The sequence below is a fragment of the Aquarana catesbeiana genome, linkage group LG01 (assembly GCF_042186555.1).
Source record: "Aquarana catesbeiana isolate 2022-GZ linkage group LG01, ASM4218655v1, whole genome shotgun sequence".
In the NCBI taxonomy this organism is placed as follows: Eukaryota; Metazoa; Chordata; class Amphibia; order Anura; family Ranidae; genus Aquarana; species Aquarana catesbeiana.
Window position 1 is genome coordinate 776,778,652 of NC_133324.1, and position 144,179 is coordinate 776,922,830.

The window sequence follows — 144,179 nt, forward strand, 5'->3', positions numbered from 1 at the left end:
CCATGTAGAAATGAAGGGGTAAATGTGCTTACCAGAAGGTGTGGACACTCTCACCATACGGCGGGGTGTCATACGAGCTTATGGATCCACTGATCCTAGGGGTGTTCACTGGAGACTCGCTGGGAGGTGCCGATGATGGATACCGGTGAGCGCATCCGGGACAGCCTCAGGAGCGGGATGGTCTGTAAGTCTTCAGACAGATGGATGGATTCCCCTCTTGCAGTACACAGGTGACTAAAAGATGTAGCTCTCACCACGTCAGATAGAATCCATATGAGGAAAAAAAGGGAATCTCCACATGGTACAGGTGCGCTCCAAGTCTCGCTTCCAGTTAGCAGAGAGCGAGACTTGGAGTGCAGCCGCTGCTGCGCGATGATGACATCCCCATTGAGGGTGTCACATGACCCAGCCTCAGAAGCCCTGATTGGCCAAAAGCATCACATGCTTTTCAACTGAATGATAGACACCCATTGCTTGTCTCGGATTGGCCGGTTTAGCGGTCTGGGGATGAGACGCACACAGCTGATTATTATTATGTTTTAGTATTGTTGATATATGTAAAGCGTGGTCTCGGGTATCAAGCTATATGCCCCTGTAGATGGACACTAGTCCGAAACATGTCAGGTTGCTGAATGCTGTTACCCTGTTACCACACAAACTATCTCTCCATTGGACTTGTGATCACTTGTTTTATACATTTTACCTGATGTTTGTGAAGCATCCGCTCTGTTTTTGATGGTTTTGAATAAACCTGCTTTTATTGGTTCATGCACCATGTGGAGATTCCCTTTTTTTCCTCATATGGATTCTATCTGACGTAGTGAGAGCTACATCTTTTAATCACCTGTGTACTGCAAGAGGGGAATCCATCCATCCATCCGTCTGAAGATTTACAGACCATCCCGCTCCTGAGGCTGTCCTGAATGCGCTCACCGGTATCCATCATCGGCACCTCCCAGCGAGTCTCCAGTGAACACCCCTAGGATCAGTGGATACATAAGCTCGTATGACACCCTGCCGTATGGTGAGAGTGTCCACCCCTTCTGGTAAACGCATTTATCCCTTCATTTCTACATGAAGTCTAAATGTATGAGGATTACCCACCCGATGTAGCAACATATATTGGATTTCCTCCTCGCCATATACAACACAGTGTTGCTGTCAATGATTTTTCATTACACCTGTGGACATTATTTATGGTTTATGAGATTTATTGTGATTCTTAAATATCACTATACACCTGTTTGATAAGTACACACGTCATTTATGTATGTAGGGTGATATATCCCTTTTTGTCACTTAGCGCTGCATTTATTTTTTGTTTACACTCACTTCTACATGGTTACTATACTGGTGAAGCTGCCTGCTATCATATTTTTAAAAGAAAAAATTTTTTTTTGAGTAGCGCAACAATACTTTTGTTTCTGTTCTAGTAGGAGGATATGTACAGGACGCCGTGGCTGGGTCCTGGAAGGATGCTATATTTCCCCTCTGTTTGGACTGTGGTCCCTTTAAGGGAACAAAAAGGGTTAACTCACCTGTCAGAGGAAGTGGGTTTAAAACAAGACAGGAAGTTATAGATGGGTGTGGAGGAGTGTAGAGGAGAATGTGGATGGTGTTTTGGTGTGCAGCAACAGAAGTGAGCAGCAGTGTCCTGCCTGGAAGCCTCCTTGCGGGGGAAGCTACCTGTAACAGAAACCAAGGACTGTTTAATCTGCGATAGCAGTTCTGGTCTTAGCAAGTTGGTGAGACTGAAATCTCTTTCTTTTGTTTTTGCTGCTGTAAAGCTTTTTAAGTTCAAAAACCTCCTTTTGAGTGAAAAGCCTGTGTCCTGCGATCCAGCTGGTTCCCCAAACTTTACAGTACGTACATGCAACATGGCTAGAAAACAGTCGGCTGGTCAGAACGCAGTAACAGAACGCACTGAAGAACAGCAAGGCTTGTGAAGAGCGACCTGAAAATCAGTAACAAACGGACAAGAACACAATGAAAAATCAATGGGAACTCGCTGCATGCACTGAAGAACAGATACAAACTCACAAGCACAAACTGAACACCAGAAATACGATCTGTAAACCACGAGTCTGAAAAAGTGCGAATCGTCTCTCACCAAACTTTTACTAACACGAGATTAGCAAAAGGAGCCCAAAGGGTGGCGAGCTTGGTATTGAACTGCCCTTTTATAGCCTCATCGTACGTGGTGTACGTCAGCGCGTTCTTGATGTTCGGAAATTCCAACAACTTTGTGCAACCGTGTGTATGTAGGACAAGTTTGAGCTAAGATCCGTCGGAAAAAAACAATGGATTTTGTTGTCGGAATGTCCGATCAATGTCCAACCGTGTGTACAGGGCATAAGAGTTAAAACCATGGTTTTTATTCAAATTTTTAAAATGGTTGAAAGTTTTTTCTTTTAATTAAAATAATAAACAGGTTTATACTTTACAGTTCTGTGCAAAGGTATTGCACAGAGTGGCCCTTAACCTCCTCTTATGGGGTCCCCAGCCAAAGCCATTGACTCCTCCTTTTCTGTGACTTGCTATGGGGTCAGACGTGCGGAATCACTCCCGAGTTGGGCCATGTATGTCCACAGACACACGTGGTGCAGCTCAGCCCTGCCCCTGCTCCCTCCTTACTGGATTTGATTGACAGCATTAGGAACCAACTGCGATCAGCACAGCCCTGTGAGACCAGGAAGAGAGGGAGAGAAGACCTGCAGCCATCACAGCACTGGCATGATACAGGAGTCTGGTAAGTGTTAGGAAGGAGGAAACAGACAGTGCAAGGTTTTTTACCTTAATGCAGATGTAGCGCTGGTAGATCTATGATCTACCATCTGATAGGTAAATTTAGTGAATTGCTGGTTAGGGGGAGTTAGATTTGCCTCTGTTCCAGCTTGGCTGACGTTGCGTGTGGTTCCACACTGAGCCGGTGGGTGTCGTTGTTACCATTGGCTGGTGTTGGAAGGGCAACGTGTCGAAGCGTATGGGTGCTCCTCTGTCCCGGAGACAACTCGGTGGAGGTGGTCCTCCGAGTTGCATTCTGGGAGAGGGTATTTATGGGTCAGACGCCATGTTTTAGGGTTCGTTTTACAGCCACCTGCTGGCCCTCCTGGCTGACAGGTATGCGTTAGAGTGCTATCTCGCGGTCCCCCGTTCCGGAGGCCCGCATCGCTGGATGGGCCCAGAAGTCTGTCTGGGGCCTACCACAGCAGCCGAGGAATGGTCCTGAGCTGTCTATCCAGAGTGAAGAAGCTGGACAAGGTATTTGATCTTCCCTGCAGTTTCCCTCCTGCCTCTTTCCTGCTACTTCCTTCGTTACTTGGTTCAATAAAGCATTGAAAACGTACTCAAGTGTTGGTGCTTTTATCATCCAGAGGTAAACTCAACGGAACCCTAGACCCGGTGTCGGTGAAACAGAGGTGTCGAGAGTGAAGGTAACAAGCCTGCTTAAACCAGCAGCTCCACCGAGAGTTAGTGCTACACAGAGAATGCAGTAAATAGAAAACCTTTAGTGTTTAGAACCACTTTAACCCCTTCCCGACCAGCTGCCGCAGGTTGGCTCCCCTGCGCGAGCCGTAGTAGCTGTACGTTGGCTCTTAAAGACGCTGTAGAAGGCACGCGATGACCGCCGGGCACCCGCGATCACTCGTGACAGAGTGAGAACTGGGATCTGTGTGTGTAAACACACAAATCCCGGTTCTGTCAGACGAGAGGAGAGAGATTGTGTGTTCCTACTAAGTAGGAACAACGATCTCTCTCCTCCTCTAGTCATTCCCTCCTTAATTACAACACATCTAGGAAACACAATTAACCCCTCGACCACCCCCTAATGTTAACCCCTTCCCTGCCAGTGACATTTATACAGTAAGCAGTGGCTATTTTTATCTCTGATCCCAAAAAAGGTGTCAAAAGTGTCAGATGTGTCCGTTGCAATGTTGCAGTCCTGATAAAAATTGCAGATCACCGCCATTACTAGTAAAAAAAAAAAAAATAAAAATTAATAAAAATTCCATAAATCTATCCCCATGCAATTGTCAGTTAAAGTGATGCAGAGCCGTATCGCAAAAAATGACCTGGTCAGGAAGGGGATAAATTCTTCTGGGGCTGAAGGGTTAATAAAAACAAATTGTTCCTTCAAGCCAGTGCAACATTTTGAAATGCCCTATCCCTTTATTGGTTTAGAAGTGGTAGTGAAAAAAAGAAATGTGTTTTTCTTGCCATTTAATGTATCTGGAATAAAAAAAACTTGTTCTTACCTCTATAGGACCAGCCTGCCAATACCAGTTGTGGCCATAGATACATAAAAGAGTGATGACAGAAAAAAGACCAAGTAGTCTATTGAGTCTGTCTCATTTTTTTTCTTTCTTTTTTTTTTTTTTTTTTTTTACTTTTTAGTATAGATCTATGTTTTCCCAAGCATGTTTGAATCTACTTACTGTTGGCTGACTCCCTACCTCTGCTGGGAGTCTATTTAAAGCATCAACTACTCTTTCAGTAATAAAAACCTTTCTAATATTAGTTTTGGACTTTCCTCCTGCTAATTTGAGGTTATGTCCCTGTGTTCTTGACCTTGACTGGATATTGAAAATACTGCCCTCATAAACATTATTCACTCCCTTGCTGTATTTAAAGCGGAACTTCACCCAAAAGTTTGTGCCCCTTCCCCCGCAGCCTTCTGGGATACATTACAGGTCCAAGAAGACTGCAGGATCATTCAAATAGCACAGCACAGCTTGCGCACTTTAAGCCGCAAGCAGTCACAGCCAGCTGCCCACATTTAGTATGCCGGGACCAGGGACTGAAGCCCCGTGAAAAAAACGTCCATGTGAGGACAGAGCTGTATCCTGGCATAGGTAAATGTCTGTTTCTTAAAAAGTCAGCAGCTACAGTTTTTGTGGCTGTTGACTTTTAATTTTTCCAGTGGTCACTGAAGAACCACTTTAGAGATTTAAATCATGTCTTCTCTTTCCCATCTTTCCTCCAGACTGTACATATTAAGTTCCTGAAGTCTCTCCTGATATGTTTTATCCCTCAGACATTTCACCATTTTTGTTCCCCATCTCTGGACCAGTTCTTTCTTATCAATATCTTTTTGTAGATGAGGTCTCCAGAGCTGGACACAGTGTTTGGAATGAGGTCCAACTAAAGATCTATATAGGGGAATCAGGACTTCCTTCCTCACTTTTTTAATTTTTCAATCACCTGAAGTAAGTACTCCCAAGTCTTTTTCCTCCTTAGTGCTGGCCAACACTGTACTCCCAATAATGTACTCTGTCAAGGTGTATTATTTTACATTTTTTTTTTTAGAAACAGTTTTCACTGCAGTTTTCACTGCTTTGACCAATATTCCAACAATGTCAAATCATTTTCCATGCTACAGACACCTCCAGGGCTATCAACTCTATTGCACACCTTTGTGTCATCAGCAAAAAGATATACCTTTTCCACCAAACCATTAGTTATATCACTTGCATATAGATTAAATAGAACAGGGCCTAAGACAGAGCCTTGTCTTACACCACTAGTGACTGGACCCTGTTCTGAATGAGCCCCATTTATAGCCACACTCTGGTATCTATCCTTTAGCCAACTGCATATCTACCTAAATACCCAGGATTGGTTCCTAGGTTGTATAACTTTTTTTATTAAATCATTATATGGAACTGTATCAAATGCTTTTCTGAAATCAAGATAGTCCACAGCACTACCCTGTTCCAAAACATTAGTGATTTAGTAAAAAAATCAAATTGGTTTGACATGATCTGGCCCAGTAAAGCTCTGCTGCTTTGGGTCCAGGAAATTGCGTACTTTTAAGTGATCAATGATCCTTCTATTTAGGGGTGATTCCATTAACATGACTACAACAAATGCTGAACTCACTTGCCTGTAATTGCCAACTTCTACCTTACTACCCTTTTTGTAGATAGGTGCAACATTAGCTGTCTGCCACTGATAGAGGACCTGTTGGAAGAGACTGATTACAAATATCAGTTAATAGTCCAACAACTATACCTCAAAGTTCTCTTAGACCCCTTTTACACTGAGGCGTTTTCAAGTGCTTTTGGGCTAAAAATAACGCCTGTAAAGTGCCTGAAAAACGACTCCCCTGCAGCCTGAGTGTGAAAGCCCGAGTGCTTTCACACTGAGGCGATGCGCTGGTAGGACGTTAAAAAACTCCTTCGAGCAACATCTTTGGAGCAGCGAAGGAGCGGTGTATACACCGCTGTGTTCTGCCGAATTGTGTTCTGCTGAATTTTTTGACTGTTCGCATGTTCTGCTATGAACTGAACAGGAGGGTGTTCGGCTCATCCCTACTGATAACATGTGTGTCCTTCTTTTCTTTATTTTTATACACTTCTCTATCAGCTACACTTTCTGTTTTCCTATCCTACTTACCTCTTTAGTGAACTATATTGTTTTTCTCCTCAGTTTACTCTAATCTGCCTGATATGTAATCCAGTTGCCTCCAGGATGGTAAACTTTAACAGTGTCCACTGATTACTGACACCTGTCCTTTTACTCTAAACTTATAATTCATTTTTAGAAATTCTACCATTTCAGCAAAATTTGGCCTTTTCCAGAAAACCAGAACTTTAGTTTTTGAATATGATTTTTCAGTTCTTGTTTTTTCAAGCTAAAGATATTGGTGATAGCTAGAACCCAAATGTTCTCCCACCTCAACATCAGACAATTGATCTACATTTTTTAGTAAAAGATATAAAATATGATCTCCTCAGATTGGGCTTTTTACTGTTTCATAGAAACTCAATTGAGTGCCTCCAGCTTATAATTCCAGTTTGAGAATTCCAGTTAATGTCAGGCATGTTTAAGTCACTCATAATAAAACCTCTTCTTTCATTGCCATATGAGTTATCTCATCAGTCAACAAGTTATCATAATCTTCAGACTGTCCTGGGATTCTTTATAGTACACCAATTCTAAGGGAAGAACCCTCTCTGATTGGAAGGCAGACCCAGAGGATTTCAAGTATTTAATTTGTTTTTTGAATTAATGTTAGCCTTATGTTTTTTTGACACATATGGCAACTCCACTTCCCCTCTTCCCTACTCTGTCTTTCCTGTATAGTATGTACCCTGGTATAGTTATTTTTCAGTCATTTGAATCCTTAAACCATGTCTCTGTAACAAACTCAAAGTTGTCCCTAGACATAAGAGCTGTTAACTCACAAAGCTTGTTGCCTAAACTACGAGCATTAGTGAACATGATGTGACAAACCCTGCTATCTACTGCTGTATTTTTAACACCAGAAACTTTAACTAAATTAACCACCCCATCAGTCAAGTCCTTAGCAACACAAACCCTCACATTTGTATTAACCTGCTGGGGTGGGGATATACTTGTTCACATTTAGCTAGACATGTCAATATTATTTTTTGTATATGGTTAATGTTAGTTTGGTGTTCCTAATTAGTAAATTTGGTTTACCTACTTTGTCTCTCTTATTAATACCTTGTCATCCAGTCCCCGTCGGCACTTCTCTACCTTTAACTCTCTGGTTTGTCCCCCACCCCCTCTACCCACTAACTCACTCACTGCCCAAGAGATTGCCAATCACTTCAAAGACAAGATTGATGCAATACATGAGAGCACCTCCACTGTACAGATATCTTCCCCACTTAACATACCTTGCCTAACAGCAAAGTCAACACTTAACTCTTTTGAACTGGCTACAACTGAAGAGGTTACAAAATGTTTCTCAGATGTCCACCTAACCAATTGTCCCCTGGATCCTATTCCCTTGCAACCACTACGGTCACCCTCTTATTCTATCCTATGCCCCCTCACTCACATCTTGAATCTCTCCCTCTCTTACTGGACCCCACCAACCTGAACAACTTAAGACTCATCTCATTGCTCCCAAGTTTTAGAAGGCTTAGTCTACAACCGTCTTGGCTCCAACCTAATTGAAAACAATCTTCTTGACCCCTTACAGTCTGGCTTTCGCTCGCAGAACTCCACAGAAACTGCCCTACTAAAAATCACTAAGGATTTACTAACTGTTAAAATCAATGGCCGCTACTCCATACTCCTACTACTTGACCTCTCTGTGGCCTTTGACACCATTGACCACCCGCTCCTTTTCAATTAACTCCATTCCCTTCACCTCCAAAATTCTGCTCTATCCTGGTTCTTCTTCTACCTATCACATCTCTCCTTCAGTGTTATCTATAAATCTATCTCCTCCTCTCCACTTCCTCTTTCTGTAGGGGTCTCCCAAGGCTCTGTTTTCGGACCTCTTTTCTTTTCTATCTACACCTCCTCCCTTGGTCACTTGATAACCTCCCATGGTTTTCAATACCATATTTACACCGATGACACCCAAATCTATCTGTCTACTCCTAACCTCATTCCTTCAGTCTCCTCTCGTATTACCAACTCACTAACTGACATATCAGCATGGATGTTACACCACTTCCTTAAATTAAATCTCTCTAAAATCTAGCTGATAATATTCCCCCCTGCCTGTGCCCCCCTCAATGACATTTACATCAAGGTCAATAATGCAACCATCAATTCCTCCCCTCACACCAGGGTACTATGTGTAATCCTAGGCTCTGACCTGTCCTTTCAGCCCCAGATCCAATAGTTGTCAAAAGCTTTAAGACTTCACCTCCATAACATCTCTAAAATTTGCTCCTTTTTAAATAATGAAACCACCAAGCTACTCATTCCCTCCCTTGTTATCTCTTGACTATTGCGACTCCCTTCTCATAGGCCTACCTCTCCATAGGCTATCCCCTCTTCAGTCGATCATGAATGCTGCTGCCAGACTCATCTACTTTACCAACTGCTCAGTGTCTGCCACTCCTCTCCGTGAATCCCTACGCTGGCTTCCAATTGCCCAACAAATTAAATTCAAAATACTAACAACAACATACAAAGCCATTCATAACTCTGCCTTGAGCTACATCACCAATCTTGTCTCCAAATATCACCCAAACCATCCTCTTCGCTCCTCTCAAGACCTCCTGCTCTGAAGCTCCCTTGTCTCCTTCTCCCATGCTCATCTTTAGGACTTCTCCAGAGTCTCTCCCTTCCTCTAGAACTTTCTACCTCAATCTGTTTGGCTATCTCCTATTCTGCCTTTAGATGATCCCTGAAACTTCATCTCTTCAATGAAGCCTATAACGCCTCCAACTAATCTTTTATCACTTCCATCAGCTCATCCCCCACATTTACAACCTTTTTAGGGCCCTCTTAATCCTCTTGTATTTTATTGTATTGTAACTGTACTGTCTCCCTTTTATATTATAAAGCGAAGCATAAACTGTTGGCTCTATATAAATCCTGTATAATAATAAAAATAAATTTGCCAATGATGTAATGTACTAATGAATACCAAGATGCAAACATAGTGTTTTATTTATCTTGTTTGGACAATTTTTTGAAGAAGTTTTCTCCAGTGAAACCTAATGATGACACAATCATGTGCAGGTATTCTTACAAATGCCAAATGAAAGGTAAGTGCGTACTGTTCCTGTCTAACAGCCCTGTGTAGAATATTGATAAACAGCTCAAACATGCATTGTTACCATGTATTGCGAACAACTGCTGCAACAAACATTACAGATCGACTTTCTCCTGATTTCATCTCACATTCCATAGCTTTGAATCCCAATACACCCCAGTATGCTTTAAGTGAACCCTTCCCCAGAATATTGTACACTGTATATTTTTGAACATATACAGCATGTAATCTTTTGCAACTCTACATAGCTGCTTAGTGGCAGTAATTGACACTCCTTCCTGATTTCAGATTGCCTTCCACCCTGAGATTCCCAGTAGAGAATGGTATGCTATATGTGCAACCTGCACACAGTATTGTACCATTATACTTTATGACACATATGCATATATGAGATCCTATAATGGGGGAATTGGCGCTGTTCAAAATGGTGTTCAGTAAATGTTAGATAATAGGTATTAAATTGATACCAATCAGTGATTTAAATAAATAAATAAAAATAAATGTGAATCGATAAATAAATACGTACTCCAGGTAAGAATATACCAAAATACAATATTATACTGTAAAGTGCAAAGTGCTAGAAAATATGTGATTTGAGTATATCAGTTAAATACAATTCATAAAAATAAAGGAATAGCTGACGGTGATATTAAACACCAAATAACATGTTGTTAAAAAGTCTTTCAATTAAATCCACATTAAACCACTGTGAAAAAATAGCAATAAAACAAAAATTGTGATATGGAAAGTACTGGGTGTAAAAGTAATAATAAAAAATTAATAATAAAAATTCTGTGTCCTGAGAAAAGATGAATAAAGTCTGTAAAAAACTATAGTGTATCAATCCAAAAAGAAAGTTCTTGATATAGTGGTGTAACAAGTGCTCCCCGTCTTCAACTGCAACCCCAATCGTGCCCTCACTCACCAGAGCGCCTAACCCCTGCAGGGGTAATAGGCGTGTAGGATAGGATCCAGCAGTGATGTTTCTTGATGATAGATGATCCTCAGCACGGGTGCTGTTTTCTTCCCCTTTTTCCTATGTACCAGGGATGTCCTCTTAATGGTCCCCAACGGTAGACATCTTTTCCCATCAGCAGTTAGAGCAGTCTTCTGACTTCTATAAATGTCTGGTTAAAGCTTGTAGTCTTCATTCTCCTGTGATTGTCCTATGAGGATGCAGGACCCCTGATCCTCTGTTTGGGCAGTGCTGATTGTCCCTTTGCTGGTCACATGCACTCTCCCAAAAGTCAGACTGAAGCTGCTAGCAGAGCTAGAGAACAAGCTGCACATGCTTGTAAAGAAGCATTTATTGCTAGAGTTTTTTTTTGGGAGAGTGCATGTGACCAGCAAAGGGACAATCAGCACTGCCCGAACAGAGGGTTAGGGGTCCTACATCCAGGTAAGAATATACCAAAATACAATATTATACTGTAAAGTGCAAAGTGCTAGAAAATATGTGATTTGAGTATATCAGTTGAATACAATTCATAAAAATAAAGGAATAGCTGACGGTGATATTAAACACCAAATAACATGTTGTTAAAAAGTCTTTCAATTAAATCCACATTAAACCACTGTGAAAAAATAGCAATAAAACAAAAATTGTGATATGGAAAGTACTGGGTGTAAAAAGTAATAATAAAAAATTAATAATAAAAATTCTGTGTCCTGAGAAAAGATGAATAAAGTCTGTAAAAAACTATAGTGTATCAATCCAAAAAGAAAGTTCTTGATATAGTGGTGTAACAAGTGCTCCCCGTCTTCAACTGCAACCCCAATCGTGCCCTCACTCACCAGAGCGCCTAACCCCTGCAGGGGTAATAGGCGTGTAGGATAGGATCCAGCAGTGATGTTTTTTGATGATAGATGATCCTCAGCACGGGTGCTGTTTTCTTCCCCTTTTTCCTATGTACCAGGGATGTCCTCTTAATGGTCCCCAATGGTAGACATCTTTTCCCATCAGCAGTTAGAGCAGTCTTCTGACTTCTATAAATGTCTGGTTAAAGCTTGTAGTTTTCATTCTCCTGTGATTGTCCTATGAGGATGCAGGACCCCTGACCCTCTGTTAGGGCAGTGCTGATTGTCCCTTTGCTGGTCACATGCACTCTCCCAAAAGTCAGACTGAAGCTGCTAGCAGAGCTAGAGAACAAGCTGCACATGCTTGTAAAGAAGCATTTATTGCTAGAGTTTTTTTTTGGGAGAGTGCATGTGACCAGCAAAGGGACAATCAGCACTGCCCGAACAGAGGGTCAGGGGTCCTACATCCAGGTAAGAATATACCAAAATACAATATTATACTGTAAAGTGCAAAGTGCTAGAAAATATGTGATTTGAGTATATCAGTTAAATACAATTCATAAAAATAAAGGAATAGCTGACGTTGATATTAAACACCAAATAACATGTTGTAAAAAAGTCTTTCAATTAAATCCACATTAAACCACTGTGAAAAAAATAGCAATAAAACAAAAATTGTGATATGGAAAGTACTGGGTGTAAAAAGTAATAATAAAAAATTAATAATACAAATTCTGTGTCCTGAGAAAAGATGAATAATGTCTGTAAAAAACTATAGTGTAGCAATCCAAAAAGAAAGTTCTTGATATAGTGCTGTAACTAACAAGTGCTCCCCGTCTTCAACTGCAACCCCAATCGTGCCCTCACTCACCAGAGCGCATAACCCCTGCAGGGGTAATAGGTGTGTAGGATAGGATCCAGCAGTGATGTTTCTTGATTATAGATGATCCTCAGCACGGGTGCTGTTTTCTTCCCCCTTTTCCTATGTACCACGGATGTCCTCTTAATGGTCCCCAACGGTAGACATCTTTTCCCATCAGCAGTTAGAGCAGTCTTCTGACTTCTATCAATGTCTGGTTAAAGCTTGTAGTTTTCATTCTCCTGTGATTGTCCTATGAGGATGCAGGACCCCTGATCCTCTGTTAGGGCAGTGCTGATTGTCCCTTTGCTGGTCACATGCACTCTCCCAAAAGTCAGACTGAAGCTGCTAGCAGAGCTAGAGAACAAGCTGCACATGCTTGTAAAGAAGCATGTATTGCTAGAGTTTTTTTTTTGGGAGAGTGCATGTGACCAGCAAAGGGACAATCAGCACTGCCCAAACAGAGGGTCAGGGGTCCTGCATCCTCATAGGACAATCACAGGAGAATGAAAACTACAAGCTTTAACCAGACATTGATAGAAGTCAGAAGACTGCTCTAACTGCTGATGGGAAAAGATGCCTACCGTTGGGGACCATTAAGAGGATATCCATGGTACATAGGAAAAGGGGGAAGAAAACAGCACCCGTGCTGAGGATCATCTATCATTAAGAAACATCACTGCTGGATCCTATCCTACACGCCTATTACCCCTGCAGGGGTTAGGCGCTCTGGTGAGTGAGGGCACAATTGGGGTTGCAGTTGAAGACGGGGAGCACTTGTTACACCACTATATCAAGAACTTTCTTTTTGGATTGATACACTATAGTTTTTTACAGACTTTATTCATCTTTTCTCAGGACACAGAATTTTTATTATTAATTTTTTATTATTACTTTTTATACCCAGTACTTTCCATATCACAATTTTTGTTTTATTGCTATTTTTTCACAGTGGTTTAATGTGGATTTAATTGAAAGACTTTTTTACAACATGTTATTTGGTGTTTAATATCACCGTCAGCTATTCCTTTATTTTTATGAATTGTATTTAACTGATATACTCAAATCACATATTTTCTAGCACTTTGCACTTTACAGTATAATATTGTATTTTCTTATATTCTTACCTGGAGTACTTATTTATTTATCGATTCACATTTATTTGTATTTATTTATTTAAATCACTGATTGGTATCAATTTAATACCTATTATCTAACATTTACTGAACACCATTTTAAACAGCGCCAATTCCCCCATTATAGGATCTTGTTTGCTTGAATTTCACTAAGGTGATATTCTTTGTCGGGGGGCTGCAGTTCCTCTTTTCTTCCCAAGCGCGGAATAATTGATTTTTTACATATGCATATATACCTTTACAAAGCTGCTTGGTGGTAAATGGTAATAATTGATTAAACAACCTAATTTCTATGAAACTTTCTAGATGTTTTCTTTATGGGAATTCCAGAAACATGTGGATATGGAAAAATCCTATTCAGTGCCTCATACAAGATAAGCAAAGTATAACCTTCACTTATTTTTATAACTCTAAACATACATTTAATGAATGTAATAAATTACGTCCATATGTATGGTTCACATATCCAAACAAATGAATGGTACATATAAATGGGACATACTTTATCTTCTGTTTGCAAGAAAAATTGAGAATGTATAAGGTCAGACAGGAGAAATAATGTCACTTTTTGTTAAATACTTTGCAGAAGAGTTGCTTTGTAACAAACATTCATAATTTGTATGTCAGAAAAGCAAATTCCTCTATGGTAATAACAGAAATATTCCTTTATCAGCATTAACTTTTCAGCACATATGTGACTTTATATGCCAGTCAATATCTTAGAAGTTTTCTTTATGGATCAAATTTAACTGTAAGATTTGTCTATAAATCTCTTCCCAGTATTTGAAGCCCATTTTATGTCTGTTCTAATATTTGGTTATGAGCATATTCAAAGAAATAAGACAAATCTTGGACTTTGTGCACATAACTTACATTTAAATGTCTTTCTCACAAATTTTCTATGTATTTTCTATATAATTTTCTATCTGCTTTTTCTATGTAATCTCCATACGATTCATGCCCATTTTTATTGCAGCTCCAAAGGGAGTGAGGCAGTTATAGTCTGAAGCTACTCAGATATCCTGGGACTGATTTACTAAATAAACAGACAAGTTCCACTTCTAAAAGTGAATGTTCACAAAATTAGTTCACAACTGCAATTCACAGCTATAGTATTTTTTTACCATATGCATTTTATTAAAGTTATTTTTGTGTCCTTGAAGACCAAAGAAAATTGAGCATAACGGTACACGTATTGGCAAGTATATATATATATATATATATATATATATATATATATATATATATATATATATATATATATATATATAATCTCTAAACTGCAATGAAAATTGAAAAACTTTAAATAAGGGATGTAAGTTGCAAAGAACCTCAAGCTATGACATAATTATCATATACAGACTGGAGGTTTCATTGAAAAAATAAAATCAATCTGCACGTGAACACTGCTAATTTCAGGCTGCAGTGGGATCTGCAGTGCACAATGTTTAAAGTGAAAATTATGTGCAACTCTTTGCTGAAAAGATCCAGAAGGTGGCTGGAGATGCTAAAAATGGTATTGTTACTATGCTGGAAACTGATTGAAAGCTGTGAGCTTTCACAGCTCAGACTGTCAGTTCTAGCTTGTGAACAATGAAGGAAGCTATACTTGCTCTCCCATTCCTTTGTCTTCAGCCATTCACAGAAAGCCATGTATTTTTTTCACTGAATATAAGGCTTTCTTTGAATAGATGAGGAGAGCAGTGGTGGGTAAACCACTCGATCACCTCTCACCCATTCACAGAATGCCCTTGATTAAGTGAAAAGGAAACATGGCTTTCTGTGAATAGTTAAAGAGAGAGAAAGGAGAGAGTTAGTGATACTATGATTTCTTGTACACAAGCCAGAACTGTCAGTCTGAGCTGTGGAAGCTCGTGGCTTACAATCACTTTCTGGCAAGTTAAAAGTAATATTTTTATTATCCTCCGTCACCCTCCAGATGTGTTTGGCAAATGATTGCACATATCTTCTCTGGACCAAACCAAAATGGGTAAAAACTTTTTAAAATGTTTTGTGCATTTCTCAGTCTTTTAAAAAAAATAATACATTTCCAAGGCATACAACAAATATAAGAGAACCCCAAGGAGAATTGAAATAACATCAGTTGCAAGCCACTTTCTTGTTTTTCTGGAATAATTGTATTGCTCCAGGCTCAAGGAGACAGAGTAAGGCTTGATTCACATCTATGCATGTTGCTTTTGAGCGTTTCTGCAGTGCTTTTTGCGGTGCTTGACGTGTTTTTTGGCGATGCGTTTTTACCGCGATTTGCATTTTCTTTACTAGGTATATACCCTGTTTCCCTGAAAATAAGACCTAGCGTGATTGTCGGTGATGGCTGCAAAATAAGCCCTACCCCCCCAAATAAGCCCTAGTTAAAGTCCTTGTAGGTCTTATTTTCAGGGTAGGGCTTATTTTCGGGGAAACAGGGTAGGGCTTATTTTGGGGGTAGGGCTTATATTGCAGCCATCACCGACAGTCACGCTAGGTCTTATTTTCGGGGAAACAGGGTAGCTGGTTGCTAAGGAGGGGGCCGGGAATCTGGCCATCGCGTCCTTAACAACCGATGAGTCATCAGTTGTCAGCGGGCTTCACGCTGAATGTAAAAAAAAAAGAATTATCAGCTAAAAAAAATGAGAAAAAACAGCGTGGGGTCCCCCCCCAGGTCCATACCAGGCCCTTGGGTCTAGTATGGATTTGGAGGGGACCCCCACACCAAAATTAAAAAAAAAATGGCGTGGGGGTCCCCCCAAAATCCATACCAGACCCTTATCCGAGCATGCAGCCCGGCAGGTCAGAAAAGGGAGGGGACGAGCGAGCGCCCCCCCTCCTAAACCATACCAGGCCGCATCCCCTCAACATGGGGCTGCGCCCCCCCACCCCAAAGCACCTTGCCCCCATGTTGATGGGGACAAGGGCCTCTTCCCGACAATCCTTGCCAATGTGCAGCCCATGAAATCTGGTGTCAGGAAATTCTCACTCTCCAGCATGCAGGATGGGAATTCTTGTCAGTAAGCTGCCTGGGCATACGCGCAGGTGCATCAAAGTGCACACGTCTGCACGCACTAGTGAATGCCCACAGATGCCCAATATCAGGACTGGTGCAAAATGCCTTATTTAAAGGATGGAGTGATGACCATTATTCGCTAGATGACCTCCCTGTGATCCTTATTCCTGTGCTTCCTGGTTGTGCCTAGATATTTCCTTGATTCTCTCATGACCATGCCCTCGTCTTGCTGCTTGACCTCGCTCCTGTTTGACCTCCCGTGTATGACCTGACTTCCCCCCAGACCCTGCTTTTGTTATCTGCTCTTCATCTGTGCATGACCCTGGCTTGTCACTTGACCCTGCCTCTGTTACTTCTGCCTACCTGTGTATGACCCCGGTCTGCCTACTGACCACATCTTCTCTCCCAGTCATCTGAATGTGGATGTCCTTAGCTCAGCTTTTAGACTATGTCTCCCTGCCTACTAATATCAGATCCTGGCTAACCTATCTACCAGATCTGCCTTCCGGGTCCTACTCTGCACTTCTATGCTACTAGTGCGGGGGCTACCTACCTATCACAATTGATTATGAGGTGTCCTTCTGCTGTATCTATCACCATCTCCACAGAGCATCTTTAAGGATCACCATCTGCTGTCCAGGTCTCTGGCACCCATGCTACCCTGAGCCTCACACTCCTGTTCTCACATTCAGGTGTGTTTGAACAAGAGCTGTAAAGGAAGCCCTCTCGTCACTTCGGCCTCCACCAAGGTACATGTCAGAAAGCTTTTTAGCAGTGGTGCAAACCTCAGGGGCAGAACTTTCAGGGTCACAGCAGTCGCACTTGCGACTGGGCCCTGCCGTTCTGTCGCTGTGGAGGGGCCCAAGACCCAGCATCTCCCCCTGCACTTCTGGATGTCAGTTTGGGATGCAGTGGGGGAGTGGGAGGCTGTGATCAGCAGCTCTATGGTGTCCACGGGATCTCCCTGGGGCTAGTAGTTCTCCTCCTGAGTATATACAGTGGAGAGGGGAGGGGCCTCTGGCCCAAGCATGTATCAGTTTCACTCTTCAAGTGAGTCGCTCTGCTTGTACAGTGTTGCTGATACATGCCCCTCCCCTCTCCACTGTATACACTAGAGAGGAGAAGTACAAGCCCCAGGGGAGATTTCGTGGTCCACGAGCACCATAGAGCTGCCGATCCCCCCCTTCCACCTCCCCCCCAGAGAGGTGCACAGACAGCGGAGACCAGCCAGGTACAGGAAAACCTCTGCAGGGGGGCAGCTGTCTGTGGACCCTGATGTAAGGGGGAACTCTGGGGACACAGAAATAAGGGGGGCTCTCTGGGGACCCAGATGTTAGGGGGACCCTCTGGGGACCCTGATGTAAGGGGGGCTCTCTAGGGACCCTGATGTAAAGGGAGGCCTTCTGGGGACCGTGATGTAGGGAGGGGCTATCTGGAAACCCTGATACATGGGGGCTCTCTGGGGACCCTGGTGTAAGGGGGCTCTCTGGGGACCCTGATGTAAGGGGGGGCTCTCTGGGAACCCTGATGTAAGGGGGGGCTCTCTGGGGACCCTGATGTAAGGGGGGGCTCTCTGGGGACCCTGATGTAAGGGGGACTCTCTGGGGACCCTGATGTAAAGGGGAAGCGCTCTCTGAACCCTGATGTAAAGGGGGGCTCTTTGGGGACACTGATGTAAGGAAGGGGCTCTCTGGGGACACTGATGTAAGGAAGGGGCTCTCTGGGGACACTGATGTAAGGAAGGGGCTCTCTGGGGACCCTGATGTAATGAGTGGGCTCTGGGGACCCTGGTGTAAGGGGGAGGCTCTTTGGGGACCCTGATGTGTCTTTTTTTTACAGATGATAAATGACTGCTCAATCTCTTGGAAACTGCAGCCTAGTCAAACAGTCTTTCTAGCTGTGTTGCAAATCTGTATGGTATTTCCATCTTCAGTGTCCAAAAAAAGAAACTGATTTTTTTTCATAAGGATGCTAAATGTCCATTCATCCTCCACCCACCCACTTTTCCCAGGGCTTCATTTAGCATCAGGGTGCCACCCGCCCTCTTCCCATGGTGCTCACGCTGGGAATGGTGTCATCTGTCCATCCATCCACCTACCTTCACTGGGACCCCTGCACGCCTCCCGGGCATCCACCGCTTCAGTCATAATTCTGGAATATCATAACACACTAACCCAGATATACAGATAAATCAGAAATGTGAAAAACTTTCTTAAGCTAAATGCGGTTCATTTATCCAGCATGTTATCAGCACTCCTCCTTGATCATAAAGGCAGCTCCCATACAATGTGTAATTCCTTAGAGTGAGTGCAAGCTCTAAAAAATCGCCTCTGATGTGTCTGAAGCCTCACACTGAAATACAATCTGTGTAAGCTGCAGTTCATTCATAGGGCAGGTAGGTAATCACAAGCGCCTATATCAGCAGCTTCCCATACAGCAGTGTCCTTCTGTATGACTGGCAGATCAATAATTACTCCTTTTACACTGATGTATCTTTAATACTTTTCCTGCTCGGCATAGAATGTATGACCCTCCACCACAAGTTCCTCTAGTTGTCATACTTCTGTCTTTGCAGTCCAGGTCTGAGCTTTCCTTAGGTCAGGGGAGAGTGGATGCAGGCATTTCTTTCATAGCGTTTCTGCCCCAGAATTTCTGTCATAGCATTTCTGTCCAGGCGTTCAGTCTCAACGTTCCTGTCATAGTGTTCCTGTCGCAGCGTTTCTGTCATGACATTTCTGCCCCAGCATTTCTGTAATAGCGTTCTGCCCCAGCATTTCTGTCGTAGCGTTCTTCCCCAGCATTTCTGTTGTAGCGTTCTGCCCCAACATTTCTGTCATAATGTTCTGCCCAGCATTTCTGTCGCAGCGTTCTGCCCCAGCATTTCTGTTGTAGCATTCTGCCCCAGCATTTCTGTCATAGCGTTCTGCCCCAGCATTTCTGTCATAGCGTTTATGCCCCAGGGTTTCTGTCATAGCGTTTCTGCCCCAGGATTTCTGTCACAGAATTTCTGCCCCAGGATTTCTGTGACAGCGTTTCTGCCCCAGGAATTCTGTCATGGCATCTCTGCCCCAGGATTTCTGTCATGGCATTTTTCTGTCATAGCATTTCTGTCATAGTGTTCTGCCCCAGCATTTCTGTCTCTGCTTTCAGTCTCAGCATTTCTGGCTCGGCGTTCAGTCTCGGCATTCAGTCTCAGCATTTCTATCATAGCGTTTCTGCCCCAGGATTTCTGTCATTGCATTTATGCATCAGCGCTCAGTCTCAGCGTTCTGTCATAGCGTTTCTGCTCCAGGATTTCTGTCATGGCATTTCTGCCTCAGCGTTTCTGCCCCAGGATTTCTGTCATTACGTTTCTGACTCAGCGTTCAGTATCAGCATTTTTTTGTCATAGCGTTTTCTGTCATAGCATCGCCGTCCTTGCGTTTCTGCCCCAGGATTCATTTCATAGCGTTTCTGCCTCAGCGTTCAGTCCCAGCATTTCTGTCATAGAGTTTCAACCTCAGTGTTTCTCAGAGGAGCATTGTTGTTCAGTCACGGCATATACTCCGGTAGCTGTTTTCATTTTCGTTATTTGTCATGTCTCATCGTATCTTTGTTCATGTTTGTACCTGGGTCAGTTAGCTAGGGCTCACATGTCGGGATCTGTCCATATGGGCTGAGGTTTCATTTGTTAATGATTGTTGACCACAATCTTCTCGCCCGTATACCATATGTCATACGATGCACGTTCATTCACCACACCTGTACGACCACACACCACGGTCTGTGGGTACACCAGCCCTGAGTTTTCAGTTTAATTACCTGTATCTGCGCTGCAGGTTACTCGGGCTCACTTACACGAGGTAGGGGGGTCCGTCATCAGGTTTATTTACGCGCAGTGGTCTTGACATTTCTGGTCATGTTCTCATACTTAGGTAGGCACAGAGGGGCATTGTTGTTCTCATGTCTGGTTGTCTCTCATTTCTGCAGTTTGTGTACTCAGGTTGGGCTGTATTGGCATCCATACTGGCATCAACCATGCTTGCACTCACTTCCATTGGTCCTGCCCATTGTTAGGGTATAGTTGATTGGTGTAGATGTCGTTTCACCACTGGGCTCACCCTTGGGTCGGAAGCAGTCGTCAATTTTCTTTCAGTTGACATCCTGTTGCAGAGGCCCTGGTTACTGCCCAGGGATTTATAGTCTCTCTCAGTGTGTGTGCTGAGCCACGTCCCCTTGATGGTCCTTAAGTGGTAGGTTTGGGCAAATGTCGTCATATTTCTGCATTCCACTCTCGGCTTTGATCTCTTGTCTAGGATGTTGCCTGGAGAACTGCTCAGGGACAGCAGTCCAGTCATTTTTTCCGATCCCCAGCCTGTTCCAGGTAGGGGGGGCTTCAGTCACTTTGGGTATGACTGTATCATGCCATGGGACTCATTTCCCTGGGATGGAGTCTGGCCCTCCTTCCTCGGTTCAGGATTCAGACTCGGTTGTCAGGTTTCAGGCTGAAGCACGACCTGAAGGAATCAGGTGGGACCGGTGTTCTGTGTCTGGCATGGTTTCTCCATGTTTGACAATGCTTATTGCCATAGCGTATGGGCCTTATCCGCCTACTCCATCACATCCATCAGGTATCCAGCATTTCGAACTCCTGCCAGTTGTCTTTTGCCCTCACCCTCTCGCTTCCCCATATCAAGTATGTATAGGCCAGGGGCTGGGGGCATTTCAATGAGCTACTTCACTGGTGTCCGTGTGAAGTATTTTGTTCTTCACAGCCATCATTTTGCAGGGGCTCCTCGGGCCAGCCCTTACTCCTTTTCCCCCATGTATCCTCTCATTCACAAGCGGTTCATTCTCATGTCTGGGTTGTCTCGGGCATCAGGCTCATCCAATCTTTCACGGGATGTTTAGTTGGGTTCTGGGTAGCTTTGCAGGTTCTATAGGGGGTTCCTTCTCATTACCAAGTCAGGAGTTGGTGGGTTTCTCCTGTCATAGCAGATACTTACCAGATACATACTGTTGCCATCCGGGCGCATGCTACTCCACTTAATGGATTTTTGCCCTCTTTTCAGGCATACTGACCAGTCAGGTCAAGGCACACCTCAGGCGTTGGTTATTAGGAGTATCGCATTTCACACTTGAAGACTCTGACTACAAGTGTAAGGCTGACCAGAGGCTAGCCTGTATTTGTGGGAGGAGTCTGAGAGGGCTATTTAAGCCTCCTCCTCTGTCAGGGCCGATGTTGTCGGCGTTTCTGGGTTCCCACCCACCCATTTCCCCCAGCCTTTATACATACTCATAGTACTTTTTTCTTATTCTTACTTTCAGGGTATGCCCTCTTTTCAGGCATACTGACCAGTCAGGCCAAGGTACACCTCAGGCCTTGGTTACTAGGAGTATCGCATTTCACACTTAAAACCCTGACTACAATAACATATAATCACACACATAGGTTGGACTTGATGGACTTGTGTCTTTTTTCAACCTCACCTACTACGTAACTATGTGACTATGGGGGTTATTTAGGAGAGACAAATCCACTTTGCACTAAAAGTGCACTTGGAAGTGCAGTCGCTGTAAATCTGAGGGGTAGATCTGAAATGAGGGGAAGCTCTGCTGATTTTATCATCCAATCATGTGCAAGCTAAAATTCTGTTTTTTATTTTGCTTGCATGTCCCCCTCAGATCTACAGAAACTGCGCTTCCAAGTGCACTTGTAGTGCAAAGTGGATTTGCCTTTCGTAAATAACCCCTATGTCTCCTGAAGGTCGGCTGCCATGACAGCTAGATGCAACTGCATAAATTGACAAAATGAGACAGATAATCTTTACGTTGTGAATGTGCAGTTCATTTTTGAATATTATGTTTGCTAATGATTTCAGTCTGTGTATCTCTTTTTTTTTTTTACAAAAATGTGTATAAGAACTGAAGATAATATTAAAAAAAAGCCTAATTTGAACTTGTGTTTTTTTTCTTTTGTTTTTTTGATAATAAAATTATTTTCACACATAGCAATCCAGCTGTTGTGGAACTACTGACAGTTATAAGCACTCCCAGAGGCTGAGACATGATGGGACTTGTAGTTCTGCAACAGCTGCAGGGCCAAAGGCTGAACACCAATTATGCAGATGTCTCCTAAATTTCTAAACTAAGAGCTATTTAATCTCCTTCACTTTTGGGAGCTACAGTTACTGGAAAGTGACAACAGTGACAAAAAAGTGTACATTGGAACTTTGGCATATGCATAGATATAGCCTCTTACATTTTATGTCTGTCTGCTTCTTGGAAAATGAATCCCATTGTGGAAGTTCTTTTGCAGTTTCCAGATATCCCTGGTCCCATTTTTGACAATCCTTGTACTGTGGAACAGCAGGACTGTTCTTGGAATGGTCTTGGCCTCCTCAGGCTGATCAGAACCTCACCATGTCTCTTTATGTAAAATATGGAACTTCCTGGTTCTCAGGGCAGCCTGGGAAGTTTGTTGTTAAGGGGAGATGTTTGAGCTCAGGCTGGTTTAAAAAATGCAAAACGAATCAAACTTGCATAAAAAATGCATTACTTGCATCTTTGATGTGGTTCCATTTAAGTCTATGGAACCAAAAATACAACCTGCTGCAGGAAAAAAAAGTCCCTGCACCTTTCCAAAAATGCAGAGGCACAAAAAAGCATAGATATGAACGTATCTCTTAGTAAACCATGTTAAATGAACTGTAGTACATTTCTACAAAAAGCATTAAAAAACATATAAGTGTGAACCAAGCCCAAATGTCCATACAGGCGTAATAACTGTGGTGAGAAACTGTCACAATTTCTCCATTTTTTTTTTCTTTTTTTCCACTTCAGCGAACAATGATTAGAGGGCTAAATCAGCTTGATGTTCATTAACTGTCGCCTTCTCAGATTCACATCATAGTGGATTATTCATTTTCTCATTACCTTTTATACCATCTCAATAAAAAAACTTTATTACATAACTTTACCAACAAATCCCCTATCTCTCCAACCTCATAAGCCCGTCTGTAGCAATGCTAAAGCTCGATATCAGATGAGGCTTATCTTTTTCTGAGCCAGTTTGGAGAGAGAAGGGACCAGTAAAAAAGAGATAGAGAAACATAGGAGAATGAAAAAGGAAGGGAATATAAAAGCAAACTTATGGGCTCCCTATGCCCATCGTCTACTAGCTTAGCCGGCGTTGTACGAAAAATTACCTATTCCCCAATCCACCCCCCCACCCTCCCCCAATGTTTAACATGTGCCCAACTAGACTATTTGTTTGGCTAAGAATATACATATCCAAACCACCTCATTATAACACTCATTGCCTTCAAGGGTTCCGATTAACCATATACCTATATTAAGCCCGTCGCTTGGTCTGCTCCGCATCGTGCCCACTATTAGGGGCACCCCACCTTCTCTGTCCACATCTTCCACATACTTTCGAATTCCTGAAGGTTGCCCCTCTTTATGTACTCCAATCTTTCCCTACCCAAGGTTTCGTTCATTGTAGAGATCCAGTCTTTCACAGTGGGGGGATCCTTTGATTGCCATCTTAGTGCTATCATCTTTCTGGCTTGAAACAGGGCCCACGTAATGGCTAGTGTAGTACTCAGCCTCTCTCCCAGCGCTCTTCTATGCCCTAGAATACAAACTAAGGCCTCCTTTGCCACTGTAGTACCAAAAATATTTCCCAAACTCCCAGTCACCTCCTCCCAGTATCTGAACAACTTGGGGCACCTCCACATCATGTGGACCAGATCTCCCATCCCCCGGCATCTGGGGCAATTGTCATTGGGCCTTCTCCCAAACTTAAAAAGTCTTTTAGGGGTATAGTAGGCTCTATTTAACAGCAACAAATGTGAGAGTCTCTGTGAAGGGGACACAGAAACCTGAACTCCCAGCTCCAAGGTTCTCACCCATTGTTCCTGGGTCATTCCTCCTATATCCTCTTCCCATTTAGCCGGAGTATCCCCCCGCTGTTGTCTGATTTACTTAATTGATCATAAATTCTTGATATTACCCCTCTAGTGGGAGTTACCTGAATTATATTCTGAAATAGAGGCATCTCTTCCCATCTCGGAATCTGGGCTTTAAATTGCGCTTTAAGGGCATGCTCTAGCTGGAAGTACAGGAAGAAAGAACCCTGAGGCAGGGTAAACTCCCTGACCAATTCCGGAAATTTCTTTAACCTGGTGTCATTATAAAGTTGGCTTACCCTTCTGATGCCAAGATTCTCCCACTCTCTGAATGTAACTATTTTAAGGACTTCCTGTAAGTTGCGATTGTTCCAAATAGGAGAGTAGACTGTTAGGCCTTCATACCTCATCATTTTCTTGACTGTTTTCCATAGTTTAATTATCAGTTTAATTGTTGGAAATTCGTCATGGAACATGTCCGCCTCTAGGGCTTCAATTATTGTATTATGTGGGGTACTTAACAATAGCAACTTGCCATTAGGGGTGCCTCCTTTCGGTATCCCACATCCCAATAACTGCTGCAACTGAGTTGAAAGAAAATAGCGCTCAGGATGTGGGAGGGCAAAGCCCCCCTCCCGAGTGGGGAGCTGGAGCACTCGAAGTCGAATCCTGGCTTGCTTCCCCTTCCATATCAATTCCCTAAAGAGGCTATCAATTTTTTTAAACCACTTCTTGCCAATCCAGACTGGAGAGTTGTGCAGAACGTATAGCAGTTGTGGCATCCATACCATTTTTATTAAACTACATCTTCCTGCAGCTGACAAACTCAGGTGTCTCCAAATTCCTATTTTTTGTTTAAATTTTGTTAGTAGAGGAACAAGGTTTTTACTGATATATAGGGTGGGGTCCTTCGTCAGAGCAATTTCCAGATATTTCAAGGCTTCCACCATTACCAACTGGGGCTTATCACATGCTATTATCTCATTTATGGGGTCTATCGGCAGAAACTCAGATTTCTCCCAGTTTATCTCTAGGCCAGAGAAACTACCAAAGTCCTCCACTATCCTCATCGCTCCCGGTAGTGACTTTCTCGAATCCCACAGAAATAACAGGATGTCATCCGCATATAGCGCGATTCTTTCCTCGCCCGTTTTTCTCTGGAAGCCAGTTATCGCACGGCTTCCCCTTATGGAGATGGCCAGAGGTTCCATTGCCAATGCAAAGAGCAGAGGAGAGAGTGGGCACCCCTGCCTCGTCCCCCTCTCCAACTCAAACCAATCCGAAAATTTGTTATTAATTTTTAATCTTGCCTTAGGGCGGGTATATAGCATTCTGATCCACCCTATAAAAGAAGGGCCAAATCCAAATTTCTCTAGCACACACCACATATAGCCCCACTCCACGCTATCAAAAGCCTTGGAAACATCGAGGGTCATTAACGCTCTTGAGCCCTCGTTCACCGTTGGAGACTGTAAGTTCAAAAACGCTCTTCTAATGTTCAAGCTCCTAGATCTATTGGCTATAAAACCCGCCTGGTCCTCATGAATCAGTTTATGAATAACTCCATTCAATCTTGCTGCCAGAACTTTGGCCAGAATTTTTACGTCGGTGCATAGGAGAGAGATTGGTCTATAAGCGGCCACATCCAGGGGGTCTTTCCCTTCTTTCTGTAGTACGATGATAATTGCTTCTAGCATTGATGCAGGCAGCTGGCCCCCCTCAAGCGCCCCCCCTCAAAACTTTCAGCAGTTCAGGGATCAACACTTTGCCATAGTATTTATAGGTCTCAATTGGAAGACCATCAGGCCCGGGTGACTTAAGGGTTGCCATGCCCGCTACTGCTTGATATAATTCTGCTATAGTTATTGGAGTGTCTAATGTGTCTCTTTCTTCTTATGATATGGTGGGGATCGCCAGCCCCTCTAGGAAGTCCTCCATCTTGGCCTCCTTTCCCTTTTTCTGAGAGGAATACAGTTTTTCATAATAATCCCTGAACGCTTGTACTATTTTTGAGGTGTTCGATACTACCTCACCACTCTGCGATCTAATGGCGAGGACCGTGGATGGAGCTGCATTTGATTTTACTAGCATAGCTAGTGTCCTTCCCATTCTCTCACCCTCCACCATAGATTCCTGTCTCTGGAGGAAGCGCCTAGTTTCTGCTTTCTGTATGACCACTAGTTTATATACTTGTTGTTTCTCTTGCCAAGTACTTTCTATCTCCGGGGTTGGGTTTATAATAAAATTATTTTCGGCCTCAAGAGCGTCCCTCAGAGAGCTCTCCTCCTCACTTCTAGCCTCTTTATTGAAGTTAGCCATCTGCTGTATTAGTACCCCTCTAAAAAAAGCCTTGAGGGCATCCCATAGCACAGGGGGGGACACCGTTCCCTGATTAATCTCAACAAACTCCCTTAGGGTGGGTAAAATCCCATCCGATTTTTTAATTACTTCAAACCAGTACGGGCTTATACTCCAGCCCTTCCGGCTGGCTAGGCTCTCCAAGATTTAATGTAGCTACCATAGGAGAATGGTCTGAGATGCCTCTTGGCCAATACGTTATTTTTTCTAGCTTCTGTAGTGCCCTGTCATTTCCCAGGACTAGATCTATCCTTGAGAGCGTGGAGTATGACGCAGAGCAGCAGGTATATTGCAACACGCCTGGGTTCCGCACCCTCCATAAATCTACTAGCCCCACTTCCTCCAAAAATAAACTTAACCGGCTCCTTACTGAGTCCTCTGAGCATTTTCAAAGCGGGAATTTATCCAGCCCTTTATCTAAGACCTCATTAAAGTCCCCCACCACTACAATCGGTACCTCTTTTTTATCTAGCAGAAATTCGTTCAGTTTAAGCAGGACATCCAGATTAAAGGGCGGAGGAATGTATATATTTGCCACGACATACATGACACAATCAATGGAGCAGAGTAGAAAGATATATCTACCCAGCTCATCTATACTGACCTGACTGCAGGAGAATTTCACCCCAGCTTTCACTAAGATACTCACCCCCCTACTAAAGGAGGAGTGGGCCGCATGAAATTGGGGTTGAAATTTTTTCATCTGTAGCTGGTGAATGGTGTCCTTGGTTAGGTGGGTTTCCTGCAGACAGACCAGATCTACCCCACATCTCTCCATTATAGAGAACACTGCCAACCTTTTAAGAGGTGTTCCCAGGCCCCTGACGTTCCAGGATCCTATTTTCAGGGTCTTAGCTAACATCGGAAAACTGAAAAATATCCTTTACCCCAACAAGTGCTACCATATGTATCAAATTTCTTTATAAAGTAAGATTTATGTACCCCTACACTCAAAATTAGTTTTTCCACCCTTGTGTATGTTGTGCCAGTTCTATATGTATACATGATGTGAACTCTAAACCACATGCTCATCTTAGCTATGTCAACCCTACTTTGGATAAGAATTTGCCACAGACAGTGCTTGCATGTACATGTATTAAAAGCCAAAAACCTCTAAGTGAAGGTCTGGATACCTCCAGATTAATTTCTAGTGATATATATACTCGAAAATAATATTTTACCCCCCCCTCGCACCCCTCCCTCCTGCCCTCCCACCCCTTCCCTTCCCGCCTCCCACTCTCCCACCTCTACCCCCCATCCCCCCCTCTTCCCCACCCGCACCCACCTATCTAGGTGAACCCCCTGGGGGTTTACCATGACCGTTAACTCATCCACTACCACCACCCTTTTACACCAAGTCTTCCCACTCACCTCCCCTCATGCAGACAACTGTGTGCACCTATCCCCCCCCGCCCCCCAGTAAGCAAAGACCATTAGCAGATGGCAGGTAGGGGTGAAATATTAAGGAACATAAACCACAAAAAAGAAAGAAAAAGGAAAAATAGGAATAAAACCCCTATACCCCCCCATACCCTATTGTATCACCCTATTAACACACTGGCCTATTTCATCTTCCCTATCCCTCTACGTGAGATTCGTAATTTTTTCTCTATTGTCTGCAAGCCACTTCTCAACCCCAGCAGGAGAGTTGAAAAACAGAGTTTCGTAGAGGGTCGTAACCCGCAGCCTTGCCGGGTAGAGAAGAGCGTATGGCAGCTTAAATTTTTGTAAGTTGCGTTTTGCCTGAGTATACTTCACTCTACGCCTCTGCAGATCCGGTGAAAAGTCAGAGTAGAACGAATTTTTTGCGCCTTTAAAGAGGACCTCCCCTGCCTCCCTGGTCTTCCGTAACAGAGACACTTTATCCTTGTAGTCTGGGGTGGCCCCCCTCCGGCGGTGCCCTGAAGGGGATCCTGTGAGCTCTTACACAGGCAAACGAGGCCGAGAACGACTCTTTCCCAAACAGCTCCCCCAGCCACTTTTCTAGGAACTCAATCGGGTTGGCGCCCTCACTTCTTTCAGGTAGTCCTACCAGTCTCACCTTATCTCTTCTGCTCCTGTTCTCCATCTCGTCCAGTTTAGAGGCTTGCTTGGATAACTGTTCCTTCAGCCATTTTATTTCTTTAATTATTGGGGACACATTATCTTCTAGTCCACTGACTCTTTCTTCCAGGGCTGTTGTTCTCTCTGCCATTTTCTGTAAATCTTGTCTGACCAGTAACAGGTCTGCTTTAACTCCTTTCATCTGTTCACAGAGTTCTTTAAGCGAGCCGTTGCACGCCCCTACTGCCATGAATACATCCGTTAAGGTTGGCTCTTTATCCAGTGGCAGGTTCGGGTCACTTATTGGCTCCAAATTCACATTTATATTTTGTTCACTTGGCCCCGAACCTTTATTACTATGTATTTTAGAAGGCTGGGTGGCTGGCACAACCCCGGAGGACTGTGAATAAGGCTGACCCTGGCTTTTCCTATCCGATGCCCCACCCTGCTGTGACTTCAGCTGTGCCCCCTTTTTTGGAGGGGTCAGAGCCGAGGCATGAGCAAATTGCTCCAATTTTGCTGCTGCTGATGCTGCTGCGGTAAGTTGCGAGGTTTTCTCTTTAGAGGAGCGTAGGCTCTGCATCATTTACTCTTATATGTGTACTCTTATAGCGACTGATTAATTTCCGTTGGCATCCAAAAAGCCCAGAAGTGGCTAAGGGGAGGAAGAAGAAAGGGGAAACCTATACACCTATCCGCTCGTTGTGCGGAGAGTGCACCAAAATGCTTTTTTTTTTAAAAAGGAATAGTGCCCAGAGCAAGGCAGCTCTGTCCACCCTTATGCACCCCAGCCGCCTTAACAGCCAGTGCTACTCCCCCACCAGACTTCACCATAGAACGCAAAGACTATCCAAGGCGGCTCAAGTAGACACCTGCAGTATACAACGGCTGGGGTACACATACAACATATCCCACCCCACCACCAAGCCTGCCGCCCCTACAGTTGCTAAAACAGTCCAGAACCCTTTGCTTTTGCTAGTTCGTGGGTAATAATTAGAAGGTAAACCCGCCTGAGGAGGTGGGGATGGAGGGTTAATACACAACCCTGCTACTCCCAAACCCAACCTAGACTCGGTGCAAAAAATGAGCGATATTTACTCTCAGTGTTATAGCTTTTAGCTCCCGAGTATTGTACACCCAGCCAGTCAAACAGGTCACTAAAACAACTAGGTATCCTGTGTTGTTTGTTTGTTGTTATTGCAGAAGTATCACATTACCAGGTGTTGAGCCGATTCGAAAAGGAAAAGATATCAATAATTCTATGTTTCTTTAAACGGCCTCTGGCTTACATATTAATGTCAATAACTGTACATACATACTGTACCGCTCTAGAGGTCTTCAGCTCTCTGCCATCATGAGGATAAGAGCCGTTTGCCATTTGTCTCACACCAGAACATAGCAGAGTGTAAAGGGTGACGTCACGCCTGGGGGTTTCCTCTGCATTCACAGCCTACCATGGAGTGAAAGAGTCCAGCGGGGGGAGCGGTGAGACAAGGCAGGGGGTCACCCACGCTCTGTCATTGCATCGTCCGGCCCGCAGCAAGCCTGCTTCTCCCGGCCAGCAGCCGTGTGTTTGTAGGGGAGCGGGGGTGAGATAGAGCACACAGCGTCCTCACTCACACTCACTCCATGCTGCAGCTCGGCACACACCCGCCCATCCGGTCACGCCCCCCCCAAAGATGAGCACGAATTTCTCCATATTTAGTTTTTAAAAGAAGACACAAATTGTAGATTCAAAGGTGCAGTCTAATTTATGTTTCTCCTTCCAAAAATTGCCGCCTATATGATAAGGGCTTAAAAGTTGTCTTTAAAAATAGTTCAATTTTATGGTCTTCAAACTAAGAAAGTAGCTTTTTTATATGTCTAAACTGCTTGCTATCTCCCTCTGGAATACTGAAATAACATAAATGCTTCAAGAAGTCCACATTAAATGTTTGTAAGTGTTTAGGTCCAAGATCTGAGGAAAAAAAAAAAAACATTACCCCCCTCCCTTTCCATCTCACTTACTGTTCTATACAGCTCCAAACAGACTTTCACATAGACAGGAAAAACTACAGCAGTGCTCCCAACCTTAGGCTTGAGTACACTATTAAACAAAAAAGTCTTACAAATGTAAAACAAATTAAAAAATAAAAAGATATTAACATAACAGAGAGAACTCCTATAAGCAAAAGAACCATTCTACTGTAAATTGTCCTGCGTAGATATGCTAATGATTATGTAACATCAGTGGTGGAAATGAAGCTGTTTCCATGGCAAAACAATAGGGACAACAGCACTGAGGACCCTATAGTCTCAGTACTAATGGGACATTACCAAATGTAACAGGAGAAGGAATGATAATTTAAGTGGAAGTATGAATGTGATCAATGTCATCTCAAAGCAACAAAAGGAATGAAAGTGCTCAGCCCAGTAAATTCACATCACATTTAGATGGTTTCCACCAAACAAGCAAAAGTCAGTTGTATAATTTTCTGTATTTTTTTGCATCTTTAGTTGGTTGGTCAATATATGGGTGAATAATTACTGTCTGTGCATGAATTGGTTTGGCCTGCATATGTCAACATTCTATTACCTTATTTAGGAAGAATGTATTATGGAAATGTAAGATTTCTTCATGGCTGAAAAAGAGATTTGTTTCAACGCTGCTTCAAGAAAAGGGAATGAATGTAAAAACTCCCTCTGAGGTGTTTCTTTGCCATCTGTGTGCCTTTGGGGAGATTTCCCCTTAGTTCATGTCCTATTAACACAAGAGGAATGAAGAGAAACCTGTAAACAGTGAGACTAATTCCCTACTAGGCAGATTTGCCCACTGAAAGATTTCCCCTCTACTTCTGTTCCAATGAGAGAATCAACCCAACAAAGACACAAACAGCAGTAAAACTTGACAAGTGTTCTAAGCCCTCAACTTTTTATCCACAATTTAAGAAAATGTTTTGGCTTTATATATAATACACTTTACCTCCTCATTTTTCTTCCACTATTAATTGCTAGCATGGTTCTGTATTCTTCCACTATGCATTTCTTCTTTAATAATTTTGCTATAATCGATCAAGAGCATGTGAACATTGGTTTAACAGAAGCTATACTCTGCCTTGAATTTAGTAGAGTTTTGATCTTCTCTGGAACAAATTTCTCAGCTACTTTCCATTCTACATTACTTCATTACACAATGTTCTAACCAAGGTAAATGAAATGAAGTAAAATAAATTTGGTTTATGTAAAATAAAAGCCAAGGGTATGTGTGAATATCTGTATTAAAGAACTGAATATAAACATCCAAGTGATTCCATCTGCTGCTGCTCATCCACTACGTGATCTCTAAAGCATTTAGTATTGTCACTTGAATAAGTTGATCCTTATTATTTCCTGAAATAACCAGCAAAAACTTTTTAAAATTGAAAAGCATCTGTGAAAATGCTGGGACTGATTTTAATGAATACCAGCTTTTGAGCATTTTTTTGGCAGCTGTGCTGTAAAGGGGTTCCAACAATATTTGATTTTGCAAAAGTCCACAAAAATCACTTTGATTTTCATAAAAAAATACATACAGCACTAAATGTGCAACAGCTTTGTTAAAAGTGTCATCTATTTTTCTGGAATGATCCTTTTTTTGGCGAGTGGAATTAATCAATCGTTTAGGAGTTGTGGAGATCTCAGTAAGCTCCTGTGAAAAAAGAGATTTTTTTTTTTACTGTAACATTTGTATGTCCCAAAGATTTAGGCTATGTTTCTACTAGTGCGTCCCCAAAGTCACGCGATTTACACAGCGATTTTGTTATGCGATTTTTGTTGCGATTTGTTGCGACTTTAAAAATGACTTTGTGCGACTTTGATGTTCTGTGATTTAGTCATAGTGATGTATCTCATTATCCTGCTTAGTTATTTCCCCTTCCTCTTTCGTTGTCGTGTGTTGTATGTTGGTTAGCAAACATGTTGGCTGTGCAATATGTTGGGTCAGCAGTCATTTTGGCTGCTGTGGCAGCATTAATAGGTGAAGAATAGGGATGAGCCGAACACCCCTCGGTTCGGTTCGCACCAGAACCTGCGAACGGACCGAAAATTTGCATGAACGTTAGAACCCCATTGATGTCTATGAGACTCGAACGTTTAAAATCAAAAGTGCTCATTTTAAAGGCTAATTTGCATGGTATTGTCCTAAAAAGGGTTTGGGGACCTGGGTCTTGCCCCAGGGGACATGTATCAATGCAAAAAAAGTTTTAAAAACAGCCTTTTTTTCTGGAGCAGTGATTTTAATGATGCTTAAAGTAAAAAAAAAAAAAAGTGAAATATTCCTTTAAATATCGTACCTGGGGGGTGTCCATTGTATGCCTGTAAAGTGGCGCGTGTTTCCCGTGCTTAGAACAGTCCATGCACAAAATGTAATTTTTAAAGGAAAAAAGGTACCGTATTTATCGGCATATAACACGCACTTTTTTCCCCTGAAAATCAGGAGAAAATCGTGGGTGCGTGTTATAGGCCGATCCCCCCCAATTGTGTGTGATCGGAGCGATCGCGGCAATTGCCGCGATCCCTGCCGTCATACACAGCCGTGTGGAAATTCAAATACGGCGCCGAGACTGCAGGGACTCGGCGGAGCGGAGCTACACATAGCCGAGAGTCCTCGGGTTTTCTCGGTGCCGCTTACAGTCCCGCCCATAGGGCGGAACTGGGCGGGACTGTAAGCGGCGCCGAGAAAACCCGAGGACTCTCGGCTATGTGTATCAGCGCTCCGCCGAGTCCCTGCAGTCTCGGCGCCATATTTAAATTTACACAGGGCTGTGTATGACGGCAGGGATCGCGGCGATCCCACAAAACTGCACGGGGGCAAGGCTGCACGGGGGGGCAAGGCTGCATGGGGGGGCAAGGCTGCATGGGGGCAAAGCTGCACTGGGGCAAGGCTGCACTGGAGAAAAGCTGCACTGACATGGCTGCACTGACATTGCTGCACTGACAAGGCTGCACTGACAAGGCTGCACTGGGGCAAAGCTGCACTGACAAGGCTGCAATGGACACTGGGGCAAGGCTGCACTGACACTGACAAGGCTGCAGATGGACACCGATAACGCTGCATTGATGGGCATTTTAATGTAAGTTTTTCTTCCTTAAACTTTACTCTTAAAAGTTTTTTTCCTTAAAATTCCCTCCTTAACTTGGGTGCGTGTTATACGCCGGCGCGTGTTATACGCCGATAAATACGGTAATTTAAAACTGCTTGCGGCTTTAATGTAATGTCGGGTCCTGGCAATATGGATGAAAATCAGTGAGACAAATGGCATGGGTACCCCCAAGTCCATTATAAGGCCCTTTGGGTCTTGTATGGATATTAAGGGGAACCCCGCACCCAAATTAAAAAAGGAAAGGTGTGGGGCCCCCAGGCCCTATATACTCTGAACAGCAGTATACAGGTGCTACAAGATAGAAACAGGAAGAACCAACATATAAGACACCACATCCCGTATTTATAGATAAATAATAGGGAAGGGGCTGTTAGGCATAAAGCCTAGGGACTTTTAAGGTGTCGGTATTTTACAATAGGTATTTAGACCAAGTTGAAGTAAAAAAGGAATTTTTATTACAAATAGATTAAAAAGAGCCTAATCAAGGCCACATATAATACAATGTTTTTCAAAGATATGATATAAATTGTAACAACAATTTTTTATTCCAGATACCACTATTCTTCTCTACATGTTTCGCTCTATGGAGCTTCCTCAGGAGATCATGTGGTAACGTTAGAACTGTAATTTACATGAAATAGAAAATATCAATGAATCATTACAATACAAGATCATAAATTTCAAGAGTTGTTAATAATGAAAAAGATTAAGAGATCAAATTGAAAATCTACACGATATTATAAACACATGTTATAGATCTGCATTGATACAATGCAGATACTGCAATACAAGCATCTATATATATATATATATATATATACACAAAACAAAGAAAAAAAAAAAAAAAAAAAAAAAAAAATTTCTACACCTTACCTAAAAGCAAAGGCTCTGTGACCAAAATTTATCAATTAGAGAATCTAAAATGCAACTGAGGATCACCAGGCAGTAAGAAAAAATTCATCCATGGAGGAGCACGCTCTCACTAGATTTCTGAATCCCCACAAAAGTGACTTGCAGAGGTGGTACTTTTTAAGGTTAGGCTATTAAATTGTCCTAGTTTAAAAAACAGGGCAAAAATAATTATAATTGTATAGAGTATTCATATAAAATATCTGTATAAAACTCTGATTGATTATTTACAAAAACAAAAATCATGGTAAATAAATAATTATCAATTGGTTTTACCTTTGATGTATTTATTTGATAGAATCAATATTCATTAAGAATGACATCCTGGGTGTAGAATGGGACATGAACACCGTTTTGGGATGTAAGGAACCAAAAAGCTTCAAAAAAGAGATGTTTTGATAGGTCTGGAATTAAAAGGGGCTAGATCAATCTGTTTGAATATCCAAAACCTGAGCAATAGAGATAACCATATCCAGTTTTAGTGTAAAGTTTAGGGAAAGATATAGGCTGCTACCAGAGAGATACAGCTTCATACCTGGTGAAGAGTTGTCCAGAAATTCAGTCCGAGGAGGAAAGATCCTCCTTGCTTCGTGGTGTCCAGCAGAGGGAAAGACGGGGAACACAGATGAGTTTCCCCGTTTAAGTACTCAGCTCCGGAGTGGACGGCGTCTGACGTCACCGCCATTCCGCGGACGTAAGAGAGGAATCACTGCGCATGCGCTCCAAACTGAAAAGGCAGATGGGAAAGACTGCCTAGGTATGCAGTCCCCAATCGCCATTTTAGAAAGTCTTTTGCCCTCACCTGATGGGAGGGGGGTTAAAGCGGCTGAAGAGAGAGTGAACACGGCTGATGATAAACACCGGCCGTTCACTGTGTAGATCAATACGCCGTTTAGAGTGTATGGATGCTAATTCAACAGTGTGGGAGACAGCGCAGGGAACCAGAAGGCATTTGGAAGGGGGATCATTGATTAGGAGCCCCAATTTCCGAATGCCTGGGTGTCCGTGCAAGTAAAAAAGGAGGGAGATTCAGATTGGAGAACGAGCTGCACATGGAATAGATATTACAAAATGTATATAAATCAGTATAGTTAACTGAAAGTAAAAAAATTTGTTTAATCCAATAGCATGGTTTCAATACTTTGTCTGGTGATCGTTTCACAAATTGTCAGCAATATACTATGCTTGGTAGACAGAATTAGTTATGGCAAGGTTAGATATTGAAAAATACAACAACAAAGCAAAAAAAAAAAAAAAAAAAAAAAAAAAAAAAAAAAAAAATATTATAAAAAAGGTTTATAACTTAAAGCATCATTGAGGCCAGGGCTTTTTAAGGCATCTAAATTTACAATCCATTTCGCCTCCCGCTGTAATAAAATTTGATCGTAATTGCCCCCCCTATCACCTGGAGGGACATGTTCCAGGGCGACAAATCGCATCAAAGTGTCATCAAATTGATGGAATAAGCCCATATGGCGGCTGATCGGTGTTTCCATTCTTTTTTTACACACCAAAGAAACATGGTCTCGTATTCGGTGAAAGAATGGGCGCTTGGTTTTGCCTATGTAGAAGGCATTACAGCCACATGTCATTAGGTAGACAATGCCGACTGACTGACATGTGACTGAAAATTTTGGAGAATATAAGCGGCCATTGGGAAGGGCAATGGTTCGTGTTGCGTGAATATACCTACAGAAACCACATTTATGGCATGGTCTTGTGCCTCTGGGGGTAATGATGTTAGTGGAAGATGGATCATAATGACTATGGACAATTTTATCCTTAATAGATCGTGATCGTCTGAAAGTAATTTCAGGATAATCTTTTAGATGTTTGGCAACACGTGGATCACCCATTAGGAGATACCAGTATTTCTGTAATAGTGAACGTATTTGTTTGTGTTGGCCTGAGAATCTGGTGATCAGTCTCAGTTCTGGAGAAGATTTAGGTATTGAGTGACCATGAATGAGATCTGATCTATTTTGTTTCTTTGCTCTAGCGTAGGCTTTTTTCAAACTTTTGTTGCTGTAGCCACGAGTTTTTAGGCGAAGTTGTAAAGCCTTCGCTTCATTCTCAAAATGGCTATGGTCACTACAATTTCTTCTTAGGCGAAGATATTGCCCATAGGGGATATTTGTTTTCAGTGATAGGGGGTGGGAACTGTTGGCATGGAGGAGTGAGTTCCCCGCTGAGGGCTTACGATAAAGGGTAGTGCCTAGAGTTCTATCCTTATTGATGAAAATTTGAATGTCCAAAAAGGTCAAAATTTCTTGATTTGCTTCCATAGTGAAGCTTAAATTATATTGATTCGTCTTAAGGCTTTCGAAAAACAAGAGTAAATCAGAATGGCTTCCCGTCCAAATGAAAAAAATATCATCTATATATCGTCGCCAAATTGGCATCCAATCGAGAAAATATTGCATATTGTCATCAGAAAATAAATCACGCTCCCACCCCCCCAGATACAGGTTTGCATAGGAAGGGGCACATTTGGTTCCCATGGCTACACCCTGTATCTGGAGGTAGTGGGAGCGTTCAAAGATAAAAATATTGTTGTGCAGAATGAATCGCAGAAGGTCTAGAATAAATTGATTGTACTCAGAAGAGGATTCTCTGTTGAGAGAGATAAAGCCCTCTACAACTCCCAGCCCCTTTGTGTGGGGGATGGAGTTGTAGAGGGCCTCCACATCCAGGGATACCAACCAGGCCCCCTCAGGTAGGGCCAAACCGTCAAGGGCTCTCAAAAGATCTCTAGTGTCTTGCAGGTATGAAGTTAAATCTTCTACAAATGGTCTGAGATGGTCGTCAACCATCTGGCTTGCTTTTTCAGTTAGGCAGCCGTTCCCTGACACTATGGGACGACCCGGGGGGTTTTTTAAATCCTTATGGATTTTAGGAAGTGCGTAGAGAGTGGGTATGCGCGGGAAAGGGACATTAAGAAATTGCCAGGTATGTTTATTAATGAGGTCGAGGTGATAGGCTGAATCGATAAGTTTCTGGTACCGGGTGTTCATATGTTGTACATGAACGTCCGATATTTTTTTATACCAATCTCTGTTATTAAGCAACCGTTTCACCATGGTTACATATTGGTGGCATTCCATGATGACCAGATTGCCACCTTTGTTTTGTTTGTTTCTACGCACTTCCTAAAATCCATAAGGATTTAAAAAACCCCCCGGGTCGTCCCATAGTGTCAGGGAACGGCTGCCTAACTGAAAAAGCAAGCCAGATGGTTGACGACCATCTCAGACCATTTGTAGAAGATTTAACTTCATACCTGCAAGACACTAGAGATCTTTTGAGAGCCCTTGACGGTTTGGCCCTACCTGAGGGGGCCTGGTTGGTATCCCTGGATGTGGAGGCCCTCTACAACTCCATCCCCCACACAAAGGGGCTGGGAGTTGTAGAGGGCTTTATCTCTCTCAACAGAGAATCCTCTTCTGAGTACAATCAATTTATTCTAGACCTTCTGCGATTCATTCTGCACAACAATATTTTTATCTTTGAACGCTCCCACTACCTCCAGATACAGGGTGTAGCCATGGGAACCAAATGTGCCCCTTCCTATGCAAACCTGTATCTGGGGGGGTGGGAGCGTGATTTATTTTCTGATGACAATATGCAATATTTTCTCGATTGGATGCCAATTTGGCGACGATATATAGATGATATTTTTTTCATTTGGACGGGAAGCCATTCTGATTTACTCTTGTTTTTCGAAAGCCTTAAGACGAATCAATATAATTTAAGCTTCACTATGGAAGCAAATCAAGAAATTTTGACCTTTTTGGACATTCAAATTTTCATCAATAAGGATAGAACTCTAGGCACTACCCTTTATCGTAAGCCCTCAGCGGGGAACTCACTCCTCCATGCCAACAGTTCCCACCCCCTATCACTGAAAACAAATATCCCCTATGGGCAATATCTTCGCCTAAGAAGAAATTGTAGTGACCATAGCCATTTTGAGAATGAAGCGAAGGCTTTACAACTTCGCCTAAAAACTCGTGGCTACAGCAACAAAAGTTTGAAAAAAGCCTACGCTAGAGCAAAGAAACAAAATAGATCAGATCTCATTCATGGTCACTCAATACCTAAATCTTCTCCAGAACTGAGACTGATCACCAGATTCTCAGGCCAACACAAACAAATACGTTCACTATTACAGAAATACTGGTATCTCCTAATGGGTGATCCACGTGTTGCCAAACATCTAAAAGATTATCCTGAAATTACTTTCAGACGATCACGATCTATTAAGGATAAAATTGTCCATAGTCATTATGATCCATCTTCCACTAACATCATTACCCCCAGAGGCACAAGACCATGCCATAAATGTGGTTTCTGTAGGTATATTCACGCAACACGAACCATCGCCCTTCCCAATGGCCGCTTATATTCTCCAAAATTTTCAGTCACATGTCAGTCAGTCGGCATTGTCTACCTAATGACATGTGGCTGTAATGCCTTCTACATAGGCAAAACCAAGCGCCCATTCTTTCACCGAATACGAGACCATGTTTCTTTGGTGTGTAAAAAAAGAATGGAAACACCGATCAGCCGCCATATGGGCTTATTCCATCAATTTGATGACACTTTGATGCGATTTGTCGCCCTGGAACATGTCCCTCCAGGTGATAGGGGGGGCAATTACGATCAAATTTTATTACAGCGGGAGGCGAAATGGATTGTAAATTTAGATGCCTTAAAAAGCCCTGGCCTCAATGATGCTTTAAGTTATAAACCTTTTTTATAATATTTTTATTTTTTTTTTTTTTTGCTTTGTTGTTGTATTTTTCAATATCTAACCTTGCCATAACTAATTCTGTCTACCAAGCATAGTATATTGCTGACAATTTGTGAAACGATCACCAGACAAAGTATTGAAACCATGCTATTGGATTAAACAAATTTTTTTACTTTCAGTTAACTATACTGATTTATATACATTTTGTAATATCTATTCCATGTGCAGCTCGTTCTCCAATCTGAATCTCCCTCCTTTTTTACTTGCACGGACACCCAGGCATTCGGAAATTGGGGCTCCTAATCAATGATCCCCCTTCCAAATGCCTTCTGGTTCCCTGCGCTGTCTCCCACACTGTTGAATTAGCATCCATACACTCTAAACGGCGTATTGATCTACACAGTGAACGGCCGGTGTTTATCATCAGCCGTGTTCACTCTCTCTTCAGCCGCTTTAACCCCCCTCCCATCAGGTGAGGGCAAAAGACTTTCTAAAATGGCGATTGGGGACTGCATACCTAGGCAGTCTTTCCCATCTGCCTTTTCAGTTTGGAGCGCATGCGCAGTGATTCCTCTCTTACGTCCGCGGAATGGCGGTGACGTCAGACGCCGTCCACTCCGGAGCTGAGTACTTAAACGGGGAAACTCATCTGTGTTCCCCGTCTTTCCCTCTGCTGGACACCACGAAGCAAGGAGGATCTTTCCTCCTAGGACTGAATTTCTGGACAACTCTTCACCAGGTATGAAGCTGTATCTCTCTGGTAGCAGCCTATATCTTTCCCTAAACTTTACACTAAAACTGGATATGGTTATCTCTATTGCTCAGGTTTTGGATATTCAAACAGATTGATCTAGCCCCTTTTAATTCCAGACCTATCAAAACATCTCTTTTTTGAAGCTTTTTGGTTCCTTACATCCCAAAACGGTGTTCATGTCCCATTCTACACCCAGGATGTCATTCTTAATGAATATTGATTCTATCAAATAAATACATCAAAGGTAAAACCAATTGATAATTATTTATTTACCATGATTTTTGTTTTTGTAAATAATCAATCAGAGTTTTATACAGATATTTTATATGAATACTCTATACAATTATAATTATTTTTGCCCTGTTTTTTAAACTAGGACAATTTAATAGCCTAACCTTAAAAAGTACCACCTCTGCAAGTCACTTTTGTGGGGATTCAGAAATCTAGTGAGAGCGTGCTCTTCCATGGATGAATTTTTTCTTACTGCCTGGTGATCCTCAGTTGCATTTTAGATTCTCTAATTGATAAATTTTGGTCACAGAGCCTTTGCTTTTAGGTAAGGTGTAGAAATTTTTTTTTTTTTTTTTTTTTTTTTCTTTGTTTTGTGTATATATATATATATAGATGCTTGTATTGCAGTATCTGCATTGTATCAATGCAGATCTATAACATGTGTTTGTAATATCGTGTAGATTTTCAATTTGATCTCTTAATCTTTTTCATTATTAACAACTCTTGAAATTTATGATCTTGTATTGTAATGATTCATTGATATTTTCTATTTCATGTAAATTACAGTTCTAACGTTACCACATGATCTCCTGAGGAAGCTCCATAGAGCGAAACATGTAGAGAAGAATAGTGGTATCTGGAATAAAAAATTGTTGTTACAATTTATATCATATCTTTGAAAAACATTGTATTATATGTGGCCTTGATTAGGCTCTTTTTAATCTATTTGTAATAAAAATTCCTTTTTTACTTCAACTTGGTCTAAATACCTATTGTAAAATACCGACACCTTAAAAGTCCCTAGACTTTATGCCTAACAGCCCCTTCCCTATTATTTAAGCAGTATACAGGTGGTGCAAGCAAGACAGGGACTGTAGGTTTGTTGTTAAGTAGAATCTGTTTGTAATTTTGAACTGGTACATTTTTAACATGTTTAGCTCCAGCCAAAAAATCTATTTTAAGCTTTTTGGAAAACCTAGGGAAGGGTTATCACCCCTGTGACATTTGTTTTGCTGTCTGTGCTCCTCTTCAGAAGATTTCATCTCACTTTTTGTCCCAATAACAAATGTTTTTTGAAAATTTTGTTTTTTTTGTGAAACAAGGATTGGTGATAAAGCATCAGTGGAAAGGAGAAAAGTTTTTCTCATATTAACTCTTACAGGAGAGAATTTCCCTTCCTAGGGGTAGATTTCATCTCACTTCCTGTTGTCAAGTAGGAGTCGTTTGTAAGTTGGATGTTTGAAAGTAGGGGCCTGCCCTATATACTTAGCAGAAATTTGGGCCTTAGGTGTTGTTGTGGCGACAACACTTTAAGCCCTCACAGGGCCCTGCTGTGAAATATTAGATCAAGAATTGTAATCACATGCCCCTGTTGAACAGGGTCAGAAAAATTGGGCTTTTGGTGGTGGTGGTGGTGCTGGTGCCACAACACTGTAAGTCCTCACAGTTACTCTTGGTGGGTGCAGAAACGGGCCCTGCTGTGAAATATTAGATCAAGAATTGTAATTACATGCACCTGTTAAACAGAGGCAGAAAAATTGGGCCTTTAGTGGTGGTGGTGGTGGTGTTGCCACAACACTGGAACCCCTCACAGATGCTCTAGTTGGAGCGCAGGAACTAGCCCTGCTACAAAGAATTGCATCAAAAATTGTAATTACACGCCCCTGTTAAACAGGGGCTAAAAAATTGGGCCTTAGGCACTGGCGCTGGTGCCACAACACTGCAACCCCTCACAGATACTCTAGTTGGAGCGCAGGAACTAGCCCTGCTGCAAAGAATTGCATCAAAAATTGTAATTACAGGCCCCTGTTAAACAGGGGCTGAAAAATTGGGCCTTAGGCACTGGTGCTGGTGCCACAACACTGCAACCCCTCACAGATACTCTAGTTGGAGCACAGGAACTAGCCCTGCTGCAAAGAATTGCATCAAAAATTGTAATTACACACCCCTGTTAAACAGGGGCTGAAAAATTGGGCCTTAGGCACTGGTGCTGGTGCCACGACACTGCAGCCCCTCACAGATACTCTAGTTGGAGCGCAGGAACTAGCTCTGCTGCAAAGAATTGCATCAAAAATTGTAATTACAGGCCCCTGTTAAACAGGGGCTGAAAAATTGGGCCTTAGGCTCTGGTGCTGGTGCCACAACACTGCAACCCCTCACAGATACTCTAGTTGGAGCACAGGAACTAGCCCTGCTGCAAAGAATTGCATGAAAAATTGTAATTACATGCCCCTATTAAACAGGGGCTGAAAAATTGGGCCTTAGGCACTGGTGGCAGAACTGGCGGCACCCAGAACCAAAAATGTTCTTACAAGCTATCGTCATGATCATTGAGGAGGAAGAGGATAATTACTCAGTATAACAGGATAGTCACTCAGCATCAGCATAGGCAGTCTTTGAAGGGATCTGACATTTCAAAAAAATTTATTCGGTTACATCAGCATCAGGTGCTTGGTAGCTGGTGATGATCCAATACTGATTCATTTTTATGAAGGTCAGTCGATCGACTGAGTCGGTGGACAGACGCACCCTGTGATCGGTTACAAAGCCTCCAGCAGCACTGAATGTGCGTTCCGAAAGAACGCTGGATGCAGGACAGGCCAGTAGCTCAATTCCATACTGTCCAAGCTCTGGCCAGTGATCCATCCTCAAGACCCAGTAACCCAGAGGATTTTCGGTGGGAAAGGTGTCCAAGTCAGATCTTGCCCCTAGGTATTCCTGCACCATGTAAAACAGACGCTGGTGATGGTTGCTGGAACCGATCATACCTTGGGGCTGCGGACTAAAAAATTGTCTGAACGCATCGGTCAGACGGCCACCTTCTCCACCGCTCCTTCTTTGACTGACCGAAGCCTCAGCAACACGTTGTCCAGAAACAGGAGTGTGTAACCTGCCAGTCTCTGGGAACGCGTTGCACAGACCTTTCTGCAAGGCCGAAGATGTTTCATCCTCTGCTCCCTCTGCAATGGCAAGATAAGGTCCGCAATCTTACCCTTGTGACGTGGATCAAGGAGGGTTGCCAGCCAGTATTGTTCCTTCTCCTTGATACCACGAATACGAGGATCCTTCCACAGGCTTTGCAGGATCAGGGAGGCCATGCAGCGTAGGTTTGCTGAGGCATTCGGTCCGGAGTCCTCTGGGTCACTAAGGATGACATGATCCGCAGCCACCTCCTCCCAGCCATGTACACGTCCATGTGTTTCTTGGGACTGTAAATGATCCCTTAAAGACTGCTGCTGATGCTGAGTGCCAGGCTCCACCTCCATACTGACACAATACTCCTCCTCGTCCTCTTCCTGTGTGATCGGTGGGCACACAGGAACACTGTCTGGATAAAGGGGGCCTTGAGAGCTAAGGAAGTCCTCCTCTTACTGCCTCTGTTCTGCCTCAAGTGCCCTGTCTATTATTCCACGCAGCGTGTGCTCCAAAGGGGTGGACAAGGGGGACAGTGTCACTGATGCATGCACTGTCACTGTTCACCATCCTCGTGGCCTCCTCAAATGGTGACAGGACAGTGCATGCATCCCTGATCATGGCCCACTGGCATGGGGAAAAAAGGTTAAATTCCTTTTGGAGGTCTGCCAGCCGAGCACTGGCATTATACGACTGGCGGAAATGCACACAGACTTTCCTGGCCTGCCTCAGGACATCTTGTAAGCCTGGGTACCTGCCCAAGAACCGCTGCACCACCAAGTTAAGGACGTGAGCCAAACAGGGCACATGGGTCAGTTGTCCCTGTCGGAGGGCGGAGAGGAGGTTGGTGCCATTGTCACAAACCACCATTCCTGCCTTAAGATGGCATGGCGTCAACCACCTCTGAACCTGCCCCTGCAGAGCTGACAGAACCTCTGCCCCAGTGTGGCTTCTGTCCCCCAAGCACACCAGCTCAAGCACCGCATGGCATCTTTTGGCCTGCATACTTGCGTAGCCCCTTGAACGCCTACGGAGCACCGCTGGTTCAGAGGACAAAGCACAGGAAGAGGCCATGGAGGAAGAAGAAGAGGAGGGGGTGGAGGAGAGAGGTGTGTCAGAATCACTAGTAGTGGCATTTTGGAGGCGTGGTGGCGGAACAACCTCCAACACTACTGCACCTTGTCCTGCATCCTTCCCAGCTGCCAGCAGAGTCACCCAATGCACGGTGAAACTTAGGTAACGTCCCTGTCCATGCCTGCTGGACCATGAGTCAGCGGTAATATGCACCTTACCACTGACCGCCCTGTCCAGCGAGGCATGGACATTGCCTTCCACATGCCGGAATCGCCTCCCATGAGAAAAAGTGGCGTGTGGGTACCTGCCACTGAGGAACCGCACATTCCACAAACTCACAGAAGGGGGCAGAGTCTACCAACTGAAAAGGTAGCAGTTGAAGTGCTAGCAATTTTGCCAAGCTAGCATTCAACCGCTGGGCATGTGGATGGCTGGGAGCGAACTTCTTTCGGCGGTGCAGCAGCTGGGGCAGGGAAATTTGCCTGGTACAATCTGACGTCGGTGTACCGAAAGCAGATTGCCCACAAGTACTTGGCTGTGACACACCTAATTCTACACCTTCATTCCTCTCAGTGCAGGTCTCAGAGAGGACTGAAGGTATAGTGGGGCTGGAGATCTCAGCTGATGAGGAGCAAGGAGAGGTCCTCTTTGTTCTTTGGTGTGGGTCTTTTAGATACACTTGCCAACAAACTGCATGGCAGGTCAACATATGTCTGGTCAAGCATGTGGTTCCCAAGCGGGAGATGTGTTGGCCACACGAGATACGCTTGAGACATATGTTGCAAATAGCAGCGGTGCGATCTGATGCACTCATCTCAAAAAAGGCCCACACCAAAGAACTTTTGGAATAACGCGCAGAGACAGTTGAGTCAGTGACCTCATCATCCCCTCCCTCCTCATCACTGGAGCAAACCTGGCAGTATGCTGCAGCAGGGGGAGCATGACTGCCAAATTGCTGTCCTTCTTGGGTACCCCCTCTGTCTGTGCTCACATTACTGCCTTCATCTAGCTCAGTATCATCATCAGAGCCTTCTAAACGCTGGGCATCCTCCTGGAGCATGAACCCAACACTGTGGTCAAATAGTTCGAGGGACTCCTCAGGAGGACATGGTGGGGCTAGGGAAGGAGTCACTGATGCCATTGAGCCGAGGGAAGAGGCCGTATTGGCAGCTGCTTTGCCAGACAAAGTACCCTGAGCATGGGTGAGAGAGGATGAGGAGAATGAGGACGGCTTGGTCATCCACTCAACCAAGTCTTCCGCATGTTGCGGCTCAACACGGCCAGCTGCCAAAAAAAAGGCCAAGCGTGTCCCACGGCCACGTGCTGATGAGGATGCACCATCTCTACGACCAGCACTGTGCCTCTAGACACAGAGCCTGCTTGCCCTCTTTTATTGGCTTGTGACTGTCTGCCTCTCCTTTTTGGCCTTCCAGACATACTAATGGCCTGCAGTGAGATGTAGCTGCACTAAGCTGGGATATATATATATATATATATATATATATATATATATATATATACTGATACTGCAGCTAGCAAAATCAACTGCCTGCCTGTAGTATGAGAACACCACCAATCTTCTACAGGTAGCTTTACATGAACACTGTGCAGAGGTCGCACTACACTAACTTGTAGCTTTAGCTGAACACTGTGCAGAGGACGTACTACACCAGCGTTAAAATAATGTAGCTGCCTGCGGTAGTGATAGGATTAGAGAATACCACCAACCTTCTACAGGTAGCTTTAGCTGAACACTGTGCAGAGGTCGCACTAGACTAACATGTAAATAATGTAGCTGCCTGCGGTAGTGATAGGATCAGGAAAACACCACCAACCTTCTAAAGATAGTTTTAGCTGAACACTGTGCAGAGGACACACTACATTAACGTTAAAATAATGTAGCTGCCTGCAGTAGTGATAGGATCAGGAAAACACCACCAACCTTCTGCAGGTAGCTTTAGCTGAACACTGTGCAGAGGTCACACTACACTAACTTGTAGCTTTAGCTGAACACTGTGCAGAGGACGCACTACACTAACTTGTAGCTTTAGCTGAACACTGTTCAGAGGACACACTACACTAACTTGTAGCTTTAGCTGAACACTGGGCAGAGGTCACACTACACTAACTTGTACCTTTAGCTGAACACTGAGGAGGACGCACTACACTAACTTATAGCTTTAGCTGAACACTGTGAGGAGGACGCACTACACTAACTTGTAGCTTTAGATGAACACTGTGAGGAGGATGCACTACACTAACTTGTAGTTTTAGCTGAACACTGTGAGGAGGACGCATTACACTAACTTGTAGCTTTAGCTGAACACTGTTCAGAGGACGCACTACACTAACTTGTAGCTTTAGCTGAACACTGGGCAGAGGTCACACTACACTAACTTGTACCTTTAGCTGAACACTGAGGAGGACGCACTACACTAACTTATAGCTTTAGCTGAACACTGTGAGGAGGACGCACTACACTAACTTGTAGCTTTAGCTGAACACTGTGCAGAGGTCACACTACACTAACTTGTAGCTTTAGCTGAACACTGTGCAGAGGTCGCACTACACTAACTTGTAGCTTTAGCTGAACACTGTGCAGAGGACGTACTACACCAGCATTAAAATAATGTAGCTGCCTGCGGTAGTGATAGGATCAGAGAATACCACCAACCTTCTACAGGTAGCTTTAGCTGAACACTGTGCAGAGGTCGCACTAGACTAACATGTAAATAATGTAGCTGCCTGTGGTAGTGATAGGATCAGGAAAACACCACCAACCTTCTAAAGATAGTTTTAGCTGAACACTGTGCAGAGGACGCACTACATTAACGCTAAAATAATGTAGCTGCCTGCAGTAGTGATAGGATCAGGAAAACACCACCAACCTTCTGCAGGTAGCTTTAGCTGAACACTGTGCAGAGGTCGCACTACACTAACTTGTAGCTTTAGCTGAACACTGTGCAGAGGACGCACTACACTAACGTTAAAATAATGTAGCTGCCTGTGGTAGTGATAGGATCAGGAAAACACCACCAACCTTCTACAGGTAGCTTTAGCTGAACACTGTGCAGAGGTAGCACTACACTAACTTGTAGCTTTAGCTGAACACTGTGCAGAGGTCGCACTACACTAACTTGTAGCTTTAGCTAAACACTGTGAGGAGGACGCACTACACTAACTTGTAGCTTTAGCTGAACACTGTGCACTACACTAACTTGTAGCTTTAGCTGAACATTGTGCAGAGGTCGCACTAGACTAGTGATAGGATCAGGAAAACACCACCAACCTTCTAAAGATAACTTTAGCTGAACACTGTGCAGAGGATGCACTACACTAACGTTAAAATAATGTAGCTGCCTGCGGTAGTGATAGGATCAGGAAAACACCACCAACCTTCTCAGGTAGCTTTAGCTGAACGCTGTGCAGAGGTAGCACTACACTAACTTGTAGCTTTAGCTGAACACTGTGAGGAGGATGCACTACACTAACTTGTAGCTTTAGCTGAACACTGTTCAGAGGACACACTACACTAACTTGTAGCTTTAGCTGAACACTGGGCAGAGGTCACACTACACTAACTTGTACCTTTAGCTGAACACTGAGGAGGACGCACTACACTAACTTATAGCTTTAGCTGAACACTGTGAGGAGGACGCACTACACTAACTTGTAGCTTTAGATGAACACTGTGAGGAGGATGCACTACACTAACTTGTAGCTTTAGCTGAACACTGTGAGGAGGATGCACTACACTAACTTGTAGCTTTAGCTGAACACTGTTCAGAGGACGCACTACACTAACTTGTAGCTTTAGCTGAACACTGGGCAGAGGTCACACTACACTAACTTGTACCTTTAGCTGAACACTGAGGAGGACGCACTACACTAACTTATAGCTTTAGCTGAACACTGTGAGGAGGACGCACTACACTAACTTGTAGCTTTAGCTGAACACTGTGCAGAGGTCACACTACACTAACTTGTAGCTTTAGCTGAACACTGTTCAGAGGACGCACTACACTAACTTGTAGCTTTAGCTGAACACTGTGAGGAGGACGCACTACACTAACTTGTTGCTTTAGCTGAACACTGTGCACTACACTAACTTGTAACTTTAGCTGAACACTGTTCAGAGGACACACTACACTAACTTGCAGCTTTAGCTGAGCACTGTGCAGAGGTCGCACTACACTAACTTGTAGCTTTAGCTGAACACTGTGAGGAGGACGCACTACACTAACTTGTAGCTTTAGCTGAACACCATGAGGAGGACACACTACACTAACTTGTAGCTTTAGCTGAACACTGTGCACTACACTAACTTGTAGCTTTAGCTGAACACTGTTCAGAGGACGCACTACACTAACTTGTAGCTTTAGCTGAACACTGTGCAGAGGTCACACTACACTAACTTGTAGCTTTAGCTGAACACTGTGAGGAGGACGCACTACACTAACTTGTAGCTTTAGCTGAACACTGTGAGGAGGACGCACTACACTAACTTGTAGCTTTAGCTGAACACTGTTCAGAGGACGCACTACACTAACTTGTAGCTTTAGCTGAACACTGGGCAGAGGTCACACTACACTAACTTGTACCTTTAGCTGAACACTGAGGAGGACGCACTACACTAACTTGTAGCTTTAGCTGAACACTGTGCACTACACTAACTTGTAGCTTTAGCTGAACACTGTTCAGAGGACGCACTACACTAACTTGTAGCTTTAGCTGAACACTGTGCAGAGGTCACACTACACTAACTTGTAGCTTTAGCTGAACACTGTTCAGAGGACGCACTACACTAACTTGTAGCTTTAGCTGAACACTGTGAGGAGGACGCACTACACTAACTTGTTGCTTTAGCTGAACACTGTGCACTACACTAACTTGTAGCTTTAGCTGAACACTGGTCAGAGGACGCACTACACTAACTTGTAGCTTTAGCTGAACACTGTTCAGAGGACGCACAACACTAACTTGTAGCTTTAGCTGAACACTGTGCAGAGGTCTCATTACACTAACTTGTATCTTTAGCTGAACACTGTAAGGAGGATGCACTACACTAACTTGTAGCTTTAGCTGAACACTGTGCACTACACTAACTTGTAACTTTAGCTGAACACTGTTCAGAGGATGCACTACACTAACTTGTAGCTTTAGCTGAACACTGTGCAGAGGTCGCACTACACTAACTTGTAGCTTTAGCTGAACACTGTTCAGAGGACACACTACACTAACTTGTAGCTTTAGCTGAACACTGTTCAGAGGACCCACTACACTAACTTGTAGCTTTAGCTGAACACTGTGCAGAGGTCACACTAAACTAACTTGTAGCTTTAGCTGAACACTGTGAGGAGGATGCACTACACTAACTGTAAATAGTCTAGCTGCCTGACTGTGGTACTAATAGGATCAGAAGAACACCAGCAATTTTCTTCAGGTAGCTGTAAATACTGTAACAACACAAGCCTGCCTGTCAGTAGGAAGATAATAACAGGAACGGATCTAACTAAACTGAATACAGTGTATATATATATATATATATATATATATATATATATATATATAAAACACCTGGGATGCATATATATACACAATACACTGTAAGTGCAGCTAACTCACTGACTGTCCTGCCTAATCTATCTAACTTAAATCAAATGACACTGTCTCTCTGTCTCTCAGCGCCGAAACACACACTACACAGGGCCGACGTGCAGGCGGCCTTATATAGTGTGGGGCATGTACTAAACCCCCTGAGCCATAATTGGCCAAAGCCACCCTAGCTTTGGCCAATTACAGCTCTCTCTACAGACGGCGCTGTGATTGGCCAAGCATGTGGGTCATAGTGCATGCTTGGCCAATCATCAGCCAGCAATGCACTGCGATGCCGCAGTGAATTATGGGCTGTGACGTGCCACACGAATTTGGCGCGAACGGCCCATATCGTTCACAATTCGGCGAACGGGCGAACAGACAATGTTCGAGTCGAACATGGGTTTGACTCGAACACGAAGCTCATCCCTAGTGAAGGAGAAGAGGATAACCATAGGAGAAAAAGGCATAGGTTTTGGATCCATCCCATCATCGCCCAAAAGGAAGTGAGAGGCCAGTTTTAGGGTCCTTTACAATGACCTCTGTGCTCATGAAGACAAATTCTTCAACTACAAACGGATGTCAATTAGAAGGTGAGAACATTTTTTGATGTCAACTTGCAAATGCTCCAAGATATATTTATGAAAATGTGTATATGCCTGGTCAGTATGACTCTTTTTTATAATTTTTAGCTTTCAATAGCTAGAAGTGTTAACTATAACCGGATCAAATTTAAAAAAAAAATGGATCTAGATTTTTAAATGTTTTATTTTTACATGGTCAATGTAGATAATAGCCATACATTTTCTATTTACAGTTTTGATGAATTGTTGGCTTTTCTCTCTAGCCATCTAGAGCGACAAAACACAAGTTTCCGAAGGAGTATTCCAGCTGTTGAAAGACTCATTAAAACATTGAGGTAACTTTTCATACCTACTTTTACTTCAATATACCCTATATGTGCCATTTGGATATCCACATCATTCTTTCATCCTCTTTACATGAAGTGAAATAATAAATACTAGCATGTAATTGTGGGTGAGATTGTTTTTACAATATTAACTTTCCCTCTACATCACCAGTGTCTTTCTCCTGCTCCTCTTCTTCACTTCCTCAGGCACCTTCTTCCAAGCTCATTTTTTGATCTAATATAGAGGTAGCTTATTGTTAATATGTATCATTCCAATAAACGGTATTTACTGTTCCATTTTAGGAACCTGGCAACTAGACATTCCTTTGCAAGTTTGCATTTTGAATTTTTGGTTGGAAAAACTACTGTCAGCAATATTGTCCACACTACCTGCAGAGGCATCTGGAATATCCTTAGGGATTTGGTCCTGAAGAAGCCCACTCGCGAAGATTGGTGCAAGATATCTGAAGTTTTCTGGGACCAATGCAATTTCCCGAATTGCGTCTGGGCAATTGACGGAAAACATATTAGGGTAGTGATGCCCATCAGCAGTGGAACAAAATACTTTAATTACAAAAAATATTTTTCTTTTGTATTACTAGCAGTGGCTGACGCCAATTATTGTTTTACCTATATAGACATAGGATCGTATGGCAGCAGCTCAGACTCCAGTATTTTCCAAAGATCAACTTTTGGAAGAATGTTGAGGGAAAATGGCCTGGACCTGCCACAGGACTGTCCATTGCCAGGAAGAAATGGGCCGCCAATGCCATTTGTGTATGTTGGGGATAAGGCCTTTGTTCTCAGTGAGCATCTATTAAGGCCTTATTCCAATAGGTGTCTGAGTGAAGAGAAGCAAATCTTCAATTACTGGTTAACGAGGGCAAGACGAGTGGTAGAATGTTCATCTGGCATTTTAGCGAACAAGTGGCGTTTGCTGCATACACCTATGAATTTAAAACTTGAGAATGTAATATATGCAGTAAAAGCAGCATGTGTGCTTCATAATTTTGTAAGAATTTGCGATGGCCATCTTTTTGAAGATTCCCTCATGCACCTTCTGGAAGGTGCACAACGGAGTGCCAGTAGGGGCACCACCAATGGTACCACTGTGCGTGAGGGATTCACGCCGTTTTTTATGTCTGCTGCTGGTTCTGTCCCCTGGCTGCAGGATGCCATTGCATAATGTATGTCATGCATTTTTTATTTTATTAATATGTATATGTCTGTTATGTTTAATTGCATCCAAATGCAGAATAACAGGTCTTTAACACAAATTTAAAAAATGGATAAGTATAAAACACATAATGTAACCAGAATATTTTTTATTTGTCAAAATGTTGGGCAAGAATGCACCAAAAAAAAAAGTTTTTTGGGTGAACTACACCATTTGTTGTTTTTTATTTTAAACAACTAAACAAAGAATAAAAAAATAACATAAATCAATTTGAACAACACAAAAATAAAAATCATACAAAAAAAATATACAGTGGGTACGGAAATTATTCAGACCTCCTTAAATTTTTCACTCTTTGTTATATTGCAGCCATTTGTTAAAATCATTTAAGTTCATTTTTTTTCTCAATAATGTACATACAGCACCCCATATTGACAGAAAAACACAGAATTGTTGACATTTTTGCAGATTTATTAAAAAAGAAAAACTGAAATATCACATTCAGACCCTTTACTGTGAAACTATTATATTTAACTCAGGTGTTGTCCATTTCTTCTGATCATCCTTGAGATGGTTCTTTTGAGTCCAACTGTGTTTGATTATACTGATTGGACTTGATTAGGTAAGCCACACACCTGTCTATATAAGACCTTACAGCTCACAGTGCATGTCAGAGCAAATGAGAATCATGAGGTCAAAGGATCTGCCTGAAGTGCTCAGAGATGACCAGAACCCTTCCAAGAGTTGGCCGTCCGGCCAAACTGAGCTTTCGGGGGAGAAGAGTCTTGGTGAAAGAGGTAAAGAAGAACCCAAAGATCACTGTGGCTGAGCTCCAGAGATGCAGTCGGGAGATGGGAGAAAGTTGTAGAAAGTCAACCATCACTGCAGCCCTCCACCAGTTGGGGCTTTATGGCAGAGTGGCCCGACGGAAGCCTCTCCTCAGTGAAAGACACATGAAAGCCTGCATGGAGTTTGCTAAAAAACACCCGAAGGACTCCAAGATGGTGAGAAATAAGATTCTCTGGTCTGATGAGACCAAGATAGAACTTTTTGGCCTTAATTCTAAGCAGTATGTGTGGAGAAAACCAGGCACTGCTCATCACCTGCATAATACAGTCCCAACAGTGAAGCATGGTGGTGGCAGCATCATGCTGTGAGGGTGTTTTTCAGCTGCAGGGACAGGACGACTGGTTGCAATCGAGGGAAAGATGAATGCAGCCAAGTACAGGGATATCCTGGACGAAAACCTTCTCTGGAGTGCTCAGGACCTCAGACTGGGACGAAGTTTTACCTTCCAACAAGACAATGACCCTAAGCACACAGCTAAAATAACGAAGGAGTGGCTTAACAACAACTCCGTGACTGCTCTTGAATGGCCCAGCCAGAGCCCTGACTTAAACCCAATTGAGCATCTCTGGAGAGACCTAAAAATGGCTGTCCACCAACGTTTACCGTCCAACCTGACAGAACTGGAGAGGATCTGCAAGGAAGAATGGCAGAGGATCCCCAAATCCAGGTGTGAAAAACTTGTTGCATCTTTCCTAAAAAGACTCATGGCTGTATTAGATCAAAAGGGGGCTTCTACTAAATCCTGAGCAAAGGGTCTGAATACTTAGGACCATGTGACATTTCAGTTTTTCTTTTTTAATAAATCTGCAAAAATGTCAACAATTCTGTGTTTTTCTGTCAATATGGGGTGCTGTGTGTACATTAATGAGGAAAAAAATGAACTTAAATGATTTTAGCAAATGGCTGCAATATAACAAAGAGTGAAAAATTTAAGGGGGTCTGAATACTTTCCGTCCACACTGTATATAATCATAATCTTTTTTTACAGCAAAATCTTTTTGCAAGAAGGCAAAAAATTAAAAAAATAATTTCCATGAATTGAAACTTTTTTGGGTTAATTAACAAGTCTCAAAACAACAGCAAAAATAATATAAACTTACAATTGCTGGTATGTTTTGGTTTCAGTGGTCCTGGAAACTGAACTATTGTTTGGTCTAGGGCAATCCACTGATGGTCCCGAGTAGTATTTCCTTTCAAGAAAAGGCGGAACCTGACTGGGTGTAGGCTGCCTAAGTTGCTGGGTGTTCGGGGGGCCAAGGGTAGAGGTAGTGGGGGCAGGCCTTGAGGGATTCAGCATATTACCATACTGGTCACAGTATGGCCGGTTTATTGGTGGAGCATACTGTGTACTTTGAAAGTGAAGGTATTGTTGATAAGGGTGATATGGGGGGGTTGCATATATTTTGAAGATGTTGTTGGCTCCTCACTCATAAAGGATCCTGAGTGCATATTTTTTTTCTCGGGGGACCTGTTTACATATGCCTAAAATTACAGTGGGAAATACTGTGTCTTAACAATGGTTTTCAGCCATTTTAGTGGACATCTGACTGACTACATCTAAGATGTTATCCATGGGTTTCCCAGCCCTGGCACTTCCCCTTGAAGATCTTCACAAAGGCCTAGAGACATTGCTAGGCCCTGGTTCTGCATCCTCCTCATTCATTGAGTTTTTTGCTGACCTTGATTCATCTACGAACAGTTCCTTGTCAACGTTGTCTTGAAATTGTTCTTCTTCCTCCACAGCAGCAGCTTCCTCTGACTCATCTTCCGGTGGCAAACCCTGTGTGCTGTCTTCCCAGCTTGCTTGGGTTCTGAAATACAAATAACATATTTTTCAAGTAAGCATTACAATTTGATATGTCAAGTTCCTAAAATATGCCTGCTGATAACTTACTCTCGCATTTCCAACACTGGTTTTAAAAAATCAAGATCTCCGGCATGGGCATATGGGGCTAATCTTTTTGAGCCGGAACCACTCCTTCCGTCTTTTAATTTACGTAAGTACCGGTTGTAACAGTCTTTGAGACTTCTCCATCGAGTTTGTAACGAGTGCACTGCAAAATATAAAGACAATACCAAGTTAAAAATATAAATCATTATTAACTGCCCATAGGTCATTCATTTGCTAGGCTGCATAACTGATGTTGATAGTGGGAAAACAACCGCTAGATATATTATACATGACACCTGCATAATTTGGCATGTGCTGAAGGACGTGAACAGGGCCATCTTTAATATTGTTTGGACCATGGCCAAATATTATTTGGTGGCCCACACACACACACACACAGATTTACTTTCCTGCAGCCACAGGTTGCATGAAAGAAACTAGCTAAACTCCACCATCAACACAGATAGTGTTGACAGGGAATTCCCTCCTGTCAAACCATTGTCATCTCAGGAGAAGAAGCGGTACCCACCAAGAAAACACAGTGCACATTGTTAACACACACCCATTGTTTGCTGAATAGTTAAATAGGTGCAAGCCGCAAAGTGCTAAGCAGCATATATCAACCACTTACTTTTTGAAGACTGTTCTGTAGCTGATAAAGAGTCCCAGGTATCATAATATATGCGAGCCACTTCCAACCATGCTCTCTCCTTCTTAACATGATCTTTGTAACCTGGATCTCTGAGGTCATATATTGCCGGACATTGTCTGACAAGCTGAATAATTTCTTCATTGTCATGAACATGTCGCTTGTTCTTTCTAGCCCTAGGCATGATTCCTGCTGTCTTCCACACTCACGTACATCAACATAGGAAGTGATGTATTTGGGAGGAGCAGAGATCATGTGCTTCCGTAGACTTCTGTGGAAGTCGCAACAAAGTCGCGGTGTCAGACACGTACATGCGACTGCATTGCGACTTAATACCTTTCTATGGAGAACAAGTCACGCCGAGGACGGAACAAAGTAGTGCAAATACCTTTTTTGGAGTCACTGCGACTTGAGTCACACCAATTAGAACGGGGACCATTGAAATACATGGGTTTTGACTTGTCATGCGACTTCACATGTGCCAAGTCGCACAACAACTCGCAGTAGTGGAAACAGATCCTTACTTAACAAATTGTCATGGTGTAAGAAACAAATCAAGCGTAAAGTGTTTTTACAGCTTCTTCAGAATATGTAAGTACTGTACTTTGATAAGCATTGTCTGGGACCAGGCATATCTAGGTGATATGCAATCCCAGGTCATGTTTGATTGCATAGTTATATAGTTATATATATAGTTTAAAAAATGAAAAAAGACACAGGTCCTTCCAGTTCAACATGTGTGTGTGTGATTCCTATACATTCCTTTACATTCCTTTAGCTTTAAGAATAAAGAACCCTTTCTGCAATCTAACACTAAACTGCCTCTTTTTGCACCTCAAATCACAGTTGTGTGTCCGCTTCAGGGACCTTAACCACTTCAATACAGGGCATTTATACACCTTCCTGCCCAGACCAATTTTCAGCTTTTAGTGCTGTTGAAGTTTGAATGGCAATTGCGCGGTCATCCATCACTGTACCCAAACTAAATTTTTATCATTTTGTTCTCACAAATAGAGCTTTCTTTTGGTGGTATTTGATCACCTCTGCGGTTTTTATTTTTTGCTAAACAAATAAAAAAAGACAGAAAATTTTGAAAAAAAATATAAGTTTTGCTTTTGTTTCTGTTATAAAATTTTGTAAATAAGAAAGTTTTCTCTTTCACTGATGGACACTGACAAGGCAGCACTGACAGGCACTGATAAGGCAGCACCGATGAGCGGGCACTGACGATGGGCACTGATATGAGGCACTGATGGGCATTGGTAGGCGGCACTGATGGGTGGCACTGATATGCAGCACTAATGGGCATTGATAGGCAGCACTGATGGGCACTCATGGGTGGCACAGGTGGGCACTGATGGGCACTGAAAGGCTGCAAAGATGGGTTTTTATGGGAGGCACTGATAGGCGGCACTGCTGGGCACTGATGGACACTGATAGGCAGAACTGCTGGGCACTGACGGGCACTGATAGGTGGCACTGCTGGTCACTGATGGGCACTGATAGGTGGCACTGATGGGCATTGATACGTGGCACTGATGGGCACTGATACGCGGCACTGATATGAGGCACTGATAGGGATCCCTGGTGGCACTGGCAGTGGTAGGCATTGTGAGTGGGCACTGATTGGCAGCTGCCTGGACATTGATTGGCAGCTGCCTGGGCACAGATTAGTATTTCCCCGGGGGTCTAGGGGGGGCATACCTGGTGGTCCATTGTGGATGGCCATCCTGGTGGTCCTGGGCAGCATGATGGTGATCCTGGGCGGGATCCGAGGGGGGGCTGTGCTGATAAACAATCAGCACAGACCCCCTCTGTCAGGAGAGCAGCTGATCGGCTCTCCTCTACTCGCGTCTGTCAGACGCGAGTGAGGAAAAGCCGATCACCGGCTCTTACTATTTACATCGTGATCAGCCGTGATTGGACACGGCTGATCACGTGGTAAAGAGTCTCCGTCAGAGACCCTTTACCTAGATCGGAGTTGCGGTGTGTCAGACTGACACACCGCAACAACGATCGCCGCGATGCGCTCCCCCGGGGGCACGCAGCAGCTTAAAATCCTGAGGATGTCATATGACATCCGGTCAGGATATTGAAACCACTTTGCCGCCGTCATTCTGCTATATGTCACCTTTGATATATTTTTACATTGTAATCATATCCCCCCCTTTTCCTGAGTGCATAACTGTGTAATTAACCCTCATAGCTAATCGTTTTCACCAGCCTTATTCATTTTGTTGCCCTGCTTAAGCTCTTTCTAATTTAAAGTGGTTGTAAATGTAGAAGGTTTTTTTGGGGGAAAAAACCTTCTGTGTACAGCTCCCCCATGCCCATCCGCCCCTTATATGTACCTGTGTCCCTTCTCGATACAGCACTATGCCCCAGAGCAGTGGCTCTCCTCTCTCCTCACATGGCATATCCATAGGGTTAATAGATGCAGACAGCGTGGCTTGTGATCAAGCCTGCAGGTGTGCCACAATAGGAAGTGACTTTCTATGGTGGCACACTGAGAAGAGGAGTAGCAAAGTGCGCCAGCTGGGGGCCTGAGAAGTGGAGGATCAGGGTTGCCCTGTGCAAAACCATTGCACAGAGCAAGTAAGTATAACAAATCCTAGTCTTGAAATTTGAACTAAGCACATACTGTATATCTGCTGTGTTTACTTATCTCTCTCCAAAGCTCTAATGCCCCGTACACACGGTCGGATTTTCCGATGGAAAATGTCCGATCGGAGTGTGTTGTCGGAAATTCCGACCGTGTGTGGGCTCCATCGGATTTTCCGACACACAAAGTTGGAGAGCAGGAGATAAAATTTTCCGACAACAAAATCCGTTGTCGGAAATTCCGATCGTGTGTACACAAATCCGACGGACAAAGTGCCACGCATGCTCAGAATAAATAAAGAGATGAAAGCTATTGGCCACTGCCCCGTTTATAGTCCCGACTAAGGATGAGCTCCGGCGTGTTCGCATGGCGCACGTGCCGAGCCCGCCAGGAAGTCGGCACGGCGCAGCGCTAATCACAGGCAGGGAGACATTTCCCGATCTCTGCAGCCGCACATCGGGAAATGTCTCACTGCTTGTGATTAGCGCTGCGCCGTGCCGACTTCCTGGCGGGCTCGGCACGTGCGCCATGCGAACACGCCGGAGCTCATCCCTAGTCCCGACGTACGTGTTTTACGTCAACGCGTTCAGAACGATCCGATTTTCCAACAACTTTGTGTGACCGTGTGTATGCAAGACAAGTTTGAGCCAACATCCGTCGGAAAAAATCCTAGGATTTTGTTGTCGGAATGTCCGAACAAAGTCCGACCGTGTGTACGCCCTATATGTGTTGCTTTTCTCATGTGTTTCATTCCTTTCCTCCAATCAGCTCTCACAGATGCAGAAAGATTTTATCACGAATCTGTACTTTTGAAGGGTTGTAGACAAGAAAAGTCTGCAGATTAACAAGTAAAACTTATGTAGGAGGATTTGTTTCATCTCTGTGTATCATCCGATGGTTTTTACTTTACTGGGTATATGTGAGGGTTTACAACCATTTTTTCCTGAGGATTGGTAGCCAAAACTGAACTGCATATTCAAGAAGTACCAACCATTGTTTAGTAAGGTGGTAGAATTATTGATTTATCTCTTTAATTATTGCCCTTTTTAATACTTGAAAGTATTTTGCTAGGTTTGTTGCTAAAATATATTCTACATACTTAGTTTTGGCACCAAAGTGCCAGCTTAACATTTCTCAATACTGAATCTCATCTGCTACATATTGTAGTAATTCAACCCCCCGTTTTATCATCTCTACAGGATGTAGAGATGCTACAACCAATGCCTAATTTATATCCCTTAATAATTTGGTATTAAAGGCATACACTGAAACTGAGCTCTTAATTCCAACCTCTATATCATTCATAAACAAAGTGAATAGCATTGGCCCCAACATAGAATGCTGGGACACACTCACCCACAACATAACTTTAGACCAGAGGTTTCAAACTGGTGGCCCTTCAGCTGTTGCGAAACTACAAGTCCCATCACGCCTCTGCCTGTGGGAGTCATGCTTGTAACTGTCAGCCTTGCAATGCCTCATGGGACTTGTAGTTCCACAACAGCTGGAAGGTCGCCGGTTTAAGACCCCTGCTTTAGACCATTTACAATGAGTTATTTATCACTGCTCTCTGGACCGATTTATGTAACCAGTTTTCTATCCATCTACATACAATTTCATCAACTAGGTTTTTTTTTCAATTAATCTTTCATGTGGTACTGTATTCATTATTTTGCAAAATCTAGATAAACCAAGTTAACTGGACTTCCTCCATTCAATTTCTCACTTACTTCCTTATGGAATGATAACAGGTTGGTCTGATAATAACAACTTTGATAAATCCGTGCTGGTTGTCACTTATGATACCTTAATTTCTGAATAGAGTCCCTTACCTTTCCCTCAAATACTCTACATACCATTAATGTTAAGCTGATTAGTCTATTGTGTATGTAAGAAAATTAATAATGATAATATGTACATTAAAAATTCTAGAAATATTATTCAACAATAAAGTTCACCTGTAAGTTTGAAAGGTGGCTTGTCGATAAAAGCTCCTTATCATTTATTCTTCTGGGATGGTCAGGAGTAGCGGCGATCACTTTACATTTACTATTGGTATCTGGACAAGCATGCACCCCATGCTCTGGGACACAGGGATATGCTTTCTGCTCTGAGGTAGAGATATATGTGTTAAATAGAGAATTGAACTTTTGGCAAAGAGCAGATTGTATTGTATTGTCTACATTGGAAATTGAGACCGAAAGCATTATTTTTGGGACGTCCCCAGGTTGAGGCTATTGCAAGACTATCCCTATCTGTGCATACCCTATGGTTACGTGAAAAAAGCAATATTGTTCCACCCACTTAATGTCCAGCAGTGGAATTGTTTGCTAAGAAGGTGGAGGCAGATGTCTCACAATTTCTACTTGATGGGACTGTCTCAGGATAGCTGTCTGCCAGTACCTCCAATGCGGGCAGGCAGTTACTCAAGAGCAGGAAGATCAATGGGCTATGAGCGTGCTCACTAGTGCCCTCACAGTTCATTAAGAACTACAAGCCATCAGCCGCAATGGCTAGTGTTACTTATAGTCTATTAATTCACAGATAACTGTTATTGAATAAAGTGGCAGCGTGGGTAGAACCCACCAGGGCCACTCTGTTTTCAAGTTTTGACAGTGAGTTTGGGGAGAGGATGCCTCGACCACTGTCACAAGAGGAGGGGGGATCAAGGGGAGAGGGAATGTGTCCTGGAGATGTCATATGTTACACCCTAAATATGGGAGTAATATGTAACATGTTTAGAAGGGTGAACTTAGCCTTCAAACTGCCTGGAAAAGCTTGGAGCTTTTGCACCAAGGATCTGAACTATAGAGGACTTCTGCTCACTGGTTCCTTTTCACCAGAGGTCTGGCCGGAGAGAACATGATTCTGGTAGAGAGAGATGTGAATGTCTGTTGCAGCATAGCATCGGCTGAAAATGCAACACCCATGCCTCTGCCATGAGGACACTGGAGCATGTATCCAAAGTTGGCAGACACACCACTGTTCACTGAGGGCTTCAGGGAGAGACTGAGGGGTTCTCTTCTGCCGTGGATGCCTACTATTGGCCCATCATTATCAATAAAGTGGCACCAGGTTCTGCAGTGTTCAGTATTACCTTGGGAAGGGGGGTGGGAGGAGCACCAGCAAAAAAAACACTAATTGTTCATGCACAATAAGTGTTTGTTTAATTCAAAAATGTTTTAATACATTTTAAAGTGTTTGTTTGTCTGAGTGTGTGTGTCTGTGTGTGTATGCATATTGTAGCAGGGTGACCCTGTGTTACTCAGTAAATTGGTGGTTTAGATTTTGGGGGAAGCAAGCACACTGATGGCTCAGGTGTGTGCTGGCTTCCTAATATGGCCAGAGTTAGATGTCAGGACGCCACACTCCTGAGGGAGGTCACTGTGTCTGAGGGAAGCCGTGTGAGATGCTGCCATGCATCAAGGTGTTCAGGTTGAGCAGAGGAAGTTCCAGGCCTGAGAGGAAGTCCATGTAGGATGGGAGCAGCCAGGAAGCTGTAGAAAGAGTCCAGGAGGGACAAGCGCAGCTAGGGAGCTGCAAAGAAAGATACAGAGCTAAAGTACAGTGTCTTTGCATATCCCTGGAATGTATTTGATGGTCATCCATCCCGGACCCATAATGCAATGCATTTTGCAGGCCCCTCTATCTTGGACCTGAATCCTTTCCTTTCTGAGGCCTCTGGTGAGACTCTTGGAATATCTTTTGATGCAGTACTTTTTCATGGCCTTAATCTTTGCTTTAAGTTCAAAATTTTCCACTGGCATACTTTACTACATCTAGGCATGCTTATATGGATGCGTTTTCCTTTTGAGCATATTTAATTTCATTCCTTGGGTTATTTAATATGTAATGTTTTTGCAACTGGGTAAATTTACCATGTACAATGATTAGGCACACTTTTTTAACCATATGCAGTGCTATGCTAGCTATATTTGTAATGACCTTATTGACTTAATGTGCCCCTTTAGTTGTTTGAAAGGATCATTAATCCTGGGTTTTTGCTCAATATCCTAATGATATACATGCTCCCTATACTACCACATAAGAGCATTCCTGTGGTCAACTTCCACATTACCATACAATTGTCTAAAAAAACAATTTCTGTTTTGTTTTTTATCAGACCAGGTCTGGCTTTCTTGCTGGCTGTTCCTTGGCTCTGCTCCCCACGGGTCCTTGTCTTGTACTCCCACATAGGTGCATATGTGGCAATGGCCCTCCTGACACTATGTTGGATGTCGTTTTTGGTGTTTTTAATCTAGTTGGCTGACGTATACAGTCAGTATTTGTCAGCAAAGGTAAGCCAGTAACCAAAATGTCAGAAGAACATCTGTGCTCAGATTTCCAGTAAGAAGAGCCACACGGCGCATACGCAGATGAGCGAATGGCGGTACACGTGTGCGCACGTCGTAATAGTTCTTGGCGCCAGATGCACTATTTAAAGGAGACTGATGCCTAGATTCTTTGCTGTCTGGTCTACAGCGTTCCCTATGACCCCTGCTACCCGTTGATCGTGAAAACCTGTTCCAGTAGACTTTTGACTTGTTCCTGACTACTCCTGCCTTCCGCCTGCCTCTGATCCTGGCTTGTCCTGACTTCACTCCTGTCTCTCCCTTGGTCACCCTGCTGCCTGCCTGTTACTGACTCGGCCTGTTCCTTGACTCTGCTCCAGCTACCACACTTGTTCCTGATCTGTCCGCTAGGGTATGACCCTGCTTGACTGTACCTGTCTGTGTTCCGATCTACAGAACATCTCCTTGCTGACTGCTGAGTCCTGCTTCCAGTCTGATCCTGTCTCCAGCCTGCCTGCCGTTTCAGCCATCTTCCTTGCTGAGAATCTCTCAACAGCTTCATCGGAAGTTCCGACCAGCTCCTACATCAGCAATCCTGCTGGCACTTGTGCCATTCTGCACTCCCCAGCTCCCTGTCTGTTCTATCAGGGTTTCTCGAGTCAGAGGTGTAAGAGAGGCCTTTCCCTGCACCCCACACACCCCTAAGGAACCTTTCACATGGGGCAGACCTGTCAGTGGAATCTGTTTGCTCAGTGGGGGATCTCTCCCCTGATTACTGCTGAGCAAGTGGGTGACATCTCTAAGTCCACTCCGCTGATGCGGAGCGGACATGGACAAAGCACGCCGCTCTCTGTTTGGATGGAAACGGATCACCATCAACTGTCATCCAATCTGATCTGCCAGACGGATGGGAAATGGATCTTCCATCTGTCTGTTTTTAGAGGACAGGATTGGATGGTGGCAGGTGTCAGCGGACACAGGTCCACCGCACCAAAGAGTGCTATGAATGGTCTGATCGGATCTGCCTAATAAATGGACAGGCAGACCCAATCAGTCCACCAGTGTGAAAGGGGCCTAACACATCTGTGCTCTGTACCCACTCCACCTTCAACCCCCAGCACATCTCTATACCCCCCATTCCACACTGTCATCCCATGGTCACTCAATGGGAATGTTGAGAGTCTGTGGTCAGCATCTGCCCCTGCACTGCAGATTACTAATATTGCAGTCAAGTATGCAGTGGGGGAGTGGAAGGGGGCGATCAGGAGCTCTATGGTACACGTGGGCCGTGGGATCTCCCTGGGGCTATTGGTTCTCTTCCCGAGTTTATACAGTGGAGAGGGGAGGGAAACTAAACAAATCAACATGGGAGGAAAGCGCTGGACCTCAGCAAAGAAATGAAAACAGGCCTCTAGTAAGTAAATACATGTTTTATTCCATAGGTAATAAGGATGTAAAGAACTGTGGTAAACAGCAACCTGGTGACAGTTATGCAGAGAATGTAAGACTGGAACAATCTGTACTTGGAGACTGGGACTACATGGATGACAGGGAGCTCTGATGGATCACGGATGGGGGGGGCACGAAGTACAAAGATACTGAAGCCTGTGAGCTGGAACCACAGGGTGAAGGTGCTGCAGCAGTGACCCCGACCACCAGAGCCCGACGGCCGTACAGACCATGCTTGAAAGGGAAGGGGCCTCTGACCTGGGCATGTATTGGCTTCACTCTTCAGTGTACAAGTGAGTCGCTCTGCTTGTACATTCTTGCCGATACATGCTCGGGTCAGAGGCCCCTCCCATCTCCACTGTATACACTTGGGAAGAGAACTACTAGGCTCAGGGATATCCTGCAGCCCGCGGGTACCATAGAGCTGCCAATCGCCCCCTCCCACCTCCCCCCACTGAATACTAAGCTGACAGCCAGAGGTGCAGAAGGAGATGCCCGATCTTAGCCCCCCTCTGCTGCCCCTTCAATCCGAGGACTTGGGACAGACAGGCTCCAGGGACAGTGTCCTCAATCCGGGGACTGTCCCCGGAAACCGGAGATGTGTGGTCACCCTAATGTATTTATAACTTGTAAAAGTATTATACATGTACTGTATCATGACCATGTGGGAATAGGTAAATCCCTATATTTGGCTGTATATACTTACACAATGTTTATCTCATATATTTAGTTCTGAAAACAACATTTATCGGTCTCTTGAAAAAGCTGAGTCTATCTGAAAAACACATTGAGAGCAACCTACCTAGCTATCCAATATGCAATATACAATACTTACCCTAAGGCAACAATGGTTGGAATATATAGATGTGAAATGGAAGTGTCACATACGGCTAATGGGTGTTGGATGGGGAAACATGTGAATAAAGGTGCTATAGTTACTACATTTGGCATTCTTTTTTTACTATTCTGGCTTTCTTTTTTTAAGTGATATTAATAAAAAGCTATATTTACAGTATACATAGGATAGTTGTACTTGGGGGTACCTAAAAAGTCTGCTATTCCTTTCTTTTGCATAGTAATAAATATTGTGAAAATTCACTTTGTAAAGAATACCCATTCATATGCTAGGAAATAAGAAATCACATTATTTTTGCTTGCACATGATTGGATGATAGAAGGCAGCACAGCTTATGCACATTCACTAAGCTTAAAGTGGATGTAAACCCGAAATTTTTTTTTTTTTTATATCATACTGTAGAGAATAAGATTTCCTATCATTTAAACCCAGTCTTGCCACACAGAGTTAATCCATCTCTGAGCAATCCTCTTTTATTGTTCAGTGAGAAAAATCTTGACAAACTGAGAAAAACTTTGTCAAATACTCCCCCTTGCTGTGAGTGACAGGTGATTTACATCTTGTGCACCAGCCTAAGACACAGGCATTATTTTTTAATTCCCTCCCCCAATCCTTTCTTCAGAAGCTCTGCAAGGATTGGCTGTTCCACACCTCAGCATGATTTGGCATTCTGAAGTCATGTGGTTACTTTCCTGTCTTTTCACTGGATGTTAGAGATCATAGCAGAAGTTCAGCAGAAGTTCAGTGTTAGAAATACACAGGAGAAAATGCATATTGACAACGGGAGTGTAGAGGTGGGCGGGGAGTCTACTGACATCATGGCTCCACCCACCGAGCTCCAGACAACAGATCCACCCACAGAATATGCAGTTTTTCGGGCCTAATAACAGACAGAGGGGAGACATTTGACAGGTAAAGTTACATGCAGGAGGCATGTATATCCTTATACTGTAGATAACCCCTATGGCAGTAGTTTAGAAAGGATGACATTGGGTTTACATCCACTTTAAGGAAAGTGTCAATGCAAAGTGCAAATTCCCTTCCAATTTTAACAACCTACTTGCCTTTAGTAAATCAAACTCATTTCTCTAAATGGACTGCCATATACTTGTCTAAACAGTGCTAATGAGTTCTATAAACAGCAGCAAAGCACATAAAAGGTAAACAATACCAACTTAATAAATTGATAATAGAGCCTAGGGATGGAAATATGAATTATGCAAATAGGAAAAAGGGAAAATTACACTTAGCCCAGAACATATTAAATAAAGGATATATACTGTATATATAAAGATACAAAGCTCCTTTGCATATATTTTATATACATATATATATATATTGTCAAGTTGGTGGTTGTAGCTCCACAGGATCTAGTGCAAAGCCGGTAAAACTTTAAACAAAAAGGCTTTTATTTTCACCAGGGAAATCAAAATAAGGCTTCCAGGAGCACAGAAGCATGAAAAAAACTAAATAAAGTCTGCTTATCTTCAGCACAAAGTGAAAGTAAAAAGGTACCTACAGTTCATGGATAGGTTTTCACCCTAAGGTTTTAGCACAGTCCTTGTCAGCTATTTCAGCAGCCTTCCGCACACTCGCAGCTCTCCAAGACAGGTGTATTCACCAATGCCTCCCCACTAACACACCTAACACTACTTTCTTTCTTTAAGAGCTGCTTCCTGGAGGCTCTTAACCCTGTATGTGCTGGAATCAATGTAGTCAGGGGTGGAGACCCTTTCCCACCCGAATATCACTTCAGGGCCTCCGAAATTCCGGGTCCCAAATTTCTCTCTATTAATACAGAGAGAACTGCTTGTCAGTCCTCTCCTGATTAAGGCTATTCCTGGGAATTCCTCACCCATCCTGGGTGACCCCTGAATACTTCTACACTTCCCTTAAAGGGACCATAACCCAAATATCGGTGCTATATAGCACCCATCCAGGACCCAACCTTGGCATTCAGTACATATCCCCCCTTCTGCCTCAATGCTGAGGTGTTGGAGGCTTCATTCAACACCATACAATGGACTTGGGAGAGGACATCCTCATTCTGATGTTGTCTCCCGGGTCTGTGCTCTACCACAGAATAAACTCCTGAAGAGAAAGGAACCACCTTGTCACCCTGGCATTGGTGTGCTTGTTCTGTCTCGTTCAGGTCAATGGGGCATGGTCTGAAACCAGGCGGAACCTTCTCCCTAACAGAAAGTAACGTAGTGAGTCCAGAGCCCATTTGATGGCATGACACCCCCGCTCAACCACCGCATAGTTTTTCTCCACTGTCATCAGCTTCCTACTCAGAAAAAACACGGGGTGCTCTTCCCCCTCTTGAGACAGGACTGCTCCTAACCCTTCGCTTGAAGCATCTGTTTGCACCACAAAATCCTCAGTAAAATCTGGAGCTACGAGCACCCAGTGCTGGCACAATTCCATCTTAAACTTATGAAAAGCTTCTTCGGCATCGACATTTCACTTTATCATCACTGACTTTCTACCTTTGGTCAAGTCAGTCAATGGTGCAGCAATGGCTGCAAAGCTTGGGACAAACCTCCGGTAGCAGCCAACTATGCCCAAAAATGCTCTGACCTGCTTTTTGGTTAGGGGGCGGGGCCAGTCCTGTATGGATTCTACTTACTCATTTGAGGCTTCACCAGCCCTCTACCCACAATGTACCCTAGGTACTTGGCTTTCTCTATCCCAGCTGCACACTTCTCAAGATTGATGGTGAACTTTGCTCTTCTCAAGGAATCTACGACTGCCTGAACCCGGGGAAGATGGGACTCCCAATCAGGGCTGAAAATGACTATGTCATCCAGGTAGATGGAAGCATATCGTTGATGTGGACGCATAGTTTTATCCATGGCCCATTGGAATGTGGCGGGGGCAGAGTGTAGACCAAATGGCATCCTTTTGTAATATTGGAAGTGGCCTTCCAGGGTGGAGAAGGCTGTTTTCTTCCTGGCTTCTTTGGTTAGGGGAATCTGCCAGTACCCTTTTGTGAGGCCCAGTGTGGTGATATACCTGGCAGGACTCAACCTCTCAATTAGCTCGTCTATCCGGGGCATGGGATATGCATAAAACTTGGAGACTGCATTAAGTTTTCTAAAGTCGTTGCTGAAGTGAAGAGTGCCATTGGGTTTAGGTACCAACACGATTGGACTCGACCACTCGCTCTTCGACTCTTCAATGACTTCAAGTTCAAGCATTCTTTTCACCTCTTCAGACACTGCCACCCTATGAGCTTCTGGGATCCAATAAGGCTTTAACCAGATTTTTACATTGGGCTCAGTTACAATGTCATGCTCAATGACAACGGTGAGACCAGGCAATCCTGAAAACATGTCCCTATTTCTTTGCAGAAACTCTTTCGCTTGTTGGGTTTAGGGCCTAGACAGGGTAGCAGCAACCTGCACCAGATCAACTCCTCAGAGGCGTAACTGCAACTTTCAGGGTCCCGGTGCAAGAAACCATGAAGGGCCCCCTTGACCTCTGATCCCGGGCCTGGATCCCTTTACTCTCATTGTGGGGCCCTTTATTAGGGTGCGTTCCACCTGCATTTAGCTACTGCCATAAATGTGATAGATTTTACCGGCATGTAAGACCTGCACTCCCAGCATCTGAAAGGCTTTTAAACAGGATGTTACTGACAGGCTCAGTGAGCGGACCCTGAGTAGATCACCCATGACAGGAGAACCAACATACCCGTTACCAACCCCAGGAATATGAGCTGCAGTGGTGCAGGAGGAAAGCTATGACAGCAAGTGGCTCACATTGGGGACACTGATGGAGGTTGGAATATCAGACTGGCAGCATTGGGCTAGCAGCGGTGGGGAGTGGTGGGGGGCCAAGTCAGGAGGTGGTTATAATGGTTAAAATAGCGCCTGCAAAACGCCCCAAAACAGCTGCTACATTCATTCCAGTGTGAAAGCCCGAGGGCTTCCACACTGGAGCGGTGCACTGGCAGGGCGACAGAAAAAGTCCTGCCAGCAGCTTCTTTGGAGCGGTGAAGGAGCGGTGAACTCACAGCTCCACCACCGATGCTCCACATTGAAATCAATGGGGCAGCGCTGTGATACCGCCGGCAAAATGCCGCCCTGGTGGCATTTTGTGGGTGGATTTAACCCCTTTTCGGCTGCTATTGGGGGTTAAAACTGCCCCGCTAGCAGCCGAATAGTGCAGCTAAAACGACGGCAAAGTGGCGCTAAAAATAGCGCCGCTTTACCGCTGATGCCCGGGCGTCAGCAGTGTGAAGGGGGTCTAAAAGTAGAGCCAGTGCAAGAATTTTTGTCTACACAGGTGAAGGTGCATTTGGTTTTTTGATGCTCTTCAACTCCACCATCCACCTGCCACCCCTCTCCCCTCCACAATGCAACCCCACCACCCCTACTTTCCACAGCCATGCTGGGACCTTCTTCACGTTATGCCTGTGTTTGTGATGAGGTGCAACATGAAGGACGTCTCTTCAAATCCCCCCAGGACAAATCCATCCCTACTAAATCCCCCTCTCAGCAAAAATCCTCTCCCCACCTCTAGCACAGATCCTCTCCTCCAGGTCCTCCCTTCCAGCAGAACCTCCCCCCCTCATCCTGGGTCAAATCCGCTCCCCCCCATGCTTCCCAGCACAAATCCTCTTTCCCCTATGCCAGCATAAGTACTCTCCCCAATTCTGTCACAAATCCAAATCCATACTTCCCAACTGGTCTGGTTTTGGTGGGACCTTCCTGAGATACAAATGAAATCCTGTGTATCCGGATTAAGGGTCTGTTTGTACCAGAATGCTGTGAGGGAAACTTGTGTTTTGTCTGCATTTCCCACACTGCATTCAAAATGCACTGCCATAGCGATCTGTAATGGGTGTCAACTTAACCTCTTCACACTGTGCCTCCTGGCAGTCATGTGAACCAAAAACTCCTGATCGCTTGCAGTGATCGGGAGCTTTCAGTTAGATGCCGGTAACTGATAAGGGGGTGCTCAAGGCATGCACATCGCTACTGATCACAATTCATGCAAATATGTGGCCTCTCTGTGCCAAGGCCCAGGCACCGAGAGGCTGCATATTTGTGTGTGGCAAGGGGTTAATGACAATGGTCTCAAAAGCAGTGTTTGCCTGCACTAGAATGTTTGATCAGCAGTACCATGCGATCCAGTTGCTGTGCACTTTATAAAGCAGTGCATGCACAGCTCTTAATGCAGATTGACACAGTTTCAGCCCATTAAAATGAAAGGGCTGAAATCGCATAGCACCTGGAAGGCATGTGAATTGCAAAGGAACGCACAGTGCGTTCCTATGTGATTTGCAGTGTGAACCGGGTCTGAGTCTTGGGGCCCAGTGCCAAAAAAAGTTCAGGCACTTGGCTCCACTAACTTGCCTGACAAGGGGGCACTAGCATAGGTACCTGGAGCAATTGCCCTGAATCTCTAGCAAGGTGCCAAGGATCCCAGACACCATGATTGTCCCCTCAATAGCAGCAAGTTTGTCTTTTAAGAAGGGGGGAAGGGGCAAGTTATCAAAGATGAATACATGCAGTGATTTGGGGGGATAAGAGGATGCTTTAAGTGTTAGGGGGTACTTTGGGAGGGGAGAGAAATTGTGCTGTAAGGGAGGTTAATTAAAAATTCTGACCAACCTATTAACAAGTCCCCCCCCCCCAAAGTGCCCCCTAACACATAAAGCATCCTCCTATCCCCCAAATTAACTGCAAGTATTCTTCTTTGACAACTTGCCCCCTTCTCTGAGTCCCCTTCACTGTGTCTGTTTCCCCTCCAAGTGCCAAGCATTAAGATTCAGTACAAACCTCAGATCAGCATGTCCCGTTCTGTTGATGCTGAGTGCTGTGTCCATTCTCCTCCCCCTCCTTCTTCTGTCTCTGACATCCGAGCCGAGGAAAAGAGTGAGGGGATTTCAGTCCGTGTGTTAGTGTGAGGTGGGCAAGAGGGAGGAGGAAGGGGGGAGAGAGGGAGAGATGCCTTACAGTGTAATCGCAGCGTGTGGGAACAGAAACACCCCGCACACGCTGCGAGCCAATCACTGGAGCTGGAGGTGAGAGAACCAGGTGACCGGAAGTCTTTCATGCGGTCGTGGGGTCCCCTTACAGTGGCGGGATTTGCCAGGGCCCAGTCGCAAGGGCGACTGTTGCGACCCTGGTAGTTCAGCCACTGCAACTCCTGCAGGGTCCCCTGACTGGACACCTACCACCACGGATACCTGCTCTCTATCTCTCCAGGGTTTTAACAAATTTATGTGACAAATCTGGTATGGCTTAATTTTACCTGGCTGGTGTACCTTGTAGTTCACCTTACACACCTTTTCTACTACCTCATACGGACCTTGCCACTTGGCCAAGAACTTGCTCTCCTCTCTGGGTATTAGAACAGCCACCTGGTCTCCTACTTGAAATTGTCTGACTTTACCCGACTGGTTGTACACCCTTCTTTACACCCTTCTTTAGGCATCCTGAACTTTCTGCAGATGCTCTCTCACTAACGGCATCACCTTAGCCACCCTCTCTCGCATTTGGGAGATATGTTCTACCACAGTTTAATGCGGTGAGGACTCACTTTCCCACATTTCCTTTACTAGATCGAGCAACTCCCAGGGCCTTCTCCCATACACTAGTTCAAATGGTGAGAAGTCCGTGGATGCTTGTGGAACCTCCTGGATGGCAAACAATAGGGCAGGGAGTAACATATCCCAATCTTTCCTGTCTTTCTGGACCACTCTTTTTAACAAGGATTTTAGAGTTTTATTAAACCTCTCAACTAGGCCATCGGTCTGCGGGTGATAGACGGACGTCCGCAACTGCTTAATCTGAAACAGTTTGCACAAGTCCACCATCACCTTTGGGATAAAAGGGGTGCCCTGGTCCATCAGTATCTCTTTGGGGAACCCAGTTCGCGAAAACATTTGAAATAATTCCCGGGGAAATGGCCTTAGAGGAAGTTTTTCTTAAAGGGACTGCTTCTGGATACCTAGTTGCGTAGTCTAGGATGACTAATATATATTGGTGCCCCCTTGCTGACTTTACCAGTGGTCCTACGAGATCCATAGTGATCCGCTCAAATGGAACCTCAATAATTGGCCAGGGTACCAGGGGGTTTCTATAGTGGGACACTGAGGCAGTTAACTGGCAAGTGGGACAAGATGCACAATATCTTTTAACCTCGGCCTTCATCTCTGGCCAGTAAAACCGGTCGGTTATCCTGGCCTCTGTTTTTTCCACCCCCAGGTGTCCTCCCAGTGCATTGTTGTGGGCTAGATCCAGGAGCATCTGCCTATACAGCTGGGGAACCAGCAACTGCTCTATGGTTTCCCCTCTGCTTTCAGCCACTCGATAAACCAAGTCCCCCCCACACAAAATGAGGAAACCTCTGATCTGCACCTGGTATTTGTGGGACACCATCAATAACAGAGACCTGCTCTTGAGCATTGACCAAGGTGGGATCATGTAACTGGGCAGTGCCAAACGCACCCCTGGATACAGCCAGGTCTGGGTGCACTGGCCTTGAGGATGTTTCCCCTTCCCCCTCCTCAACCGGGAACTACAACTGGGAGAGTTCCTCGTCATCCTCCCCCAGAATAACCTGTAATGGGGAGATCCCCCCCAGAGGTGAACTCGGTTTTGATACCTGAAACAAGAACATTATCAACCAAATTAACATTTTCTGCAGTGTCATTATCAATGACAGGTATCTCCACATTAGGGGGGTGTGTTGTGGGGGGTTTAGGCCCTGACACCTCAGACTCTGTCCCTTCCAGGCCCAGTGTTCCCAGTCCTCTTGGCTGTCCTGGCAGTCCACTCTGTGACTGGTTCCATAGTTTAAGAAACAGTGGACAGTCCTGCCCCACTATGATGTCATGTATTAGACTTCTTACAAGCCCAACTTCTTGTGTCACCGAGGTACAGCCATAGGAAATAGTCACTGGCACCATGGGGTACTCTCTGGTGTCCCCCTGGATACACACTACCCGTAGGGTCCTACTTACTGGGTCGAGTCTCCCGATCACCCTGGCATGTACCAGTTTCAACATGCTACCGGAGTCCAGTAGAGCCTTGGCGGGAAGGTGGTTTACCCACACTTCACACTCAAATCATCCTGCAGCCAGATCAAGATGAGTGGCACATGCTCTTTGGACATAGAAGGAACTTGTCCGACCAGTCCCACAATCCATAGGCTCCTCCTGAAGTGGGCATTGTGAACGGGTATGCCCCCGGGACCGACATCGCCAACACTGTATGTCCCCAATCCGTGGGACAGCAACCAACCTCCATGTTTCTGCGAAAGATGATGCAGGTTTGCGGGTTCCAACATCTGGCAGGGCTTCTCCCTAGGTGCTGTGGCCAGCCTGATTGCCCTTGGTGTGGGTTCCTGATGCTTGGCAGGCCGAGCAGGTCCTCCACCATGGTGTATCTTTCAACCAACTCTACCAGCTGGTCAGCAGTTGCTGGATCTCCATGGCTTACCCAGCTCTGTAGGTCATCTGGCAGGGACCGCAGTCCATCACCATTTCACCATTTGCGGGCCTGTCAACTTTCCTGGTAGCAGCCATTTTTTAACCAGCTGTACCAGTTCATGCATTTGGGTCCTGGGTGGTCGGTCAGGTTTGTACCTCCAATGGTGCACCCTCTGAGCCCGGACGGCTGTGGTCACTCCCAGGCGGGCCAGGATCTCTGCTTTCAGATGTTCATAGTCGCTGATGTAAGGAAAGGGAAGATAATGCCAGCCCATTGATTATGGCGCCACCCCTCCGCTATCCTCTCAAAGGTAGTGAGAAAGGCCTCTACATCATCGATGGGTGTCAGTTTTTGCAAGACATGGCTGGCCCTCACAGATACTTGGTTGCCAGTGGCGACGGCCGCTTGCTCTCGTCCCTGAGCCAGACGCTGTACTGCCTCCTGCAAGGTAGCCACCTGTGCTTGAGTGGGCTCCTGCTGGGCAGTAAACTGGGTGGCTAGCAACCGTGTGCTTTCCTGTTGTGCAGCTATAGCCTGTGCCAGGGCCTGCTGCTGCTGCTGAGCCATCGCTTCGTCATGGCAAAGGTTTGCCTCTGCTGAGGCTTTCTGCTGGGTCACGGTGGCTTGCTCCAGTGCCTTGATGATAGGTACCCTGTCTCTTTAAATGTCAGTTTTCAGTTTTAAATGGCTTTTATGGCTGTAAATGCACTATGCCCACATCCAAGGCACCAGTTGTCAAGTTTGGGGTTGTAGCTCCACAGGACCGAGTGCAAAGCCGGTAAAACTTTAAACAAAAAGGCTTTTATTTTCAACAGGGAAATCAAAATAAGGCTCCCAGCAGCACACAAGCATAAAAATACAAAATAAAGTCTGCTTATCTTTAGCACAAAGTAAAAGTAAAAAGACATCTACAGTTCATGGATGGGTTTTCACCCCAAGGTTTTAGCACAGTCCTTGTCAGCTACTTCAGCAGCCTTCAGCACACTCGCAGCTCTCCAAGACAGGTGTATTCACCAACTCCTCCTCACCAACACACCTAACACTACTTCCTGGTTTTTAAGAGCTGCTTCCTGGAGGCTCTAAACCAGTGTTTCTCAACTCCAGTCCTCAGGGCACACCAACAGGTCATGTTTTCAGGATTTCCACTATTTTGCACAGGTGATTTGATCAGTATTACTGCCTTAGTAATTACCACAGCTGTTTCATCTGAGGGAAATCCTGAAAACATGACCTGTTGGTGCGCCTTGAGGACTGGAGTTGAGAAACATTGCTCTAAACCTTGTGTGTGTTGGAATCCCTGTAGTCAGGGGTGGGCTTCCCCCCTGAATATCACTTCAGGGCCTCCGAAATTCCGGGTCCCAAATATCTCTCTATTAACACAGAGAGAACTGCGAGTCAGTCCTCTTCTGATTAAGGCTATTCCTGGGAATTCCTCACCCATCCTGGGTGACCCCCTGAATACTTCCACACTTTGCTTAAAGGGACCATAACCCAAATATCAGTGCTACATAGCACCGTCAAGGACCCAACTTTGGCGTCCTGTACAATATATATATATATATATATATATATATATATATATATATATATATATATTTATTTATTTATTTTTTTTTAACCTATATTGTCTTTTTAAGTTAATGCTAAGTTAAACACCACCTAGCACTCCCTAAATCTGGATATTTGGGTCATTGCCAGTTTAACCCTCAAAATGCTGCACCACCGCGATGCAACCATGTGTATTGCAACAGGGCTCCATTTACTTGAATGGTTCATATTCAATGGGAGTACTGCCAGCTGAAAGCAACATGCCATTTAATTTTTGTGGCCGCAGAATGTGTACAGCAGGAATGGCTGGATACCTTTGTTCAGGCAGATGCAGCTCAATCACCTGATTTAAACACCCACTGATGACTTGCATGAATAAGTTCTTACTTGAGCTGGGCCAAACACCTCCCTGTTTGGTTTGCAGCAGAACTCTCGAACAGAGGAAAAGTTCTAACCCGAACAGCGAACCCCATTGAAGTCAATGGGAGCCGAACAGGAAATATAAAAAGTGTCCATTTTAAAGGCTTATGCCCCGTACACACGGTCGGATTTTCCGATGGAAAATGTCCGATCGGAGCGTGTTGTCGGAAATTCCGACTGTGTGTGGGCTCCATCGGACATTTTCCATCGGATTTTCCGACACACAAAGTTTGAGAGCAGGATATAAAATTTTCCTACAACAAAATCTGTTGTCGGAAATTCCGATCGTGTGTACACAAATCCGACGGACAAAGTGCCATGCATGCTCAGAATAAATAAAGAGATGAAAGCTATTGGCCACTGCCCCGTTTATAGTCCCGACGTACGTGTTTTACGTCACCGCGTTCAGAACGATCAGATTTTTCGACAACTTTGTGTGACCGTGTGTATGCAAGACAAGTTTGAGCCAACATCTGTTGGAAAAAATCCTAGGATTTTGTTGTCGGAATGTCCGAACAAAGTCCGACCGTGTGTACGGGGCATAATATGCAAATAATTGGCCATAAAAGGGGTATGGGGGTCTGGGTACAGCCCTGGGGGACATGTATCAATGCAACCATTTTTTGTAAAAAGGATAGTTTTTTCAGGAGCAGTGATCTTAATGATGCCTAAAGTGCAACAATAAAAACGAAAAATTCCTTTAATAATAGTGGGGGAGGGGGGTTACTGTAAAGTAGCACATCTGTAGCATGCAGAGAACATGCTGTAGCAAAAATTAAATTTCTAAAGAAAATAAAACAAGTCAAATCACATTTAAATTGACTTGCGGTTGCAATTGGCAACACCTAGCTATTGAAAAAATTAAAGAAAAAAGACAGTGTGGGGTCCCCCCCAGTCCATACCAGACCCTTATCCGGGCATGCAGCCTGGCAGGTTAGGAAAGGGGGGACAAGGGAGCACCTCCCCTCCCTGAACCATACCAGGTGATATGCCCTCAACATGGGGAGGGTGCTTTGGTCAGGGGGCTCTGTGGGGGTCCTGTGGGGGTCTGCAGGCAGGGGGCTTATCGGAATCTGGAAGCCCCCTTTAACAAGGCAGCCCCCAGATCCAGGCCCCCTCATGTGAATAAGTATGGGTATGTACCCCTAGCTATTCACCAAAAAAGCGTAAAAAAGTAATAAAAACACAGAGACAGTTTTTGACAACTCCTTCATTAAAAAAAGAAAAAAAAAGACAGTGTCCCCCAATGTATATCCATCATCAATCACGCCGCCCGCTGCACCCAAAAAAAACCCCTTCTCCCGCTGGCCGCCCACTACAGGCTCTGCCGTTTGACAGTTCTTATATAGGTAAGAGGCAGAGCCACCTGCTGATGTCACCTGGTGGCACTGCCCCCTTGTGAGGTCACGGACCGTTGCATTACTTTATGACACTTTTTTGGTGAATGGGTAGGGGTACTATGTACCCCATAATCATTCACAATGGAGGGGGGGATCCGGGGGCCCCCTTGTTAAAGGGGCTTCCAGACTCTGATAAGCCCCCTGCCCGCTGACCCCTACAACCACCGGCCACAGTTTTGGGGATGAGCCCTTTTCCCCATCAACATGGGGACAAGATGTTTTGGGGTGGGGGGCGGAGCCCCCTCTGCCCAAAAGCACCCACCCCCCATGTTGGGGTCATGTGGCCTGGTATGGTTCAGTAGGGGGGGCACTCGCTCATCCCTCCTCTTTCCTGACCTGCTAGGCCGCATGCTCAGATAAGTGTCTGGTATGGATTTTGGGAGGAGCTCCACGACATTCATTTTTAAATTTTGGCATGGGGTTCTCCTTAAAATCCATACCAAACCCGAAGGGACCCCATGCCGTTTAAAAAAAAAAAATTTGCTAAACCGGCAATTTTTTTTATTCAGCAGTCAGTGGGGAAACCAATTGACAGCTGATGACTCATCGGTAGTCAAGCCGTGGCTGGCTTTCCGGCCCTGCTCCCTAACAACCAGCTTATACTGCACCCTGATTGGGCAAAGCTTTACCTAATCAGGGTGTAAAATGCACTGTGCAACACACAGTGCATTGCAGGGCGTTCGGTAGGGTGTACACCTGCCGAACACCCTGCAAATTCGGGTGTTGGAAGAACAGGCCGAGCAGCCAATGTTCGGCCCGAACTTATGCTCGGGCCCAACTGTTCATCCAACACTAGTGCTTACTCACTGGCATAAGAATGCTGTGCTGATTTATTGGAGTCCTTGTGCTGAGTTCTTACAAATCAAGATTATTTACCACAAACATGTTGGTGACCCATATACTGTATATTTTCTGGCTCAGATGTTTGCCCTTGAAAGTCTCCCTGCAGCATTCACAAAATGGTTCCCTCTGCAGCTCCCTATGGTTAAGCAAGAAGCCCCCTTTGTACAAAGACTTGTGCCAAACATATGTGCATCCAAGCAGACCTAAGGCCCTAAGGCCCAATATCATAGATCTAAAGTTAAGCATTTTTGTCCAACTGCAGACCAATAGATACTCAAAGGCAACCATTAAACAGCTAATTACCAAGGATTTTAGGTTTTTAGCCATACCAGTCAACATTATCTCCAGAACAAAGGGTCTCCTACCTCTTGAACCTGGTAGATGTTTTAAATGCTTGAAACCTATTTAGAATGTAAAATTGATTTTAACTCTTTTAAAATGTGTAATTACATTTTTTTCAAAAATAATCATTCTGAGTTTAGTTTAACACAAATATATAGTGATATTAAAGTGTTGTAGATATTTTAACAGTGAAAAATACAAATGGAACAGTCAAATTACAATGTTGATATCAGGGTTTAATCCCGCAGCTTCCAAACTTTACTAATGATTATTTATTATAACCAGATATAGCTGTAAAATGAAATTCATCTTTAATATTACGGAAAACATTTGTGATTAATGTTACTGCATCTGCTGGAAACACTGTGAACATTTTTTAATAGGATGGTTTTCTCTGAACCACAAGCTGAGTAGAAGGAATATTGACACATTAAGATTAAAAAAACGCAAAGAAAACAATCAGACTAACTTGATTAAAATGATGAATTTAGCTATAGCATACACAGTCTTTACGTAAATCACTTCAGTATTGATAATGCTGACAGTAATGAGCATGGCATTGAATTTTTATGGGGGATACCTTATTGTTGTATTGAAAAAAAATTTTATGATATGCTCTGAAGGACAAAAATAACAAGAATTCAAGCACTGTTATTTGTTTCCATCAGAACTCATCCTTAATTACCTTGTGTTCCCTTTCACATGGCATACCAAAATAATTAAAAAAAAAATTTCTTACATTATAGATGTTTCTCAGAAGAAGACCTCATGGCTGATTTCAAGGATTTTTCTACAATGTCAGAGTGAATCTGTCCCAAGGACACGATGAGTCTCCTCTCAATAACATACAATGCAAGAAGCCAAGCCTCTTAACCCTTTGTTAGGACAGACAGTGTTCAAATCTGAGAACACGAAAAAAGAAAAGTATGACCAAACATTTTTGGCCATTCTTCTCTTGTGCGTAACAGAAATGCACTTTCTTGTGCTCTCCTGTGGTAGAGAAAAAGCCCACTGTCTGCTGATGTCACAGAGCCGCTCCAGGCTCTGGAAGGTTCCAGACCACATTGTCAGGATCCATCCAGTTTGACAGCTGTCTCAGTCTCTCAGCGCACCACTGAGAGCCTTAGCCAGCAGCTCCCACCCCCTCTCCAGCTCAGCACTCCAGTGGAAGCTGGAGGGGCAGAGCAGAGAGTGATGACTGGCAGTCACCACTCTCTGCTCTGAGAAGATTGAGAATTGAATGATCAGCAGTCATGTGATTGTTCAGCTCTTGGCAGGGAACAGCTACATATGCAAATTATGTTCTGCGCTAAAGTGCCTAATAAAACAACAATAAAGTAAAGTGTCCATTAATCAATATTTGAAAAGTGTTGCAAAAAGGAAGAATCCAATCTTCATTTAAATCCCACTCCGCGAAGCCACCACAAAAGGAAGAGACTCAATTCTACTTACCAGTTGGATATGACTCTCTATCTTTAAGAGTCATAAAACACTTAAAAATGCATACAGGTCCACAATCCCAGCCTCCAATGTCTCCCTCTGCAAGAATGATCCTCTTTTCAGGGAATAGCAGCACAGGGCTCACTTCCCAGTCATTAGTGTATGCATGCAGGCATATACCATTAAAGAGAGAACCAAAGGCTCCACATAGTGTGAAAACCGTTTAATATGTACAGTATTAAAACTAATAAAATTGAACTTGCAAGCAAAGAGAAGTAAATAGCGCTGTATAAAATTCTAAAATACAAACAAAGCTCTGCACATCCGGTTCACTTCCACACTTCCGATTTGGTTTTAAAACAACAACTATTTACCAGGGTGTTTTTTTTTAGGATTAAACAAAAGATCGGGATTTTCTCAGATATGGACAGATCAGAGGGTAAATATGGTCATATAATATAATAGTCATTTCCACTGTCCCTTGCAACAAAACAGAAGATTAGTTTGGCACACAAAAGTAAAACTTGTTTAAATTACATATTTAAACACATTTAAACATTTTACACATAACATGTTATGTCAGGCACGTTTTTGTTAGTGTTTTACCTATGTTAATGTACTGGACACCCTATGCTTGAGCAGCACAGAAGAACATTGTGACATAGAGGCTTCTTCACTGTTGGGAACCTAAAGCGGTAGTAAATGGCTGTTTTTGTTTTGCTTTTTTTTAAATCCGGTAAGTCAATGCTATAATGTGCTAGTATGCATTGCACCCGCTTACAACCGCTAACCTCTCTATGAGTTTGTGTATTTATACCCCTGATGAAGAATGATACTCAAAACATGCCAGGCCGCTTCTACATCAAGACTGTAATGCCCCGTACACACGGTCGGATTTTCCGACGGAAAATGTGTGATAGGACCTTGTTGTCGTAAATTCCGACCGTGTGTAGGCTCCATCACACATTTTCCATCGGATTTTCCGACACACAAAGTTTGAGAGCAGGAAATAAAATTTTCTGACAACAAAATCCGTTGTCGGAAATTCCGATCGTGTGTACACAAATCCGACGGACAAAGTGCCACGCATGCTCAGAATAAATAAAGAGATGAAAGCTATTGGCCACTGCCCCGTTTATAGTCCCGACGTACATGTTTTACGTCACTGCGTTTAGAACGATCAGATTTTCCGACAACTTTGTGTGACCGTGTGTATGCAAGACAAGTTTGAGCCAACATCTGTCGGAAAAAAATCCTAGGATTTTGTTGTCGGAATGTCCGAACAAAGTCCGACCGTGTGTACGGGGCATTACGCTTAAACCTATTAGAATTATTTATGAGGTTTTGTTCCTCTATGGTCTAAGCCTTCAGTGTATGTTTTGAGAAATGGTTTTATGTTTTTTAATAAATATGTTTTTTTTTTAAATACAACATGTATTTTCTGTTTTTGAATTATTTTTGGTGCCAGGAAAGTCCCATACACCCAGAATACAATTTGTTGGATAGACTATTTCTGGGATGTTGGCGCCCTAATAGCCTACAATCACACCAGTTATCTTCTGTATGTTACAGAGTTACATAGTTGATAAGGTTGAATAAAGACACCAGTCCATCCAGTTCAACCAGTGCATTAATTTACATTTATCAATAATAAACCTAATTTTCCATGTACGGTAGTTGCCCATCCCTATATTTTATCGAGGTCTCCTTTTAAAGTTTCTATATCCTGTTGTGAACTTATTTCCCACTTTATATCGTCAGCAAACACTGAGACTGAACTTTTTATTCCAACCTCTATATAATTTATCTAAAAGTTTAACAGAATTGGTCCTGGGGCACCACACTCACAAATCCAGACCATTCACAAAATATGCAATTTATTACCACCCTTTGAACGTGCTTCTTTAACCAGTTTTCTCTTCAGGTACTCATATTATCATCAATGCCAATAGTCCTCAATTAGTAAATTAAGTGTTTTTGGGTTACTGTATCAAATGCTTTGGTGAAGTCCAGATACAATACACCACGTCCACAGTCCTTTCCCTATCCAAATTACAGCTTGTAGTCAGAGTCCTCCTAAACCGACAATAGTGATTTTTACCAAGACCTGCGGTGTGCCTTGGTCCGATTGGTCGGTATGCCTGAAAAGAGGGCATACCCTGTATGAATGAAACTGAGTAAGACTGAGCAATTATGACTGAAAAGAGTGTGGGAACCGGGAGGGTGGGAACCCGGAAGTAGAGCCGACGCTGAACTCAGCTGTGAAGGAGGGCTATATAGCCCCGGACTCCTCCCACAAATGCAGGCTGGCCTGCGGCCAGCCTTTCAACTTGTAGTCAGAGTCCTCCTAAACCGACAATAGTGATTTTTACCAAGACCTGCGGTGTGCCTTGGTCCGATTGGTCGGTATGCCTGAAAAGAGGGCAAAAGACACATGAGTAGGTGTGAAGTACAGAAAGTTTAATGAAATGAAATAACAAAAGATCAATCCAACAAACAGGCGAATGCCCTAATGACCTCCGTATGTGGTTCAGGAATGTACCTGCTAAAACAGGAGGATCTCCATCTCCCCATGTACTTGATGATGAAAGAAGGTACCCCCTGTTTGGAAGCGGCAGACGCCGCCCCGATCCTGAAAGAATGGCTGGTAAATAGTGTTGGATTTAAACCTAATTTTGCTATCAGGATCCTGACATGTGCCATGAATTGTTTGGAAGTTAGGGGATCTAAGGGAAATGGCAACAATGGACTGTCTGGTGAGGAAGTGGCCAGAAATTTGGAAAGAGAGTCCAGAACCTTAAATGGACACCATCTGCTATTGGTACCGTAAAACTTGACCACATGACCTTGACCCACCTGTCTGGTTTTGTTGTTGTTAAGCTGCAGAGCGAAATGGTCAGGACACTTACTGAGACTGCCCTTGGACAGGAAAGGTGCCTGAGGATTGACCCGTGAAACCTCCCCTGGTCTGAGTAACCCAAAGAAACTTAAGTACACCACAGCTTTGATCACCAGACTGGGACCTAAACCAAAAGGGGATGATGACAGTAAGTCCGAAATATCCCGTACCATCTGACCAGTGATCGGCAGTCTGGAAACCTGCGATTGACCTTGCGATTTCTGAATGCCCCTCAACAAGGCCTTGAGAGGGTGAGCAGCAAAGATGGATGGACTAGAAGGGTCTTGAAGGGTCTTGAAATGCTGTACGCCTGCCAGATATAACTTGATGGTACTAGCGGACAAAGCCAACACACTGTGGCAATAGGCCGCAAATGCCATTACCGTTTTGATGTCCCACAGACAGCTGGAAGAATGAAGCTCCAAAAATTTTTGAAATTTCATCCAACCCGTGGAGTAAGCTTTGAATGTGTTGATGGATAAAGATGCGTTGGCCAAACCGATCGCCTGTGTCCAGAACCTTGTCAGTCCATGGTGAGCAAGGAGAAAGGAGGAACCGGTTTGCCCACCCTCTCTGCTTCTGGGTGCTGTAAGAAAAATTTGTCAAATTTGAATCGAGACAATGCATCGGCCGCCCTATTGAAATCCCCGCTGATGAATTCCCCCTGGAAATGGAACCTGTATGTCAAACCTAACCAAGTTAACCTGCGCAAGAAAGACATGATGACCAGGGATCCTGACCTGCCTTTGTTGATGATGTTGGCGGTAGCCAGATTGTCCGTGAAGAAAATGACTGAACTACCTGCCCAACCTGGCCCCCAAGTGACAGCTGCCGCCACAATCGGGTAGATTTCGAATAACGCTGAAGTCTGTGCGAATTTAGGTAAAAGAAAAACTTCCCGGGGCCAACGGCTAGCCAGCCATTCAACCCCACACGTGGCCGCAAACCCCCCTGACGCAGCTGCATCAGTGAAAACCCTGGGCGATGTGCTAGAAGGCTGGGGAATGAGCAAAGAAATGCCATTCCAGTCCCACAGGAACTGATCCCACATGACCAGATCAGCGCGTGCATCCGCTGGCAAGCTGACACCAGCAACCCCCTCCTGAAAAAGGGGCAAAAGGGCCAGCAACCTGGAGACAAAAGCCCTACCTTGCGGAATGATCCTCATCGCATGATTTAGCATGCCCAAAAGCGACTGCAACCCCTGTTTTGAGCAGACTGGAGACCTGACGAATGCGTGTATGGTCTGCCGAATTCTGTCCAACTTCTCTTTGGGCAAACTAGCAATCATGCGATCGGAATCCAGCATGATACCTAAAAATTTTATGATATTGGCAGGACCTTCCACCTTGTGAATTGCCAGAGGCACATTCAATTCGGCAAACAGATCCGTGAGACACTGCAAATCCCTGGGTGGCCGGCCAGGGTCCTCTACAAGCAGAAAATCATCCAGGTAGTGTACCACACCAAGACAACCTTTGCAGTGACCCAAGATCCAATGTAGAGCCTGGGAGAAAATGTCGAACAAACAGGGACTACTCTTTGACCCAAACGTTAATTTGGTGGCAAAATAATATGATGCCGTGCCATTGCCAAAGCGCAGGACTGATAGGCAGAAGCTTGAAGGCATCAGCAATATTAGCTTTTGACAACCAAGCCCCTTTACCCAACTGAAGAATGAGCTGAATGGCTGAATCCACCGAAGAATATTTCAATGAAAATTCCTCAGAGGGGATCAGTGAATTAAGACTCGGAACATGCGAAGAATGAGGTGCGGACAAATCATAAATAAGACGATGTTTATTGGAAAATTTTCCACACACAACCCCAATTGGACTGACCCTCCACATGCCGAAAGGTGAAGACTTGAAAGGCCCAATCACAAACCCTTTATCCACCTCAATAGCCAACAGATCGTCTACTAGTGAAGCATGGTGGTCTGCAGACAAAAGATTCCTACATTCAAAGGTCTCGGTAGGCAACGTGATTAACCCTGTGTGGAACCCAAATGTGAACCCATCTAACAGGAATTGCCTGACACCAGAGGATGGGTGACCCTCTAGGTAAGCCCCTAGAATAGATACCTCCACTCGGCTTAGTCATACCGAAATGAAGGGTTTGACCATGCAGGAAGACTTGGGATGTGCCCGAAAGCAATTAGAACACACGTGCAGGAGCCTACACTGGTTGTAATTGCAGCCGGAATTATTAAAATTGTTGCATACCTGTGACTTGCCTAAAAAATGAATGGTCCTACCCAACTTGTCCACTTGTCCGGACGGTCCTGTGGAGGACACACCGGCCCCCTGCTTGCTAACCCCTGATGGACCTGGGGCCTCAAAAACTGGACACCAGGCGGAAGTATGCGCAGAGGACTGGCAGGTGCTGCATACCGGAGACTTCTGGCTGGCAAAGTGCCTACAGAAAAGTTCCATGTCTATATTGCTCCAACACATGACCACCTGGAACTGAGTCCAAGTGACCGCTGCTTTGGCCAAGAACGATCGGTGATAGTCATAAAAACTACACCCACCGTACTTGTGCGCCAGATCCACCACCTTGTGAAGATACAAATCTAACTCTACCCTCCTATCCGGGCTGACCGCACAAATGATATCCCGAAAGATGCCAAATGCGAGCACGAATTCCGCCACGCTAAGCTTGCGGTTGAGCCTGGGGTCTTTGGTTTTTAAGACAACCGACACGTCACCGCAAGCATAGGACTTGTTCTCCGTGACATCTTGTGAAGCTATCAGCAGGGAAGCCAAATTGACGTCCTTCCCTTCCAATATGTCTTTCTTGAGGTTGGCAGGAATTAAATGAGATGGTGACACCGCTGGGAAAGTTGCTAAAGGTGATGGAGCTGCCACCGGCAAGGAAACAGCAACATTACCTGCTGTAACACTGGGAAGAACTGGAGCTGGGGGTGCAGGTGACACCTGGGTTCTGGCTGCATGTGCTTCCACCACCTCCATTCTGTCCTGCATCTGAGACATGGATGTGGAAAGTGTGTTCAGCAACGCATGTATCTGCGTGAGTGAATTGTGCACCGACACCTGACTCGAACTGGTAGAAGGGAGTGGCTGCGCCAGATTGGGGAACAACAACCTAAAAAGTTCCGCCTTCCTGGCCATGGCTGGAAAAGAAATGCCCCTACGGCGAAGTTCTGCCGTAAGCCTGGGCACAGTCCAACTTCTTAGTGACGGGGTGCTGCCGTGCTCCGAACCCCCAGTAAGGGATGGAGGAATCAAGGCGAACTCATCGCTTTCTGATACCGCCCGTCCCACCCTCCCCCCAAATGACCAGACTGGAGAAACGTGGGTGCAGTAATGTGCCAACCAGCGCGTGCATGAAACTTAATGTGCAACCACCCTATGTGTGTGTACTGCGTGAGCCCGAGCAACCTGCAGCGCCAAGACAGGCAATTAAAAAGGAACACTCAGGGCTACAACTACCCACAGAGCGTGGTGGGTACAGAAATGAGAAATAGGAAGTGAAAGTGCAACGTATGACGTATGAATGTCGTCCGAGAACCTGTATTGACACTTACAAATGACTTCTGGCCCGTAAAGATCTAAAGTCGTGCTAAATCCTGATTGTGAACTGACTGCAACCCTTCGTGACCCAAAATGACAAGCACACACCTGTGTTGGGGTGAAAGCAGGGACAACATGAACTAATCACCTGCGAGGTGATGCACCTGGATGAAAATTGACAGACAGTGAAAACCAAGCTGAAACACTTATCCAGCAAAAGAAATGAGTCCAACCATGCCCCTGACAACCTACTGTTCCAACCCCCCCTTTCTTTTTTTTTTTTTTTTTCATTTTACCTGAACACACCTGATGTTTAGCAAACACAATGATCCCTGTGAACAAAGACTGCAGGAACAAACCTAAAATAAACATAAGAAAATGCCATGTCAGCAAGGACGTTCCAGACATGCATGGCAAACTCCCCCCCCCCCGCAGTACATGGTGCACCAGAAGGATTGGTGCTGTACTGGACCCCTGCACAGAACCTGCCCATGCCTGTGTACCCACACATGGAATGCGGACCAGTGGAGAGTGATTCCTGCTGTGAGCCCTCCCCTCCCCCTGGCGTACCTGGGGGCCACTGAAATGCGCTCCCCCTCCCGCTGAGCATCCATCTGCAGAGGAAACTGACCAGCCTGCAGCTCCCCCCCCTCCTCCAGGACTGCCGCCGTCCAGGATGACCCAGCCTGCTGAGCATGCACCTTGCCTTGAAAAGGAAACTAACCAGTCTGCAGCTCCCTCCCCCCCCAGGACTGCCGCCGTCCAGAATGACCCAGCCTGCAGCCCCCCCCTCCGACCGACAAGCTGTGCATCCAAGGCTTGCTAGCATGCCCCTCCCCCTTCCTCGGCCGTCTGATCGAGACAAGTTTGCGCCACATGCCCTGACACCCCCCCCGAGGCATCGAAGAGGGGCACCCCACCCCACCTACCTTCCGCCCACGCTACTTGATAACTCAACGAGGTGCTGCGGTGCACTGAGTTGAGTGAAACCACCGGAAATGACATCGGCGACCCGGAAGTAGAGCTGACTCTGAACTCAGCTGTGAAGGAGGGCTATATAGCCCCGGACTCCTCCCACAAATGCAGGCTGGCCTGCGGCCAGCCTTTCAACTTACCTCCTCATAGAATGTTAAAAGTTTTGTTTGGCAAGACCCTTATTCGAGCACGCAACCTGGCAGGCCCCAGGAAAAGAGGGGGGGCGAGAGAGCACCTCCCTCCTGAACCATACCAGGCCACATGCCCTCAACATGGGGAGGGTGCTTTGGGGTAGCCCCCCAAAGCACCTTGTCCCCATGTTGATGGGGACAAGGGCCTCATCCCCACAAACCTTGGCCGGTGGTTGTGGGGGTCTGCAGGCAGGGGGCTTATCAGAGTCTGGAAGCCCCTTTAACAAGGGGAACCCCAGATCCTGGCCTCCCCCTATATGAAGTGGTAACGGGGTACAAATGTACCCCTACCATTTCACAAAAAAAGTGTCAAAATGGTAAAAAAAGACAAGACACAGCTTTTTTATTAAAAAATAAGAAAATAAAAATGTCCCACGAAGTAAGTTCACGCCGCTCGACGGACTGAAAACAAAAAAAGCCACGACTGACCCGCCTCCATGGGAGGCTCCCGCCATCTGACGCATCTTTGCTGTGACAGCTCTTATATAACTGAGGGCGGGGCCATCTGGTGATGAAACCGGGTGACCCCACCCCCCTCTGATGCCACGGGACTTCCCCATGGCTTTCCTGTGGCGTCAGAGGGGGCGAGGCCACCTGGTTACATAAACAGGTGACCCGCCCCTCTGACGCCATGGGGAAGCCATGGGGAAGTCCCCGTGGTGTCAGAGGGGGCAGGGTCACCCAGTTACATCACCGGGTGACCTCAGTTATAAAAGAGCTGTCACAGCGAAGATGCGTCAGACGGTGGGAGCCTCCCATCCGGGAGCAGCCCGGTCCGTCGGGCAGCATAAACTTACTTCGTGGGACTTTTTTTTAATAAAGGACTTGTCCCAAGCTGTGTCTTGTTTTTATTACCATTTTGACACTTTTTTTGGTACCCCCGTTACCAGTTCACACAGGGGGAGGCCGGGATCTGGGGGTCCCCTTGTTAAAGGGGGCTTCCAGATTCCGATAAGCCCCCCACCCACAGACCCTCACAACCCCCGGGTAAGGGTTGTGGGGATGAGGCCCTTGTCCCCATCAACATGGTGACAAGGTGCTTTGGGGGGCTACCCCAAAGCACCTTCCCCATGTTGAGGGCATGTGGCCAGGTATGGTTTGGGGGGGCGCTCTCTCGTCCCCCCTCTTTTCCTGCGGCCTGCCAGGTTGCGTGCTCGGATAAGGGTCTGGTATAGATTTTGGGGGGACCCCTATGCATTTTTTTAAAAAATTTTGCCGCAGGTTTCCCCTTAAAATCCATACCAGACCCTTCAGTTCTGGTATGGATTTTGGGGGGCCCCTACGCCATGTTTTTTTTTAATTTGGCACAGGGTTCCCCTTAATTTACATATCAGACCCGAAGGGCCTGGTATGGATTTTAGGGGGACCCCCATGCAATTTTTTTTTTAATTTTGATTCGGGGTTCCCCTTAATATGCATACCAGACCCAAAGGGCCTGGTGATGGACGGGGGGGATCCCGTGCTCTTTTTTTCAATTATCAGTATCTATATTGCCGAGACCCGACAATTCATTACAGCCACAATCAGTTTTAAATAACAATTTAGAAATATCATTTTGCTGTGGTACTGTTCTAAACACAGGAAAAATGCGCCACTTTACAGGCATACTATAGACACCCCCAGGCACGATATTTAAAGGAATATTTCATTTTTATTGTTTCACTTCAAGCATTAAAAAAATCACTGCTCCCGAAAAAACGTCCGTTTTTAGAAAAAAAAATTTGCACTGATACATGTCCCCTCGGGCAGGACTCGGGTCCCCAAACACTTTTTATGACAATAACTTGCATATAAGCCTTTAAAATTAACACTTTTGATTATTCATGTTCATGTCCCATAGACTTTAATGGTGTTCGTGTGTTCTGCTGAATTTTTTGCCTGTTCGCATGTTCTGATGCGAATCGAACAAGATGGTGTTCGGCTCATCCCTATTGGTGATCCAAAGTGAACACAGGTTCACTTTATTTACTAACATTCATTTTACTAAGTGAACAACCTTTATTACTTTGGTAAATCAACTTCACTGCATACCCTAGATTGCTATGTTACATGTTAAATCTTTTTTTTTTTTTTTTTTTTTTTAATTGAGCAATAACGTTATAAATAATATGTAAAGCAGTGATATTGGAAAGTTCTTGGAAATATGAAGGAGGAAATTTCACTGTAGTCATTTACAAAAAAGGGTAAATTCTAGGAAATGGAAAAAAGCGATAGAGTAAAACGTTGATGAATATGTTCATTCTTTTGAAAGCGGTTTTAATCTTTCAGGGTGGTCCTGGCACATTAGAAGAAAAAGAAAAAGTTCTTAAAAAAATCAAATTATTGTTGACCTACACTAATTACGTGGCACCAAAACTAATTAAACTTCTGTATATTACCATTCTCTGTTGTATGTGCAGCCTGCTACTTGCATGATTCATTCATTATAGAAAAAGAATAAGTTATTTGTCTTTAAGCATTGCTTATTAAAGCTGTTTGTAGGGTGGGCAGCAGCATTCATTGCAGGGCTGTATCAGAGGCACAGAGCAGAAGTCGGAAGAGACAAGCTTATCAGAGGCTAAAAAACAGAACCACATGGCTAAGATTACTGTGACTTGGGGCCTTGTTTGAATTGTATGACTCAATGTAAGGCAGCCAAAGATACTTGGCCTTTTCAGCTTCCTGTGACCAGCTATTGACAGCTCTAATGTTTAGGTTGCGTGCCATAGTCTGATTACTATAAGAACCAATCTTAGCAGGCATTCTTTTTTGTAATTGCTATTCTTTTATCAATCACTAGTATAGTTTTTTACTAGTATGGTTTTGTTGTAGCAGCCAAAAGTATCAAGAAAATGTTGAAGTATCCACAATTACACTAGGAATTGTGTCACATGTAAATGGTGATAGTGTGTAAAGCAGATCTAAAGAAAAAAATATGAAGGTAAAAATAACATCAACTCTCTGGCTATTTTTTTAAACAAACGTAGGTTAATTTATTAATGAGGTTCATTTTTTAACAATACAAAATGCCCAAAACGAAGTTCTGCTAAAAAAATGTTAGCACAGATGTCTTAAAATGATTGTAAACCTTTATTTATTTATTTATTTTCAAATAAAAAACATGTTATACTAACCTGCTATGTGCAATAGTTTTGCACAGAGCATCCCAATCCTCTTCTTCTCATGTCTCCTGCCAGCACTCCTGGCTCCTCCCCCACCGCCAAGTGGCCACCATAGCAATCCACTTGCTATGGGGGCACTCATGCGGGCTCATTCCCAGCTTGCTCTGTGTGTCCATAGACACACAAAGAGTGGCTCAGCCCCTCCCTTGTTGTGATTGACAGCAGTTTGAGCCAATGTTAGAACATTTGTTCTGTTGCTAAGAGTTCCAAGTGTCACTCTTGCCTCTTTTCTGTCCCAGCATGCCCAAATTCTACATTTATGCAAGTATGTTCACAAAATTGCCATGACCAGACTTGCCCAGAGGTTGCCTTCTTTCAGATGAGCCCCAAATCTGCTTATGACAGTGTGAGCCCTGAACTATGTTTATGGGGAAGAGATATGACCACTTTAGCCTCCAAGTCATAGTTGTTTAGTGACTTAGTATTGAAATTTTAGATTAGAGTGGAGATACCTTGGTGGGAGCATTAACCCTTTCACACAGGGGGGCGGGATCTGGGGGTCCCCTTGTTGAAGGGGGCTTCCAGATTCCGATAAGCCCCCCGCCCGCAGACCCCCACAACCACCGGCCAAGGGTTGTGGGGATGAGGCCCTTGTCCTCATCAACATGGGGACAAGGTGCTTTGGGCACTACCTCAAAGCACCCTCCCAATGTTGAGGGCATGTGGCATGGTATGGTTGGGGGGGGCGCTCTCTTGTCCTCCCCTCTTTTCCTGCGGCCTGCCAGGTTGTTTGCTCGGATAAGGGTCTGGTATGGATTTTTGGGGGGACCCCACCACACCATTTTTTTTTTTAATTTTGGTTCGGGGTTCCCCTGTGGGGAAATCCCATGCCATTTTTATCGATGAACTTTCATGTGTATTGTCGGACTGACAATTCATTAATAGCCGCGAGTAGTTTTAAATGACCTTTTTTCCTTTGAAATGTAATTTTGCTGTCAGACTGTTCTAAACATGGGAAACATGTGCCCCTTTACAGGCATACTGTAGACACCCCCCAGGTACGAAATTTAAAGGAGTATTACACTTTTATTGTTTCACTTTAAGCGTTATTAAAATCACTGCTTCCGAAGTTTTTAAAACTTTTTTTGCATTGATACATGTCCCCTGGGGCAGGACCCAGGTCCCCAAACACTTTTTATGACAATAACTTGCATATAAGCCTTTAAAATTAGCACTTTTGATTATTCATGTTAGAGTCCCATAGACTTTAATGGTGTTCACGTGTTCCAAAGAATTTTTTGCCTGTTCGCATGTTCTGGTGCGAACCGAACAGGGGGGTGTTCAGCTCATCCCTATTCCTGAGCTATGCCCACTGGAGACCAAGCCTAAATGGCTGAGACAGGTTCCTTTGAAATCCCCAGTAGAATATAGGACTCATGGGTGAGGAGCTTCTCCAGGTGTGCTATGTACAATATTAAAGCCCCAGGTAGCTCCTAAGAATCTCTCAAAACCTAGGCTACAGAGGAAGTCTCCAGCATTAAGACAAACAAAGAGCAGTGGTGACATTAGGGCTCATATAATTTTCAAAATGTTTTATTTCAAAAAATTTCAGGCCTGAGGAAGGAGCATGCATTCTGGTCCCACGTCTTAGCTGTCACTGGAGTGGCGGCGTGCAGCTGTTGATTCAGCCGGGGATTGTTGGGAACCACCGATGTGGCTGTGGCTCCCTGCTGGCTTGCCAGAGACTGACCCAAGGATACAGCAAAGATTCAGCAGGACTGAACCAAAGACACAACGGGACACCACCACTTATATGCTATAATCAAGATCCTTTACATGTTATTTGTTTACCTCAGAATACGTGTTTATCCATACATTTTACACTTAGTAAACGCTGTATTTCTTCCCTTTAATCTTCTACAGAGCCGCTTCTCTCTCTCAAGCTAGCAGCCACAGTGTAGCCCCAGGATGGATTTCTAATGGACTGTCCTATTTTAACTCAAAGACTTATCTATTTGGCCCCTTGAGTTCCATCCACCCCCCCCTTCACTGGCTCCTTATCCTCCAGCTCAATGCGCCACTTTGTTCATATTGTTTTCCACACGTTACAACATACAGCAGGTTTAGCCCCTTTCACAAGCGCATTTGATTTCTATATAATATAGACATATAATATAATAATATATATTTCTGGTAAGAAGCTGGCACTTTTGGTGGTTTGGAAAGTTGTGAGCACTGAATTCTTGACTTCAACGCACAAATGCTATAATATGTTTTGGCGTTAATACCCCATGTACAGTATCTCACAAAAGTGAGTACACCCCTCACATTTTTGTGAATATTTTATTATATCTTTTCATGTGACAACACTGAAAAAATGACACTTTGCAACAATGTAAAGTAGTGAGTGTACAGTTTGTATAACAGTGTAAATTTGCTGTCCCCTCAAAATAACTCAACACACAGCCATTAATGTCTAAACCGCTGGCAACAAAAGGGAATACACCCCTAAGTGAAAATGTCCAAATTGGGCCCAATTAGCCATTTTCACTCCCCGGTGTTATGTGATTCGTTCGTGTTTGTATTACAAGGTCTCAGGTGTGAATGGGGAGCAGGTGTGTTAAGTTTGGTGTTATCGCTCTCACTCTCCCATACATGGCACCGCATAGCAAGGAACTCTCTGAGGATCTGAAAAAAAGAATTGTTGCTCTACATGAAGATGGCCTAGGCTATAAGAAGATTGCCAAGACCCTGAAACTGAGCTGCAGCATGGTGGTCAAAACCATACAGTGGTTTAACAGGACAGGTTCCACTCAGAACAGGCCTCGCCATGGTCGACCAAAGAAGTTGAGTGCCCATGCTCAGCATCATATCCGGAGGTTGTCTATGGGAAATAGACGTATGAGTACTGCCAGCATTGCTGCAGAGGTTGAAGGAGTGGGAGGTCAGCCTGTCAGTGCTCAGACCATATGCCGCACACTGCATCAAATTGGTCTGCATTGCTGTCGTCCCAGAAGGAAGCATCTTCTAAAGATGATGCACAAGAAAGCCCGCAAACAGTTTGCTGCAGACATGCAGACTAAGGACATGGATTACTGGAGCCATGTCCTTTGGTCTGATGAGACCAAGATAAACTTATTTGGTTCAGATGGTGTCAGGCATGTGTGGCGGCAACCAGGTGAGGAGTACAAAGAGAAGTGTGTCTTGCCTACAGTCAAGCATAGTGGTGGGAGTGTCATGGTCTGGGACTGCAAGGGTGCTGGCACTGGGGAGCTACTGTTCATTGAGGGAACCATGAATGCCAACATGTACTGTGACATACTGAAGCAGAGCATGATCCCTGCCCTTCAAAGAATGGGTTGCAGGGCAGTATTACAACATGATAACAACCCCAAACACACCTCCAAGATGACCACTGCCTTGCTAAAGAAACTGAGAGTAAAGGGGATGGACATTGGTAGCATGTGTCCAGACCTAAACCCTATTGAGCATCTGTGGGGCATCCTCAAACAGGAGATGGAGGAGCGCATGGTCTCCAGCTCTGTGATGTTGTCATGGAAGAGTGGAAGAGGACTCCAGTGGCAACATGTGAAGCTCTGGTGAACTCCATGCCCAAGAGGGTTAAGGCAGTGCTGTAAAATAATGGTGGCCACACAAAACATTGACACTTTGGGTCCAATTTGGACATTTTCACTTAGGGGTGTACTCACTTTTGTTGCCAGCAGTTTAGACATTAATGGCTATGTGTTGAGTTATTTTGAGGGGACAGCAAATTTACACTGTTACACAAGCTGTACACTCACTACTTTACATTGTAGCAAAGTGTCATTTCTTCAGTGTTGTCACATTAAAAGATATAATAAAAAAATTATAAAATGTGAGGGGTGTACTCACTTTTGTAAGATACTTGTAGGTCTTTTTTTCCTCCTAATACACTTAAGGCGAGCTGTGCTTTCTAGGATATTGGCTGAATTCCAGAAGTAAACATACATGGAAACATACAATGAATCCGACAGGGTTTGACCCTTTTCACAAGTGCATTTGATTTCTGTAATGCGGAGGTCATATATTTCCAGTAAGAAGTTTGGTGACGTTTGGTGATGTTCTATAGCTTTCAGTTTTGCTGGGCATCACTGAATAGACTTGTGTTATCTTGGATTTGCTTGACATGAAAGACTCCATTAGCTTGATCTTCAGCTATTATTTTGAACCCAGTGATTCCCTTGTTTTAGGTTTGGCTGCTACAGGACTTCCTAACATATATGCTGACTTTTGCTAGGACATTCCCCCAGCAGTCCCCTCCAGGAAAGGGCCCTAGGAGTGGCCAAAGCTGATCTGTCACCTGTAGTTCTACAGACATGCAAGGTTGACCTGTTCTTAGTTCCTTAAACAGGCAAGGTTGAAAAGTTACCTGTAGCTGGGGGGGGCAGGAGGCGGAGCCTAGCGGAGCAGACATGCATTGTTAGAGCTCCACACCGCTGAAGAGAGAAGAGAAGGACAAAGTGGAGCCTGCAGGCTCAAAAGGTATCCATTTGAACCTTTTTGCCCCAGGGAACAAACTGTGAAAGTTTGGGCAGGAAATATGGTACTGGGAGGAAACCGTGGCAGAAATAAAAATCACCTCACAAAGAGCTCACAGGCACTCACTGCAGCTGAAGCAGCTCCAGTCACCTCACAAGATACAGCACCAGGGCGCTCTCACAGACAGAAAATGTCACAGCAAGACTCTCAATTTGAGTCAGATACAGAACAAATCCTCTCACAAACTTCTCCACAAGCCTCCTCAGCATCCCCAGTAATATTATTACAATTTGAAAAGATGCTTTATAAGGCTTTAAAACAAACCTCAGACCAAATAACAAAAAGCCTAACCAAAGAAATAAGAGAGCTGGGAAACCGCACCGCAGCCTTAGAAATAAAAATGGATGAAATTGAAATTACAACCCAAGAAAATATTACAGAATTGGAACAATTAAAAAAAGAGAATTTAATACTTCAAACTAAGCTCGAAGATTACGAAAATAGAGCCAGACGTTCAAACTTGCGCATAAGGGGAATACCTGAAACTGTGACAGACCTGCAATCTACTATTACTGCTCTATTACAAGAACTAAAGCCAGATATCCCTATTGAACGTTTAGAACTGGACAGAGTACACAGATCCCTCACAGCCAAAAAGAAAGATGGACACCCACGTGATATAATCACAAAATTTCATTATTACAGAACGAAAGAACAAATACTAATTGCTGCAAGAGAAAAAAAGGAACTTAATTTTCAAGGACACAATTATCAAATTTTTGCTGACCTATCCCAACTTACTATTACTAAAAGACGATCCATGAAACCCCAACTAATGGAACTGCAACGCCACAACATTATGTATCAATGGGGCTTCCCCTTTTCAGTCAGATTTAACCACCAAGGTACAATTTACAGAAGCAGATCAGCAGATGAACTACAACAAACCCTTTTAAAATTAAATCTGACAGAACCCACAAGCAGCAACACTCCCACACGCAGAAGAATGGCATCATCTTCACCTTCAGGCAGCACCCAGAAAATTTCAGAACAAAATGGGAATCATCATTCTCACAAAAGAGGCCGTTATGCCACATCATCCATGGACCAAGAAGATTCAATGGACTGACATCCTAATTCCTGATATCTCTTCATTTATTATACTAAGAGATGGTTCTCTATAAAAAACCTGTATTTATAACTGAATGTAACTGCATTCTGATAGTCACATACTGTGTGGGATCATGTTACATTCCAGTTATATTTCTTATTACTTCTGATTCATATAGCCTTAGAATATATAAGTGAAATAAGGAAATTCTTGTTCAGTTATATATTATCAGGTAATAACAATAGATTTATTACTTTTTAGGACAAATATGTTCAATAATCCAGAAGTAATGGAAGCTTTTTCTTTCTTTTCTTAAAACAAATATATTATTACCTAACTAGTTCCTAGAATTATGTTTTTGTTTATTCTAATCTGAAGCAATACAACCTCAATTTTATGAGTTAACATATCTAAACAGTTACATATGAATAAAATATGTAATTGTTTACTCTAAAAGGGTTAAAATCCCAAAATAATTCAAACTATCTTCATCAATACCAAAGTTATTAACAGTACCTTTCTAACTGAATTATTTAGCTTAGGGCAAGACTAAATATATACAACCACCCTGGAATAAATAATTTCAACAAAAACTATATTCTGCACTCCAATTAATGAAACATCATTTTGATGTCTTTTGACACTTCTCTCCTGTAAGCGGAAGATCCGTGTACCCCCATTAGCCCTCCTCATTCTCCCAACCATATTATGTGGGAGTGTGACGAAGGCACTTATTCCCCTGAGATATTTATTCTCTTTCACGGGTAAATTGTGATTACTTGCAAAAAATAATTTATACAATGTATCATCTAATCTCATATGTTTTTTGTTTACTCTTTACTCCAGAATTCACTGGTTTCTTTTCTATCTATTCATCTCTTCAGTCCACACAGGTTGATCTGCGCAGTCAGCTCTGCATAACAAAAAGTAAGTCAAAACTATTTGATCTATTGCCATGGCACCACTGAATATACTTTCCCTGAATGTTCAGGGAATAAATGTCCCTCAAAAAAGGACCAAAGCCTTCCGTACTTTCCATAACAAGAAGGCTCACATAGTATGCCTCCAAGAAACACACTTCACCAAAGATTCTACTCCAAAATATATTTCTCCTTTTTATCAACAAATTTACATGGCTTCTGCCTGTACCAAGCAAAGGGGAACTCTAATTGCATTTCACCGATCCACACCATTCACCTTATCATCAGAAATTAAAGACCCAGAAGGTAGATACCTGATACTCATGGGTTATATAATGGATACAGCAATCACGGTGATTTCCTACTACGCTCCTAACAAACAACCTACACCATTCCTCTCACATATATTACAAGTGATTAATACACACAAAATAGGAACAGTGATAATGTGTGGGGATTCGAACCAGGTCCTCCTCCCATTTCTAGATAAATCACCTTTTACACCATCCAAAATAACCTCTAGATTACCTTTTTCTCAACTTCTTTCCAAATACAATCTGGTAGATTCGTGGAGAGAAAGTAACCCAATGAAAAAGAAATTCACTTATTTCTCGCACCCTCATCAAACCTTCACCAGAATAGATCATATTTTTCTAACAATAGGAATGATACCAGAAATTATTGCATCAGATATAATTCCGATTCCGTGGTCTGACCATAATGCAGTATACACTACTATAGCCTCAGCCATACCAAAAGCGCATGACCCAACGTGGTACTTACCGGACATAATGCTCAAACACCCACTACATCAGATGGCCATTGAACAAGCTTTAAAGGAATACATATCAATTAATAATACAACAGACATCTCCCCAATAACACTGTGGGAAGCTCATAAGCCTGTCTTGCGTGGTACAATACAAAGACAAATGGCACTATTTAAACGGGAACGCAAAAATCTAGCAAAAAACTAGAACTCAATTTTAATGCAGCCTACATATCATTTCAAGATAATCCATCTCAGAGTACAAAATCTCATCTGGAAAAATCTAGATTGGAATACGATCTATTTCTCACTGAGTTAGTTGATAAATCCCTCAAACGCTCCAAACACAATTTCTACATGAATACAAACAAACCAGGTACATATTTGGCTCGGGCATTAAATTCAACTAACAAATCTTTCAAACCAATACGTTTGAAATTATCAAAAAATGTTTACACTTGTAATCCAGTTAAAATAGTCCATAAATTTCACTCACATCTCGCAACTTTATACAAGACAAACAATGAATTTAATCCTACAGAGGCTGAATCCTTCTTCTCAAAAATAACCTTACCTGAGTTATCTCAGAATCAAAAAAGCAGTTTGGATGAGCCTATAACTATAGATGAAGTTGCTAACGCCATAAAAGACCTAAAACTTAACAAAAGACCAGGCCCAGACGGCTACTCGGCTTTATACTATAAAACATTCTCAGAAATACTCTCTCCCATTCTCACTGAAACTTTTAACAAACTTCTAGATGGACATTCTTTTCGGGAAGAAACACTAATGGCAATTGTTTGTATGATCCCAAAACCCCTTTCTGATGATACTTCCTGTGTGAATTATCGGCCTATCTCTCTGTTAAACCTCGATATTAAATTATTAGCAAAAATAATAGCAAAACGCCTCAATAGCATTATAGGAAAATTAATACATAGAGATCAAGTAGGCTTCATGCCAAATAGACAGGCAGGCGATAATATACGCAGGGCAGTGTTATTGGCACATATTGCTAAAAAACTGAAAATCCCTTTATGTTTTCTATCTCTCGATATTAAGAGGGCATTTGACACAGTATCCTGGCAATATATGCAATATTCATTACAAAAATGGGGTTTTGGACCCCACTTTTTAACATGGATCAAAGCATTATATAATAAACCCAAAGCCTATATAAAATATGCTGGATACAAATCTGAAGCCTTTAATATCGAAAGAGGTACCCGACAGGGTTGCCCATTATCTCCCTTATTATTTGCCCTTATACTCGAACCCATGGCCCAATACATCAGAACAAACCAAACTATAACTGGCATTGAAGTAGGAGGTATTGCACACAAATTATGTATATTTGCAGACGATATATTACTTTTTCTATCATCACCACAGGTCTCTGGTCCTAACTTAATACCAGCTCTTGATGGATTTGCAGCCCTATCCGGCCTTATGATTAATCCTAAGAAATGCCTAGTGCTTAATATTTCACTCACAAACATGGAATTGATCCTGGCTAGGGCTGCACTCCCATTCACATGGGCAGAAAAATTAATCCCATATCTTGGAATTCATTTAACAGCATCTCATTCTGACTTATTCTCAACCAATTATCCTCCTGTATTAAGACAGATCACAAATCTAATAAAACAATGGTCGCAACTTCCTTTATCCTGGATAGGGAAGATTAATGCAATCAAAATGACTATTCTACCCAAATTGCTTTATCTATTCAGAGTCCTCCCTATTCCAATTCCTTCCTATTTTTTGAGAATAGTACAAAAAAGAGCAACTTCGTTTATATGGGGCTCTTCTAAACCACGTATACCTATACACACACTACATCTTCCCAAAAATAAAGGAGGCCTGGGATACCCTAATTTTACTAACTACTACAGAGCAGCACATTTGGCCAGTCTGTCCAAATACCATGCAAAACAGGAAATCCCATTATGGGTATTTATAGAGGCTTCAGAAAATGACCCTCTATTAATATCAAATTTATTATGGCTTGATCCTAAAGACCGCTTTAAAATTCATAATCCCATAACTAAACACTTCTTATCTCTCTGGGATAAACTAAAAACCAAATATCAGTTACAATCTCCACACAATCCTCTCCTTTCTTATATCAGAAATCCGGCCTTTTATCCGGCATGGATCTACCCAAATTCTTTTAAAGCTTGGACAACATCAGGCATTCAGACACTAAATGACTTCATAGCATCTAAATCATTCCTTTCATTCCCATCGCTTAGAGAAAAATATGATCTACCAAACTCTGAGATATTTAGATATCTCCAAATCAAAAAATTTCTATACACCATTCCTAAAGGGGGATACACCATTATCCCAATTATCCATTTTTGAATCAATCTGTACAAAAGATCCATTTGCTAAAGGTACAATTTCATCACTTTACAATCAATTCTATGGAGTAGTAAATCTTAATAGACCCTCTTACGTTCAGAGGTGGGAGGGGGACCTGGGACGAACTTTAGAAGACACGGACTGCTCTAACATATGGCTCACATCTAAGTCATCTTCACCCAACATCTTAGCACTGGAGACAAATTATAAAGTCCTAACTCGCTGGTACCTTGTACCCGCTAGAGTGGCAAAATATTCACCTAATACCTCAGCTCTTTGTTTTCGAGGATGCCCAGAAATAGGCACATATTTACACATATGGTGGACGTGCCCAGTAATCCAAACCTTCTGGAAGGAAGTCTTCGTGATTGCATCTAAAATATTTAAAAAAATAATACAACCAGATCCATATTTAACTTTACTTAATCTAAAACCGGAATGGTTAACACTCTCTCAATTCAAACTTATGATCCAACTAATAACGGCTGCAAAACAAACAGTGGCCAAGGCATGGAAATCTCCTACATTGGTACTAGCAGAAACAATTCACAGAATGAATAATACAATGTCCCATGCTAAGATGGTAGCCATCGATCAAAATCAAATTCCAAAATTTGAAAAACTTTGACATCCTTGGATAAAACAACAGTTCCTGTCAAACTTCAATGACTCTGTCCTGTTGCCATGGTAACAGATTAAATGACTTACAGAGACACCCATTCTAAGGCTTCAAAGAGAACTAAAAAGAATAATAAACTGACGAGCGGGACAACCTTGTGGACCATACCTCTACCTTTCTACCCTTTTTCTTCTTTCTCTTTCCTTTTCTCCACCTTACGATTAAAGCTCATTATCAGAATTTATTTGACCTATATACACTCTACTTGTAAACAATATGTATAGTAGGTATAAATCATTTAAATACCTACAAAAGTAACTAAGGAAATGATATATATCTTTAATTTAGGTTTACGTGAACCCAATGTTTAATATTTGAAATTTCATGATATTTACCTATATAAACCCTACTGTAAAACAATGAGCTTACTTTATAGATCCTTGTAAACTTACTTTATGTATCTTTATAACATTGTATACTCAATAAACTTCTTTTGACAAGGAAAAGTTACCTGTAGCTGAGCTGTTACTTGTAGTTACTCAGACCAGTAGGCAAGTTGTTACTTGTAGTCCCACAACTCTACATGCAAACTCTTCTGTTATTTTTTGTCCCATAGTTAAGTGTTCAATGATTGGAACTTTAGGCATCACCCAATCCCACGTGCTGTTTATTCCAGGTAGTTTCTGCCTAGTCTCTATCAGCAGCATTTTTAAATTTTTGCTCAGACTAGCAATCTTTGCCTGAACAATATGCAGCTTTCCTAGCCGCAGGTTCCTGTTCCAAATTCTTAGTACCTTTTCTGAGTTCTTAGTGTCTGTTGCAGCAACTGGTACCTGTGCCAGCTCCAGTGTGCTCCCTGTGCACCCCATCCACATCCAGCATTCCTCCTTCAGCATGTCTCCTGTGCACTCCAGACAGCATTCTGTCTCCCAGCTCCTGTGCACCTCTGTGCACTCCTGCTTGTAGTCCTGCCTTCCAACTTTCCTTACTCCTGACTCCTGAGCCTCTCTGAATCTAGTCATCTGTAGCCTGTATGGGTGTGCTTGAGCGATGCAATCTGGGAGCTGCCCTGCAGCAAAACCCATCTCCACCATCAGGAGATCTGATAAAGGCTAGGTGCGCCTTAGACTCTTCCTCCCCAAGCCCACCACCATCAAGTGTGCAGGCTATACAGGAGGTTTACAAGCCTCTAATCTTTGACAGCCAATTACTGTGCTTGCTCTTGCATTGCTAGGTTACGTCTCTTGCTCAGCTAGGAACACTTTTGGGAATCCTCCTTAGGCATTGTGGCCAGTGATGTCACCTTCTTCAGAGCACCTTCCCTGTGGCCTTGTCTTCACTTGTTTCTTCCTTGAACTGATATCCCCCGTACTTACCTCACCCATCTGCTGTCTGCCCAACCCCTGGCAAGTATTATAGCTTTCCTTCAACTATGCCATGTTCCAGCCTGCTCTGGTGAGATTCACAGTCCTGATGTTTGGGTCAGTCTACTGTTCATCCAGTGCTGGGGGTACTTGCTGCTTGGTCCAGTTTGCTATTTATCCACTATGCTCCTGTGTTGGGGTACGCAGTCCTAATGCTTGGTTTGGTTCGCTATTCATCCAGTATGCTCCTTTGCTAGGATTCATGGTTCTGCTTCATAGTCATATTCTCTATTTACTCCTGTATGCTCCAGACCCACGTTATAGCATGTTCTGTAGTTTTAAGTCTCTTTTTGCAGCATGGTTCCTGTCTATGCCACTGCCTCCAAAACCCCCCTGCACTCATGTGATTCTGCAAGTGCAGATTACAGATTGAAGCAGGGTGAACCTAAGGCCTTATGCCCACGGACGTTTTTACAGCCGCTTTTTTGAGAATTTTTTGCAGCTCAAAAACGTCTCTCCATGTTAGCCTATGGCCTCATGCCCACCATGCGTTTTTGAGCTGTAAATGGCATAGTCGTTTTTAGGCTGCAAAAAAAAACCTCAGGACCAGTGCATTCTGAGGCTCCAGCACCAGAGCTGAAAAAATGTCAGATGCCGGCAAAAAGTGTTAAATGCGATTTAACGAGGCTTAACGCTGTGTTAAGCCTCGTCCGGCATTTCTGTCTCTGTTCCCTATGGGAGCCCATTGATTTGAATAGAGGTCGCACCAGAAGTCCGATCAAGATGATCCAACTTGCGGTGTGACTTGTGTGCTGAGAATCTTGAGGGGGGAACCCAGCGATGCCCCGGGACTGTGATGTCATAAGAGGCGGGGTCACCGGATGACATCACCCGGTGACCCCGCCCCATGCTTATATAAGTCGTTGCGCACCGCGCACACGGCATTACAGTGGGAGAGAGCGTCGAGTCAACATCGGAAGAAGAGAAGAGGGAAGAAGACAACGGAGAAGACCGGGCAAACGCTAGCAAAAGAGCGGGCAAAAGAGCAGAAGATAGTGGAGGAGCCCAGCAGAAGACACCGGACAGTGGGAGAAGAGACCGGAGAGCGTGGAGAAAGCCAGAGAGACCCCCGAAGTTGGAAGAGACACCCAGAGCTGCCTAATAAATTACTTTAAAAACCTGTGTAGTGTGTTTTTTATTGACGCTTTTTTCCCCAGGTGAATGGGTAGGGGTACGATGTACCCCATACTCATTCACATAGGGTAGGGGGCCAGAATCTGGGGGCCCCCTTATTAAAGGGGGCTCCCAGATTCCGATAAGCCCCCCATCCGCAGACCCCAACAACCAATAACCAGGGTTGTCGGGAAGAGGCCCTTGTTCTCATCAATATGGGGACAAGATGCTTTGGAGTGGGGGGGGGCAGGGCCCCCCTGCCCCAAAGCACCAACCCCCCCATATTGAGGGCATGTGGCTTGGTATGGTTTAGGAGAGGGGGGAGCTCGCTCACCTCCCTTTCCTGACCTGCCGGGCTGCGTGCTCGGATAAGGCTCCGGCATGGATCTTGGGGGGGACCCCCACGTCATTTTTTTTGGTGTGGGGCCCTTAAGATCCATACCAGACTGAAGTGTCTGGTATCGTCTTAGGGGGGAACCTCACGCAAATCTTTTTTTTTTATTTTCGCTGGGTTCCTCTGTCAAGATTCTCAGCAATCTTGTTAAGTCGGATCCTCTTGATCCGACTTCTGGTGTGACCTCTATTCAAATCAATGGGCTCCCATAGGGAACCATTTATTTTGAAAAGAGACAGAGAAACGCTGCTGAAAGCCAGCGCAGAGTAACATGCATTGAATTCAATGCAAAACGGGGATAAAATCGTGTTTTTAATGCCGCTTTTTTCCTGGCGTCTGTACTGGCTTTACAGCCCTTTGTTAAAGCGTCCGTGGGCATGTAGCCTAAGAGTCAAGAACTGGGATAAGCATGCAACTAATTCCAAACCTTAATCAGGGAGTCCCTGGCAGGACATCTGCTGATCTTTAGATCCCACATTCTGGGGGTTCCCATGTCATGTGCTCACATGTGGGTTCACTACAATCACCTTCATGACACTGATGTTATTTATTTTTTCATTACTTGAATAATAATTAGGCCCAGCACTATCTACTCACCAACTGACTGCTTCTATCTTATTAGAAATATGTAGTTCTCTGTGGGGTTGATTTACTAAAACTGGGGAGTGCAAAATCTGGTAAAACTGTGTATGGTGGCCAAGCAGCTTCTACTTTCAGCTTGTTTAATTAAAGAGGTTGTAAAAGTTCGTGTTTTTTGCATAGGATGCATTAAGGTGAAAAAACACCTGTCAGTGATCGGCCCCCCAGCCCCCCGTTATACTTACCTGACTCCTCAAACTTGACCCACGGGGATGCGCTGTCTCTCTGCCCGGGGTTCTCGGATGTTGATTGGATAGATTGATAGCAGCGCAACCATTGGCTCCCGCTGCTGTCAATCAAATCCAATGACGTAAGTGCCGGGGGCGGGGCCGAGTCCTGCATTCGGCCTCTATGGACGCCGAATGCTGGACTCGGGAGCACGCCCACATGGTAACCCCCTAGGATAGCGCTTCTCCCAGGGAGTTATCTGATGTGGGGAGGAGCCGCGAGAGACCCCAGAAGAGGATGTTCAGGGCCACTCTATGCAAAATGAGCTGCACAGTGAAGGTAAGTATGATATGTTTGTTATTTAACCACTTCAGCCCCGGAAGATTTTACCCCCTTCCTGACCAGAGCACTTTTTGCGATTTTGCACTGCGCCGCTTTAACTGACAATTGCGCGGTCGTGCAATGTTGCAACCAAACAAAGTTGACATCCTTTTTTCCCACAAATAGAGCTTTCTTTTGGTGGTATTTGATCGCTTCTGTGGTTTTTATTTTTTGTGCTATAAACAAAAAAAGAGTGACAATTTTGAAAAAAATGCAATATTTTTTACTTTTTGCTATAATAAATATCCCCAAAAAATATATAAAAAAACATTTTTTTTCCTCAGTTTAGGCCAATACGTATTCTTCTACATATTTTTGTTAAAAAAAAATTTGCAACAAGCGTATATTGATTGGTTTGCGCAAAAGTTATAGTGTCTACAAAATAGGGGATAGTTTTATGGCTTTTTTATTATTAATTTTTTTTTTACTAGTAATGACAGTGATCTGCAATTTTTATCGGGACTGCGACATTATGGCGGACACGTCGGACAATTTTGACACATTTTTGAGACCATTGGCATTTTTACAGCAATCAGTGCTATAAAATTGCATTGATTATTGTAAATATGTCACTGGCAGTGAAGGGGTTAACCACTAGGGGACAGTGAAGGGGTTAAGTGTGTCCTAGTACGTGTTCTAACTGAAGGGGGAGGGGATTGTGCAGGGGAGATGACAGATCGTCTGTTCATACTCTGTTTACACAAACAGATCCCAGTTCTCCGTGTGCCCCGAGCAATCACGGGAGCCTGGCGGTGATCGCGACCGCCGGGCACAATCGCTCGCATCAGCTCCGCAGGCAAGCAGGGGCATGTGCGCGCGGCTCCAGCGGCCCGCACGCGCCCCCTAGTGGCCGTCTATGGTACGCACCCCCAGTGGCCGTCTATGGTACGGTGATTCACGCAGCTGAGCCATATTGCCACAGTACGACTGCGTCGGCTGGTCGGCATGCGGTTAAAAAAAAAAAAAAACCTTTAGTGTCACTTTAAGCTTTGACAATAAAACCTGGAAGCTGACTGGTTTCTATGCAGAGCTGCACAAGATTTTGCACTCTCCAATTTAAATCAACCCCACTATGTTTTAGCTGGTGAATGGGGACCAGTTGTTCTCTGAATTATTCAGCTGTGTATATGTTGTAAAAAAAGATAAAATAATGTAGACTATTCGCAGAATATTAGAAATAACTCAGCCAAAGTAGTGTAAAACCACCAGCTCTATGCAAATGACACCATATATATAAAAAAAAAACAATATTGAACATTTCATACACCTAACTAAAAATTGAAAAATATGTTTTAACCCTTAACATTATAAATAATGAAAGAGAATGTGTGCCATCATACATGACATTACAGAAATAAAAAAAATATAGGAGGAGTAATTTTTTTTTTAAATTTTATGTATTTTCAGGTAGAGTGAACTAAACTACAGAGACCAGTGATCATTTCTGTTAATATGTTTCAGTACTTTGACTATGGAATGTATGATTCAAACATATAGTATTTTGTATAAGTATTCACCTCTTTGGACTTTTCCCCAGTGAAATTAAATTGGATTTTAGTGAGATTTCTTTTTAGGTAGCCAAAGTAGTGCATATACATGAGTGTGTGTGTGTGTGTGTGTATATATATATATATATATATATATATATATATATATATATATATATATATATATATATATATATATATTAACTTGATGTTTCATATTATTTACAACCTAGAAATTGAAAAATTTGGTTGCATAAGTATTCACGCTCTTTTCTATGAAGCCCCTTGATAAACTTTGATGCAGTCAACAGTCTTCCGAAGTCACATAGTTTATGGTAATTTATTTAATGAAGTCAACCTGTGTGCAATTAAAGTGTCACATGACCCAAAATAAATATACCTTTTCTTGAAGGCCTCAGAGTTAGTAATTTGCAAGCATATCTATGCGAAGACTGTTATACCGACCAAGCTATCAAACCAAGCCTCTGATGTTCAAATAAGCCCTCAAGAAGCACTAATCAGAGTTACATTAAAAAAAAATGTCCCAAACTTTGAACATCTTTCCAAGGAACATTGAATCCATTATTAGCAAATTGACAGAACATAACACAATAGTTATCTGATTAGAGGAGACCATCTACCAAGCGCAGTCACTGAATAAGGATGGTATTACATAGAGATCCACTAACGGGCCAATAAAACAGCTAAGGTTGTGCATAGATCCATAACTGAGATTAACATCTGAGATAGAGAAAACCATTCAACTGACAACTATAACCTTTATATTCCACAAAGTTAATCTTTATGTAACAGTTTAAAGAATCTAGTAATTGTTGGAAATTGTTGGAATAATTGTTGGATCAAATCCATTAGGTGAATACCAAATGTCAGGTGGGAGACTCAGCAAAAATATTAGACATGGCAAATATGTGGAAAAAAGGTTCCCTGGTTTTCTAACATCTAAGTTTAACTTTCAAAAAATCTTGTGAGTTTCAGAAAGACAACACTACTCATCCCCCTGAGAACACCATTCCCATTCCTAAGATGCATGCGTTAGCGTCATGATGTGGGAATGCTTTTCATCTGTAGGACTCAGAAACCTGTCTGGATTGAAGGCAGATGGATGAAGCCTTATCTAGACATACTGTATATAGAAAAATTCTGGTAATTTTTTTTTCAATCTGTAGGAATCTTGAGGCTGGGGTAGGTGTTTAATGTCTAGCATGACAATTACCTTAAATACGCTAATAGTGGAGTCTTCCTCCTCTTTATGCCAGGGATAGGGCAGCCTTCCTCCCATTAACAACAATGCTAGGGAAGTCTTTCACCTACAAATACCAAAGTAAGGGGCAGTATTCCTGAATACCACTGTATTCTGCTTGTTTTTCTGTACGTTTACTACTCCTAGACACTTCATTCTGTGAACTGAATAATACATACTCCCAATGACTTACAATAACACTGGTATGTTTGTTTCAGTTCTTAAATCCGAATTCCAGGTATGGATTAACATTGTGGTCCAGTTCGGACCAATGTAAATATGCATGTTCCATACCTGGTCAATCCCTGTGGAAGAAGAGAATCACTGTAGTAGCCACAACTACTACATTAATCCATGTTGTCGTCCAGGCTTCATACCAAGCGGCTAACCTGCTGCATTGCAAACACAGAGGGTCTCATTTACTTAGCATGAACACCATTCAGAGAACACCTTGCTTTATAAATGCATCAGTTTTTATTTTTATCCCTACTTTACATTTAATTGGATATTATTTACCAACTAAGATTATAATGGATTGTTATGGAGACCTGCTGTCTATGAAACTGCTTTCTATAATGTTTACAATATACAATGTTTACAATATAAACCCATTTTTACTACACTGTATTTATGATACATTTTATTTATGATGTAAGACTTGGTTTTCATAGATCTGGGTTTTTTATAGTACCAATATGGACCATGTTACAATCTGTACCTTTGTTACCATCTTACATTATTAAACCATGTTATGCCAATTGATGTCATGTGATGCTTCTACTCAACGTTTTTGGTTCTGCTTTATTTCTGGGTACCTGCCATATTCATGGTTGCGGTGTTGTCTCCTGGAGTGCATGTTTCATTTAAAGTCCCACCTTTTTTGTTCCTTTCCTTGTCCATTTTTTCCAATGGATGCAAAGATTTTTTTAGATTGGAGATTGCAGATTGCTGATAGAGCAACCCTCTGTGTTCAATATGCAGCCGGGCAGCTGCTGGATATGGCTTGCTCAGCTTCACTGAGGTCTGGCCAGGTATGGATCATGCATGCTGGACCAATTTAAAAAAAATACCTGGAATGCAGCTTGTAGTACATTAACTGCTAACAGGCGGCAGCCCCAAGGACCACAACATACTCGTACTTCGCAGTGTACTTCCTGGTTTAGAGCCACGTATGCATGCACCTTCTGCTGACCTGTGCACAAGTTTGTCAACAGGTTACAGCCAATCATTTTGGCTGTATATCTGCTCATCGGCTGTGGCCAATCACAGCACAGAGATCTATGTGTTGGTAAACATAACACACAGATCAGTTACCTTTCAAGACTATAAGCAAGGAGAGACCCAGGTAGATGATCTGTAAGTAAATGCAGCACACATACACTTGCATGCACTTTTTAGGCATACAGTTAGCCCCTTGATTGCCTTCCTAATCACTTCTGTCACCCAGCCAGTAAATTGTATAATATTATCACTAATCACTGTATTAGACATCAGTGTCAGTTAGTCAGTTAGTGTCCTTCCCAGCCAGTGTCAGTTAACGCCAGAGTACCCACCACACTATCACGGTCACACTATAAGTCGCTGATCACCAACATGATGAGCCTGATATGTGTGATATGTGGTGTTCACGGCAAATTCGAAAGCTGCTGAAACACCGTTAAAGTCTATGGGACACTAACATGAAAAATCAAAAGTGCTCATTTTAAAAGCTTATATGCATGTTATTGTCATAAAAAGTGTTTGGGGACCTGGGTCCTGTCCCAGGGGACATGTATCAATGAAAAATTTTTTTTTCAAAACGGCCGTTTTTTGGGAGCAGTGATTTTTTTAATGCTTAAAGTAAAACAATAAATTAAATATTCCTTTAAATATCGTGCCTGGGGGGTGTCTATAGTATGCCTGTAAAGTGGCACATTTTTCCAGTTTTTAGAACAGTACCACAGCAAAATGACATTGCTAAAGGAAAAATTGTTATTTAAAACTGACCGCGGCTGTAATGAATTGTCGGGTCTCAGTCAGCAATATAGATAAAACTCATAAAAAAAAAGAGCATAGGACCCCCCCAGTCCATTACCAGGCTGGTTTAAGTCTGGTATGAATATTAAGGGGGACCCCAAACCAAAATTAAAAAAAAATTGCGTGGGGGTCCCCCTAAAATCCATATCAGGCCCTTAGGGTCTGATATGGAAATTAAGGGGAACCCTGCACCAAATTAAAAAAAAATGGCATAGGGGTCCCCCCAAAAATCCATACCAGACCCTTATCCGAGCACGCAACCTGGCAGGCCGCAGGAAAAGAGGGGGCGAGAGAGAGCGCCCCCCCTCCTGAACTGTATCAGGCCACATGCCCTCAACATGGGGAAGGTGCTTTAAGGTAGCCCCCCAAAGCACCTTGTCCCCATATTGATGGGGACAAGGGCCTCATCCCCACAACCCTTGCCCAGTGGTTGTGGGGGTCTCCGGGCGGGGGGCTTACTGGAATCTGGAAGCCCCCTTTAACAAGGGGACCCCCAGATCCTGGCCTCCCCCCTCTGTGGATTGGTAACGGGGTACAAATGTGCCCCTACCATTTCACAAAAAAAGTCAAAATGGTAAAAAAGACAAGACACAGCTTGGGTCAAGTCCTTTATTAAAAATAAAAATGTCCTACGATGTGCATTCATCTTCTTCTATCACGCCGCCTGACGGACCGAAAAAGAAAAAAAAAAAAGCCGCAACCGACCCGCCTCCATGGGAGGCTCCCGCTGTCTAATGCATCTTCGCTGTGACACCTCTTATATAACTGAGGGCGTGGCACCCGGGGCTTCAGGCGGCATGAACTTACACCATGGGACATTTTTATTTTTTAATAAAGGACTTGCCCCAAGCTGTCTCTGTTTTTTTTTTACCATTTTGACACTTTTGTTGTGAAATGGTAGGGGTACATTTGTCCATCGGGTGGCATGAACTTACACTGTGGGACATTTTTATTTTTTTATTTTTTAATAAAGGACTTGTCCCAAGCTGTCTCTTGTCTTTTTTATCATTTTGACATTTTTTTTGTGAAATGGTAGGGGTACATTTGTACCCCGTTACCAATTCGCATAGGGGGGAGGCTAGGATCTGGGGGTCCCCTTGTTAAAGGGGGCTTCCAGATTCTGATAAGCCCCCCCGCCAGCAGACCCCCCACAACCACCGGGCAAGGGTTGTGGGGATGAAGCCCTTGTCCCCATCAACATGGGGACAAGGTGCTTTGGGGGGCTACACCAAAGCACCCTCCCCATGTTGAGGGCATGTGGCCTGGTACTGTTCAGGAGGGGGGGCGCTCTCTCATCCCCCCTCTTTTCCTGTGGCCTGCCAAGTTGTGTGATCGAATAAGGGTCTGGTATGGCACAGGGTTCCCCTTAATTTCCATATCAGACCCGAAGGGCCTGGTATGGATTTTAGGGGGACCCCCACGCAATTTATTTTTTACATTTTGGTTTGGGGTTCCCCTTATTATTCATACCAGACCCAAAGGGCCTGGTAATGGAGGGTGGGGAAGGTCCTATGCTCTTTTTTTTCAATGAGTTTTATCTATATTGCCGAATGAGACCCGACAATTCATTACAGCCGCGATCAGTTTTAAATGACAATTTTTCCTTTAGAAATGTCATTTTACGGTGGTACTGTTCTAAACACAAGAAAATGCGCCACTTTACAGGCATACTATAGACACCCCCCAGGCACGATATTTAAAGGAATATTTCATTTTTATCGTTTCACTTTAAGCATTAAAAAAATCAGTGCTCCCGAAAAAACAGCCATTTTTATTTTTTTTTTGCATTGATACATGTCCCCTGGGACAGGACCCAGGTTCCCAAACACTTTTTATGACAATAACATGTATATAAGCCTTTAAAATTAGCCATTTTGATTATTCATGTTCGTGTCCCATAGACTTTAATGGTGTTCATGTGTTCTGACAAATTTTTTGCCTGTTCGCATGTTCTGCTGCGAACCGAACAGGAGGGTGTTAGGCTCATCAATAACCAAGATTACTAGTATAGTGTCTGTACAGGTCAGTATCTTGATTAGAACAATCAGAACTATACTAGTGTCCCCAATAGTATAGTGTCCCCTAAAATGCAGTTTGGTTTTTTATCAAAGACATGTAGATGAATAAATTTTGGCCAAAATTTATGAAGAAAGATATTTTATTGGATATGTTTTATAACAGAATGTAGAAAATATCATTTTTTTCGTATGTTTTTATTTATATAATAATAGTCTGTGTACAGTGTTGCATGACCAAGCAATTGCCAGTTAAAGTAGTATAGTCCTGAATAGCAAAAAATGCCCTGGTCATAAGGGGGGGGTGAAACCTTTCCGGCGGTCAAGTGGTTACACCTTATCTACCTCTCTTGTTTATTTGTTTATGAATGGCAAAGTGGTGGATGCCTTTTTCTGCAGAAAACAATGGCATTGCAGAAATCACCCTTGGGCACTGCAGAAATCATCATTAATGGCTATGTGTCATCTGAGAATGGCCCGGTTCACAGATGCTGTGTACAGAGTGGCTATATATTATATGATTTCTGTGATAACCAATCATAGTAATTACAAATATAAACATTGTAGTGTTTACATTGGTGGGCCCGTCCCTTCCTCTGACAAAAAAGGAAGGGGAGGGTGGAAGAATAAGTGAATGAATGACTCATTTGCTCATTAGTTCCAGATTAGTGGCAGCAGCTGAAGCAAATATTCAAAGTTGTGGGTAGTTTTTTTTAACCCTTTAACACACACCCCCATCTCCTGTATACCTCATATTCATGTCTCTTCCGTGACCTGTATATTAAAGTGATTGTAAACGATCACCCTGTAAAACAGCCCATTCATTTTAAAATAGTGATGTAAGGCAAACCATTTTTGTATAGATTTAAAAAAAACATTATAAATACCTTTTTTTCCCTTTTGTATAAGTGCTCACATTCCTTCTGTTATCAGCTGCATAAGAGCTTGGGGGGGGGGGGGGGAGCAGCAGCACACTGAGCTTCCCAGTGAATGGCTGTGCACCAGGGGCATGTCAGAACAAATCTGATCATTGAAGGAGAGCATACTGAGTTCCCAGCATAGCTAGAGAACTGACTATATGATATGCTCTCCTGCTTAGTGTAGTCAGTTTTTAATAGAAAAGCAGAGGGACTGGCAGAACCACCTGGGATTTCACACAAAGGAAGAAATACAAACAGAACAGGATACTTTATCATACAAGTACATGGTACAGCAGGCACAGGAATATTAAGTTTTGGGATAACAAAACTTTAACCTCCTCTATCCTGCACACCTTCATCTCCATCCTCTCACTGTATGTGACCTGTACATTAACCCCTTAACCTCCCATACCCTCCCCATATATGTATGATCTGTACATTTAATGAATCTAGTGTACCTTTACCGAACTCCATGTTTCCTCATTTCTAAGAAATTGTGCAAAAAGTGAGACCACAGCTGGGTGTTTTCAGTACTTTCCAAAAAGGGGTCATTTTTTTTTTTGGGGGGGGGGGGTCCACACTGTCCTGACATTTTATTGGATGTGTTTTTCAGCAAAAAGTAAGGGAAGGTTGCATAGCAGAGTAATTGTCAACGCACTGAAAACTTACAAATGGCCTGCTAATTAAAGGGGTATTACAGGCATGTCTTGAAGTGAATAAACTGTTTTTTTTTTACAGTCTTGTCTGTTTGTCATGGATTATGGCAAGTGATTGAATGTCTAACTTGGCAGATAATGATGAGAAAGTCAAGTGACACAAAAACCAACATATTTGTAATGGGACATAGAGATATTTTGTGCCACTGTCACCATCACCAGCACGCTCAAACAGTGTTTCTTTTAGCAGAAGGGAAATAGTGAACCTTTTATAAAAACAGAAACTTTTACACTCAAAAAAGAGTAAGGTTCTGGAATATGTATGTATTTCTGTCAAATACTGTGCTCATAGCCTGTTAAGTGATATGATAATGACTACAGCAATAACAGCATCCTGGCCAGGTCACAGAAACCTAGTGAGGGTTTACTTGCTAATAATGCAAATTAATGAGTACATGCTTTTGCTTCCTGTGCACAAAATCCATGATGGATAAATGGATGGATGGATGGCTATTGTTGGAAGGAGCATGCTGGGAGGCTACTGTGTGTAATAAAGAGGTTGGTTGTATATTTGCTCTTTGGATAACTTTCCATTACTGCTGGATGAAATAGTTTCTATCCAAAAGAAGACTGGGCATAGGAGCCACAGCAAAGGAAAAGTGGACAATGAAAATAAATAAGAGACAGGCCTACAGTGACAGAATCATGTGAGTTACATTCAGTTTGGGGAATGAGAATTAAGAGAAGGTGGTTGGAGAACCTCTGTACAGTGGTAAATCAGTCCTTGGTGCTAATGAATCCAGTTGCTTAAAAATCCAGACCATGTCATATTCACCAGATGGTAAGAAACTAAATAAAAAGGGTTATAAAATGAGGTAATCACCAGAGTCAAATAAATCATATTTCAAAAACATGTTGTCAACCATACAACTCTCCATCTCCATCATCCCAAAAGACAACAATAAAATAGTGCCATCAGGAACTGAATAAGCCCGACAATAGTTTAAAATCATTGGGCTTTACATTGAAAACCACTCAGATATAGAACTGGAATATGGTGCATAACTATAAAATTCAACCTGAAATCCTCATTCAATTAAATTTATTGGGCATGGTAATGTGGTGACTTTGGGGTTGATTTACTAAAGGCAAATCGACGTTGCAAGTGCAGCTGCTCCAGAGCTTAGTAAATAAAGTAAAGCTTTACTTTGCAAAGAATACCCAATCACGAGCAAGGAAAATATAAAACAGCATTTTTGCTTGCGCATGATTGGATAATGGAAGTCAGCAGAGCTTCTTCACATTTACTAAGCTTTGAAGTAACTGCTCTTGCAGAGTGCAACTGTAGTTTTTGCCTTTAGTAAATAGACCCCATTACGCTAATGTAACGCTCATTAAACCACATCTATTTGTACTTTTAAATGCCTTTAATAACTTTACAAGCTGTTTGTGCTGATAATATTTACATTGGAAATTGTGATATAGGTGTAGAAAAAGGTATTTTTTGGTACATGGATTTTTTTGACCATGCAAAGTGGATCTACATTCTCTCTTCCCATATTTAACATTTGATTGTTCTAACCAAGCAAATTAATTTAGCTAATTCATATTGCTCAGATAGCTCTCAACCTTGAAAATATGCAGGAGGAATTCATACCAAGAGAAGTTTCAAAGAGATGTATTTCTTGAATTGTCTGAATATACAGTATGTGGACACCTCTGCTTATGCATTTATAACCAAACCCAACACAGATCTTATAGCAAGATACTGGCCATCCACAATGTACAACTCTCTGTACTGTATGTACGAAAAAAATAAGCATTCTATACTCTGGATACCCTGTCAGCAGTTTTAAGTAGAGCTGCACTTATACTAAAAAATGTAATGTAACATATAAACAGTAACTGCTGCAGAAGACATTTTGTTATGTAATGTTATTAAAAATGAGCATTCCATCTTTTATTAACCACTACAACTTTTTTAAACTGACAAAAAAGTAAAATGTTGCGTTTCATCATAACAGCCAGAAACCCTCCTGCACTCTGTATTCAGAGTTCCCTTTGAAGTTCTATTTCCTGCTTTTGATGTTCCATAAACATATAAAGTGTCCATCCACTAAAATAGTGTCCATTCTGTATTAAAATATCAATAAAATTGGTACAACTCACAAAAAGAGCGCTCAACTCAGAGCTAGGTACAGCAAGCACAGATGTATCACAGGATCCCACACCATTAGCGCTTCCTTCTTTGGTGTGTGTGGTCTTCCCATTTGTGATGATGTCACAATTTTAAGCTCCCCCCAATGCCCAATCAACGTTCACTTTATTGGAGCCACATTAGCACAGAATGGATTCTGAAAGGTTGCACAAAATACTGCACTTTGGGCTTTGTTTTTAACACTATTTTATTGAATACCCCCTCTAACACAAGCCCAAGAGCTTTCCTTAGTATTGGCTAATAAAAATCTCTGAATATATTACATTTTATTTATGTATTTGTTTATTTTACTTCCAGATATTCCTGAGTATAGGTAAAAATTAGACTGCAATCTTTGCAAAATGTACATTAATCATTTTACTCATTGCAAAGGCTTTTATTTTCAATGACTCCTTCCTCTTGGTCTACATGGAAGATCATAGTGTCCTCACATTAGTGGTCAGACTAGTCACATCAGTCAAACTCACAGAGAACCGGTGAGCTAAATTTGGAAAAATGGTACACTCGGAATAAACAAAGATATAACAAAGTTGAACCTTTGTGACAGACAGTCTGCACAGGGCAATCTTGTTTCTAAACATAGTAGCTATTTCTGCCACCCTCCCCTGAAGGCAGTGAAGACAATTATTGCCAAAACAAATAAACTAGTGTCTCACTACCTAAGTCATTTACTAAACACTTAGTCTAGGACCTTCCACCATTACGTAGAATCTACAGCTTCACGGGCACTGTAACACAGTATTCAATGAGCAGCAGATGGATGTCAAGTCATTTTGATGGATTTCTTTTTAAGTAAGGATTGAAAAACCTGGCGGTGTCTGCTCATGGCTCCAGCTTTGTAATTATTATATGTTAAATATGCTTGGGAGCAATCAGCTTGCTCTAAATTATCCCTTAATTACAAACAAATAAATTATAAGGGAAATCTCTGTGCTTGAAGTTTGTTTTCACTTAAATGGTTAGAATAGCACTGAAAAAAGAAAAACATCAATTATTATAGTAATTTAAATATATATATATATATATATATATATATATATATATATATATATATATATATATATATATATATATATATATATATATATATATATATATATGTATATATATGAAATGTATTTAACCATATTTAAATAAACATTAGCATCTTACTACTTTTTTTTATTACAGTACCTCTTTGAATTTTCTCAAAAAGGCAAACTTGAATGATTGAATAATGTAGATGGGAAGGAAGATCTATAGAAGTCTATTTTAAACCCATAGCATCAAATAAACATGCTGTTCCTTAACATTTTAAACATTTTATGATTTTATAGTGATGATTTTATTTGAAGCCAACACTAACACACATTTTAAAGTCAATTGTTAGCTTATTTAATAAAAATTTGCTAACCTTCTTTCCTGTATTCTTTTTTAAACATGTCTGTTAGACATATTTAATAAAAAAATCCTAAGTCTACATTGTCTGTGTTCGGTGGCCTGAAGAAACTGAGAAATATGTTGGTTGTGATCAATACATATATATACTGTATATATATATATATATATATATATATATATATATATATATATATATGTACATTATTTCACAAAAGTGAGTATACTCCTCAAATTTTTGCAAATATTTTATTATATCTTTTCATGTGATAACACTGAAGAAATGACAGTTTGCTACAATGTAAAGTAGTGAGTGTACAGCTTGTATAGTGTAAATTTTCTGTCCCCTCAAAATAACTCAACACACAGCCATTAATGTCTAAACCGCTGGCAACAAAAGTGAGTACAAAAAAATGTAGATGTCCAAAAATTGGGTACAAAACTGTAAATATTTTGTGTGGCCACCATTGTTTTCCAGCACTGCCTTAACCCTCTTGGACATGGAGTTCACCAGAGCTTCATAGGTTGCCACTGGAGTCCTCTTCCACTCCTCCATGACAACATCACAGAGCTGGTGGATGTTAGAGACCTTGCGCTCCTCCACCTTCCGTTTGAGGTTGCCCCACAGATGCTCAATAGGATTTAGGTCTGAAGACATGCTTGGCCAGGCCATCACCTTTACCCTCAGCTTCTTTAGTAAGGCAGTGGTCATCTTGGAGGTGTGTTTGGCCAATAACATGGCAACAATTCAGTGCATTTAGGCATCTAGAAACCAATCATCAGAATGGGGAAGAAAATGGATTTAAGTGACTTTGAACATGTCATGGATGTTGGTGCCAGACGGGCTGATCTACTGGGATTTTTATGCACAACCATCTCTGAGGTTTACAGAGAATGGTCCATAAAAGAGATAACATTTAGTGAGCGGCAGTTGTGTGGCTGAAAATGCATTGTTGATGTCAGATGTCAGAGGAGAATGGGCAGACTGGTTTGAGATAATAGAAAGGCAACAGTAACTCAAATAACCACTTGTTACAACCAAGGTATGCAGAATACCATCTCTGTACACACAACACATCGAACCTTGAGGCTACAGCAGCGGAATACCACACCAGGTGCCACTCCTGTCAGCTTAAAACAGGAAACTGAGGTTACAATTCGCATAGACTCACCATAATTGGACAATAGAAAATTGGAAAAATGTTGCCTGGTCTGATGAGTCTTGATTTCAGCTGTGACATTCACATGGTAGGGTCAGAATTTGGTGTAAACAACATGAAAGCATGGCTCCACCCTGCCTTGTATGAACAGTTCAGGCTGGTGGTAGTGGTGTAATGATGTGGGGGATATTTTCCTGGTACACTTTGGGCCCCTTAGTACCAATTGAGCATTGTTTAAACTCCATGGCCTACCTGAAGATTGTTACTGACCATGTTCATCGCTTTATGACTACAGTCTCATGCCACAAAGCTCAAATCATCTTAAACTGTTTTTTTGAACATGACAGTGAGTTCACTGTACTCCAATGACCTCCACAGTCACCAGATCTCAATCCAATAGAGCGCCATTGGGATGTGGTGGAATGGGAGATTCGCATCATGGATGTGCAGCCAACAAATCTGCAGCAACTGTGTGATGCTATCATGTCAATATGGACCTAAATCTCTGAGGAATTTTTCCAACACCTTGTGAAACTTGCCACAAAGAATTAAGACAGTTCTGAAGACAAAAGGGGGACCAACCTGGTACTAGCAAGGTGTACCTAATAAAGTGGCCGGTGAGTGTATATATATATATATATATATATATATATATATATATATATATATATATATACAAGGTGTGTCTAAAATGGTTGGTGAATGATATCAGAAAATAAACAAAACAGAAGATACAAACAAGTTACCTCTATTGGCCTTCAAAATAATTGCCATCCTTCACAACACACTTTTGGCAATGTTCATAAAGCTTCTGGAAACTGTCAGCAAAGGTCTCTCAAGGAATCAATCACAGAATTGCTGTCACACATTCTTGGATTGCTGCCACATCTACTAAATGTGCACCTTTCATGACGCTCTTCAGGCAGGGAAACAGAAAGAAGTCCGCAGTCCCCAAATCAGGGGAATACGGTGGGTGATCAAGAACAGGTATGCCACTTTGATTCTGGATCGAAATAGTAACACCAGGTCTCATCCTCTGTGACGATGGTTCTCTGAAAGGATGGATCCTGGTTACACATGGTAATGAAATCATTCATTAATTTTTCTTTCTGTTCGTCTGTCAGCTTGTGTGGCCAAAACTGGGAACAGATCTACCACTTACCCAAATATTCACAGACAATGGCGCACATCGTGTTTTTGCTTTTGCCCAATTCCTCCGACATCAATTGTAGAATCAGTAGTCTATCTCGTGCTAGCATTTGTCACACTCACTTGATGATGTCTGTGGTTCTGCTTATTGACAGCGGTTACGAACGTGGCTATCCTCAGTCGCTTCCTTCCCATCATGAAAGCATTTGAAACAGTCATAAACACATTTTCTGCTCACGGCTTCTGTCCTGTACACTTGCACCAACATTTCATGCATTTCCGACCCAGGTCACACCTGTAGAACAGGTCTGCTCATTGAGGTTCTGGTATTTCTGAATAGAGCTTCAAATATTCTCCTGGGCCTTGAGATGCAAAATCCAGTGTGCCCTCAAATGCCATAGAGATCTATTGTGAAAGTGACAGGTCCTCAGTGTTAATGCTAGTGGGCAGTGATCTGGGAGGCCGCTTGGGAGATAGCTGATTTCATGCAAATCAGCCAAAAGAGATGAGTTGACAAATGCTGGAGCTATGCGGGAGGAGGTTTTATGTGTGGAGGAAAAGCAGAAATAGGATCTAATGTTGGGATGTTTCCACTGTCAAACCTCCATGAGATCTGTGGCTAAGGCCAAGCTGGTAAATCATCTGTAAAGTTTTTAGTGGGATCGGGACAATCAAGGGATGGGTACATGGTAGTATTAAAGTCACCCATAAATAGCAATTTTGCAGGACAATAAGGGGTCACCTTCTCCAGGATGACATATAGCAAATCAGCAGAAGGCAGATATACATTGAAAAACACATATCCCTGATTCCAGAGTGCAAATATCAAGACTACAAATTTGCTGTATTCGTATGAAAATTGGGGATCCATATGAACACCATCAGTCATGCAGGGAACAGATTTGCTAATCAGCATAGTGACACCCCTGGAGAAAGAGGAATACGTAGCGCAAAAGGCCTTTTGTACCCAGGGCTTTTTGAATGCAAGTTGTTTGCTGCCCGTCAGGTGCGTTTCCTGTAAGAATGAGATATCTGGGGTGTGAATTTTAACACACTGAAACATCAGTTACTTCTTGCGTAGGGAATTGAGTCCATTCCAGGAGAGCACCTTGAAGGACTTTAGAGTGCTGCTAGATATAGAATAATCCTAGATTAAATATGTAGAGAATGAGTAACATATTCAGCTGGGGAGGACCAGAAGGGCAGCAAGAACTGTGCAAGCCAACACACCAAAACAACTAAAGAAAGAAACATCAGTAAAAATGAACCAAAATGAACTCCCTGCCCTATTAGCGTAATTATTTGCTCCTATTAAAAAAATGGAGAAACTTCAGGCTATCCCTACCCTTTTAATTACTGGCTTGCACTATGACATCAAAATGGAGATTTGTCGGGGTGACGTGTCCGGCCGGGATCCAAGATGGCCGCATAAGGGCTTCTCTCCTGCTACACCAAGGGTTTCAGTGGCCTGTATTGGCTCTCCAGTGACATTATCAGCGTTCTGATCAGCGTTCTGAGCTCTGATGGGGACACAGGGGAAGATACAAGAGATCTGCCTGACACCATAGAAGAATTTCCCACTAACAATCAGCCAGTGACAGACACTGTCCTTAAGGACATGCTCATGTCCCTCAGATCCTCCTTACAATCAGATCTAGCCTCCTATATGCACAGATTCAATATTGATCTCCAAGCTGTTGAAAATAGATTGGATCACGTTGAAACAAAAATGGGTTTGCGACCACCACCATTAATGATCTGATTGATGCAAATGAGGACAAAGATGAAGATATGGAGTGGGTTAAAGCCAAATTATCTGACACAGAGGACAGATCGAGGTGAAATAACCTCAAAATTAGAGGGGTCCACGAGAATATTCAGCAGGGCAACCTCCACTCATATGCCACAAACTTGTTCAAATCCATCCTTCCTGATGCCATGGAATTGGATGTGACAATAGATAAAATACATCGCCTGCCAAAACCCTCATGCTTACCTGAAAAAACTCCCAGGGATGTAATTCTACGACTGCACTTTTTCCATATAAAAGAAAAAATCATGTCAGCTGCCCACAACAGATCGCAGATTCCTTCTCAATATTCAGATCTGCAATTTTTTGCAGACCTGTCGCAGTATACGCTCCAAAAATGAAGAAATCTCAACCCCATAATGAAATCTCTTCGTAAGCATCAAATCAGCTATAGATGGGGATACCCAACAAAAATTACCATCACGCACGAAGGATCCACCCATGTGGTTGGCACCTTGGAAAAAGGCCTATCCCTCCTGAAGGCATGGAATATAATCCCCGAACCACAAGGATCAGCAGCGCCTGGGAGAAACACTAAACATGTAACCCCAGATTGGCACCTGGTCACAGCAAAAAATTCACGCAATCACAAATAACTTCTGGATGAGATCTTAACCTTGATTGCTTTACCTCGAGTAGCAGAAGTTCCTTATGGACCCATTTCTGTTTGACTGTTCAGTTATTTACCCCTCCTTTTCTCTGAGCAGCATGAACGCTGCACCTAGGTTTAAAAAGCCTACCTTTCTCCTGTCTGTTCTAGGAGACTTGCAACCTGTTCATCATTACCTTTTATTATGTGTTTTTTTTTCCTTTTTTCTTTATATTTTTCTTTTTTTGTGTACATCTTATTTGTGCCACAGTCTTCAACTGCACTAGAAGTGGAAATCCAGCAGACCCTTCCTGTGGTCACCACTATACTGAGAAGAATTCTGGCAGGAAATACCGACTCCAACCACTAGAGTTCATCCGATGCTTACTGTAAGTAGAATGGAATCACAATCCTCTCAAATACATTAGAACATTATTATGGGCATAACCCTTTTATCAATTAACACCAAGGGTCTCAACCACCCTGTCAAACGCAAATCCCTCTGAGAAGAAGCTGTGCAATACAGATGCAACATCCTTTGTGCTTAGGAGACGCACTTCAGCACCAAGGCTCCCCCAAAATGTACCCATAAAAATTTTCCCTATGTTTTCATGGCTAATGCTGACACCAAAAAGAGAGGAGTGATGACAGCCATCAAGGAAACTGTTTGCTTTAACCTAAAAGAAATCAAGGACCCACGGGGTCGCTACCTCATCCTCATCTGTGAACTAAACACGACTATATATACCCTAGTGAATGTATATGCACCCAATGTTCATCAACTACATTTTCTAAATAGCGTTTAGTCCACAAGGAACAGAAAGGATCTTTGATAATATGCAGGGACTTCAATTTCACTCTGGACCCCAACATTGACACTGCCTCTTCTCCAAGGAGAAATCCACTTGCACGACAACCCTTTAATCACTGCCACAAGCTTTATGATGGATGGAGATGTCTAAACACAAATGAAAGAGACTATAGTTTTTTCTCTGTTCCTCACCACAGTTATAGTAGGATTGATCTCTTCCCTGTGGATCGAGGCATACTGCTGAAGGCAAAATCATCTTCAATTAATAATATTACATAGTCGGACCATGCTTCAATCTCCTTCACAATAGAGGATTCACTGTCTTCCAACACCACGTTTATGTAGAGATCGAACACTAGGATTCTTCAACTGCCGGAAATCAAAACAGAAATTGAGCAATGTTTAAATGATTATTTCACTGATAATGTTCCCTCGGTAGACGATCCCCTTCTATTGTGGAACGCCCACAAGGCTGTCATCAGAGGAACCTTTATCAAACGGGGGCTAGAATGAAGAGGCAGTGACTCAAATGTATAGATGACCTCACCAAAGAAATTCAAATATTTGAATCCCAAAACAAAATTAACCCCTCCCCTAGTATAACACAAAATTTGAACTACGCTAAACAAGAATTCCGCTCACTTCTCTTAGATAGCTTTGAAAAAAACTAAAAAAAATTTAAAATGTCATATTACGCCAACAGCAATAGAGCCAAAACTCTTAGCTCAGCGCCTAAAAGGGATAAGGTATAAAACCAGGATCCCTTTCATCATGTATCTAAAAACCAGAGATAAACTCCTCCATCCCCAAGCGATAGCAAACGCTTTCAGCGAATATTATGAAACACTGTACAATCTAAATTCGGATGTTGGTACATCTCAGCCCACCCCAGAAATTATCAATAATTTTCTCAACAACTTAAAAATCCTCCAACTAACTCCTAAAAACTTACAATCCCTAAATTTTCCTTTTACAAATAACAAAATATCTAAAATTATAGATTCTCTACCCAACAACAAATCCCCTGGTCCAGATGGATTTACAGGAGAATATGATAAAACATTTAAACACATCTTATCCATTTACATGAAGAACATCTACAACGTTGCTGCTGCCCCTTCTGCCTTCCCTCCTGAGATGCTTAAACCAATCATAGTGACTCTGCCAAAGTCAGGGAAAGACCCTGTCTCCCCCAAAACTTTTGTCCGATTTCATTATTGAATAATGACCTAAAAATATATGCTAAGCTAATTGTCACAAGAATGGTTGATGTCCTGCCCCAATTTATCCATCCAGACTAATCCAGTTTCAATAAAAACCGTCAAACTACTGACGCCACTCGTAGACTCGTTAACATTATCTACATTGCCAACCAGGAAAAAACGCTTTCTCTGCTCCTGGCGTTTGACTGCTCCTGGCGTTTGACAGAATACATTGGACATATCTGGCCCACACACTATCTGCCTTTGGATTCCAAGGCTCAATTTACTCTGCCATAATGGCACTTTACACCCTACCATCTGCACAGGTGTTCACATCAGGGGCTTTATCTAACCCGTTTCCAATAACAAATGGCACACAACAGGGTTGCCCCCTTTCACCGATCATTTTTAACCTACTGATGGAACCATTGGAAATTTACATACGTTCTCACCCTAATATCTCTGGTTTTGGGGTGAATAATACCATGTACACTATCAGTCTTTTCACGGACTACATCATTTTGATGTTGACTGATGTGGAGATATTCCTAGCTTCAGTGCACGATACATTAACTTTATTCAACAAGGTGTCCTACTACAAAGTTAATGACTCCAAATCTCATATCCTAGATCTGGGTGTCCCTAAATCCATCAAAAAGTAATTGGCCTTCTCTTTTCCCTATGTAAGGAAACAAACAGGTATAAAATACTTAGGAATCACTCGCACCCCCCAGACAAAGGACCTAGCCGCAGCAAATTACTTCCCCTTCCTCATTACCCTAAAATCCAAACTTCAAAATCTGGAAAACGTATAACTAACTTCTCTACTTATTCAGAACTTACCCAATTCCTGTCCCCCAAACCTTTTTTTATGAAGGCACAATCCTTACTTAATGGTTACCTTTGGAAGGGAGGAAAGCAAGACTCACTTTCAGTAAGCTTATCCTCACTAGAAACGCGGGAGGAATGGGACATGTGGTAATCAAGGATTATCACAAAGCCACTATTCTCACTCAAATAAAAGGATGGTTCCCATCTGTCAACAGCACACTATGGGCAGACCTAAAATGTTAAAAAATACTAGGGGATAACCTGTACAATTTTATACTAACAAACCTTTTTAGTAAAACCTCCCACTCTTGACTCTTACCCACTATGGAAGCCGCAATAGCAACATGGCAACAATTCTCAGACCTACCGTTTGAGCATACAAAATATACCAATATCCCACTCCCTATTCTTAGTTTATCACATGTAATACCTGACATCAATATCACAACTTGGCCAAACAGAGGTATATCAACAGTAGACGATCTATTAATAGGCCCTTCTATTAAGACTTTCCGATCCCTACAAATTGAATATACAATCCCTAACCAAGAGTACCATATGTACTTACAGGTTCAACACTTTCTACACAACAACAAAAATACAACACTAGCACTACCATGGCGTATTGTACAATTCTATAAAGAACCATAAACTAAAAGAAAGGACATGCTCCATGCTCAACCAAAAGGACACTTTTGTCAAAACTGTTCCATTCAAAGAGTGGGAAACTGATTTTGGGGCAAATTATCTACCCTCCACTTGGCAAAAAGCCCTCTCCACCACCTATGCATCGACCAAAAGCACCAACCTGTGGGAACTAACCCAGAAAAAAACTCTGAGGTGGTACTTAACGCCACAGCATATAGCTAAATTTGCTCCTCAAGCTTCTCCAGTAGGGATGAGCCGAACACCCCGTAAACGGGTGATCCCGTCCCAATGGTGGAGCATGGTGGTGGCAGCCCTGACTTAAACCCAATTTAGCATCTCTGGAGAGACCTAAAAATGGCTGTCCACCAGCGTTTACCATCCAACCTGACAGAACTGGAGAGGATCTGCAAGGAGGAATGGCAGAGGATCCCCAAATCCAGGTGTGAAAAACTTGTGGCATCTTTCCCAAAAAGACTCATGGCTGTATTAGATCAAAAGGGTGCTTCTACTAAATACTGAGCAAAGGGTCTGAATACTTAGAACCATGTGATATTTCAGTTTTTCTTTTTTAATAAATCTGCAAAAATGTCAACAATTCTGTGTTTTTCTGTCAATATGGGATGCTGTGTGTACATTAATGAGGAAAAAAATGAACTTAAATGATTTTAGCAAATGGCTGCAATATAACAAAGAGTGAAAAATTTAAGGGGGTCTGAATACTTTCCGTCCCCACTGCAGATATATATATCTATATATATCTATATATATATATATATAGATATATATAGATATATATACTCTGCATTCAGCGTAGCCTATATACAGTATCTCACAAAAGTGAGTACACCCCTCACATTTTTGTAAATATTTTATTATATTATATCTAGTGACAACACTGAAAAAATGACAATTTGCTACCATGTAAAGTAGTGAATGTACAGCTTGTATAACAGTGTAAATTTGCTGTCCCCTCAAAATAACCCAACACACAGCCATTAATGTCTAAACCGCTGACAACAAAATTGAGTACACCCCTAAGTGAAAATGTCCAAATAAGGCCCAATTAGCCATTTTCCCTCCCCGATGTCATGTGACACATTAGTGTTACAAGGTCTCAGGTGTAAATGGGGAGCAAGTGTGTTAAATTTGGTGTTATCGCTTCCACTCTCTCATACTGGTCACTGGAAGTTCAAACATGGCACCTCATGGCAAAGAACTCTCTGAGGATCTGAAAAAAAGAATTGTTGCTCTATATAAAGATGGCCTAGGCTATAAGAAGAATGCAGAGACCCTGAAACTGAGCTGCAGCATGGTGGCCAAGACCAAACAGCAGTTTAACAGGACAAGTTCCACTCAGAACAGGCCTCGCCATGGTCGACCAAAGAAGTTGAGTGCACGTGCTCAGCGTCATATCCAGAGGTTGTCTTTGGGAAATAAATGTATGAGTTACTACATCAAATTGGTCTGCATGGCTGTCGTCCCAGAAGGAAGCCTCTTCTAAAGATGATGCCCAAGAAAGCCCGCAAAAGCTTGCTGAAGACAAGCAGACTAAAGACATGGATTAATAGAACCATGTCCTGTGGTCTGATGAGACCAGGATAAACTTATTTGGTTCAGATGGTGTCAAGCGTGTGTGGCAGCAACCAGATGAGGAGTACAAAGACAAGTGTGTCTTGCCTACAGTCAAGCATGGTGGTGGCAGTGTCATGGTCTGGGGCTGCATGAGTGCAGCTGGCACTGGGGAGCTACAGTTCATTGAGGGAACCATGAATGCCAACATGTACTGTGACATACTGAAGCAGAGCATGATCCCCTCCCTTTGGAGACTGGGCCGCAGGGCAGTATTCCAACTTGATAAGGACCCCAAACACACCTCCAAGATGACCACTGCTTGCTAAAGAAGCTGAGGGTAAAAGTGATGGACTGGCCAAGCATGTCTCCAGACCCAAACCCTATTGTGCATCTGTGGGGCATCCTCAAATGGAAAGTGGAGGAGTGCAAGGTCTCTAACATCCACTAGCTGGAGTGGAAGAGGACTCCAGTGGCAACCTGTGAAGCTCTGGTGAACTCCATGCCCAAGAGGGTTAAGGCAGTGCTGGAAAATAATTGTGGCCACACAAAATATTGACACTCTGGGCCCAATTTGGACATATTCACTTAGAGGTGTACTAATTTTTGTTGCCAGCAGTTTAGACATTAATGACTGTGTGTGGAGTTATTTTGAGGGGACAGGAAATTTACACTGTTATACAAGCTGTACACTCATTACTTTACATTGTAGCAAAGTTTAATTTCTTCAGTGTTGTCACATGAAAAGATATAATAAAATATTTACAAAAATGTGAGGGGCGTACTCACTTCTGTGAGATACTGTATTCAGTGTAAACACTATATTCAGTGTCAGTACAGGCAGTGTATTTGAAATATATATATATATATATATATATATATATATATATATATATATATATATATATATATATATATATATATATATATATATACAGTCTACTAGTATATATATATATATATATATATATATATATATATATACACAGACATGGCCGAAATTGTTGGCACCCCAGAAATTTTTCCAGAAAATCAAGTATTTCTCACAGAAAAGTATTGCAGTAACACATGTTTTGCTATACACATGTTTATTCCCTTTGTGTGTATTGGAACAAAACAAAAAAAGGGAGGAAGAAAAGCAAATTAGATATAAAAATCACACCTGAAAGCAAATAAAAAGGAGTGAAGTTCACTTAGTCTTTGCATTGTGTGTCTGTGTGTGCCACACTAAGCATGGACAACAGAAAGAGGAGAAGAGAACTGTCTGAGTACTTGAGAACCAAAATTATGGAAAAGTATCAACAATCTCAAGGTTACAAGTCCATCTCCAGAGATCTAGATTTGCCTTTGTCCACCGTGTGCAACATTATCAAGAAGTTTGCAACCCATGGCACTGTAGCTAATCTCTCTGGGCTTGGACGGAAGAGAAAAATTGATGAAAGGTTGCAACGCAAGATAGTCCGGTTGGTGGATAAGCAGCCCCAAACAAGTTCCAAAGAAATTCAAGCTGTCCTGTAGGCTCAGGGAGCATCAGTGTCAGTATGAACTATCCGTTGACATTTAAATGGGAAAACGTCTTTTGGACAGATGAGACCAAGATAGAGCTTTTTGGTAAAGCACATCATTCTACTGTTCACCGAAAACGGAATGAGGCCTACAAAGGAAAGAACACAGTGCCTACAGTGAAATATGGTGGAGGTTCAATGATGTTTTGGGGTTGTTTTGCTGCCTCTGGCACTGGGTGCCTTGAATAGGGATGAGCTTCGTGTTCGAGTCGAACGATATGGGCCATTCGCACCAAATTCGAGTGGTGCGTCACGACCCATAATTCACTGCGGCATCGCAGCGCATTGCTGGCTGATGATTGGCGAAGCATGCACTATGACCCGCATGCTTGGCCAATCACAGCGCCGTCTGTACAGAGAGCCGTAATTGGCCAAAGCCAGGGTGGCTTTGGCCAATTATGGCTCAGGGGGTTTAGTACATGCCTCACACTATATAAGGCCGCCTGCACGGCGGCCCTGTGTAGTGTGTTCTGGCATTGAGAGAGAGATAGATAGACAGAGAGACAGTGTCATTTGATTTAACCACTAGAGATCCGCGCTATAGCCGAATGACGGCAACAGCGCAGATCTACATTGTCGGGACTATGTCTATTGACGTCGTCCCCTTTCCTCGCTCCCTGTGTGCTCTCGTGAGCACACATCGGGGAAAATCTGTGTTGGCCGTGTCCCCAAACACAGATCGCTGTAAATGGCCAATCACAGTGGCCGTTTACAGTGCGATCGCCGCCTCCAATGAGAGATGATCTCAAATGTAAACATATGAGATCATCTCTCATTGCCGGTGTCTCTCTCCTCACACAGAGACAGCGTGTGAGGAGAGAGAGGATCTGTGAATTGATGTTAGTAATTCTACAGTTTCTACAGTTGAAAAAACAAAGTGTGCCCTAACAGTGCCCAATCAGTGCCCACAGTGACCCATTAGCATCAATAGCTAGTGCCATCTGTGACCACCTGTGCGCATCAGTGCCCACTTGTGCCATCAGTGCCACATCAGTGCCCCATCTGTGCCATCTGTGCCCATCTGTGCCCATCTGTGCAATCAGTGTGCATCAGTGCACATCTGTGCAATCAGTGCGCATCTGTGCCACCTTATCAGTGCCCATCTGTGCCACCTCATCAGTTCCCATCTGTACCAATCAGTGCCCATCTGTACCAATCAGTGCCCATCTGTGCCGCCTCATCAGTGCACATCTGTGCAATCAATCAGTGCACATCTGTGCCGCCTCGTCAGTGCCCATCTTCCGCCTCAACAATGCCCATCTGTGCCGCCTCAACAGTGCCCATCTGTGCCACCTTAACAGTGCCCATCTGTGCCAACTCAATAGTGCCCATCTGTGCCACCTCAACAGTGCAAGTGCACACCTGTGCAATCAGTGCACATATGTGCCGACTCATCAGTGCTCATTTGTGACGCCTCAAAAGTGCCCATTTGTGCCGCCTCAACAGTGCTCATTTGTGCCGCCTCAACAGTTCCCATTTGTGCCACCTCAACAGTTCCCATCTGTACCAATCAGTGCCCATCTGTACCAATCAGTGCCCATCTGTGCCGCACATATTTGTGCCACCTCAACAGTGCCCATCTGTGCCACCTCAACAGTGCACATCTGTGCAATCAGTACACATCTGTGCCGACTCATCAGTGCCCATCTGTGCCGACTCATCAGTGCCCATCTGTGCCGACTCATCAGTGCCCATCTGTGCCATCTCATCAGTGCATAAAAGGGGAGAAAAGGGAAGGGAGGGTTGGGGAAGGAAGGTGAACATAGGTGTACCTGTGTGGAGGAGCAAGGAGAGAAATCAATCCAGCAGTGAATGTGAGGCTGTTGTGGAGGAAGGTTCGCTCAAAGAAGCCCGGACCAAACCAGGGCGGCCGCCCATATATGGACACCGCCAAAGACACGCCCCCTACGTCACAGACATGAGCATAGAGGGGGCAGGGGCGGAGACACCGACGTATGGGCGAGGATACGTCCAGCAGCCGCCCCCGTCAACCCGCCCACAGCTTGTGGAGATGGATAGTACGCGGCCAGTGGGAATGCGTCAACATGATGCCAACACATCCGGCGCATACCTGTGACGTCGATGCGCAGTGGCTGCAGAGCCGCCCCCCGAGCGTCAAGGGCGGGCAGGGGAGCACGGCACCAGTGCGCATCACGGCTCCCACACCAAATGAAAGTCGGTAGCACAAGGCAAACAGCATAAGATCAACCATTGCACACAAAGGTAGTCAGGGAAGTATGGACATTTAGGCATACTAAAAAACAATGATTAACAGTGAAAGGGTAAAATGCATCTAACGTAAAATAATAGAACAATTAATAAGGGGAAAGCTATTATTAGAGCCAATATGGCTGTGTACAGAAATACCGGTTACAACAATACAAACCGTGGATGTCATCATGAGTTTCCATCCCTATTCATACTAAATTGGGGGGGGAAAGAGAAAGATTGGGACTTTAAATGAGGCCATGACTGGGTACAGCCATGCGCCTCCATCCCTATAACTCAGGCAATAAAACACAATTGTGGCAGAAGGCAGCAAAGAAACTAAAGAGTGGGACTTAAATGTCTTTGGGTGGCTTATGGCAATCGGCATCCTCCTTCCTTGTGTACACATATCCGTAAGTTATGTTATTTCAATGGTTTTGTTTGGGAGGGTATCTACCCCACCCCCCACCCCCGCCTTGACATAGCTAACTTACTTAGCCAGTATACCTTCTTATTTCAGATATCGCATCTGTCTGCTCCTGAAGAGCGGCTTAAAGCCGCAAACGCGTCGAGCTACCTGACATTGTATCTCTCAGCTACATAATTATCATGATATGTATTCATAACCTTTACCTCAATGGGGTTTTTAGACTATTGATTGTACAGATGCTATCTTCTTAAACTCTTTATCCTATCTTGAGAATTGGTGGACCCCCTATAATTACCATGTATATCCTTGTTTGTTAAACATGTCATTACTAGTACTTACCCATTTGGAATCGGCACCACGACTATGGATGCAATTCCTTTCCTGTACTTGTGACTCAATGTTATTAAACATGTTTTTTATATTCTAATAAACAATTTTATGTTCCACCAAGATATTCATTTTGTCATCATGGGTTTCATTTTAAGTCCCACTCTTTAGTTTCTTTGCTGCCTTCTGCCACAATTGTGTTTTATTGCCTGAGTTATAGGGATGAAGGCGCATGGCTTTACTCAGTCATGGCCTCATTTAAAGTCCCAATCTTTCCCTTTCCCCCCCCAGTTTAGTATGAATAGGGATGGAAACTCATGATGACATCTACGGTTTGTATTGTTGTAACCGGTATTTCTGTACACAGCCATATTGGCTCTAATAATAGCTTTCCCCTTATTTATTAATACAGAACAATGGCTTCCCCTAGGTGGACTTTACCGGCACTTGCATAAACAAAAAGAAATTGTAAAAGTAGAAACTGTTGTACATAGTAAAAACATATACATTTTATTCATGTTGAGAAATACAAATATTAAAAACAAAAATAGATATCTAGAGTGACATGGTAGTACTACACAGTAAACATGATAACATCAAGTAATAGGCAATAATGAAAAGAACCAAAAAACTCTTCTCAAGCCCGACGCGTTTCGGGGTATTTAGTGTTTGTAGGGTCCTTCTTCAGGGGCATAGTTGAGAAAGAGGGGTTCATCTAGACTGAGACGATTTGATTGGTTGCTTGTAGAAAGGAGATATTTGTTAAAAGCAAAGAGAACCACAGAGAAGGGGCAGGATGTGGGAGTAAGCACTAATAGTATAACAAGTATAGGATACTATTGTTGGGTAGTAACGGCTGCAAATAGGTGGGCTATATACGCCGGACGCTGGGCTGTGAGGCTGGCTATATGATTGGTCTTTTCAAGAGACGCCTTCCTGTGACCCCAGCATATCGCTCTGGCTTGCGCACGCCCGGGTCGGGCGGGACTGGAGCACTGCCATACTCCTTTATGGAGACTGCTGCCCACCTATTTGCAGCCGTTACTACCCAACAATAGTATCCTATACTTGTTATACTATTAGTGCTTACTCCCACATCCTGCCCCTTCTCTGTGGTTCTCTTTGCTTTTAACAAATATCTCCTTTCTACAAGCAACCAATCAAATCGTTTCAGTCTAGATGAACCCCTCTTTCTCAACTATGCCCCTGAAGAAGGACCCTACAAACACTAAATACCCCGAAACGCGTCGGGCTTGAGAAGAGTTTTTTGGTTCTTTTCATTATTGCCTATTACTTGATGTTATCATGTTTACTGTGTAGTACTACCATGTTACTCTAGATATCTATTTTTGTTTTTAATATTTGTATTTCTCAACATGAATAAAATTTATATGTTTTTACTATGTACAACAGTTTCTACTTTTACAATTTCTTTTTGTTTATGCAAGTGCCGGTAAAGTCCACCTAGGGGAACCCATTGTTCTGTATTTATGCATTATTGGACGTGGCACGGCTTCTTTCCTAAACGAGTTGGTCACCCTTTCTTTGTCCCCTTATTTATTGTTCTATTATTTTACGTTAGATGCATTTTACCCTTTCACTGTTAATCATTGTTGTTTAGTATGCCTAAATGTCCATACTTCCCTGACTACCTTTGTGTGCAATGTTTGATGTTATGCTCTTTGCCTTGTGCTACCGACTTTCATTCGGTGCGGGAGCCATGATGCGCACTGCTGCCGTGCTCTCCCCTGCCCGCCCTTGACACTCGGGGGGCGGCTCTGTAGCCACTGCGCATCGACATCACAGGTATGCGCCGGACATGTTGGCGTCATGTTGACACATTTCCACTGGCCGCATACTATCCATCTCCACGAGCTGTGGGTGGGTTGACGGGGCCGGCTGCCGGGCGTATCCTCGCCCGTACGTCGGTGTCTCCGCCCCTGCCCCCTCTATGCTCGTGTCTGTGACGTAGGGGGCGTGTCTTTGGTGGTGTCCATATATGGGCGGCCGCCCTGGTTTGGTCCGGGCTTCTTTGAGCGAACCTTCCTCCACAACGGTCTCACATTCACTGCTGGATTGATTTCTCTCCTTGCTCCTCTACACAGGTACACCTATGGTCACCTTCCTTCCCCAACCCTCCCTTCCCTTTTCTCCCCTTTTTCCCCCCTTTCTTTGGGGTGTTTTGGTGGTGACCTCCCACTATGGTCCTTCACCCCTACTCCCGGTTGCCCACCAGTGTTTCTCTGATTGTTTCAGTGTTTCTCCGATTGCCATAAGCCACCCAAAGACATCGGTGCCGGGAGCCAAGGGAGCATGTCTGGTGGCGACACCCAGCACAAGCGAAAACCCCGGCGGATCAGGGCTCTCCAAGCGCACCTAATAAAAAGTGAGAGGAATGAGGTAGTGTAAGTGATGTGTGATGATAGGAATAGGAAATGGATGGGAGGGTGGTGGTAATGGTAACCTAATAGAGGGAAAGTGATGAGTATAAGGTGAAAGAAACACTGGTGGGCAACCGGGAGTAGGGGTGAAGGACCATAGTGGGAGGTCACCACCAAAACACCCCAAAGAAAGGGGGGAAAAAGGGGAGAAAAGGGAAGGGAGGGTTGGGGAAGGAAGGTGACCACAGGTGTACCTGTGTGGAGGAGCAAGGTTTGGGAGGGTATCTACCCCACCCCCCCGCCTTGACTTAGCTAACTTACTTAGCCAGTATACCTTCTTATTTCAGATATCGCATCTGTCTGCTCCTGAAGAGCGGCTTAAAGCCGCAAAACGCGTCGAGCTACCTGACATTGTATCTCTCAGCTACATAATTATCATGATATGTATTCATAACCTTTACCTCAATGGGGTTTTTAGACTATTGATTGTACAGATGCTATCTGCTTAACCTTTTTATCCTATCTTGAGAATTGGGGGACCCCCTATAATTACCATGTATATCCTTGTTTGTTAAACATGTCATTACTAGTACTTACCCATTTGGAATCGGCACCACGACTATGGATGCAATTCCTTTCCTGTACTTGTGACTCAGTGTTATTAAACATATTTTTTATATTCTAATAAACAATTGTATGTTCCACCAAGATATTCATTTTGTCATAATGGGTTTCATTTAAAGTCCCACTCTTTAATTTCTTTGCTGCCTTCTGCCGCAATTGTGTTTTATTGCCTGAGTTATAGGGATGGAGGCGCATGGCTCTACCCAGTCATGGCCTCATTTAAAGTCCCAATCTTTCCCTTTCCCCCCCCAATTTAGTACATTAGGCATCATACCGCAGGATGAATGTAATTTATTGTATGCTTGAAACTGTATTCTTATGTAGTGCATTTATGTCCTGCGTAGCAGTACAGGGTGGAATGTACCCCATTGAAGTATTTGTTTTGTGTATATTTTAATGCAAAATAAAGCATACATTATCAAAAAACAATAAAATCTGTTCTTATCTGTTTAATATCTGATACGTTCCCTATCTGGGGACCATATATTAAATCGATTTTTAGAACAGGGAGATGCACCCCTCAGTGCACCCCTCTCTAAAAAAAAAAAAACTTGTATGAAAACGTATTTTGTTCTCTTTGTATTGCTTTCTTTGTGTGAAATCCCTGGTGTTCCTGCCAGTCCCTCTGCTTTCCTATTAAGAACTGACAACACTAAGCAGGAGAACACATCATGGTCAGTTCTCTAGCTATGCTGGGAACTCAGCCTGTTCTCCTCCAATGATCAGACTTGCCCCGACATCCCTCCCTTGCACAACCATTCACTCTGAAGCTCAGTGTATTGTTGTTTCTCCTCCCCTCAGCTCTTATGCAGCTGAGAACAGAGGGAATGTGGTGATCACTTATAAAAAAAGGGGAAAAAGGTATTTATAATTTTTTTTATATCTATACACATGTGTTTTGCCGTTTGTTTCAATTTTAAACTGAATGGACTGTTTCACAAGATGATAGTTTACAATCATTTTAAGAGTTTCATATGCAGTACCTTTTGCAGATGGTGCATGTTTTGCCCCCTCTGTGATGGCAGGATGAGCTTTGGCATTTTCCCCCAATAATACGGATTTAAAACGATGTTCAACCAGCCATGGTCTCTCTCCTTTATTATATGAATCCTGGGGTATTTGCATAGACACTGCAGCATGAATGAGCCCATCTACCACACCCTTCTGATGACAGAGGAATCTGAAACCTCTATGTAACTGAGAGCAACGGTGTCCTCCATAATCTCAGCCCACTCATGTAAAAATTCCTGGTGTTTGGAAGGGGTGAATTATACCCCTGGAAGCCTGTCCCATGTCCTTCTGACCATTGCTGACACCCTACCCTAAAGATTCCCCAGTGCCTGGTGCTGGGACAGAGGGAGCTGAGACATCAGGAAGTCTTCCTTTTCCTCCTGATTAGGGATGGGCCGAACATCCCCCTGTTTGGTTTGCATCAGAACATACGAACAGGCAAAAAATTTGTTCGAACATGCAAACACCATTAAAGTCTATGGGACACGAACGTGAAAAATCAAAAGTGCTAATTTTAGGGGTTTATATGCAAGTTATTGTTATAAAAAGTGTTTGGGGACCTGGGTCCTGTCCCAGGGGACATGTATCAATGCAAAAAAAAGTTTTAAAAATGGCCGTTTTTTTTGTGAGCAGTGACTTCAATAATGCTTAAAGTGAAACAATAAAAGTGAAATATTCCTTTAAATTTCATACCTGGGGGGTGTCTATAGTATGCCTGTAAAGTGACGCATGTTTCCCGTGTTTACAACAGTAAACTGACAGAGCAAAATTACATTTCTAAAGGAAAAAAAGTCATTTAAAAGTACTAGCGGTAGCGCCGGCAGCTATAATGAATTGTCAGGTCTCTGCAATACTCATAGTCAAAAGTCATTGAAAAAAACAGCCTGGGGTTCCCCCACAGTGCATTACCAGGCCCTTTGAGTCTGGTATGAATATTAAGGGGAACCCCGAACCAAAATTAAAAAAAAAATGCGTGGGGGTCCCCCCAAATTCCATACCAGGCCCTTCAGGTCTGGTATGGATATTAAGGGTAACCCCCAACGAAATTTTTTTTTAAAAATGGTGTGGGGTCCCCCTAAAAATCCATACCAGACCCTTATCCGAGCACGCAACCTGGCAGGCTGTATGAAAAGTGGGGGGATGAGAGAGTGGCCCCCCTCCTGAACCGTACCAGGCCACATGCCCTCAACATGGGGAGGATGTCCCCATGTAGATGGGGACAAGGGCCTCATCCCCACAACCCTTGCTCGGTGGTTGTGGGGGTCTGCGGGCGGGAGGCTTATCGGAATCTGGAAGCCCCCTTTAACAAGGGGACCCCCAGATCCTGGCCCCCCCTGTGTGAAGTGGTAATGGGGTACAAATGTACCCCTACCATTTCACAAACAAAGTGTCAAAAATGTTAAAAAAGACAAGAGATGGTTTTTGACAATTCCTTTATTAATGTCTTTTTCTTTCCCCGCTTCTTCTTCCATCTTCTTCTGGTCTTCATTCAGTTTTCTTCCTCCATCTTGTTCTTCCCCCGCTTCTTCCTCTTCTTCCTCCTCTGCTTCTTCCTTCGGTCTTCTTGTCCACATCTTCCTCCGGCATCTTCTTCCCCGCTTCGTTCTTCGGACGATCCACATCTATGGGAGGTTCCCGCTGTGTGACGCTTCTGTTCTTCTGACAGTTCTTATATAACCCGGTGACCCCGCCCCCCTCTGGTGCATGGGGACTTCACGGGGACTTCCCTATGGTTTTCCCATGATGTCAGAGGGGGCGGGGTCACCAGTAACGTAACTGGGTGAACCCGCCCCCCTCTGACATAAGGGGTCTGGCATCAATTTTGAGGGGGCCCCCACTCCATTTTTAAAAACATTTTTGGAGCGGGTTTCCCCTTAATAACCATACCAGACCTGAAGGGCCTGGTATCGAATTTGGGGGGACCCCCACGCATTTTTTTTTTAGTTAGTTCGGGGTTCCCCTTAATATTCATACCAGACCCAAAGGGCCTGGTAATGCACTGTGGGGGAACCCCAGGCTGTTTTTTTCAATTACTTTTATGTGTATTGCAGAGACCCAACAATTCATTATAGCTACCGGCGCTACAGCTAGTACTTTTAAATAACTTTCTTTTCCTTTAGACATGTCATTTTGCTCTTGGACTGTTGTAAACATGGGAAACATGCGAAATTTAAAGGAATATTTCACTTTTATTGTTTCACTTTAAGCATTATTAAAATCACCGCTCCCAAAAAAATGGCCATTTTTAAAACTTTTTTTTGCATTGATACTTGTCCCCTGGGGCAGGACCCAGGTCCCCAAACACGTTTTATGACAATAGCTTGCATATTAACCTTTAAAATTAGCATTTTTAATTTCTCCCATAGACTTTTAAAGGGTGTTCTGCGGCTTTCAAATTTACCGGGAACACCCCAAATTGTTCGCTATTCGGCGAACGGGAGAACAGCCAATGTTCGAGTCGAACTCATGTTAGACCTGAACAGACAGCCCATCTCTACTCCTGATGCTGTGCCTTCAGTGCCCAATATATTACACCATGCCTCGTAGTGTTTGCTCCAGCAGGAACCTCAGAAAGATTTTGTTGCTGATCTTGTCCTCGCTGCAACTCACCATTCTGATTGCCTCTTTGCGTGGTGACAACATGGTACATGTATCCCGAATGAGGAGCCACAGATGTGGTGAAAAAAAAACAGATCCCCAAAGCTAGTCCTTGCTCTGTATTCACATAAATACTCATTTTTGGCCCACTAATGCAAGTGCAGCCACTGCAGCATGGCCAAGGTAAAGTTCAAGTGAGTGGGCATATCGCACATCAGGCAGTCAGCCACCTTTCAGTCTGCCCCTGAAGAGCTTGCAGAATCTGAGCCCCATTTTGGCTCCTTGTATGCCAGACATACCAGATGCAAAAGATCCCAGACATACCAGATGCAGCACTTTGCATGGCACATTGCATAGTTGGCTGGGGTATGACTGGTGGCTCTGAGGATTCACCAGATGAGGCTAATGAGAAGGCTAGGGTAGAGGGGACTGAGCTGCCACCATCATCAAATTGCATAACTGCAGACAGCACCACTGTCATGGTTATGCAATAGAGTTTGTTTGTCAGCTTACCTGTCTCCATGTGTTCATCTCCAAAGACCAGCTGTCTCTCACCTGACTGCTTTTATTAACTCTCCTCTAGCATGGCTCCACCCCAGCTCCTATCATAGAACTCTATATTAACCTCTGCACTGCAGGTCAACCCTGCTGATCAACCTTTGTGTGTTTGGCTTCCTGTTCCTGTCTGCCATGTGCTCTACGTTTATTTCTGTTACCGACCTTGGTGTGTTCTATACTATTCCTGTCTGCTCATGACCCTGACCTTTGGCGTCTTTTTTCTAGGGACCTCTCCTGGAAACGAATGTCAATCTGATTGCACAAGGAAATTACATCGTCCAGACCAGCGGGGGTGGCTCTTCCTGCTAATTCGTCCTTCACTCGGTCAGAGAGGCCATGTAAAAAGGTTGGGATCAGGGCCTCATTGTTCCAGCTCAATTCAGCTGTGAGGATACGGAACTGAAGCGCATATTGTCCCACTGAACAAGATTCTTGGTGAAGGCGTAAAAGGGCACTAGCCGCTGAAGAAACCCGAGCTGGGTCCTCGAAGATATTAAAGCTTCAAGAAGTCGGACAGGCTGGAAACCACCGGGTCATTCTTCTCCCACAGGGGGGCAGCCCAACTAAAGCTTCACCAGAGAGGAGGGAAATGATATAGGTTACCTTAGCCCGATCAGACAGAAAGATTTGAGACTGGAGCTCAAAATGAATTGTGCATTGGCTAAGGAAGCCCCTGCAAGCCTTGGAGTCCCCAGAGAAACGGGACGGAGCTGGCAGTAAATATGAATGTGTGGCTGCGACTGGTGCGATAGGTGCAGCTGCTAATTGTACTTAACAAATGATAAAGATAAAAAATATGTAGCACTACCTCAGTCCCAACGTGAAAAAATATTCAGTCCAAGGCTTAAATAAATACATACAAGCAAGACTAAGTACAACAATGTGTACATGTAAAGTGCAAAGTTAAACTCAAAAAAGGTAATCCAATCTTACATAGCAAGTGTGTGGAAAGGATCAAATAACACCTAATATAGTGAAAAATCCAACCTCACGTGACAAAGTATATAAATATAAATAAAATGTGAATAATGTCACATGATAAGTGTCCAATCAATCAATATTGAGCATCTAACATAACAGAAGTGTCCAATCAATCAATATTGAGCATCTAACATAAACTAAAGCACCAAAAAATAATAACAATATAGTTTGCTAGTTAGTATATATCTTTTTAGTCGCATTTGATTATCGCATTTGTGAAGCGTTATACTTGTGAATACATTAATTTTATGATTATATGCACACTAAACTTTGCAAGAAATCCATTAATATTATTTTTTGTTTGGAAGTCGCATTTTATCATTGCAGTTGTGAATTGCTTACCTGTGAATATATTGTTCTTCAGCTATCTTGTTTGATCACGTACACTGCACTTTGATAAATTTTGGGAAGTCACATTGTTCTATTGCATCTGTGAATAGCACACTTGTCAACTATATTGTTATTATTCTTTATTTTTTGGTGCTTTCGTTTATGTTAGATGCTCAGTATTGATTGATTGGACACTTCTGTTATGTTAGATGCTCAATATTGATTGATTGGACACTTATCATGTGACATTATTCACATTTTATTTATATTTATATACTTTGTCACGTGAGGTTGGATTTTTAAGCCTTGGAATTAATATTTTTTCACGTTGGGACTGAGGTAGTGCTACATATTTTTTATCTTTATCATTTGTTGAGTAAGGTTATGTGAGTATACTATTTATGTTGGTGGCTCCTTGTCCATTTTATTCTTTATTGTGGTTTTTGTGCATTAGTTATTATCTTTTATATGCTAATTGTACTTGAGGCTGCAGGTTCGGGTTTCCCAAGGAGGCCTGGAGCTGCTCGAAGCGGGAAGCCAGATTCTTAAGGAATAGCATCACCTGAGTCTGATTAGATTCCTGGGTCTCGAGTCTGTGAACTATGCCCTGCAATGGATCGGCTGTAGGAAGCGGCATGACAGCCGAGTCCATGGCTGATAAAACTGTCAGGTCACCTTGAGGCTAGGTGACAGATGCACACCATTGGGATCAGGAGTGCACCGCAAGGCAGTGGACCCTACAGCTGACTGCTGCGGATGGGAGTCCGGGTATAAGGAAGGCAGGGCCGCTGGAACACCAACACGGATCCCACCGGGGTTAGAGCGTAGGATTCCCTGGGGCGCGGAGTCTGAGAGCCAGCAGGTGTTCACCAGAGCCTCTAGTGGTGAGGATGGACTGGGCTGCAACTGGCTCCAGGTCACCACCCCCAGTGTCCCCCAGCTCACACCCACAGTAGGCAATAGAAGGATAGGGTTAGTAAGGAATAAGCCAAGGTCAGGGCCACAAGCAGACGAGGACAAGAGAGTACACGCCAAGGTTCAGGGTCACAGGCAAACAGGGATAGTCGGGGACACACCAAAGGTCAGGGTCACGAGCAGACAGGAATAGTATAGAACACTCCAAGGTCGGTAACAGAAATAAACGTAGAGCACATGGCAGGCAGGAACAGGAAGCCAAACACACAAAGGTTGATCAGCAGGGCTGACCTGCAGTGCAGAGGTTAATATAGAGTTCTCTGATAGGAGCTGGGGTGGATCCATGCTAGAGGAGAGTTAATAAAAGCAGTCAGGTGAGAGACAGCTGGTCTTTGGAGATGAACACATGGAGACAGGTAAGCTGACAAACAAACTCTATTGCATAACCATGACAACCACAGCTCCAGATCTCAAGTGGTGTGCACCATCCTGCATCCTTCCAGACTAAAAAAGTAAATTGACCTAGTGAGTCATGAAGGATATGTAATGTCCCTACCTGTGCTTGCTGGACCACATGTCTGTGGTCATGCTAACCCTACAGGTGACTAAATGTTTCAGCTACAGTAAACCATTACTACCTATATGCTGGTGGAGGGCAGAGATGGCCTCCTGCATGAACAAAATGGCAGCTGGGTACCTGCCACTGTGGTGTCACTTCACTAAATGGAACAGAAACAGCTATTAAGCCAGAAATGTTGCCAGGCTAACATTAAAACGCTTCCACTCCAGCAACTGGGAAATAGACACTTACCTGAAGGATATAGCTTACACTTACCTGAAGGATGTAGCTGAGGACAGCAGGGTGGGCTTAGGAGACTTTGATCAAGGATGAAATCTACGCTTGGCCCTATTAGATGTGGCTCCATGTTGACCCTCTTCACCACTTGATATACCATGAACTATATCTCTCTAATCCCTAATCAGACTTTTATCCCTATCGCTTGAGGCAGCAGTTTTAGAAACATGAGAATCGCCGTACACAATCGGACAGACCTGCCCTACTGGAAGTGAAAGCAGTGACTGGAGGTGACGTCAGCACGTCGTCCTGCTCCACCCTACGCGTTTCATAATAGAATTATGTCATCCAGGGGCAGCAGATGCAGATGAAGATTCCTGTGGAGTGGTGGAAGAGTTGGAAAAGGGAGAGGGAGGAAGGATTGCAGGCCTTTGGCACTATATATAGCACTGTATAGCTCTGTAGGTTGCACACTTGCATTGTACAGTAGTAATAAAACAAGTATATGTCTCTGAAATAACTGTCAACTGTCCCTTTCTACCCGAACTCAAATATACACAGACAAAAAGCTGATGGAAAAGCTGTAAGAGACAGGCACATCCCCATGCCTTATTATTAGCCATATTCTGCTACTTTACCACAGTTCGCAGTTCATGCAATGACCTGTGGGGGTTAATTTTTGGTGCTTAGGCAAACATTTAAGTTAACTGCAAACAACCAATAACCCAGCCTGGTGGCAAACCCAAACCTCCTACCTAGTTAGCATTGCCAGGTACAAAAAAACACTGGAACTAAAAAACATACAATGTAGTCTGCTGATTTCAGTTTTAGGGAAAAAAAACCCCAGCTGACCAAATGTTCAGCTAGCAGTGTATTATGCTAATAATGCTTAACTTAGCACTATAAGGTTCAGATTTGCCATGATCATGGATTTTCAGAGAATTCTGCAGGTTTTAAATTTATGGTCCTGGCAAATTTATGGGCAATTTTGCCAGGGTAAATTTTTAGCTTTACTTAGTGATCACTTTTAGCTGCTCTCTCATCGTTTGCTGCAAGGCTTTCCTTAAAGGAAAAAAAAAAAAGTGGGCTTTTGTTGCAGGGGTGATAATTTGGGGTTTCATTCCGTTTTGTGGATATATTGTTTTCTTATTTTATGTTATGATAGGGCTTTTTTTATATTTTGGGGTGCTCCAAGCTCAGCATTGACTTGTGGCTGACTTTCTATTCTTGGAGCTGCTTTTTGTTCACAGCACACCACTGCTTAGCTTTAACACAAAAGAAATAACCAGAAAACAGTGTGTACTTTAACCACCTCACATTAAAATCACATACATTCATTGCATTTCCACAGTAATGGGGGTCTCTTTGCAAACTACACATTGTGGCATAGTTTTACTCATTACAACTGTTCTGCCTCTAGTCAAGGAAACAACTGCCTTTGCTACATTTAGCCTACTCTTGCTTATTAAACACTTGCACAGATTTAAGGCATCTCTCAAGCCTGTAATCTACAGGATTACTGTTTTTTTTCCACATTGTACACAAATCTCTTTGAAAGGACCCTTTCCCACTGTACAGTATTTTTTTTTTATTTGGAACTGGTAAATCTTTTCCATAGCAGTTCTGAGCTTCCCAGACGATGGTTTGCTTAATTTCCCTAAAAATATCCAAAATCTATCCTTGATACCTCCTTTTTTGCCCCTGCTTATGACAATCCTCTTGCATTCCGATGCTGGACTTAGACACAGCTATGAACTATTTTACCTGGATGTCATAAAGTCCTTTGCCTAGCTTCGTGAACACTGGGACCTGCCGGAGGGAGAATGCTTCTGTTATACCCAAATACAACACTGTCTTTCAGATATAGTCACATGTTGTACCAAAACTCCTCAGCACCTGACTTCTTTCAAAAACTGCTATAGGAAGGGCCTGTACTCTAAAGGCCTAGTGCCTACCCTTTACACGTGGCATATGGACTCTATGGACCCAAATAAGTGCACATATATGGGTAGGTGGGAACATGATCTAGGCTCCACTCTTACACAGGACTGGAAAGACATTTGGCTGGCCTCCTCCAAATGCTTAATTAACATGCTCACTCAGGAAAACGCCCATAAATTGATGTCCCGCTGGTACATGACCCCTTATTGCCTGTCTAAATTTCTTCCTAATGTTTCTCCATGCTGCTTTCAGGGCTGTACTGACTAGGATACCTTATTGCATATTTGGTGGACCTGCCCTGTGGCCACCCACTTCTGGATAAAGGTCTATAACATGCTTTGTTTGGTCCTCCATATGAATCTTCACGAGATCCATGATGGCCCTCCTATACAAACCCATCCCACACCTAAGTAAACACCAAAGGAAGCTGGTGGGGTTCATATTCTTAGCAGCCTGGCAGACCCTGGCCAGAGCCAGGAGATAAATTTCCCTGAAGTCAAACAATAGCTCCTGGGGACCATGACACATGAAAAATGTACTTATGTACTTACTGATACCCATTCAAAGTAACTCAGAGACTGGGTTCATGGATCATGTTGAGCACTTGAACATTGACTGCTTTCTTCTCTCTTGTTGTAACTACCAACCATGAACCAGCAGAATGATGTCACTGGTTGGACCTCACGGACACCCCTTTCTCCCCCACCCCCTCCTCGACTTGTCCACCTTCCTCTCTTTTCTCTCTTTCTCCACCTTTCTCTTATTTCCATCTAGCCTACCATTATTCTGCTTACAAAACCTTGCCAATTGGATGCTGTGTGAGCTCCCCCTTCCCCATATTAGGTTGATGTTTACTAGCTGACTGAGGGAGGTCTCCTCATGGGTCTAAAAACCTTGTGCCATTGTATCAAGCTGTGTATTATGTACGTCCCCATGAGAAACCTTGGCAACCCTCGTACTTAAGCACTTTTTTACCTCAAACTGTGCAGAGCTACCCTCCCTTTGGTGTAATGCACTCCATAGTTTTGTGTATGCAAATTTCATATTTCCTTATTGTTATTGGCTCACAGTATCTAAGAATGAACTCTAAGCCTGGTTAACTTAGCTGATTTTATTCCAAAGGAATGTCATTATAAACTGACCAAATGACCAAGTCCTTAAGGGGGGTTGGTCAGATGTTATCAACTATTCCTGTATATACCACAGCCAAAACTTGGAAAAGTGAGTCTCGTACCAGAGCTGCGTTATGCATGCGTCTGGTTTGATCATTGTACTACACTGCAAAGACCGAGGACTCCATGGCGAAAAAGCATCAATAGCTAAGTATTCTTGTTACGTTTTTCTAATATTATTACATTTGTTATCTGTATCTGTCATTACCTAATCAATATTATACTTGAAAGTGTTTGTGTGATTTCTCTTTGCACAACTTGAATAAAACCACCAACACGTAAACCTGATAAAACAGCAAATCGAACCTGGGCAGATTCATTCAGTACTTCTTAGCACTGCTTGAATTATACTCTATAAACTGTGTTAAAGAGACCCTGTCACTGTCATCTTCAAAATACAGGATTAATACTTATGGTACTTTATGTCTCCTGCCTTTCATACCACTGATACT

The 144,179-nt window shown here is 43.2% G+C and overlaps 1 pseudogene; it reads left to right on the forward strand.

Moving 5' to 3' along the window:
* The first annotated feature begins 133,835 nt into the window (after nt 1–133,835).
* LOC141124442 (U2 spliceosomal RNA) lies at nt 133,836–133,947 on the forward strand (annotated as a pseudogene).
* The last annotated feature ends 10,232 nt before the right edge of the window (nt 133,948–144,179 follow it).